Here is a 120,902-nt window from a genome sequence, read left to right as displayed (position 1 = left end):
AATGGAAAGAATGGTGACAGATAGATTTTTATACAAACTGGAGAAGGAGGGGTGGTTCACGCTAATGCAAAGTCGGTTTAGCAGAGGAAGAAATACCATGGATTCTGTGATCTCCCTGGATTCGGATATAAATGTCATGACTCACGGCTTGGCAGTCTCTCCTCCTTCTCTATATGTGTTTTTCTCTTGTCTGTCTCTGTTGGCATGTGGGCGTGGCAGCACTCCTGGGCTGACTGCCCAAGGTGTGGATCCAAGGACGGATTAACATGACCACGGGCCCTGGACACAAACCAGTCATGGACCCCTACCAACACGCAAATACACGCACTAGCACACCGTGCAATCCACAATCACACACATTATAATGCAGTGCACGGCCTAGAGAGAGAAAGAGAGAGATAGAGCGAAATACAATTCTATAAAGTCTCTCTGGTGCTGCGCAAGAGAAAGAGATTCTTTGCGCCGAAGCCTACTAAACAGTTAGATTGGGGCAGAGACACCGACGATGCGAGCGCGCGCTAAGCGCGCGAGCAGATTTTTTTTGCCTTTGTAAGATCTCTGCGCCTGTTTTTGGCCAACCCTTGCCCCCCTCGGAGCCTACACTCAATGTCTGAGCGAAGCAGCGCGTCACCCGGTGAAACGCTGTGTTGGTGTCGTTCACAGTGAGACAGACACACTCTGTGGTTTAAAACTAAATGATCACAGGGGATTCCTGCACGTTAACAGGTGTCGAGGGGACAGGCTCCGCGATCTGATTGCATGTCCCGAGCCTGGATACCCCAATCTCACTGCCGACTAACTGTAAAGTGAAACAACCGCCTCGCTCGTTACACTGGTACTGGTGCGTAAAGGGAACGCACAGACCGGGGTGAGATTGGTTTCATATTCGACATTCGTCTATTTTCCGGGGTTGTAACTGTAATAGCGTCACGAAAACAACACAAATTTCCTCCAAATAGACGAATGTCGAATATGAAACCAATTTCACCACGCCAACGCACAGTTGGCAAACTCTCCTCACTACAACTGCCACAGCAGAAAAGCCACTGTAGGTCGATCGCTGTACCGATTCGTGCCTCTGACACGTTGACTCGCAACACAATGAGTCGAGGCTTTGATTTCAGTGGGGATGTGGAGCTCTTTGGCCATTTCCCGTGCCTTTTTTTCTCTAGACACATCGTTCTCTATCCAAGCGCACACACGCTTGTCCCGGCCGAATATAAGACCCCGATTATAAAACAACCCGACTTTTTACGACCCATTCCCAGGGGGGAAACCCCCGTCAAAAAATTTTAATTAAAAAAAAAAAATCAAGGGCCCCCCTATTGGCCAGGGCCCTGGACATGTGCCCACTTTGCCCATGCGGTAATCCGTCATTGTGTGGATCGTTTGGCTAATGAAGGTCTCTCTACTTAAGCCTGTGGACTCCAGTCATTCAGCGCCAGAGTATACTACGTTCCAGAGCGGTATGATCCAAGATCCGGATAGCTTTGTTTATTGTTTTCTTTCTCGCTCCAGTTTGAGTTTTGTCCTAACTCTGTTCCTGTTTTCTTCCGTGCCAGTTACCTCCACTGTTCACCTTACCTGCTCGCCTGCCTGCGGGTTTCCGGCTATCCACTTGCCTCTGCTCGCCACGCCATTCAGCCGTCCAGTGTCCTGCCTGCCGGCCTACCAGCCTAAATAAACATTGTTCTTAACTGACTACCTGGTGTCCGTACTGCTTTTGGGTCTAACCTCGAGCTGTCACAACAGAATACTCTGGCCAACATGGACCCAGCGGATACGGACAGGCTACACCAAGCGTTGGGAGCACAAGGCACTCTTGTGGGACAACATGAAGTGGCTCTCCGAGACGTTATCTCCTCGCTGAAGGTACTCACCGCGAACGTGGCAGCGTTGGGAGGACAGCTCCACGGAGTCGTCACGCATCTAGATCCTGGTCAACCCGACCCAGGTGCAGCACCTGTCACTCTGCCTGCCCGAGAGCCTCGTGTCTCCGCACCGGAGCGCTATGCCGGGAGTTTTGGGGTATGCAAGTCGTTTCTCCTCCAGTGCTCTTTAGTTTTTGAACTACAACCCAGCTCGTATGCCTCGGACCGAGCCAAGATTAGTTACGTCATAGGCTTACTCTCTGGACATGCTTTGACTTGGGCGTCTGCAGTGTGGGAGAGGCAGTCCGCCGTATGTTTTTCGTTTCCTAGCTTCGTAGCTGAAATGAAGAAGGTTTTTGACCACCCGGTCCGGGGTAGGGACGCTACTAAGCGCCTACTTCAACTACGACAGGGGTCTCGCAGTGTTGCAGAATATTCGGTGGAGTTTAGGGCATTAGCAGTGGAGACGGGGTGGAACGACGAGGCGTTACAGGGGGTTTTTCTCAACGGATTAGTTGATTCCGTTAAAGACGAGTTAGCTGTGCGAGATGAGTCAGCTGATTTAGATGAACGCATAGCTCTAGCTATTAGACTGGACAATCTCCTCCGAGAGCGTCGTAGGGAAAGGACCGGTCGCTCTCTTGGACCTTTTCATTCCTCTTCCACTGACACTGGACATGCCCCCAGCCATCGCACCAGTGAGTCGCCTGTGTTTCCTGCTCTTCCTCCGTCGTCTACAGAGGAGCCCATGCAGTTGGGTCGGAACCGGCTCGCGCCCTCCGAACGGAATAGGAGATTCGAGGGTAGATTGTGCCTCTACTGTGGAGAACCTGGACATCAATGGGCTAGGTGCCCCCGCCGGTTAAACCCAAGCCCTCACCAGTCGCAGACGGGGTTCTGGTGAGTAGCACAGTATTGCCCTGTTTGCCCCGAAGACGCATTAACATTGAAGCTAGTATTTTCCTTAACGGGAATACTTATCAACTTACGGCCCTAGTTGATTCAGGTTCTGACTCTAATATACTTGACGCTAGTTTTGTGAAGCACTGTCAGATAGTCACTAATCCCATTGTTCCACCGCTCAAAGTTAATGCACTCAATGGTGAGGTTTTGGCCCTTATTTCCGAGCAAACGCAGCAGTTGCCTCTCCTGTTGGCTGGCAACCACAGGGAGAGTATAACGTTCCATGTTATGCCCTCCACACATGCTCCCTTAGTGCTCGGGCTTCCGTGGCTACAGGTACATAACCCTGTGATTGACTGGGCCACTGGGAAGATAGCTAGTTGGAGCTCTTTCTGCCATGCTACATGTCTCAGATCAGCGCAGCCCCCAGGTTCCGTTAAGGAGTGTGTCGCCTCACCAGAACCTCCTGACTTGTCCTCTGTTCCTCGGGAGTATCACGACCTGGCCGAGGTGTTCAGCAAGCACCGGGCCTTATCCTTACCTCCTCACAGACCTTACGACTGCGCCATCGACCTGCTGCCTGGCGCCACCTATCCCACCAGCCGGCTCTACAATATCTCAGCTCCGGAACGCGAGTCCATGGAGAAATACATCACGGATTCGTTGGACTCAGGTATTATCCGCTCTTCCTCCTCTCCATTAGGAGCTGTTTTTTTCTTTGTGGCTAAGAAGGATAAGACTCTGAGACCATGTATTGACTTTCGGGGTTTGAACAATATTACGGTAAAGAACAAATATCCCCTGCCACTGATTAACTCTGCTTTTGATCCACTCCATGGGGCTACTGTTTTTTCTAAGTTTGATTTACGCAACGCCTATCATTTGGTCCGCATCAGGGAGGGGGACGAGTGGAAGACTGCGTTTAACACCCCTTTAGGTCACTTCGAGTACCTGGTCATGCCTTTTGGTCTTACCAATGCCCCAGCAGTTTTCCAAGCCCTGATAAATGACGTGCTTAGGGACTACTTGAACCACTCTGTGTTTGTCTACCTTGATGATATCCTGATTTTTTTCCCGCAACATTGAGGAGCACGTTGTACACGTGCGCCAGGTCCTCCAGAGGTTGTTGGAGAATAAACTATTTGTTAAACAAGAGAAGTGTGAGTTCCATGTCTCCTCAGTGTCGTTCCTGGGGTACATCCTGGAGTGCGGACAGGTGCGGGCCGACCCAGCCAAGGTCCAGGCAGTTACGGAATGGCCGCAGCCTGGCTCACGGAAGCAGCTCCAGAGATTCTTGGGCTTCGCCAACTTCTACAGACGGTTCGTGAGGAACTACAGCCAGGTAGTAGCACCACTCACTAAGCTAACCTCTCCGTCTGTTCCATTTGTCTGGTCGCCTGCAGCCGAGGATGCGTTCTGCGAGCTGAAGAGACGCTTCTCCTCAGCTCCCATCCTGGTGCAGCCCGACCCAGCTCGTCAGTTCATCGTCGAGGTGGACGCTTCGGATCTTGGAGTGGGAGCTGTGTTGTCGCAGAGAGCCGAAGGAGACAACAAGCTTCATCCCTGTGCCTTCTTCTCCAAGAAGCTGTCTCCTGCGGAGAGGAACTACGACGTCGGCAACAGAGAGTTGCTAGCCGTTAAGCTGGCTCTGGAGGAGTGGCGGCACTGGCTGGAGGGTGCGGCGTCTCCGTTTACGGTATGGACAGATCACAAGAACCTGGCTTACATTCAGACTGCTAAACGGTTAAACTCACGCCAAGCACGTTGGGCTCTGTTTTTTGGTCGGTTTAACTTTAACCTCACGTTTAGACCTGGTAGCAAGAATGTTAAACCTGATGCCCTTTCCAGACAGTTTAACCCTGATAACGGCAGTCCCTCAGTTCCGGATACAATTCTTCCCCAGTCCTGCCAGGTGGGCTCTCTGACGTGGGAGATTGAGTCCGTGGTTAAGGGGGCTCTCCAAGGGGACCCCGGTCCTGGGGGTGGGCCTCCGGGTTGTCTGTTTGTACCTGTTCCTGTTCGTCCTCAGGTGCTGAAGTGGGGTCACACTTCACGTTTCGCCTGTCATCCTGGAGTTTCCCGTACCCTGGCCCTGATCCAACGCCACTTCTGGTGGCCGTCCGTCGCTGCCGACACGCGCGAATATGTGAAGGCGTGTACCATCTGCGCTCGTGGCAAGTCGACTCATCGCCCCCCAGCCGTGCTCCTGCATCCGCTCCCTGTGCCTGGTCGCCCGTGGTCGCACATAGCTCTGGACTTCGTAACTGGATTACCACCGTCCGACGGTAATGACACCATTCTTACCATTGTAGATCGTTTTTCCAAGGCGGTGCATTTCGTGGCCCTTCCCAAACTACCCTCGGCTGCGGAGACTGCTGAGCTGGTGGTTAACCATGTTTTTCGGATCCACGGGATCCCCCTGGACATTGTCTCGGATCGAGGGCCTCAGTTCACCTCTCAGGTTTGGAAAGCGTTTTGCCAGGCGTTGGGGGGCCTCCGTCAGTCTTTCCTCCGGCCATCATCCCCAGTCCAATGGCCAGACTGAGAGGGCTAATCAGGACCTGGAGACGGTTCTGAGATGCATCTGTGCTCACAACCCAGCTTCGTGGAGCTCCCATCTCACCTGGGTGGAATACTCTCACAACTCCCTGACGTCGGCAGCTACAGGTATGACACCTTTCGAAGCTTCTCTGGGCTACTTACCACCTCTCTTCCCCACTCAGGAGATCGAGATCGCCGTGCCTTCGGTTCAGCACAACCTGCGTAGGATCCGCAGGATCTGGAGGGATTCCAGAGCGGCCCTCCTACGAACTAGGGAGCAGAATCAGAGGTTGGCCGATCGGCGGCGAATCCCAGCTCCAGTGTACGTACCTGGCCAAAAGGTTTGGCTTAACTCCAGGGACATCCCTCTTAGTGGTGAATCCAAGAAACTATCTCCCCGATTTATTGGCCCATTCGAGGTCGATAGTGTCATTAATCCTGCTGCCATTCGCCTTAAGCTTCCCCGGTCTCTCAGGATACACCCAACGTTTCACGTCTCCCAACTGAAGCCAGTCTCATCCAGTGAGTTGTGCCCGCCTACCGTCGCCCCACCACCCCCCCGTCTCATTGATGGTCACCCGGCCTTCACGGTCAGCCGGGTGATGGACGTTCGGCGCAGAGGGAGGGGCTACCAGTACTTGGTGGACTGGGAGGGTTATGGGCCAGAGGAGAGGAGCTGGATCGCCAGGGGCCTCATCTTGGACCCCACACTCCTCCGGGAGTTCTATGCCAAACACCCAGATAAGCCTGGTAGACCTCCTGGAGGCGGTCATTGAGGGGGGGGTACTGTCATGACTCACGGCTTGGCAGTCTCTCCTCCTTCTCTATATGTGTTTTTCTCTTGTCTGTCTCTGTTGGCATGTGGGCGTGGCAGCACTCCTGAGCTGACTGCCCAAGGTGTGGATCGTTTGGCTAATCAAGGTCTCTCTACTTAAGCCTGTGGACTCCAGTCATTCAGCGCCAGAGTATACTACGTTCCAGAGCGGTATGATCCAAGATCCGGATATCTTTGTTTATTGTTTTCTTTCTCGCTCCAGTTTGAGTTTTGTCCTAACTCTGTTCCTGTTTTCTTCCGTGCCAGTTACCTCCGCTGTTCACCTTACCTGCTCGCCTGCCTGCGGGTTTCCGGATATCCACTTGCCTCTGCTCGCCACGCCATTCAGCCGTCCAGTGTCCTGCCTGCCAGCCTAAATAAACATTGTTCTTAACTGACTACCTGGTGTCCGTACTGCTTTTGGGTCCAACCTCGAGCTGTCACAACAGTAAAGATAAGCCATGGTTAATAAAGAGGGAGTAGTTGCAGTGTTTTGGATATTGAAAAGGCTTATGACATGATGTGGAGGGAGGGGCCCATCATTAAGCCATATGATAGGGATTCAAGGGCGTATGCTGAACTGGGTACAGGACTTTTTAAAGAACAGGGTAATTCAGGTAAGGGAGGCAATGTCGAATGGCACATGCATTGAGAATGGAACACCACAGGGAAGTGTAATAAGTCCGGTTCTATTTAATGTAATGGTGAATTACATTTTTAAAGACATTGGATCAGGGTTTGGTTTCTCATTGTTTGCAGACGACGGAACAGTGTGGAAAAGAGGCAGGAACATCAAACACATAACAGAGAAAATACAGGAGGCATTAAATAAAATGGAGTGGGGAAGCAGGTGGGGATTTAAGATATCAACGGAAAAACTAAATATGTTGTATTTGGCAATAAGAAAACTGAGTGTCAAGGTTTATTAATGTGGACAAGCAGTAGAGAGGGTAAAATAGTTTAAATTATTGGGAGTGGTTTGTGATGAAAGATTGACTTATAAAAAGCACGTCTATAGCAGCGTTGTGAGAAAGTGTGGAAAAGTTTTTAGATGTCAAGCGGTCCCTATCAGGAAGGTTGTGGGATGCTGGCCAGGTATACACAGATAATGATTTACAGGGCAATGGTCAGATCGAGGATAGATTATGGGTGTTTGTGTTACGGGACGGCAGCAAAATCATTTCTCAAGTTACTCGATGTAGTGCAGGCAAAGGATCTGAGAGTCGTATGTGGGGCCTTCCGTTCCACCCCAATCGCAGCCTTACTTGTAGAAATGGGGGAGACCCCAATGGGTATCAGAAGGTCTAAGCTGGCAATGCAGTATATCTGTAAATTAAAGGGACATCAAGGGGAGAATGTGGGGCAGCATGGCTTTGGAAGGTATGGTAAATGGACTTGTATAGCACTATATCTCCGTTTATCACAGACTCAAAGTGCTTTACATTGTTTTTGTACACATTCACCCAGTCACACACACATTCATACACCGATAGCAGCAGCTACCACGCAGGGTAGGCTTAGCACTAGCTAACTAAGCTAACTATCGGGAGCAATTCGGGGTTAAGTGTCTTGCCCAGGGACACTTCGACATGTGGCGGGGAGACGGGGGATCGAACCTCCTACCCTGCACAACAGAGGCGAACTCCCTACCCACTTCGCCACTGCCGAAGGTGCATGGGATTGGGGAGGAGCAAGAGTGAAAAGGGAGGGTTTCATTTTTAAATTCAATGAGGAGATGGGGAGGAGGGGGTGGCCCCTAGTTCACTGGCCAGCTATACCACCATGGATTCTACCAGTGCGGTGCCAGAGATAGATATAAGTGTGTTAGCTTATGAGATAACTGCAACATTTGGGGGCATCGTAAAGGAAAGGCTAAATAACACTTGGGGACAGTACATTACACTGATGGGGCTCAAGACCCAAGAACTGGGAAGTCTGGGTTTGCTTTTTTTATTTATTTATTTATTTAAAAGGAACAGCACACATTAATAGACATGAGCACCAAAGTTCAACATGTAAATGTGCCAGATTTAGCCATGCAGGCTAATGTTCACCTTTAGTCCCTGGCAGGTAGAAATAAAAAAATAAACATTAAAAGAAGAAAAATACAAAACATGAGCACAAAAACAAAATGACACAAGCACAGACAAACAAATAGCATCCCAGATTTGGATGTTATCAAGTATAAGTGAGTGTCTGATGGGGTTTCAGTTTATACCACAGGCTGGACCTCATGGTGGAGCTTCTTACCCTGATGTACAGGATTGAGCAGGCAGGAGAGTCAGTGGGGTTCATGTGGGTCCCAGCTCGTGGGGATAGAGGGGAATGAGACAGCTGATGGGGCAGCGAAAAGGGCTTTAAGAAGGGAAGAGGTGGACGTAAAAGTGAGGCTGGGGTTAACTGAGTGAAGGTCAATCATCAAAAAGAACATCATGGCTGTGTGGCAGGAGGAGTGGGATCAGGAAAAGAAGGGGAGGCATTATTACAGCTTGCAGAAAACAGTCACAAATAGCCAGTGTTTTTGGGGAAAGAAAGGAGGCATACTGTCATGATGACCAGACTGAGGTTGGTGCATTGTGGACTTGCATGGGACTTACACAAAATTGGGAAACATGAAGATGGACTGTGTGGGGTGTGTGGCAAAAAGCAAACAGTGGAACATGTCCTGATGGAGTGTGCTGGACTCGCTCTGCAGAGGTAACGGCTGTATGCAGCAGTGGGCACAACACCTGTTCTTTATAGGTCCATGGGGCTAACTCATGTGCAGGATTACAGGAAGTTACATTTGTTTTTGTTTTTTATACTGGAAAAATTCAGGTTGGGTGTCAAATTCACCTTGCCAATACCGATCAAATAATTCAAGTCATCCATTAAAGTATCATTACTAAGGGTTGGGTGCATATTCCTGAGTAGGTAATTATTTAATGTATAATCTTCACACTGTCGGGCCAAAAAGACACAAAAAAATAAACTGCGATTTGATAACATATCCAGAATTCTTTTTCGGCAGAGCTGTATTCGATTGAGTTCAGTCAGATAATAGCACCAGACAATCTCAGGGGGAGCCATTTAATCAACCAATTAATCCGAGTTACTTGGCCAGGCTGTATTAATTCACACCTAAACCTTGATCATGGTCGCAACATGACTAAATAAAGGAATAATGCTGTCATAACAACAGACATACCAAAACATAAATATGGGATCACTAAAATGGTAACAGTGCCATGATGCATTTGCATTCACTAACGCATCTAGGCCTACTAAACTAGAGCAGCCGCTTCCTCCGGTTGCTACAGTATATCATCGTCTGGAATAAATTCGAGACAGCGTCACACCAAACAGAGGCTATTGAAGAAAAAACACATGGTTTTCCATTAAAAGATATTAGTATAAAAAAGAATAAGCACTTTATTCAAATATAAAGAGTTGCGTCTGTGTCATGCAAAGTAATATTGTATGTGGCTGATTTTGAGTCACTGGGTCACATAACGTGGAAGACATTTTTTTTTAAATTAAAATAGGCCTATTTCTTTTTTTTTAAATCACATCATCAATCAAATGAGTGTGCTAAATAAAATGTGCCCAATTTAGTATCATTTTCAGAATAAAAATTGCAATAATTTGGCCAAGTCAGGTCATCAAAAAACATAGACACAGTATTTGATTGACGGCAAAGAAGTTGCCGCTGACCTGAAGGAGTGAGTCGGTGCAAAGAGAACAAGGCAAACAACTTAAATTGTATGGCCAAAATATGGTAAGGGTAACAGAGTTCAAATAGGCCTACTTGGGATTATGGTTTGATGAGAAATGTATATGGAATAAACAGGTTGAAACAAAATGTAAGGAAGTGCTGAATCTCTTGAGATCAGTATCTGGCTATTAATGGGGAGCAGATAAAAAAATCACTTTTGAACATATAGGGCCTTGATGAGATCATGTATTGATGGGTGTATAGGCTAGGTGCAGCAGCCAAGAGTGTCCTGGAAAAATTGGATATAATTCATTTCGGAGCTCTTAGACTTTGTATAGGTGCTCTTAAAACAACTCCTATGCACTAGAAGCTGGTGAGTTACCATTGTTCTTAAGATGCTCAAAGTTGTCACTGGCATATTGGGTCAAGCTAAAGGGGTCTGGAGAAGAACAGCCTGTAACAAAGGTGCTGCTGGCTGGGAATAAGCGGAAACGTAAAGGATTTCGGTTGGGATATTAAGAATATGGTTTAAATGTGTTGGACAGTGGTCCTAATACTGTGTGGGGTAATGTTCCTCCATGGATTCTGACAGTACCCAGTGTGGATTTACAACTTTTGGAAAAGAAGAGAGGATGGATTGAAAGGAATGAGGAAAACATTGGAGGTTTGGTTCAAGTGCATTTGAAGAGGAATTTTTATAATTAGGCTATGCAAGTGTTTACTGATGGATCTAAGGATCCAGCGAGTGGTCGTGAAGGAGCAGGACTGAGTGTTTATACCAGAGTTTAATGTGATCATTTATGCAAAAGATTGACCAACAGGTTGTCTGTATTTACAGCAGAAGTATTTGCTATTATTTCATGTTTACAGACAGAAGAGGTAAGGCCTGAAATAGTTGTTATTTGTTCAGACTCGGCTGCAGTTCTTAGCTTGAAATCAAAAGAAACAATAAGGGATGCTTTGTTGTTTGAAATATGTATGATACTATTGGTTATTAAAATAACTGGAATTCATGTACAATTCTGTTGGATTCCTGGGGCCGTATTACAGAAACTTCCTAACTCACAATTCCTATCTTAACTGTATGGTTACCATGGTAATTAGAGTTAGGACCTGATTTAGGAAAATAGCCATTACAGATTAACAGTTCCTAAGTCAATGTTCCTATCTTAAGTCAAGATAGGAAAAGTGTATTACAGAAGCATCCTAACTGACACAATCTTAAATAAAGCCTCCTAACTTTAAGATAACTGTTGGGCCATCCTAACTTTTCCGTTTTCTAACTGTAAAATAGCCTAAGCCTACATAGCTACAAGTGATCAGTGATGGCTGCAATTTTTATATACGTTAATTTAGAGAGAGGAAACAACCGCACTAGTATAGTGATCACTATGGAATGGAGGGTATAGGCCCATATGACAAAGCGGATGAGATTGCCAAGAGAGTAATTGATAATGACATAATGAAAGTTCCATTTGGAAAAGGTGAGCTCAGATTCCAGTTCAGCATTAAAGAGTCTACAGTACAACCGTTCCGAAAGCAGACCAGATATTTTGATTGAGGTTCAACAAATATTATACCGAATACAAATGATGGGGCTTATAGTGTTTTTTATGGGTTCCAGCACACATTGGGATAAGAGGAAATTAAATGGCAGATAAGCTGGCAAAAGATGTTACCAAAAAAAGCACAATTGATAAATAAAAACTGAAATTAAAGGCATTATTAAGCAAAGACTGAATAGGAGATGGCAAAAGCAGTGAGAGGAAGAGCGGAAAGGAAGATGGTTCTACAGAGTGCAAAGGCAAGTGGGAGAAATTAGATGTGGAGGTAAGAACAGAAGAGAGGAGTCGGTGCTATCAAGACTAAGATTTGGGCACACAGGTCTGAACAGTACACTGTTTTTAATAGGTAAACACGAAACTGGTAGATGTGAACAGAGGTGGGCAGAGTAGCCAAAAAATTTACTCAAGTAAAAGTAAGTTACTTTAAGATTATAATTACTCAAGTAGAAGTAAAAGTACTCATAAAAATTATTACTCGAGTAAGAGTAAAAAAGTATGCAGTGAAAAGACTACTCAAGTACTCAAGAGTACAAGTAGGCCTACTGAATGACTCCAGATTTATTTTTGAAATATACAGAGCAACACAAACGGTACAGAATAGACACGAACATAATATAAAACAGCAATGTTCAAATAAAGATATGTTAAATAACATAATTTTAAATAAAACAATAAATAAGGTATTTAAAAATCAAATGAATAACCCTTGAACTCAAACAATAATACATTAATTATCTGCCAAATTAAATACATCACCCTTCAAATAAAATGATAATAAATTAGGCTTGTCCAAAATTATATTAATTAAAACCAATACACTTATAACACTGTTGCAATTGTTTTGCACATACACATGTTAAAACAAATTCCTACAATATGTCACTGGCCCTGAGAAAATTATCTAGGTTGTGTTTAGCCCCAAAAATATAAAACACAAAATTAAACTTCGTTACACATCAAAACCTGCTGGCACACTCACTTAACGTATAGTGGCTGAACAAAGAGACCACTCTCAGACTCTCACACAGCCAGACTGGGGCATGCGAAGTGGGTAGGCTACAGGGAGAACAGGACATGTGTCAAAAAAGAACAGTTTCTCTGTAATTGCGAGTGTGTGGGAGTCTGTGTTATATGCGTTTAACCTACATGGCACGGCCACGGACACAACATCGGTGCAGAACCGCAGCCTTTAAAAAAGTCCGCGGACATTGTTGAGCCCATGGTTGAGCCCTATGACAACATGACAACACTTGTCATGTGACTGAAGTGGCTGCATTTGATTGGCAAGCTTTTGTAATGTGGTTTTTATTGGTTGAAATAGTCACGTGATAGAGATGTTGGCTGAAGACGTCCCCGGGGAGAGAAATCATGAGAGAAATAGCTCTCGCATGTAATAAATAAAATATATAAAAAAATAAGGTAACGACCGTCACGTAGCCAAATGGAACGGCGTAAAAGTACCGTTCTTTCTTCAAATGTTTACTCAAGTAAAAGTAAAAGTATGTTGCAATAAAACTACTCCTAAAATTACAATTTATTCAAAAAGTTACTCAAGTATTTGTAACGGAGTAAATGTAGCGCGTTACGACCCACCTCTGGATGTGAATGTGGGCAAGAAGAGACCGTATAGCATGTTACAATGCAGTGTGAGAGGTATGAGGAAGACAGAAGGCAGATGAGGGAAAAATTCAGAAAATAAAAAGTAAGTTTTGAGTTAATAGATATTTTACAAAAGAATTCCAATAAGGTCCATCAAATTCTATTTCATTTTCTTAGGGTAACTAATTTGTTTTTGAAAATATAGTTTCTTATTTGAATTAGTATTATTATTATTTTTTTGTTTGTTTTTTAAGCGAGGTTGTTATTTATGCCACACTCCATACCAGTATATGGCGGTAATGCATCTTTAACTTGTTTGCCAACCGCCAAAAAACATTACACAAGAAGAAGAGGAAGAGGTGGACTCGAATAAATGCGGTAAAATCTTCTGAAAAGACCAAAATACCCTCTGACAGCGGAGTGGGAGAACCGTTCAAAGGTTAGTCGTTCTCGTCCTTGAGTATGATCTGGACTGTGAGCTTTTGGTAAGTAATAAAATAAAAACGCCTTAGACACTGCTCTGTCAGCTAGATAAGCCAACAGCCTTGCACACGGACCCTGCATGTTAATGCTTCGTGCTAGATAGGCTACAGACAGAATATGAGAAATGGAGAAACGAAACTTAAGTCTACTGAATAGTTAGGCGGGGGCCTACACAAGTCAGTGGAATGTTTTTCTATGTTAACCCAATATAAAAAAGGGGTGACATGTTTTGTTTTCTCCCTTTGATGTTACTCGATATATGTTGGTTATGGAAATATATAGAATAGAAAAAAAAGACGTTGCACTTTTGCGACGGTCCCTAAGCAGTCTGCTGCCGTATGGCACTAACAAGTATATTCGGCGCGGTTTCTTTGATCTTTCGCGAGACTCACTGATTTTGGTGAGTTGATCAAGCCTGTGAAATATCAGTCTTAGTCTTCTGTACATAATAATACCATTCTGGAGGAAATTGGTGCGGTTTTCGTGACGTTATTACAGTTGCAACCCCTGAAAATAGACGAATGTCGAATATAAAACCAATTTCTGAATCAAAACTAAGATGACATCACCTGAAGATTTTTCCAGAATTATTTTGTTAAACTGACACTTTATCCAAATTAATGTCGAAAAGCTTTCACTGATACAGTATTGCCTTCTTGTTTTATCTGTTAAGATTGCTTCCTTGGAATGAGTTTCTCTAAATATAGAATTATAAACAAGGCACCACCTCACCCTTGTATGAAAAGGGTGGTGTCCACCCTACATTTTACGTTTTAATCTAAGAGAATAACTATAATAATGTCATATTGATGTAAATAAACTAACTGATCATTAAATGGGTACTGTAATATTTATTTTCCTTTTCCAGTAGGTAGGATTCTAAATCACCTTCGTTCAGCATTGTTGAAACCTCACATAAAAATGGGACCAAAGTTAAAACCCAAAAATGGTGGACCAATGGACAAATTTGTAAAGGTAAAAATTTTCCACGATGGGATTAAATTTACAAACAAGTCATGTCATTTTCACTCATGGTTTTTCAAATGTATTTTATAAATCTTTACCAAAACATTTTGATTTGTGAGTGTATTATTATTTATGCTTTTGACAATATCATGTAGTTCTGTATCTATTGTCTACTCTAGGATAAAGATGGGGAGAATGTGAAAAGTCTTTAACATGCACCATGCAACTTTTGCTATTAATAACATTTGTTATATCAAGAAAAAAACAGACGATCAGAATGGGGAAAGCAGTCAAACTCCTAAGCAGTCCAAGTGTCAGCCCTGTGATAAACTGGGGACCTCTCCAGGGTTTTCCACCCCGCTCAATCAACGTCAGGTGGGATCGGCTACCTGCCCTCCTCTGGATAAGCAGGTATAACTTAGTGGATTTGTTTCAAGGAAATAGAAAAATGTTTTGCTGTAATTAAATTAGGTAAGCCTTAATTGTATTTCATTTGTAGGAAGAGGCGCCACATGCAACCCATTCTTTCTGTTGGCGCTGGACGGACAACAAGCTCAGACGTATAACCTGCAATACAGCAGGAACTGTTGAGGAGTCACTGAAGACCAGCTCAAAGTTTAAAAGGGTGGCAAATAAGAACAAAAACCAGGAGCTTGTTATTCTAAGATATGGGAAAGCTATTACTCCACACTTTCCCTGCAGCTTAATTAAGAATGAAAAAAGAGAGGATGTTAAGTTCATACGTGTCATGTATGTCAAAGCTTGTGTCAAGCCAAGGGGCTCTGTTGATCCCAAAAGAAAGGGTCCATCTGGCAAGCCTCTGATGTTTCATTTACAGACAAAGGGAGGTAAAAATGTAAGAAGAATCATGAGAAACCCAGCATTACAAAAGAAATGTTCGGAGGTTACTGTTTATGCATTTAAAGGGGAAACAGTTAAGCGAGCTCTAAGAAGAGATGGGCGTTTTTTGGATGTCATATTCAAAAAGAACTGTGTGCTCTCCAACCAAAGCGATGAAGATGAAAGTGCATTGTCCAACCTTGTTGATGATCTTAATGGTAAAACATTCCAGGTCATGTCCACTTCTGATCCCCCAGAGATTCAGTCTAGTCTGGAAGATGCTGACGTGATGCAAAATGAATCTCAGGAAACTGACACTGATAGAAACCAAGATCCTCCACAGCAGTTTACTGCAACTCAGTCAGTAAATGGAAACACACCAACAGAGACACCAACTCTAACCTTCAATATTGTGTGTGAAATACCAGATTCAAAAAAGGTACGAGTTAACCTGTCTTCACAGTTTAAAGAGTACCTGAAAGGGATGAAAACTGAGCGAGGTGCTCAGCTTTCTCCTGTCCAGAATATCTTCCGTGTGGAGTACGGGAAAAATGCGCAGACATGCAGGGAAGTAAAAACATTGGAGAAACTGATGGGTTTCAGTAAATCTGTTTGCCAGGTGAGGATAGACGGGAGAGCGTTGGGAAGTGGCTTTCTCCTATTTGACAAGTTTGTCCTCACAAATGCCCACGTCATTAAAAACGTTTATAATGAGAGTATAGGGCAGCTTCTTCAGAAGGTCACGGTCCACTTCTCCTTTAAAGATCTGAAACAGATGGAACAAGGGCAAGATTCAGGAGCAGAAGTGGAAGGGGTCGTTGGCTTTGAGTACGGTCCTGATGTAGAGAGCCAAATGTATGACTGGGCTTTGTTAAGACTTGCTGATGTTCAGGATTTGCCTGACGGTCTGTTAACACGCTTTGGAGTCCTTCCCCAAAATGGAGGAATTTGCATTATTGGACATCCTGATGGTGGTGTGAAAAGGATAGATCCATGCTTGATTGTTCCGACTGAAAACCGCATTCAGGTTGTGGGAAGGCATTACAAGGAAAATCCAGGGAAAGTTCGGTTTGAAGGAAGTGATTACGGTCTAGAGCCAGGGCCAATTCAGATGGTAAGTCCCCGTTTCTTTGAAGGTGTGGCAAAATGTATTGAACAGAAAAGACGGTCTCTAAATTATGAGACTTGTTTTGGTGGTGGCTCGTCTGGCTCCCCTGTCTTTGATGACCACTGCAATGTTGTTGCAATGCATTCAGGGGGATATGAATACGGCAATGCAAGGGGTCAAAGACTGAGTGTCATCGAGTTTGGCTATCCTTTGTCGGCCATCATCGAACACATCATTGTCCAGATGGTGGTAAGGCGCAGGTATGATGTGTTGAAGAAATATCTGGCTTGCAGTTATGAACAACATCAAAACATGATGACAGATCTGAAGAGACTGGTTGAGAGCAGAAATATCACAGCGTTTGAAGTTGCTGCCAACAATTCAGAGGTCACAGGGGACGAGTCTTTGAAACAATTCTTCACATTTATCTGTCACAAAGAAAATCTTACTCCAATGGACATTGATTGAGCGCCCACAGATAGCTACAAAGTGAACTGCCGATTAAAGACTGACTCAAAGAGGTCTGTCATGTCCATTTTCATTTAACAGGATATTTTTGTTGTTTAATAGCGCAGTGATTGGTGAAGAGATCCGATACAAAACCTGGTGTCTTCATTGTTTAAATGAAAGTAACCTTATTCATTTAAAGACAAAGGGAACTAAGTTTTTTTTATATTTTTATGTCGCCTGTTTTAATTTCTAAACACTTGTTTTTATTTGAGCTATTCGGAAATAATATTGGTGTTTTCAGGTGGTGTGTTAGCTCATCACATGATATGTCATTATCGTAGATATCTCCAAGAAATTGCAGTGCCAAAATACCAAAGATATAGTGTGTTTGGGCAATTTAGAAGAAGTACCTTAGTTTGTCCACCAGCACAGCCACTGACGGTAAAGTGTTTGGTTCAGTAAATCTTTTGGTCAGTATTCTTTGATGACTACACAAGAACAGAAGTCGGCATGATCTGGAATCTCTATCACAAATGTCTGTTGTGTGTGTGTAAATAAAGAGGTTATCAGATTTAAAAGATTAAAAAAAACTCATGTATCAGCTTCATAATTTCAATTTTTTTTACTTAAATGTTTTACATTTAGAATACAGTATTGGATATTGTAATGTACTTGATATTGTATAGTATTGTGTCATACTATCATTATATTCAGTCTTAATGGATGTTTGTCTTAACAATGAGAAGTGGAATTGTAAAAACCTCTTACCTGGTCGAATAAGGCCAAAGTAAAAAAAACATTTTTAAATCTAATTTATAACAAATAATCATTTGTATGATGTAATCATCCATATTCAATAAAGTGTTTTATTTAGTTTGGATCTTGATCGTTTGTATTTTTTATGTATGCCTTGCTCTCATAAAAAGATTACAATTAATTTGCAAATTAGTGTACATCTAACCGGTTTATAAGAGTACATTGAGGTAGAAAGTTTGACATTCAGTATTTACGGTTGAAGATCAGTTTTCAGTTGATTTTTGATCTGATAACTGATGAAGCATATACATTAATTGGACTTTAAAGATCAATGATGGTGCACTAAGTGTATTGTTTTTATTGTCTTAATATTTTAATTCAACATTTAGAGCACAGGATTTGGTTTTTCAATAGTTTATTTTATATTAGGAGCACAGGATACAAATTGATACATTGTGTTTTAATTTCACATCAGCTGTGTTTCTGAGATGACAAAGTGTTATCACCTGAAAATATTTTTCAGCTCAGCGTGGTTCACATTGTCTACCTTACAGATTAAAACAGTTTTTTAAAGCACGAAGTCGCCTGGACATAGAATAAAATAAGTGGATTTGTCAACACCCGGGCGGAACGTTTGAAACAGTCTACATTTCCCACACGGACACTTTAGCGACGCGTCCACGCTGAGTTCCTGGCGAGATGGAAGTGTAAGAATTTCCTAATTGATTTTTAATTCAGACGTTGTTATTCTGTGAGTTTGCTATGAGGCAGACGTGTCTTGTTTATTTGAAGTGTAGTGGATTTTTGCGGATAAAGGTACAACGGCAACGTACTGATTGGCACGTGTGAGATTTTGATCACACTTTTTCAGCTCTGAATCCTGTTCATTGATCTCTTCATTTCATTAGAGCAATAGGCCTACAACATGGAGCTATTTTGTTTTGATTAAATACATTGATAAGCCTAGTGTTTTAATAATACAATCTATGTAGTTAGAGGAGCGCTCTTGTTGAGAGGCTGACACAACTCTTTAAAATCAAAATGTTACATTTCGACTTGGTTAATGCAGAGTTCCTTTGGATCCCTAAAAAGTCATAAAAGTTATTGAATTCATTAATGTAAAAATTAAGCCTAAGATTAAAAATCAATCTTGCTAACTCATAAAATGCAAAGACATTGGGGATAGGGTTTTATGAATATTTTTTCTAACGTTGCTATTTAAAATTTCAAAGTAATTGGTAGCATCCATCAGTTTTCAACAATGTACAAATGTCACACAGATCTGCAAATAAACTTATTTATCAACATATAGCTTATTCTAAAATTGTATGAACCCTGCAATGGGTGAATTTTTTGAACCGATTGTCTGACATTGTATAGCCTGAACGGCTATTTGATTAATGGAAGAATATGATCACAAGATACATTGCTAATTATTAGTTGCAGTTTTGCATAGACTACACATGTACTACTGTGCAATTTTTGTAAGTCAAAACAAAACAATTCATGTATGTATTCTCATTATTTATTTATTTATTTTACACCCATTCAGTTACATTTAGCCCGTTGTAGCAAAACTAATTTGACCTTTGGGCTTAGATCATTTGGTCACATATAGGTTTCCTAAGGTCAAGAAGAATGAACTGATTTGCCTAAAAGAAACGTGTTCTTTTTCTTTCCAGCAAAAATGCTAACGCTGCTATGCTCAGTAACTATGAGGTAAGGTAACATGTTATGTCCTGCTATTTTAAATTACATTTTTATTGTACTCAAGAGCTGAGAAATCATTTTGTGTCACTTCAGATCTGTCTGTCTGTGACTGTGTTTCCCAGGTGTTCAAACTCTTGACGGACCTAAAGGAAAAGAGGAAGGACAGCGGCAAGAACAAAAACAGCAGCGGGCAGCAGAACCTCAACACCATCATGTATGAGGTGGGCACACGTCCTCTCCCTGTCTTCGCTGACCGAGACCTGCTCTGTATGTGAGTGAGTCGACCGTGTCACTCTTTGCACTATGACAACGGCGCACCCACACTTTCCCTTTGTGTTTTTTCAAACAGACGCTGAAGCACCTGTCCAAGACGCCTTGCAGCAGGCAGAGTCCAGAGATCGTCAAAGAGTTCCTCACCATCATGATGCCTCACAAACTCACAAAGTTAGTGAGATCTTATTATTCAAGCATATTTAAATTTTTTAAAGAATGACATTGAATATGTATGTGCTGCTCTGTACACCATATGCACATTAATATTCTTTCCTTCCTTTCAGGGCAGAAAAATTGCAGCTGTTGAACCAGCGGCCACAGACAGCAGTGGAAATTCAGCTAGTGAGTGTTTTTCATCAATTGCTTTATTAGCTTTGCGCTCTATATTCACCACCTGTGCATATTTCCATGAATGCCCTGTGAATTCTTAGACAAAAAAATGTTACTTGTAGTGTAATAATGTTTTTGTTAATTATATTTATATGGGTTTGACATCCTTGTCCTGGAAGGCCAGGTTTTTTTATTTTAAAACCAACTCAATGAGTCACCCTATTCTGAAACAAATGTTGCTATTCTGCAGTGTACAAGGTTCCTCGGATCCTATTATAGATGAGCACTAATTATTGGGGTATTGAAATCTGATGTGATCTGACATGACATCGACAGCTTGTAAGTGTCCAGGCCATAATGCATTTGGGGGGTTTTCAGACATCCAGTCCATAACCAGCAGGAACATCAATAAACTGCAGCGGTGCAAAATAGAAACATAAAACAGCCCTGCAGCTATCTGGACTCACTCGGATGCAAAGCATATTTCGACAGCCAGAAAGTGATCAAACTGGCTAGGTCGGTCCGGACAAACATGCTCTGTCTAGTATCACGTTGCTTGATTTCCGATCATTTAAGTTCCTGTCTTTACTTACCCCCGGCTGTTATATGAATCTACCGACATCCACAGTTACAAAACCATCTGAGGTCTAGGGGTATTTTCTCCGATTTTACATACTTCTATAAATACCTATTTCAAATGTGCAAGAAGATAAATTATACCAAAGTGTTTTATATGGAAATGTTCAGAACACATTAGGCCTTTGTTTTCTGAGGTCTACTTATGTCCTAGACCATTGTGTATATAAATAATTGGCTTAAATGCTGAAAAATGAATTGCGATTTTTGAAAAACCTGGAAATTTGTGTGAAAGAAGAACCTTTAGTCATCCTGTTGAGTTGTTTTGGCTCTTGAAATTGCTTCTCCTAAGCCTTAGCTTAAAAAATGCAGTGGAAATTTTCCAAAACACAGTAGGGGAGTGCACAAAACATGACTAATATAAAATTTGGTCCAGAGGCTTTTTGGTAGAAATTTGGTCTCTACTTTCAAAAAACATTAGGAAATAGACTGAATGAAGACTTTGAACCACATATAATGATTCATGGGATGTATACTAATAAAAGAGGAAGCATCACAAAACATTTTTCAAACAAACCATTAAGTAAATATAAAAATAATAATAACAAACTACTGGTATTGATAAAAATGAATTAATAATGGTTAAAATAAATAAAATTCCAAAAGGCTCAAGGGGTTCACAAACTTTCACACTACACTGTATATAGCTTAGTCTGTGTCAAAATCATGTGCTTATGGCCTTGATTTTCCCTTTGTGTTCAGATGGTGGAAGAGAGTGAAGAGCGGTTATCAGAGGAGCAGATTGAGGACCTCATTCAGACGGTGGCAGGCGCCCTACCTGGTGACCCAGAGCAGGAAAACGCAGCTCCAGCGGACACAGAGATGGAAGAAGCCGGGGAACACTCATGATGCAGGGACAGGCCAGAAATCAGCTGTATGGAGGAGGACTGGAGACAAGGCTGATTGTTAATTCAGAACTGGACTGGTTGCGTTTACAGCTGTGCCATTTTGCCCCACTGTTAGAACCACTAGAACTGAACAACATGCTATGAGCTGGAATGCACAATGGCTGCCTGGCCATTCCAGGACATTGTTACCGTTTTCAAATGCCTCATTTAATGATTCACACTAAAGTAAATCTTTTAATGAATGAAAGAAGATTAGCAGATCGCGTCTGAGTTGCATTTACATGTATACCTTCAACTCTGGATTCAAGTCAATTGTGCACATGCTTTCGTAATTTCAAGTTTTTGGACAGTGAGTCACAGGTGTCTCATTTTGCATTGGACTGCTTTATGCAGAGACAGTCGGCCATTATTATTGGGTTCTGACTTAATCTTCGTTGTCACTTTCTAAGATTTCATTGGGCAGAGAAATAAGAGGTTTTGCTTCTGTCCCAAGCTGTAATATAAGTCAGTCATGCAGATAGACTTGCTTTGGTACAGCTCTAACATAGGATCAGACAGTATTATAAGAATGGATGTATAATAACAAAGATACTTGACAATATTGACCGTAAAGTGATTGTTGCCTCTTATACATGCCATCTTTTTTTATTTTTTATATTTTGGCCTATATATAAAAATGCTGATCTTTTCTTTGTGTGACTAAAAGACACATCTAAACAGCTGAAACTTGTCTGCAGTGTTTTTTATCACTTTGAATGACTTGGTCAGTGAGCAGGGAAGTCGCCACCACAGCATTTGCATTTACTGAACACGCAGCATGACACAGACTGTGAAGAACTAATGCTAAATAAGGAATATAATCTGATCCCAATATTCAGTCCGACGACAGTGGTTTAAGATACAGAAAATGCTTTAAATTTATCCTTTCTTTGAATCATCCTGTTTAATCTGTCAATGCAAAAACAATGCAAATGCAAAACACCCTTGGGATACCATGAACACAACACATCTGTCATTCTACTTGTTAATGTACTCATTTAGGAGATTAATAGTCTACAGTGGTTATCACAAGTGGTAGTAAATAGTTATTCATAATGAAATAGTATTGTTATCATTCAGTTCCACACACTTGTTTAACAAGGATGGTTTTCTGTAACACTTAGAGATGACACAGGGAAAAAAAAAATATGAAGACTGATACATGAACCCTACACGCTCAGTATCCGCATATATTCTTTGGTGCTGAATTATTGTGTGGTGGCAGAGGAGGGATGTGCTAGAAATACCCATGAACCTTTTGAGCTTCCTGATCAGTTTCCTGTGTGTGCTACCTTGCTAAGGCAAGAGAATGAGCCAAAGTGAAAGCCAAAAACACTGGTTTTGTATGAGCACATCCAGGAGCCCAAAGTGACCCCATGCCATCAATCTGAATTTTGCAGAGATTATAAATTGCGATGTCCTAAATAGCTTTTACATATCTTCCTACCCGTTCACATATTCCTCTATCTCTCCACAGAGAAGACGAGTGGAAGTTAATTTGTACCTCTCAGAGCAGTGTGGCCCATTGCAGTCTTCATAGCTGCTCTGCATGGCATTGTTTGTTCTTTAATGATAGAATACATTCTTATGAAAATAAGAATGAATTGCAGATCTTTAAATGTTGCCTCAATCAACTTGTCAAAGCAAGCAACTGCCCGAGTTCCCACAAACTCCAGTTAGTTTTATGCTATGCAAACTTGGAGCCAATAAATAGAAGTAGGATTGTAGCAGAGAAAAAAAACCTGCAGGATTACATGTTGCACAGAGTATGTACAGGGGTCAATAGTATCAGCTCATTCATACGGCAATAGGCAGCAGTGTCCATCCACTCTTGACATAAATCAAGAGGTTTTTATCATAATTTTGCATAGACGTATAAAATAGGCTATATAATCAACACAAGTAATCATAAACTAATTGTGAATCTTTTATCGGGTGAATAAGTAGGCCTCCTAATTTAGGCTAATAGATAACTGAGGTACCTCATGAATAGGCTTACTTATTTATACATTTCAGTGGTTATTTTATTTTTTTCAGTGATTTTATTTAATAAAATGTGACTGGTTCACGAAAGTAATTGGTCACATTTGTTCCTCCACAGAGGCTGCAATCTCTAAGCCTACTGTTATGCTTAAGAGATTTAGTTACCAAATTCAGTTGAACAAATGAAAAGGTGGGTAAATTAAATGAGGCGGGTTTAACCTCAACCAAAGCCCACACTGTAATTGCATTTCCCCTGTGGCCTTTTACTGAGAGCCTACGAATCGATGAAGTAAAGTAATTTTAGCCTTGTGTGCAAAAATAAATAAAAGAAAAAGAACACCAACAACCTTGGTTCGTCACTGCAGTGGAATTGCCCTTTAACACCTCCACCAATAGGAATCCCCCAAGCAGATGTGTTTGCGTATTCAGAACGTCCATCGACCTATCAGGGCTCAGCTTTCTCAGCCTTGCTGCGCTCGATCTCACTGGATTTTTTTCTCTCTCTCGCTCTCTCTGCTTCAGCGGTGGATTCAGGCTCGACTTCTTTACGGTGCAAAGTTACATCGGAAGGCAAACAGTGAAACGTTGTGTAATTATGTGTTTTTGAACATACTCAATGTGAGATAAACTGTCCACATGAGAGAAAAAGCCGACGTGTCCCCGATGAGAGAGGAGCTGCTGGTTTCAGATTTTTGGACCAAGGTTCATGTGTGTTTTTTTCCTTCGGATTTCGGCTGGTGAGTGAACACCATTTTTAACGTTTTTACGACGCGTAATAGCTCCCGAGATATATATTTATACAAGGGGATGATGGGTAAATAGCGTAGGCTACTGCGTGCTTTTCTGGCGCCTACCGTGAGCTGTTGGTGGCCGCTGGTCTGTTACGTTGTGTTTTGACTGATAGCAGGTCAATCACCTGGTGGCATGCCTTCCTTCCTGCCTGCCTCGGGTGCATATTTTCAGGCAATAGCTTACAATACAAGGAGCATTACCAAGCTGGGGCCAGATGTTCGTGGCCGCTGGGCCTTCGCTTTGCAACCGTGGAATAATCCTGTTACTAACACACACACACACACACACACACACACACACACACACACACACACACACACACACACACACACACACACACACACACACACACACACACACTGACTTCGGTGATGTTTTTGAGGTGTTTCAACCAATGTGCACCTGGGTTACCAGTTACCACGTCTATTTTATGCAAGGCAGCGAGAACAGAAAAGGCAGGAAGCAGCTGTAATTGTGAAATTGAAAATGAACCCTAATTCTCATTTTATTTTGTTTAGTTTAGTTTGTTGTTTGTTTTTGACACTGGGAGAAAGAATAACTCTTAGGCAGTTAGACTACAAAAATACACGAAAAAAAGAAATGCTTCTGATAATAATGCATCAAGAGCAAAGGGAAAATTAAGAAGTTGCTCTCCCTCTCTCACACTTTCCATTCTGCAGGAAGTCAGTGTGGTCGCCCCCCTCTGTGAGGAACAAGGAGACTTAAGACTTCTTGAACACAGCCTGCTGTTTTAAAGAATGTGATCCTGGGTTACCATAACATGTGTCCTTAGCAGCCAAAACATGATGATGATGGTAATGGTAAACCTGCACCTTTTAGGTTAATGGATTCATTTCACATAAAGGATGTTATTGCAGCGTAGCACAGGAAGAACAGCACAATACACAACTCCGCTGTCATACATTTCAAGGAAACAGCTCCAAGAATTGACTGGCCCTTGAGTGCTTTATAATAATTATCATATTTTGTGCTTTAATCTGAGTTCATGGAATTTGTTGGAGGTGTTCCCCCCTCCAGACTTGGCTGACTGTGATCACAGCCGGTCACCATATTTCGGGCCATTAAGGAGTTTGTTTGCTTGTCCCTCATAAAGGAACACAGTGGCCTTGACAAGGTCAATCCCCACATTAATCACAGTGGGTACACACTTCTAGTGGCGTGTGGCCAAGCAGATAGTTTTGGTTTTATTTGCCCAGTATTGTAAAAATATGAAATCCCAACCTCTCACTAGAAATGGTTTCTTACTATTGTACGTCTATCCTTCCGAAGAGATAGTTCCAATGATAACATTTGACATCTTGTTCTGTGGATTATCCAGGATTAATGAGTACGATTGTGCTATTGAAAAGTTATAAGTGTAATTTTTTTGTTGTTGCTTTGAGCAGTACAAATAAGACCAATACATGTTTTTCTTTCATTGTATTGGGGTGGAGGCCATCACATCTACCATAAATAAAATTGTCTGCTCATGGTCAGATAATAATTAGGTAAGAGAGATATAGCTGTAGAAAGTATGAATTGGCAAGTCAAATGCAGCACAGAAATCAGCAACCATCATCATCATTTAATTTCTTCTCCGCAGAAAAGCCGAATATCCATTGTTTCCGGCTTCTCGGTTGTCCTATATGAAGTTAACTGAATACTTTGGGGGGTTTTAAACTGCCGAATAAACATTTTGAAGACATTGACGCCAGACGGATTGATTAATCGAGATTTTTTTTTATAAAGTAGTAGATAACGAAAATGATGTTTAGTTGCAGTTTGGAAAATACGCTTTCTCTTGGTTTGGGTCATCGGGCCCTTTAAATCTGTAGAGAGGGGAAAATCAGCAGGAATCGTCTTAAACCACTGGCCTATTTCTCTGCATACTCCAAGTGGCTTAATCTCTGCATGGAAATGCATCAGAATTACGCGTAAAGCTTGTGGATACCACTGGATTTAGCGTGGCTTAAGGCAGCACCTAAGCATCCCATGCTGCGTCCTCATTTCCAGCTGTTTTTCCGTTTTGCTTTAGTCGTCAGGCTGAGTTTTACAGGGCGAGCTACTCAAGCCCAGGGAGAGGAGTGTTCCACCCACGTGGCATCCAGATGTCAGGCTCCCCCCCGCACATTCAGACAGAGAAAAATAGAAACCAAAAATATCTGTGGGAAAGGGAGACATACAGTATCCCATGTGTTCTTAGAGCTGCTGTAAGAAGTGGAACCGCTGTTTGTATGAGTAGGGAGATGGTGGAATCTGTATTGGGGAAACAACAGTGAAATCATTAGAGTTCTTGAAGTCAATGTTCAACTGATTACAGTTCTTGCAAACTCATGTTCTTTTAGGTTATTGTGTGCTAAGAAGAGGAATTAGAGGCCGGCCTACGTTGGTGAAACCTCCTGTGTGCACATAGCAGAAGAGAAATGGGGAAGTTGCAGAATGGTTCGCTGGGTCAATAGTAATCTGATATTAAACAAACTGCTTTGCGTGGTAAAAGCTGTCAGTAAGAATGAAAACAAGGGAGAGAGGTAATTAGTGGCTTCAGATACACTGCCTCAGAGCTGAACTTTGATGTCATGGCTGCTCTTTGCAAACCGTTACACCCTGCTTGTTTAAGCTCAATCCCGCATGGGAAATGGCTATTTGGAGTAACTTATTTACTGGACATTTTAAATACAAGTTGTGATATCAAGCTTGGAAAAACTAAAACGACTGCCTGGAAGTTGCATGCCCCCGCGAGGCATATGACTTCCGAACTGTGAAAGTACACTGGTGGCAATGCTTTAAAGAAGGTAAAGCTGGGGGCGCCCTTAGCTCAGTTGGTAGGGCGTCCCCCCCCCCCCCCCCGGGCCGGGCCCAGCAGCAGACCCGGGTTCGATTCCCGCCCACGGTCGTTCTCTGCATGTCACTCCCCTCTCTGTCTCTCTGCACTATCAATATAGCCTAAAAATGCCCAAAAAATGTCTTAAAAAAAAGAAGGTAAAGCTCCTAAAAATCCACAATACGGTACAAGGTCAATGTGACCTGACAATATATAGGTTGCAGTAACCTTTGACCTCTAAAAAAAATCTAGAAAAATTGTTCATCTTTGAGTCAAAGGCTACATATGTGCAAAGTATGAAGAAAGTCCCTCAAAGCGATCTTGAGATATTGTGCTTACAGTACACGAGGTCACTGTGACCTCAACCTTTGACCATCAGATCATCCTTGAGTAAGAGTGGACATTTATGCAATGCCTCCTGCCTTTGGCTATCGCCGGCACAGAGGCATGAACATTTAATTTCCTGCTGCCGTATGAACAGAAGTATTGTTTATTCAGTTGTAAGTAATATAGATCCATCCTGGTGCAGTACTTGTGTTGACCGGTTCTTCTCATGTTGTAGGTAGGTGCCATGGATAAGAGACGTGGCTGGCTTAGGAGCGCAGTAGGCCTGGATCCTGCTCTCTGACAGCAGGGCTGAAGAGCTGCAGACAGAGGGGTCCTGAATATTACACAGACTCTCCACCCGCCTGGCCTCCATCCTCAGCTGTCTTTCTCCCATTCATCCTCACCTGCCAGGTTGTCTCCAACTTGACTTTTTAAAAAGCGTGTACATTCACAACTGATTCCAGCAGCCTCCTCCTCTGGTTCTCCCTGAATCTCATTTGATGAATCTTACTCCCATCCACACCCATAAACCATGAGGAACACCAGATCCAGCTTTCTGCTGGGCTGTCTGCTGCTCTGCTCCGCCTCCCTGCTGTACCTGGGCATGAGTGGGACGGAGTGCCCTCCTAAAAGCCATCGGTACCGCTGGATGGAGCTTAACCTGGGCTCAGCCAATCAGAGCCTATCCCTGACCGAACACTTCCCTGAAGACACGCCCCTCATCTTCATCGGAGGCTTCCCCAGGAGTGGCACCACACTGATGCGCGTTATGCTGGACGCCCACAGTCACGTGCGCTGTGGGGAGGAGACCCGGGTGATTCCCCGCCTCCTGGCCATGAGGGCCACCTGGAGCCGCTCGGTGAAGGAGAGGATACGATTGGATGAGGCCGGAGTCACTGACTCGGTGTTGGACTCGGCCGTGCGTGCGTTTCTCTTAGAGGTGAGCTGGTCAAGGCATTGTGTTATCTGCTGTGTTGGATTAGACCCACAACAACAACTATCTGCATCATGCTTCATTCTACAGACATGCACCGGTTTCAAAGGCATGTTGCAGTTGTTTAAACACACTTGGGTTTTCAAAGCTGTGCAAAATATGCAAAGTAAGATATTAAGCATGTGTCTTTTGGGCCGCAGTTAACAATTATTTTCATTATAGATTTTCTTGATTAATAGTTGAATCTTTTGGTCTATACATTTTTTTTTTAATCAACATGTTGGACTGTTTTGTTTTTTTTGCTTCAATATTTGTTTAGATTTATGGAAATATCTACTCTATCTTGGGTAAAATATTCTTGTTTCTCTGATAGGATAAGTGCCCATCCCTGTTTTTGTAATTGACACATATTTTTTATATCATTTTTTATTATCAATATGAACATTTTGGTATTCTGAATTTTAGATGGTTTTGCATATACACACTTTTGTGTTGTAATATTCCCTGTTTTTACACATTGTAGGTGATAGTTGGCCACGGGGAGCCGGCTCCTCGCCTTTGTAACAAGGACCCATTCGCCTTGAAGTCTCTCTCATATCTGTCACGCATCTTCCCTAAAGCCAAATTTGTGCTCATGCTACGAGACGGACGGGCAACCGTTCACTCAATGATATCGCGTAAGGTAAGCAGGAAGAGAAACTTTCTCACAGGCTTGTGTTTCAACACAGCCACTTGACACGTTTGTACTGAAGCCACATTGTGACACAGCACACATTCTGTCTTCTGTGGTAATAGGCCTTCTGTTTTAATGGCATCTCTCTGCCTGTGTTTACAGGTGACCATCTCTGGCTTTGACCTGTCCAGCTACAGGGACTGTCTGACCAAGTGGAGCAGTGCGTTGGAGACCATGTTCAGCCAGTGCCAGGCGGCCGGAGAGACCAGATGTCTGCCTGTCCGCTATGAGCAGCTGGTCCTCCACGCAGAGGAGGAAATGAGGAAGTTGCTTCACTTCCTAGAGCTGCAGTGGGACCCATCAGTGCTGCACCACGAAGAAAAGATTGGAAAGGCTGGTGGCGTGTCTCTGTCCAAGTAAGTATTTTAAATGTGTTTGTGTGTGGGCACACCAAGCTTAACTCTTGGCTATAGTTTAAAGAAGTATTAAGCCATGAAGATAGTTTCAGTTTTATGTGCTGTGGTTTTCAGTTATCCACTTTTTTTTTTATACTTTCTAGAAAGGCTTTAATAATTTATTACATTTTTTTGAGGTGGTGGAGGCAGACGTTTCAGGCACAGACATGGCTAAACCTGAGCACAAGTGTGTGAGTTTTAAAAATATATATATTATGAGTCCTGGCACATCAGTCGGGTCTACAGTGGCCTTGAAGACATTTCTGTCTTAATAAGTTGCTCTAAAGGCCTTACATATTTGTGGTCACTTGATGCATTTAGCCTATTCTTCTGATTTTAAATAACCCTAGCACATTCATAATGTCCATGCACTACTCCTTTTGATTACACACAGCAGCCAAATGAAGATTAATAATTTTAATTGGCAAACATTCCACTAACTGCTGCACCTTTTCTGTTTGTGTCTGTGTCTCTGTTTAGACATGTTTATTGGGATGCGCAGTCCATATATGAAATAATAAAAAATGACACAGAATGACCAGGCTTTGTGTACACCTGTGCCACTTGTTAATGTCTTGGATTTAGAAAGATTGTATATAAGTGCTCTGCTTTTTAATGATTTACTTCTTTAAAAGAAAAAACTCTTAATATATATATATATTTTTTGGGCTGATATTTTCTTTAGGTTTTTATCATTTTCACATCATTCGCCTTCAGTTGTGCGACAGGATGTGCTATGAAAGACAGGCGATACTTGAAATGTAAAGCTCTATTGATCGTTCTGAAAGAAAATTCTATTTTTATTTGCCCCGTCCACAGAGGGGTCAGGGTGCAGCAGCGTCAGAAATGGTAGTGTGTGCTCACATTTCCCAGAATAACATTGGACAAAGAGAAGCACACGCACTCTGCAAATTCAGAACAAGAGCTTGGGATGTGTTTTTTAATTGGGATGAACCCTCGGACCAAACAGGCCTTAACGTTTAATCTGTGGCATAAAAAGTCTCTACTAATTACTCCAAACTTGTGTACATTTTATTTGCCAACATTCAAAGCCTTTTTCACAGTTCCACAATATTTAATAAAAACATATTGAGATATTTCATGTCTAAAAACCAGACATTAGATTAAATGCGGCACAGGTTGTGAAGTCATGAATCTGTGCCCACTGAGCCACTGCTCTTAATCCCAAACCTTTCAAGGTCAACTAAAGATTACTGACTTCGGTTTTGGAATTTGTTTTGATTCAAGTAGATCATCTCTCAGCAGGGCAGAAGGATGTGTGGATATGATAGGGATCTAGCTGCTAATTACCAAAAGAATCCCAAACCTGGTATGTTTTTGAAGGAATTAGTCCACATCCTGACAAAATTAGCACCTTTATCGTGTTTAGTTATAGTTATGTAACAGTTGGCAACTTGGCGTAATATTAGTCACACATTTTGTATAACCCCCTCAAGAAAAACAAGAAATGTTGTGATAACAAATGTGGTATCATGAATCGTGTTTACATGCTTACACACTTATTTGAGTGGTCTATGTGTATGGAAGATTTAAAATAATGCCTACCTTAAAAACTAACATTGAATAACATTTTTAAATAAATAGTTTATGTATCTTATCTACTGAGTCATAACTGCATTTGTTAAAGGGACAATTATCTATCTCATTTTGAAAATGTTCTCCATCTAAACTCTAAACACACACCCACACACTGACTTTGTGTTTGACTGTGTTTGTGTGTGCAGGGTTGAGCGCTCCACAGACCAGGTGATGAAGCCAGTGAACACTGACGCCCTCTCCAAGTGGGTGGGTCACATCCCCTCTGACGTGATAAGCGACATGGCTGAAATCGCCCCCATGCTGGCTCGCCTGGGCTACGACCCCCACGCAAACCCTCCTGACTACACAAGACCAGAGCCCATGGGCGCTCCCTTCAACTACTCACAGGTGAGCTTACAAAAGAAACATATCTGAGGTGGAACAGGGTCTTGACTCTGCTTTTATTTTTTTAATTTATTGGTTGGTTGTTTATTCTTGACTTGACTTAAAATGAGCATCAGAGCTCAAGGTCACATCTGCAAATATGGTTTGTTTTTGTGCAAGTAACCCCATTTATGCAATTTACTGATATGAAACAGAGAAGAGCAGCACTTTTTGACTTAAAAGATACATTGATTATCTAAACTTCTTTGCAACGCCGACATCTTATATAATTCTAATAATAAAAACAAACAAGATTTCTGAGAGAAACACTGAGACAACTGAGACTTTTAGGATTCGTACTTCACCTATTTTCAGCTTCATCACTGTTGTCTTTGCCTCTCAACAATCTCAAACTGTAAACCTATTGGAGAAAACACAAGCAGCCCAAGCTGACCTGTCACAGTCCTTGATTTACAATCATGAATCCTCCAGTATTCCACTTTCGGCCTTGATAATATTTACAGTCATATGTGAACTTTATGTCTTTTCTTTCCTCAGAGTTCCAAACCAATAGAGACTCCACACCCCAGTTAAGCAATAGAGCAAAATGCCGTAAGCTCTACTTCACCGTTCCACAACGTGGATGCACCTTAAACACGGACTTCCAGTTCAGCAGTGATTACACTTAACAGGAAAAAGATTCATGTGTATTTTTTAACTGTTTGTAAGACTTGTCTGCGGTGTTAATATCTGTGGGGTCTTCAAGATACGGACACACCAAGTGGTTTGGGGTTTAAATTTCAGCTGTGGACTTCAACTGCTGAAGGAAGTTCGCTGCCTCTCACATCTCCTCCACGAGGAACACACAGTATTGCACTGCATTTTGACTCGTCCCGCCACCTCGTATTTCAACATGTCTGTAAGTTGTTAGGAATTCACCACAAATGTGAATGTGTCATTAGACAAATATTTCACTTTCTGAGAGTTCAGTCAGTGTTCATGAAGCATCATGACTGTATATTTTTGAAGACGGATGTTTATTTTCTTAATAAATTATTTTGGTGTTGACCGTTCATTCAGGAATCTAAGATTGTTCATTCTGAATTGAGGCTTTTTAATTGTTGTATATTGTTGAATATGAATAAAATGAGCCTAAATGTGACTTTATGATGTAGTTTAGCTATTTTGTTCACTTGTAATTGACATTCTGTTTTCAATCAAACTGCTATATGGACTTGCCTTATTTGACAGCCATCTTGGCCACAGCCCCCTCTAGTGGTGTACGGACACAATAGATTACCTGGTTACAAGATGTTTTTTTAAGACAAAAATGGTGACATGACACTCCAGTCTTTCAGCGATTCCCCTGAAATATAGAGTGGGCAGCTGGCTGAAAATTTTGTAATTAAATTATATACAGTCTAGGGATTGAGCCAGCACCACGGCAGGTTGCTGCACCTGCTGGTCTCTGGATGTGAACATGGCGTGTGCTGTGTTCTGGTCCTCTGTTGGCAGGTGGGCAGTAGGAGGCCACACACCCCCTCTGCTGGGCAGGGTGTGGTGCATTGTGGGGGGCGGAGTTTCTGAGCTGCACCTGATCATGAACAGGAAGCACCTGGAAAACTGAGACACGCAAACAGAGGAGGTGGAGGCAGAATAATGAATATGATACAAGATAGGCGCATACATTCAGATGCATTTTGTCATTTAAAATGATTTAAATTTTGACACATTTAAAATTGTAACGTTAGTCGATAGGAAGCATTTCCCACAAAACAATATTTATTGATGCTCATGGACATGTTCACATTATTAGCATTCCTCCTGTTCCTACTGGTTGTGAAGATTCCTTCTTATTGCATTGCTGTGCATAAAAATGCATTGTAAAGCCATCTTTTTCGATGTGCACATTCGCAAAAAAAAAGTGGGTCTCAAACCAGCTTTGTGGCAACAATACATCTGAGGTTAGAATACTTTGTCTGCAAATCAAGTGTGCACCTGTCCTTTTTCTTTTGGTGAAGTTGAGAAGAAGAAATATGACCTACGGTAATAAGCCTCTGATGACCTTTGTAAGACTACTCAAGGTATTTACAGGGAGTTTCTGGTACCTGGTTGTTGAACAGCACATAGATAACAGGGTTGAGGACGGTACTGGTCTTTGCCAGCAAAGAGGGGATTAAAGTGGCCGCAGGTGGCACCATGCCGGGCCGTCCAAAGGAGGAGAGCATCGCCACAACACCGTACGGCATCCAGCACAATAGATAGCCCGTCACCATGGAGACCACCATCAGGAGGACACGGCCTTCACTCCGCTCATCCGAGGACTGGTGGATCCTGGTGACCTGGAGACACACACACACACACACAGACAGACAGAAAGACACACACAAACACACACCAATAGAAATTCTGAATGACAGATCCTGACGTCAAACGTTACACAGAGGTCAAAGGTCACTCACCTGTCTGGCCACGAGCAGGATCCTCCCGTAGCAGAAGATCATGAGCAGCAGTGGCAGGAGCAGGCAGAAGACGAACAAACAGCCGATATAGGAGCGGGCTGAGGGAGAGCGCTGCTGCCACTGGACTGAGCAGGTGGTGCCGGGACCCTCCGGCCCGTAGCTGCTCCATAACACACACCACTTTGACATCATGAAGCTCTAGTTCTGGGTCATCATGATATGCTTAATGTGTCTCTTGACGCTCTTTAAAAATAGCAGTTACTTTCTTTTGAAGTGCTCACTTCTTAATTTTGCTTTTTTAAATTGAAAAAAAAACAAACAGTGCACACCTTTTTAGCATTATTACTCTGATCTAACTATATAGCCTATACAGACCTGCTCCATCCCAGCAACGGTGGCAGAGTCCAGAACAGTGAGTAGAGCCAGGAGGCCGTGATGGCGAGCCAGGCCCTGTGGTACTGAGAGGAGTCTGGTCTGGTGCTGCGGAGCAGTGAACAGTACCGCTCAAAGGACAGCAGAGAGAGAGACACCAGAGATACCACACCTGACAGAGAGAGACACCATTAGTTTATTATCAAATTGAGCCTGTTTTTAAAGTCACAGAAAGTGTAGGCCACTTCTACCAGAACTCACCAAAAAGTGCATTGGAGAAACCGTACCACCGGCACCCGTAGGACCCGGTCAGCCACCTGCCGCGTACGCTGGCCGCGAAGCTGAGGGGCGTCCCGAATATGCAGACGAGCATGTCGCTGGCGCTGATGTTGACGAGCAGCAGGTTCACTGGAGTCTGCAGCCGGGGGAAGCGCGAAAACACTACGAGCACCAGGAAGTTACCGAGGAAGCCCAGGACCAATACGAACCCGAGGAACACGGCCGCCGCGGTGTGACCCGCCCGGCTCAGTGCGCCGGCGGCAGGGTCCGACACGGAGCTGTGCCAGGTGGTGCTGAGGTTGTTGCTATGCTGCAGGAGGCTCACCATGGCAACCTGTTATCCACTAACCATTGGGTAGAATACACATTTATTCAGCATATCCTACTGGGTAGAAATAGACCTACACGAACACAAGATTTTTAAGCGCTCTGAGGGAAAACATAGCAAAACCTACCACCACTGAGTCGAGGCTATGCTATTTTATTTATTTAACTAAAATAATAGGCTATAGCTTTTAATTTTACAAATAAAATAAAATAAATAACAGAAAGAAACAGGAAGAAATCTAAATTAATTGTAATCAATCTATTATGCTTAACAATATAAAAAGGCCCATAGTAAAATAGCTTGTTATTATTATTATTTTCTATATGCGTACTGGTATCGCAGTAGCCTACTTTGTAACAAATGGACAAAAACATTAGACATAGGCCTAACAAATTCCTATAGATAACACAGTTTCAATATAATCATTCAGTAGATAAGAAAAAAACAACATTTCCAAACCTTTAATGAGACACGAACAAAGGCAAAAATCCACCAAAGATGCAGATGCTGTAGTTTTTGTGAAGAGCTTCTCTCTATCGGAGTCATGTCTTTATTCTGATCTGCTATTCTACTTTACCTTAGACCAGATTGGAGACCTCATTTACTGAGCCAGAGTATCAATAATACAAGCTGTGTGACCACGAGGACGAGCCAAGAACACAATCAGCCTGGGGGTCATTAACTGATGAGATGCTGAAGACTTGAGCCTGATGAACAATCTCAAGAAGTGTTTTATTTTGAATCTTATCTCTGAAAAACACTGGACTAGTGTTTCCCTTAGCGGTTGATGGTGTAGAAAAGCCTCTGAAACGATATTGTAGGTGAGTTCAGCTGCTCTATGACAGAACTCTACATGTTGCTTTCTGTAGGAAAACTAGGGACAAAATGCAAACAAATACAAATGCATTTGTAAAGAAAAACAACACGAACAAACCCTCATTTACTTAATACATCCGGCAATTCAATGTCCTGAGTGGATTATTCCTGTATTGTGGCCACTAAAATCTTTTACAGTAGCCTAGTCCAGAAAGAAATACTGCCTCTGTCGCCCCGTGAACCCATTCGGTGAGTCAAAAATATAAAATATTCATCAAATTATATTATAATGCAATCTAGTACAACAAACTTTCATCACACAAGTGAATCAAAATGTATTCTTACATTCCCAACTGAAAACCAGTAGTAAATGAAGAGCTATTGATTGCTCACTCTTGCATATGGTGCGTGCATTGTGTTCATCACTCATATGTTGAAATATTTCACCTAAAACCACAAATGTCAGAACCAGTTTGATGCTAAAGAAAGAAACCAGGTGATCACCAGAGTCAGCAGGATTTGTTGCCTGACCTAACCTCGCACCCACAAAAAAGAACCACACCTGAAACATTATTTCCACGGTCAGACCTTTGCAATGAAGCTCTTTTCTGGACCCATACGTGTAGAATTTTTTGCCTTTGAATCTATGGCAACAACAACTGAGGCTTTTTAAGTGTTCAAAAACAAATGTTCAAAACACACCTGTCTAGCTTCTCTGTCAGCTACAATCGGTTATTGCTATGCTATCCCACTGACAATTTAGCTTTTTTCACCGTGATAACTGCAACCTTGTAGCTCTGGAGATGCCTACCTGTTGGTCCACCACTTCGATCCAGACTAAAATATGTCTGCAACAGTTGGGAGGACAGATTGCCGTACACAATTTGTCAAGATGATGAATCCTACTGGCCTTAGTGATCCCCTAACTTTCCTAACTTTTAAACCCGAGAACTTTACTTGATGTCTAAATCAGATACAAATCCCTTCAAGCCATTCCTGTCACTGATAAGTCCAACTTTACTCTGTTCTAACGCTTCTTATGCAGTACTAAACCTTTTTCACTGGAGGGCAGTATTTCTCTGCTGTATGAAAGGCATCAGCTGCAGTGAAAACCCACTGACTGACAATGAAATGTCATCTTCGAATTACAGAGACCAAAAAGATGAGGTGAGTGAATGTTTTTAGTATGACGCTTTGCTGTAATAAGGACTGGTACAGAAGATAATTCCTGACAACTACAACAACCATACAATAACTCCAATCTGTGCCAGGAGAGGAGACTCCTGCAATCAGAAACAGACTTAAGTTAAAAAAAAAAATCTCTAAATAAATTTTTTATTTATTTTATTATTTTGCTGCTGAGAACTTGTCATTTTCCAAACGTCCTGTGTTCCTTGTTTTTTATGTTCCTGTTGCTTGGGATTGCTACATTTATCATAACTGCCTTCTGCAGTTTGGTTGGTTCGCCATCATTATTTTATCAGTCTTGATCTGGAAGTCCCACAGGATCTTAGCTTTGTCACTCAGCCACCTTTAGCGGTGCCACCCATTTTGACATTGGGACTTCTGGCCCATACTCGGTTGGTCTTGTAGACTACACTATACTATACAGTATATGCCAGCCACTCTGCTATGGCATTCCATATAGCCAATGCCACACCTGCCTGCATCTTATTCGCATCGCGCCCGGTGTGCAAAGGCCTTTACAGCTGTTATGTGCTGGACTGCCTCAGGGGCATTTTTACACAGCCTGCACCATACCAGTCTTGTCTGGTATGGTAGCCTCTATTGATCTTGTTGATCTTGTGATCAACACCTGTTCTTGTGCTGCCAGTATTAATGCGTCTGTGCTATCTTTCAGACCAACCTTTTGGTATTTCTTGGCCACTTGTAGGCCTAAGTTGTCAGTGTCTGTTACATGCATGTGGTTACATGCCATGTCTCACAATGGTTCCTGTAGTAGGCCTATAAAGGCCTAGCCTTTATATAATAATCAGATTCATTCTGAAGCCAGTTTAAGACTTAATAAATAAATAGCCTACCAATCTTAACCATAGTTCATGAGGCATTTTAAGGGGCCCATATCTTGGGGTCCAAGGCAATAGAAATTCCGTCGGTGCAAGGAAGGCAGACGAGTTAAAATGTAGGCTATTGGGGACATTGGCCAAAAACTGTTAAAATTGTAGGCCTAAAACATTGGCTAACAGAAAGTTGTAGGCTATACCAAGTCTCTTTTAGACTAGGCTATCTGAGGTGAAGATGCTGCTTTGACCCATGACCTTGGTAGAACTAACATGATATTTGTCCTTGAGCAAGGCACGACAACCGTGCTTTAGAAATCAACAAAGATTTAACTGTCTCTTGCGGAGACCACTGTAGTATATTCATCGTTAATTTGTTCCTGCGTCATTTTGACTTGGAACTCATGATTCAGTCCGCGAGCTAGGGCACATCTCGACGTTTCAGTGACGTAGACAGAGAACGACGTTTCCGTAGCAACTGGGGGACCGTTACCCGCAGCGGCCGCTCATCGAGGAGGAATACGGGGGGATTGTCGTCGGTAACCGCACACCACCGCTGTGCTTGTGTCGCGTAGAGACACGGGGGCGACGCAGTATCGAGGGGGCGAGCCCGCAGTGCCGTGCGGTGATGCTAAATATGTGGAAAGTCAGAGAACTCGTGGACAAAGCGTGAGTACCGAGGCGCAGGTGGAGCTGTTTGCTCCAGCTAAGCCGCCAAGTGGCTTCCGAGCTAACCGGCTAGCTAGGCATCAGCTACAGCATCAGCAGCTTTTATCGCTGACAGGGGGGGGGGGACCATAGCCCCTCAGCTGGTAGCTCCGACTAGCTGGCTAGCTGCCAATCTTCAACCTTGTGGCAGAAAATGAAATGCGTTTTTCTACCGTGGTATATTTTACCACACATTGTTTAATATCAGCAAAAAAAAACATTATAAATTGCCAATGTATTTGTTTTCCATCCAGAACGAATGTTGTCCAGTCAGCTAGCTCCGCTAGCATTGCTAAGCCCAGGTCGGCTGTGTGTGTAGTGTTTGTGTTGTTGGTGCTGATGCAGAATCACGCCCTGTCTCACCCCGGTGATGCCCGCCACCTCCTTTGTGCATTCACCCAACATTATATCCTGAATAGAAAGCTGATCAATAATGACGCTTAACTATGTGGCCAGATCATTCTTTGTAGATAGTAAATGTCCTGCCAATTAGCTACTCATCATGTCTACAGTGTAGCTACCTTGGTCCAACGAGGCCCATGCCCCCCTCCGACGGACACAACACAAGCTTGTGAGCCAACCCCATCCTACTGTAATAGCTCTTGCTGATGTTGCAGCCTACTACATCGTCACTATCGGTACTATGCATGCGTCTATTTTTGCAAGTGTAAAAGGGAAATTGTCATTTTAGTGTGACCCAAGAGGAGGGAGAACAACAGCTTCCTGTCATGTCTGTTTCAAAAGACAGACTCAGTTTTATTTGACTAACTTCTCAGAGTAAAACACAATGTCAAAAATCGTGGAGGACGCACTGATGCAAAATGACTTATGTGTGTTGCTGAGTTACCCAAGATAAATAAGTAAATCTGCTTATGTAACAGGACCTCTTGAATAAACACAATAGTAAACAGCTTTTGCTTATGATCATGTCAGGTAAAGGAAACTGTCATCATGTTTTACAGAGCAACAAAATCACAGTTACATATTGGAACATAATCAGATCTATTGGCAAGTAGGTTTCACATACATTATAATTTTTTTTGCTTTGGTATGTCAGACTTGGGTTAAGTCTTGTTTTATTATTTTCCATATATATTTTTAACCTTTACAATTTCATAAAAATGAAATTGCATTGCGAGAGCAGAACTCTTAATGAGAATGCCAACATTGAAAGGTCATATTTTAGTTTGACTCTCAGTTTGGTTAGCTCCTCCGTTTAAGGTAAAAAAAAAGTGTGAAGAGAGGAGATACATGGAGGAAATATATCAAAGTAGCACACATGGAGAGCTCAACAGAGCTTTTAATGGAGTAATAGACACCAGTTCCCATCAGCTGTTGGTTTTGCCCGGCTGGGCATGATGAATACACTCGATTATTGATCCACCTTAACAGAGTTGGCAGCCACGACCTTGCTTTTCCTTCAGATTTAAGAGTCATGCTATTATGAAGCTCTCACTGTCTGTGTCTGCATTATCTGCTGACAATAACACATTCTAAGCACAGGCCTGATGATAGTATTGAAGATTGGAGATGAGGTAGAAAAGAGATGTGTGACGAGAGGAGGAGCAGGAGAGGTTTGGCTTAAGTTGCAGTGCTCTGGCTGTGTTTTTTGTCATGGGCCTGTGGAACAAGCATCAAGAGATGCAACACATATACAGGAAAAAACAAACAAAAAAAAAACACTGTAGCAGATGGAACCACAAAATCAAAGAGGGCAGGAAGCAGATATTGCTCATAGGGAGGTTTTGCTTTCTTCACGTAACCCTTTTACACAAACACAGATATATATGCACCTCCTGCTAACCTCACTTTGCTTGTGTGTGCACACATGCATTTCTGTCTTTTGGAGTTCAGTTGTCAGGCCACGGCTAGAAAGCTGTCATCTATTGAGCGAGCTGAGAGCGAGGAGTTCACAAGTGTGGCAGACGTGTAGGGCGTTTGTAGAATCCTGTAGTTGTTTGCGTTTTCTGCGTTTCACTGCATGAATACATCAATATGTGTGTGTGTTTATCTGTGTTTTGGTCTGCCCAACCTGTTGAAATGTGACAACATGAGTGTGAAGGGAATAGGCACAGAACATTAGCAGCAAAGCCGACTGACTGAGAGGCTGACAATAATAAATACTTTGTTCACATAGTTTGGTCAATACATGAGTAGAAAGACAAGAAGGGAAAACCTATGGGTTTCACAATTTATGAATAAAATCTAATATCTTTGTGTCAACAGCACCAATGTGGTGATGAACTACTCAGAGATCGAGTCCAAGGTGAGAGAGGCCACCAATGACGATCCATGGGGACCCTCCGGACAACTGATGGGAGAAATAGCCAAGTATGTGTAACACACACATGCATGCACATGGTTACTGTATGTGCGAATAAATGCATGCATAATGTTATCGCTAGAAGCAGATACTGTACAGTGTAATTACACACACATTCACACCTACCTTGTTATTTTATTAAGGAGAATTAAGAGTTCTGTTAGAAAGACAAGTCCACCGGCTAATCTCACTACACCTAAAACTCTGCTTTGTATGTGTGTGTGTAGATCTACCTTTATGTATGAGCAGTTCCCAGAGGTGATGAACATGCTTTGGACCAGGATGCTGAAAGACAACAAGAAGAACTGGAGACGAGTATACAAGGTAACTATGGCTACACTCTGGTGGGCAGGTTAGTTGGTAAGTTGTTTTGTGCCTGTGTTGTATCTGTGCTGTGCTTTACTGTGTAGCTGTGGTCTGTATTGTTTCTTGGTCCAACTCTATACCACTGAATCAGTTTACTGTAATGAAGCAGTTTCTTGGTTCAAGTTCAAGTTAGTCAAGTTCTTTCACAATCCTCCCTGAATAATGTATAATGCAAAGATCAGAGCAGTACATCTCAAAGTTCTCTTCTTTTGTCACATGCTGAACTCACTGGCAATTCATTTCTGGCTTCTAATGCTAATCTCCAACCATGCTTTATAAAATGTGTCTCCATCTCCCTCTGCAAGGCCTTACTGCTGCTGGCCTATCTGATCAGGAACGGGTCTGAAAGAGTCGTCACCAGCGCTAGAGAACACATCTATGATCTGCGATCCTTAGAAAACTACCACCTTATTGGTGAGTCGCTAAATGAAAAGAATGAAAATTCTGTGCAGAGCATCAATGCATTTAGGTAGAAGTTTTCCCTGATTGTAGTTCTAGAGGAAAGGTCAGCGGTAACAAAAAACATTTTGTGTCTTTGTGTTTGTGTCCAGATGAGAATGGTAAGGATCAAGGCATCAATGTGCGTCAGAAGGTGAAGGAGATGGTGGAGTTTGTCCAGGATGATGACAGACTGAGAGAAGAGAGGAAGAAAGCCAAAAAGAACAAAGATAAATACATTGGAGTCTCCTCAGACAGTATGGAGGGAGGAGGAGAAGGAGGTGGAGGAGGTGGAGGAGGAGGAGGGGGAAGCATTAAGAACTGTAAGTAATTCACAACATTTCCTTCGACAGCTCAAGTAAAATGTGGATTAGAATGATGAGATAACTCCCTCCATCCAAACCCATAAGAATAAAAAAGCATTGGAGACAGGACATCATGTAAAGCAAACTTTTTTTTTTATCAGAAGTTAAACTTCAAATGACTGTACCAAGCCAGATTTTTTAAATATTAGTTTATTGGTTGGTTGATGAATCTCCAACTCTAAAACTATCTGTAACCAAGATATGTCAAGTGTTTTTCATTGACGAATGATGTAGGATAAAATAATGATCTAAACATTTATTTATCATATTTATGCCAAATGATTCATTGTTTCAGCACTAGAGTAAAGCTTCTGTTGATGATTAAAAGTAACATTTCAAGTAACTACTCAAACGATGTTCCTTGACCCATCACTTGTCAATTTCTTGTATTTTTCTTTTCCATAAACAATTTTTATTGAATTTCAATATTTTTTTCAAACATAAAACATTTCTAACCCCCACCCACCCCACACTCCAAACAATCCTTGGACATTCTGAAATGAAAAAAAAAAAAAACACAAAACTTATTTAAAAAAGTACAAGACAATGCAATACAGTGTTATTTGTTAAAAATTGGGAGTGAACTTAATTTATTGAAATATGAAATAAAGGTGAGCCATCTACAATCAAATTGGTGCAAACAACCTTTCAAAGAATATTTAGTTTTCTCAAGTTTAAGAAAAAACATAACATCGCTCAACCAAGAAGAAAACAGGGGAGGCTTTAGAGACTTCCATTCAAAAAGTATACTTGTCATCTTCTCAGCTTTTATAGACCAAACTATTAGAAATATTAGAAATATATCGTCAAACAGCTCAACTTAAGAGGGTTATACGGCTAGAATGCAAGACTATATGTTCTTCAGTTGATGCTTGAACACTGTTAACCAATTCTCCCTCTTTCTGCCCTTTCCTGTCTTCTTCCCTCCCAGGTACTGAGTTGGATGGGAGCAAGTGGGATGAGGACTGGGATAAGAGCCGAGGAGCTTTCCCCTTTAGCGAGAAGCTCGGAGAGATCAGTGACAAGATAGGCAGCACCATCGACGACACAATCAACAAGTTCAGAAAGAAAGAACGAGACGACTCTCCTGACAGGATCAGGTAAACATGCAAACTGGGATATGATATATACATATGAAGAAAATACATGTTTTAGGCAGGGTATATTAAAGTTACCATATGCTTCCTTGGTTTGTGGAGTGGTGGTGTTGTAATAGCGAAAGTCTGCCTTCATAAAGCCCCCCCCCCACACACACACACACGCACACACATCATTTGGTTTTCGGCTGCCCTATAACGTGTCTAAAATCTTTAAACCCTTATGTCTTGATTAACCACAACATAAAGAAATACACACAGACAACAGCTTTTGTCTGGTTGCCATAGTGACAACGAGGAGGACAGAGCATCGAGGAACGGTAGGCAGGAAACCCTGGAGTTCAAAGACGAGGAGGAAACCGTCACAACCAAGAGCATCCAGATCACTCAAGCAACAGAAACCACGACAACCACCACACGGAAACGCAGCGGCGCAACAGGCAGCAAGACTCTGGACCTGGGAGCTGCAGCCCACTACACTGGAGACAGGAGCCCAGAGGAGAAGGTACACACACACAAATACCTGTGCTTTTCCACATGGGAGGTTCATTTTCAATACTACCTGTTTAATCAACTAGTCTCTCTACTCCTGTTCTTTAGCCATCCGGCAGGCAGTCTTCCAGTAGCGGCCTAGCTGACCTGCTAGTGATCGACCCTTCATCCAATCAGAGTACTACAACAGGTAACTACAAACATTAACGCATTCAAAGAAAAAGACAAAATGAAGGCTGTGAAGGTGGTTAATTTATGTTCAAGTAGTGTCATTCTTTGTTGGAGAGAGGAGAGTTCTTTTTGTATGAATATATGTCTGTGTCCCTCGTTTCAGGTGGAAGTTCAGACCTCATTGGGGGCTTTGCCGACTTCTCCTCGCCTGCAGCCTCTGCCAGCCTTCCCACCTCCACCGGTACACTTGTCCTTGCCTCTCTAAACTCCTCCTGTAGTAATACTAGGTTGCTTTCACACCTTTAGCTTGGTCCATTCGGTCCGGTCCCAGGGACAATATTATACATTTCAGCTAACTCATTGATTGGAAAATGTTGCCGATTCCTGCATGACTAGTAGCACATCACACACTTTAATACTGATTGTAAGCATTATTGATATCGATTAGTATCAAGCCGCTCTGCTCGGTGGAAACGAAGCATTAGAGGCAGGCCATGACATACCATGGTTCAGATGACTGCAGTAACTGGGAAAATCCAGCAACGTTCGTTTTAACAGAAGCACACAGGTTGTTTCTGAAAGTACACTTAAGTGCTGACATATACTAATGTCTTAGAACAAGTTCAGATGAGGTCCACCATGACAGAAAAGCCATGTTGTATAGAACTTTGAAGTGAAGGTCTGGGGAGTTCCTGTCAAACTCTGGAATGGATCTTCCAATCACAACTAAACATATCGCTGCTTTCTTGTTGCCAGCTGCCACATCCAATGGAAATGGAGAATTTGGAGACTGGAATGCGTTCCCGGCCAATCCCCCAGCTTCGTCTAGCTCTGACCTGTTTGGCAGCGTCCAGTCACCCACAGCCCCAGCCCCTAATGCCAATGTCCCACCTTCGGCAGAGCTCTTTGACCTGATGGGTGGAGTCAACCACCAACTAACCAATCCACATGCCACTCTGAGTGCCTCTCAGAGCATGACTTTCTCTCTGGGAGGGGTGACGCCCGGAGCATCTGTTGCTATGCCCACCATGCCTCTTTCTCGTTCTCAACAGGTAAACTTACACAGTACATGGTCTCCTCACTCTAACTTATACTGTATAAGTCCTAAATTGTCCTTGCATATGGTGTACGTACAACTATATTCTTTGTATATTTCAGTGTAACATATTTGTCATCTATTTCAGAGCTTGGGAGGCATGACATCTCAGCAGCCGATTGGACAACAGCAGAAGGTTGGCGTCGGATGCTCGTTAGGGTCGACCTGGTCGGACCCCTCCGTCAATATCAGCCTGGACTTCCTATCAGCAGGCCTCAACCCCACTAAGACTCCGCCCACACTCAACAATATCATCCAGCAACAAGGTATGATCCAAACTGTGTGGATGTAAAAAAAGAAAAAAAAGGCATTATACACAGGGTATCTGCAGTTATTTATATGTCCTCTAAAGGGCCTTCAAAGTTATGAATACAAAAAACTGCCTGGAAAATCCCCAGTACTGGTGATCCACACTTCTGTCCTCATCTAACATGTGTTAAATTCAACTTCAAATGACCTAACTATTTTGTTATTATTTATCCTTCAATATATTTTTTCCTGCTATTTTTCCAGGTTCACGTTAAATGATTAGATCCTACAATTTGATTTTATAGTAATTATTGTTATATCGAGCTGGTAAGTACTGAAAAAAAGAAGTGGTATAAATGTCAGTAAATTTATTGACTCGTTTTTATTTATACTTTTCATACTTTGGCAGGTGTGACTGTGAAACGGGTAATAAATTCTATGACGTTTAAAACATTTCTTAAATTTGACCTGGTGGACTTCAGAGACCCAATTGTTGACTAATGCTCTGTCACAACATTTCATCCAGGGATTTAATGGGAAAGCAATATGACCTGTTACTACCCATTTATATATAAGTGTTAAGACAGTGTGGATTAACTTCTCCCTGTCCATATGTGTTGCTGCAGGAGTGCCTCCTGTCAACCTGTTGGCCCAGAACTTCGGAGGATTGAACCTCAGCTCCCCGCCCCACACGACACCCATCAGACCACCAGCCAATCACATGATAGCAGGCAGTGCCATGACAATGGGCATGCCTGCATCCATGGCAACTGGCATGTCTGCTTCCTTGCCCCCTTCAATGACCACGGGTACCATGGGGATGGGGGGAATCCCTGTAAACCAAGGCATGATGGGAATGAACTTGAGCATGAATATGGGCATGGCCGCTCCAGTGATGATGGGTGGTATGGCTGGCATGGGAGTGCCAGCAGTAGGGATGGGCCTATCACACTCCATGACCCCAGCCGTGGTTCCACCCAAACAAGATGCCTTCTCTAACTTTGGCAGTTTTGGGAAATGAAGGAGTGAAAGTGTGTGTGTGTGTTTGTGTGTGTGTGTGTGTTTGTGTGTATATGTCTGACATAATGAGTGTGCGCCACAGAAGGACTGCTGTACTTGAAAGACAACCTTGCATGTTTCTCTCTCTGCTCTCGTTGGCAAGCTGGCACTAGTAATCATTCACTATCCCAGTCTGTTGATGTGATCTTGCAGGTGGGGGTGATTTCCTGCTGGTGCCCCTTGCCCATTTAATGTGAAATGACGTCACATAGAGGACACCCCAAGAGCAGGGACCCGCAGCCTAAAGTCATTACTTTCATGGGGGGGGGGTCCTCATCTATACCCGTTTTAGATATGAACTACAGTAAATCCCCCATTCATTACAAAGAAATCACTTCAAAATTAGTTTCTCTGTACTGCACAGATAATTCAATCAGTATGGTTGACTCAAGAGAAAATGGCATTGCTGCCTTAAATCTACATTATAGATATCATGTTTTATATTGTTAAATAAACTCACCGCAAAATTTAAGACATTTTGACATTATTGTCAGGGGGTGACTCTTGACTCTCTCCCACTCTGTGCAAACAGTATACCGCTTACAGTATTTGGAGTGTACTGAATCCATCTGGTCCTCCAGCAGAGGGCAGGAGGTGGAGATAACGCTGTACTTATTCTTGAGCCATAATAGAGTGGATGAATTGCATTGTACTTCCTTTCACTCTTTCAATCCCCTCTTCTCTTTTTAACCAGCCAGTTCAATACACCTGATCATACTGTCTGTGGATGTTAAAAAAAACATCCCAAAAATACAGTTTGGGTCTTTTATATCACAATAATCAGTTACTGTTTTTTTTTTTTAAGATATTTTTTTGGGCATTTTTATGCTTTATTGATAGTGTAGAGACAGAGTTGAAATGGGGCAGAAAGGGGAGTGACATGCAGAGAACGACCGCGGGCTGGAATCGAACCCGGGTCCACTGCTGGCCGAGGCCCATGGGGGGGACGCCCTACCAACTGAGCTAAGGGCGCCCCCATAAACAGTTACTGTTTCAAGCCATGCTTGTCCTCTACTTTTCATTCTTCCATTCCGATGTATACCTGATGAAAGCATCGATCAGTATTTTATTCAGATTAGTTTAGTTTAGTTTATTTATTTAGCACACATTAACAATTAATGGTGCAAGGAGGGAACGAAGCCCAATGGGCTTGTACAGAGTTCCACCCCCATCAATAATCACAATTAAATCATATTCAGGTTAACAAATAAACTCTAGAAATTAAGGAGACAAGGTACATAAATACTCAAAATAATCAAAAAATAGATGGAAAAAAATGTGATAAATACATGTCAAAGATAATGAAAAAATTAGAAAGAAAAAGAAAAAAAGCAATGGAGAGGACAGGAGTTGATTAGAAGATTCACAAAAAGATACTGGTTAGGTTACTATGATATTCTCTTTATGACCGGCATTGTGTCACTTCAGATATGCTGTTATCAATGCACCGATGCTGTTTATGGATAGAAGAACATGAATAATGTAGTATTTTCAAGCTGGCTGCGGGTCAAGGTGGTAAACGTTCCATCTACAACACTCAACATTAAACCTTCTCTATATCTCTTCCATGTTTAATGCAATGACACATTGCAGAATAATAACAGAACAACAACAGAGTATCTTTAATTCTAGTAATTTGCCAGTAAACATTGCTCACCCGGCAGCTCACTTGGTCTCTTGGTGCAAGGGTGACATTGGAAGACTTTTTTTTTTTTTTCATTAGCTGTTTTAACAAATAATTTGTATGGCTAGCTGAGTGCAATCTAAAGGGTTTGGGTGAAATGTATGGGTGAGAAAATAATGAGTGAGTGTGTGTGTGTGTGTGTGGGACTTTGTGTATGGGTATAGTTTTCTCTGTTTGATGTGCAAAAACAGCTAAGCAGAGCCTCTTGTCATTTTCTGAGGCTCTGCACTCCAAATGACCAAATCTTTATTTTGTTACTCTCAGAAGGATGATTCCATAGCCATTATTAGTTTTAATATTTTATTAGTTTTGTTGTAAGTGTATGTTCATATGGCGGAGACCTACTAAAAAACATAATTTAGTTGACAGGAATCATGTTTTTGTTTCTTTTTTTGGTACTGCTTGTTTCATTTGGTGTACTCTATATTTTCTGTACTTCATTCAACATTAAATTAAATTATAACATTAACAATTTCCTACTTTTTACTAAGTGTATTGGCCAGTTTGTGTTCATTTAATCGATATCTCCATTACATTTGATCCTGAGCAGGGCCATAGTATAGCTATCTATCAGAATACTGATGTCATGTCTGAGAATAGCCATATTCTGAGAATTTGAACCCAAGACAAGGTGATCTTTTGTTATTAAAAAATTTACTTGGATGATTTATGGTCTGTTTTCAGTATCCTTTTAAACTCAATACAATTAATAGACATTAGGAGCCCTTCATTATATGTTATAAAGATTAGGAGGAAATAGAGATGACCCCCATCAACATTGACTTCTTTGGTGTTCAATCTTGCAAGTAAAAATGACAGCAAAAGTGAATCAAATACATGTTAGGCTATTCCCTACCTCATCTTCTTGACCTTACTGGAAAGTTAAGTGTTTTTAACGGTCACTGTTGCCTGGGAAACAGTTTCAACCAATCACAATTCCGATAAAAGAATAGGCCTATAACCGAGTCGTGACAATGGACAGCCACCTAAAAAATACTCGTAAACAAGAAATGGGTCCACCAACCTCAGACAAGGGCCGGGACCGAGCGACCCATACCTTGCAGTGCTGTCAAACCGGGGATGCGGATCTGATTCAACCATTGGACCGGACCGGAAATGGGTCCAATACTTGGGAAAACTACGTGGCCTCAATTGCAGCAACTTTTGGAAACGGGAAACTACCCCCTATATCGACCCTGTTTAAAAAACGACCACTGAATCAGGGTGTGTCATCGGAGGTTAGAAACAGCGGCGATGGCGACGTCCAGTCGGAAACTCTAATTAGGGCAAAGAAGAGGCCTCCTTCTGGTGCACAAAGTGTTCCGATCCAGGTTACCGAGAGGCTGGATGCGTCTCATGCTGCTGGAATTGGAGAACCAATGAACCAAGGACCAGTCCAGCTCAGTCTCACCTCACCCTGGCACAGAGGTGATAGTCCGGTCACCTGCTTTACCATCCCGCCAACGGAGGAAGGTATGCAGGTTATAGCCATGGAGTCAACGGGGTCATATGTTCCCAGGGTTCTATGTTCCACAGCTCTTTAATAGCCTAGGCCTACAGGGTTTTCACTTGGTGTCAAGTCTATCCATATTTATTTTTGATGCAAAACTTGTTTTTGAGCTGACATATTTCAAATGGCATCTTTATTTAAAATGATACATAATGTAGGACTACTAATGCATACCTTCTGTCTCATTCTAAATGTGTTAGAATTTAGAATGTTCAGTCCCCAAATGTCTTCCTCAGATTTGATACAGATGCAGTCAAGCCAAGACAAGTATGGACACATTAAGAGACCGATGAATGCCTTTATGGTGTGGTCTCACATCCACCGAAATGCCATGCGTACAACCCGCCATGGAGCCAGCATGATCGACGTCAGTGTAAAGCTGGGCTCTGAGTGGTCCAAGCTCAGTGAGGAACAGAAGAGGCCGTACTTTGAAGTGGCCGACAAACTGAAACACATGCACAAGCAGCGGTTTCCTGGTAGGGACACTTAAAGGTGGAATCAGCTATTCTGGAGAATGCTTGTCAGTGTCTCCTCACGATCCACTACCTGTCCGCACTGTTAGTTTTATTTATTCGTCACACACACAATTGCACAGTGCAATCAGTAGTGAAATTCTCATGTACCGGTCCGGCTGTAATTCAACTATATAAAGTGCAAGATTATAATAATGATTTGGTGTTGGGCTAAGTGACATCGACAGTCTGGTTTAACAGTCTGATGGCCTTAGGAAAGAAACTCCTCATCCTCTCTGTGTTGGCCCTCAGCAGACGGTAGCGTCTCCCTGAAGGCAGCAGGGTAAACAGACTGTTGTTGGGGTGGCTGACATCACTAGTGATATTTTACTTTACTGTGTGTGCGCTGAAAATAATCTGGTATTAAACATAGCCTAGGCTCTGTAAACGTGTATGTAAACAAAGGGGGGCCACCATATCTATCTCCATATTAATATGCCTGTTTTCAGAGCCTACAGGAAGCGGATCGAAAGGAGATATTCACTGATTTCGACATAAGTGTTCTCCACCTTTAAGCGGATACATGGCAACAGCTGATAAGATTAATGAACATCTAATGTTGGTCTTGTGTGCAAATATGTTTGAACCTGTTCTGTTCTGGTATGGATGGTGATTGGTGAACCTCTGACTTTTCCCTGGCTCTCTCTTCTTTGTTCCATAATTTAATTAAAGATTATGAGTTTCGCCCCCGGAGGAAGAAAAGCAAAGAGTGTTTGCCCTCAGATTATTGGGGAGCGGGAGATGAACCGAGCACCTCCTGCTCTGCCTCAGAGGCGACAACACATCCAGCTCAGCCTCAGTTGCCGGACCCCAGCATGCAACCACATCCCGCCATGATGCAATACACAGTGGGCTACTATCCCAACTCGTGTTTCTGCCAGTATCAACCAATGGGCTATTACTCCAGAGTCCAGATCCACCGTTCAAGGTCAGTGAAATATTTCAGCTAGCCGACTTGTAAGAGCCGGTCCATTTGCTTTGATGCTCTTTCCATATACAATGGATTGGTTCTGAGGATTGATACTATATATAAGTTTGTTTTATTTCCATTTTTACTATTGTCATTATGCTTAAATGCATTCAGTTCTAATTTAATTTTTGTGTGGTTGTATCAGGATTTGCTACAGAAGCCCAGATGTCAGCTGTTCCATGGAGGGAGGGAGGAATTACTACTACACTCACCTGCAGGGGTACGAGACCCTCACCAGTGAAATCACGCAGCAGGAGCATCATCAAACTGACGTTATTGACTCTACCACAACATCAAGGAGTCTTGAACTGCCTGATATTCTCACCAGTCTGCGGCTTTCGGCTGACAACAAAGAAGAGAGCAAATGTGAAGATGATGTAGATGTCGTTGGATTACTCTAGGAAACGTTCAGCGCACACACAAGGCAACACTGGCGACAAATTCAGCAGGATCTACATTAGATTCTATGGTCAAATAAATAATCTGTTCTGTGACAGATCAAGAAACATTTCATTATAGCCTACAGTGGCAGCCTTTATCCATGTAAGGGTCTGTGAAGAAACGCATTTGAACAAGATTCACCTTCAAAAAGAGATGGAAGTAATGAAGTGTCCGGATTTAGTCTACCTGCAGCAGAAGTTGGGCAGTGACTCTGTCTTGACTTCAGTGGGGTGTTTACCCGTCACACTGTGGAGCCAGAACAGAGAAGAGCCTTAGTCTGAGATGTACATTTTTAGCTAAATGGTGCTTTTGCATTAAGCTTTAATGTTGTATTCTTGACAGTTGAAAAAAGTATCTTCACACAGAAAAAGAGCTAGAAAGTGAACCAAGTCTTAACTTTTTTTTTTTAATTGGTAGATGAACTTATTCAATGTCATTTTAAGACTTTTTAAGGATCTATTGCTTATAAAAACGTGGTGGTGATTAGAGTCCAACTTGTCAACAGCACCCTGCACACTGACTGAACAAAGAAATCACAAGAAAACGGGACTCAGTCGGACCAATGAATGATTGGTCTAACGGTCAAACCTCTGTAAGAACATCCTCATCCAATCAGAGCTAGGGCTGCGATATGATTGACGTCAACGTTCAGCCAATGTGCAATGCTGAGAACATTTAGGGGCGTTTCCAGGAAGCGAATTGTTACATTTTCCTGTAATGGCGGACCAGGCGGAGAGCGAGGCTATCGGGTTCAGCGACAACAGGTCAGATAACAGCAAATAAGGCTTTACAATGAATAGCGAAAGAGTGCACTGTAATACACGAGCCGAGATTTTTCACGGAGTTGGTCAGCGATGTGTTTGGGCAAGGGGCCGCGCCGGTAAACAGTCGTTTTACTTGAGGATGTAGCCAAGCCAGCTAACTAGCTTGTGGCTAACTAGCCAGTGTCGCCGAGCGTCTCGTCCCTGCCCTCCGCGCGTGGCACGCGGTAAACACAGACAGATGTTTTCCTCTTTCACCGGGACGCACGCATCATCAGGCCCCGAGTGTGTGTGTCCAGACACAACTCATACCTTCACCATACTGTCTGTGTACTAATGTTGATGTTGGATACCCGGACAGTTTAGCTATGCTACACCCACAGCGTTCCTGCAGAGCCTGATTATGGCAATGATTTCATTCATCTATAAATAAATCCTTTATTGATATAAAAAATTCTTAAATCTATATTTCAGAGACTTGAAAATGCTGTGACAGGGGATTTAGGATTGTATCAATCTTTTTTTCCGCGTTGCAAATTAAAAACTCAAAATAGATGGTAGCATCTATTTTTTAGATAGCTAACATTACACAGATCAGCAGCATGATTTGATTCCCGTCTGTACCATAGAAGTAATGCTTTTATTTGTTACTAACCCAAAGTAATTGATGAAGTTTTTCTCTACAGTTTTGGTTAATGCAAAATTGTCCTTATAATGTTATTCCCAGTTGCATTCAAATAGTCTTAAAAAGTCTTAAATCTAACTTTCCTTAAGCTGTAGGAACCCTGACCCTACTGGTTTTATGTAAGCCTTGATAGTTATATAGATTCTTACCTGACGAATGCAACATTTAAACATGTGGAATAACGAAGACCTCAGAGCTACATAATGCACTGCACCGAAAGGCACTCAGTGGAAACGTCTCACCCATTTCTAAATTGAGTCGAAAGAGACGCCTCCAGTGTAGCCTCATATTACAATGAACTCTGATTTTATGACTAACCACTTTTTTTCTTTTTATAACTACTTAGTGATCTGCCATCAGACACTGATTGTAACTTGATATTATTTTGCTGTGCTAGAATGGCGCAGCAGGCAGTGCGGTTTCGCGGTCCTGTACCTGCCACTGCCCAGACACCAGTGTTAAGAGGTCCTCCACCACTCCTACGCCCACCGCCACCTCCCTTTGCCATGATGAGGGGACCCCCGCCGCGACCACCATTTGCACGGCCGCCCTTTGACCCCAACATGCCTCCAATCCCACCAGGAGGCATGCCACCACCCATTGGACCCCCCCATATGCAGGTGACTGTTCATTATTATTACATGGAAATATCTTAGCTCTGCCTGCAGGGATGTTCTACACTGAATGTTTTTGAACATATTGGCTTTCCTACTGGCTGTCTTTTATAAAGAGGTCAAATGTGGGTCCGACACACATTGAGTATACCAGCGTAGTACGAGCGAGAAGTGTGACAAAATGGTTTGTGCCTTCTAGCAAGACATGATTGTTAATGCACAAGTTGTAGTACTGCTTATGTGCCAGCAAATAGGTGACAACAACGATGGTATGAAAACATTGGTATGGAGCAGATGTACGCAAATGCCACATGACAACTACGGTGGCCGTTCATAAGTTATTCGGCAACTTACGTTTCCAGGAGCGTTTATCGTATTAACATTTTACCCATTAACAGAAAATGCAATCATACGAACATACACACTTTGATACGGTTTACATGAGAAAAAATCTAATGTTACTTCCATCTCTCTGTGTGTGTGTGTGTGTGTGTGTGTGTGTGTGTGTGTGTGTGTGTGTGTGTGTGTGTGTGTGTGTGTGTGTGTGTGTGTGTGTGTGTGTGTGTGTGTGTGTGTGTGTGTGTGTGTGTGTGTGTGTGTGTGTGTGTGTGTGTGTGTGTGTGTGTGTGTGTGTGTGTGTGTGTGTGAGAGAGAGAGAGAGAGGTGTTTATAAGGGGTAAAACCTTCAGCAGAGATATGACCCACAGTTTGTGTTTGAATTCATGTAGATCAGTGCTTCTGCCCTCTTGCAGGCAGAGTCTGCAAAGAAATTGACCACAGAGAAAGCTGTAGTCATTTCCGGCATGAATGATAGCAGTGTTGTCTCTCAGCACAAGACGTAAAACAGAATCAAGGAAGACTATGGTGAACACTGCTTTATAATATCTCTGGCTACCACTTTCTTCTTAACTGATTATAGGATGCAGTGTGATGCTCTCTTGAATAAAACAATATTGACGCATAGACCTCCTAATTGGAATTCAGAGGCTTGAGGGGGCACTGGCTGCTGACTAAATAGTCGATTGCTTATCTGACTGGCCACTTTTTCTGTGCCCAATGAAATCACATTTATTTGGAGGATGGGTAATTTATATTCCTAGCCCTACTCCTTACAGTCTGAAAATTGAATGCTGGGTCTTTATCTTTTGCTGCAGAGACCTCCTTTCCTCCCCCCTCCCATGGGGAATCTGCCGCCTCCTCCGGGGATGCTGTTTCCTCCTGGGATGCCCCCCATTCCTGCATCTGGAACCCCTGCACTCAACCCTACAGAGGAGATCTGGGTAGAGAACAAAACGCCAGAGGGAAAGGTAAGCTAGATATGATATGAAAGCACACAACAGGGTCCCTATACTTAGTATATTTAAAAATAGGAAAATGTAGCCCTTAAAACAGCCTTGTAGGATGAAGTCTTTCCAATTATCCCTGTTCCCAGGCATATTACTACAACGCCAGAACCAGAGAGTCATCGTGGAGCAAGCCGGATGGTGTGAAGATCATCCAGCAGTCTGAACTCAACCCTCTACTTGTAGCAGGGGCCGGGGCTGGGGGGACGAATGTGAATATTGGAGTGACTTCATCTGCCAGCTCAAGTAGTGTCAACACTACAGCCAGCACGGCCCCATCAGCCTCCCCTAGTCAGGCCCTCTCCACAACCCAGTCCCACACACTCACCTCAAGTCCGGACTCCACCCTCTCCCCCCCTGTTTCCATTGCAGGTAAGTACACACTCTTAAATCAAGCATACACACTGTATGTAAACGCACACCGAACTAAAAATACTCTTATCTCTGTCTCCCCTTCCAAAAGCAACAGTTGTAGCCGACCTAAACCCTGTATCCACGGTGACCACAACTGTTGGTCTGTCTCCAGTCACTGTAGTAACTGTATCCACGATGCCATCACCTGTAACGACGATGCAGACCATGCCTCTGCTGCCTGCAGCGCTGTCTCACAGTGTGGCACAGTCCACCGCAACCATGTCTGCCTTCCCCCCTGTCATGGTGCCGCCTTTCAGGGTGCCTTTGCCAGGCATGCACATCCCTCTACCAGGTAAGCACTTCAAACCAAATCAAGAACATAACAAGCCACAATATCCAGCTGCTATCACTATGTTACAAACCCTTGTGTGTGTCTATATAGCACAAGAGAGCAGTGCTGTATGATGGTGGATTTGCTGCCCATGTTGCTGGTTGAGTTGACAAACCTTTAAGCCCAGTTTTTTAGTTGCTATTATGGGTTTTCCACTGGACAGAAAAGATTCAAGAGATGTAATTGTCATATGCACAACAATAACAGAAGAAGTCAATGGCAAGGCAGTTCTTAAAGGAATAGTTCAACATTTTTCATTTTTAGCTTTTAGCCTCACTCTCCGGCCCAAGAAAATCCAGCAGAAGCTGCAGGTTAACCAGTTTTAAGGATGGCTGTGTAGATTTTTTGCTAGTTAGGTTTACAGTGTCTGTGGAAACTATGCATTGTGGGTGCAAATTTTAGACGGGATGGATTATTTTGTGGCAAAGGGACACTCACTCCTAGGTAATACATATACAAGTGTCTCGACCAGACTTCCTACTAGACATATCCTGGTCCGAGATAATTTCACAGATCTGTCAGGCAACTTTATGTTTAAAGAGGACCTATGATGCTTTTTCAACTTTTATGACCTATAATGTTGTTATAATGATTTATAGTCATGTTTAACCATACTAAAGTGTCAAGTAATGACTTGCATGCATTCAGACGTATTCCCTGCTGACCGTCTGGGGTGGCTGTGCAGAGCGCTAAACACTAGGACAGCCGGTCGCGATTCACTTGTTCAAATTTCCGGGATTCGTTACGTAGAGAATCCGGAGTTTTCCATGTATGGTAATGCTGCAACGTGCTCAGGCACGCTCTGGCCATGCCCCCACCTGCCTAAAGTGTTCTGGAGGTAACCAATCACAACGGAGTGGGGTTTGCAGGAGGGGGGCGGAGAAGGACGAAGCCTAGTGTTGACAGGGAATGCTGAATGCACCCAGATGAGAGGAAGAGCTTCCCGAAAATCTACATGGTTTTTTGTGCTGTGATTCGTGTCAGGTTGCTCTATAGGAGTCATTAATGAGAAATTAAGACCAGAAAAGTAGTATAATAGGAGATCTTTAAGGATCGCACAAGAACAAGTCTTGAGTAGCTTGAATTTCAATGTAGCCTGATGCAAATGCTCCTGTTGGTTCTCTTCAAAGTCTTTTCTGTTTTCTTCTGTTATTTGTCTTCTTTGATTCCTTCTTCCCTCTGTCCTTCAGTTTGACATCATTTGATTGAGGTAGTGTAGTTCATTTTCTCAGTTTCTTCCTTTCTTTGTGGACAAAGTGTTAGACGGGGCTCAGGATTAGATTAGGGATGATGGTTATTCAATCGATAAATATCAGAGTGAGAGCTTCCTGACTGACCTTGAGATTTGTGGTGTTCCAACATTATGCATTCACTCTTTCAGATGTGCCCTTTTCTTTCTTTTTAAATTGATCATTTAGTAATGATCTCCATATAAATGTACACTTTGCTCATTCTTAACATCTATAAATTCATTAAAGGTATAAAAATGTCAGCATAAAAGAGATGCACAATCCAAATGTGGGTGTGTTTTTCCGAGTGGGGCCACACACACAAGCACACACAAAAGCGTTTACACACTGTAGTAGTTGTCTAGTGTCCTGCTGTGTTCAACCAGATGCATGCTTGTCTGTTGTTCTTGCAGGTGTAGCAATGATGCAGATAGTAGGTGCACCATGTGTAAAGGCAGGCCACAGCGCCAACGGTAAACACCCACCCGCCCTTCTGCCTTTCAGATCCACAGTTGATGGCATGCTAGTGAATGATGGTTTACATTAGTCACATGAAATGTATGGAAACCTCAAACATGGTGCTGAATGCTGTGATCCATCACGTGTACAGGAGTGAAATACGTTCATACATTTTCGATTGCTATTCACCCTACGTTATTCTTAACAGTTTACAATTTAGTTCCGTCGCTTCCAGTTAATTTTTACTGTACTTAGTCAACAAGATATACAACATTTTATCAGCAGCATATAGCTACTTCATAGTCAAGTTTACAATAGTTTAAAATAGATAGGAAACAAATATATTCTCTGGGGGAAAAGTTTTTAGTTTTCACTAAGGCTTTTGTTTGCGTTTTGTCCTCATGAACTTGTTCATTGTAAGACTTAATCGTTTAGCTTTGGTAAAGTTGACACTCGATAGTCTGTTTTTTTAAGTCGTTGATTGTTAGGTTTAGACATTTTTGAGGAGTGCGTATACAGTTCCCATAATGACTGGTAGGAATTCAGTAGTATACCAGTCAGGGCTATATGTTGTTGTCATGTCGTTGTATTTTTTGTGGCATGTGTATATGTGTGCTTTGGTTTTTCTTTGTGTTCTGTTAGTCATGTTTCTTGAAAGTACCTTTTAAGACTTGAGCAGCTTCTTCCACAAAATTGCAATATTCTTTTTTTAATCCACTCATCCAATTAATAATCTGCTCCTCTAAATGACCAGGCAAATGCATACTGCCCTTTTTAAGTTCTTCTTATGAAGTTCTCTTTCTCATTTTGGTTTTGCTAATACATGTTTTTGATCACAAGTGGGCAACCTGGGAAATTGATGTATTAACTAATGCATAGTTCACTGCAACGACTAAGTGGCTCAAATGAAAAAAGAGGACTCTGGGCTAATCGCGGTTTGTCTCTTTCCTCTCTAAATCTTGACAGGCATGCTTCCTGGCATGGGCCCGCCTTTAGTTTCCATGATGCACCCCCAGCTGGCTCTCTCAGCTCCTGCCTCCATGGTCGGCTCATTGCACCTCCCCGAGTGGTCAGAGTACAAAACAGCTGATGGGAAAACATACTACTACAACAACCGAACACTGGAGTCCACCTGGGAGAAACCCCTGGCTGTGTTGGAGAAAGGTGGGCAAACACTCTTTATCAGGTCCGCCACGGGGAGATGATCCTCCTCTAGACTTAAGCACCAGTCTCAAAAACTTTGAGACTCACATTTTCCATTGCGAACAACACTGTGGTTTGTCTGACAAGATGTGAAAACAAACACACAAGGATCCCACATTAGGTGTCCTGAAATAAATCTGTCTCACTCTGCAGGTCTGACTGATAATTAGCAGATTGAAGCCCAACCTTTTTATAGAAGGGCTATATCAAAGCCTGGCAGAATTAATGACAAACTGCTGCATTTGTTGAACTTCAACTCCTTTAGTAACCTCCCAGTCTGTGTGTATGTGTGACCTTTTCTCCTCCCTGTCTTCAGAAAAAGAAGCGGAAAAAGTAAAGGAGCGTCTGGCCCAGGAGGAAGCTGAGGCGATGGAGATGGAGGATGAGGAGAACAAAATGGAAAACACTAATAATGAGAAGGAGGTACGAGAAGAATAAATGTGTCTATATGACCATCAAGTACAGTATTGTACAAGCATTTTTTGTAATAGATTTTACATTATTTTAATATGATTTAAATATCAGAATGCATGAAATACTACTACTACCCTGCAGAATATATATTATACTTACTATGTCGTTTATAGATATGTAATGCAAGACAAATATTTGCAAATCACAAAACAAATAGACCATTTAACAGTGTGAATTTCATTGTAATTGAAATTTTCTATTATCTATTTCTTTACAAAGGAGCCCAAAGAAGAAGAGATGACGGAGGAGGAAAAAGCAGCTCAGAAAGCCAGGCCTGTATCCACCAACCCTATCCCTGGCACGCCATGGTAAACACACAAACACCACATCATAGCTCTCATAGCCACATCATAGCTCTCCACTCAATACGCAATAAACCGAGTGCATTTCTGTTTTTCCCTTTTAATATGTGCGTGTCTTATCAATTTCTATCAGGTGTGTGGTATGGACAGGTGATGAACGTGTCTTCTTCTACAACCCGACGACACGGCTCTCCATGTGGGACCGGCCCGAGGAGCTGGTCGGTCGGTCTGATGTTGACAAACACATCCAGGAGCCGCCACACAAGAGAGGCCTGGAGGACAGCAAGAAGACAGGTGTGGACCAACGCTTGTTCACGTGCATCCAGTCATTATGTCATTGAAAACATAATTGTGAATTGAGCTAATTTCTTGTTAAGTAGTATTGATAGCTTTTTCAAACAACTTCATGTTCGAATGGTCACAACGTGTAGCCAGAGAAATGCAGCTGCTCGAGTGCTGCTGCCACTCATAGACACTGTGAAACTCCAGTGTATGTTGTCTTTATGTTGTCTCCGTGTGTTCACACACAGGTGTCAATAAGGAGGAGCCAGAATTGGCGATAGCTACTGAAGAGAATCAGGATGAGGAGCCAACCAAGGCCAAGAAGAGGAAGTGAGTAAAACATGTCTCCTGTCTTTATTTCAGTGCTGCAGTGTTTTAAGGTGTCAATCTTCCTTAACTCGGCTTGTGCCTTTCTCTCTCTCGTGACCTTTGTGGCTTCCCCTCACAGGAAGGAGGATGTGAAGGAGGCAGACACAGAGAAGGAAGCAGCGATGGAGGCCGAGCTGAGAGCTGCCAGAGAACGAGCTGTAGTGCCCCTAGACGCCCGCATGACACAGTTCAGGGAGATGCTGCTGGAGAGAGGGGTAACACATATTTACATGCTCAAGTTAGAACACATTTTGAACAGATAATCATAATAATGTGCGTTTTGTGTAAAGTTAAATGTAGCTGTCTGTCTAATGCCAGTGTTGCTTGTCTTGTATGTAGGTGTCTGCATTCTCAACCTGGGACAAAGAACTTCATAAGATTGTGTTCGACCCCCGTTACCTTCTGCTCAACCCAAAAGAGAGGAAACAGGTTCGGTGTCTCTCTCTTTTCCCTCACTGCCTCTAATTCTTCGCAGTATTGGGCAACATTCTGGCCATTTCTTAAAAACCTTCAGTTACAGTTCTGGGATTGTGTCCACTTTAGGTGTTCGATCAGTATGTGAAGACTCGAGCAGAGGAGGAGAGGAAGGAGAAGAAGGGCAAGCTGATGCAGGCCAAAGACGAGTTCAAGAGGATGATGGAGGACGCAAAGCTTTCACCAAGGTAAACGTTCAGGGATGGTTTGAGTGTTAAAGACAGACTGATGGGAATAAATAGCCAGCCTACAAAAAAACTATAGTTTCTGAAATGTATCGGTTATTTTTTCTATTCTCTCAAAATTATTATCTCACCAGTAGTCATTTTACTTTGTTTACAATTATGATATATATTATTAGTATTCAACATAAGATTGTGTTCATTCTTGTTGTGGTGAAGAGATAATTTCACAAGTTTTTTGTAACTGTCCACTTTTCTTTGTAAAAAAAAAAAACTGAAATGGCAGTGTTGTCTTTTCGTTCTTTTTAACAGAACAACGTTTAGCGAATTTGCTGTAAAGAACGGCCGAGACCCGCGATTCAAGACAATAGAGAAGATGAAGGACAGGGAGGCAATCTTCATGGAATTCATTGTCGCTATGAGAAAGAGAGAGAAAGAGGATTCCAAGTCCAGAGGAGAGAAGGTATCACTCACAATTTATTCCATCTTTGTCTCTCTTTTGAGGTTAAAGAGGTCGATTGACCATTAACCGAGGCCTCTGCAGAAGTGAGGTCCCACCATCTGCACGGTCCTGCTCCCCTGCTCAACATGTTTTTCTGGTGTCCATGTGTTTTGCTTTCAGGTGAAGACAGATTTCTTTGATCTCCTGACTGAGCAGCACCTAGAGGGAAGCCAGCGGTGGAGCAAATTGAAAGAGAGGCTAGAAACTGACCCACGATACAAAGCTGTGGATAGCTCCGCACTCAGGGAAGAGCTTTTCAAACACTACATGGAAAAACAATCTAAGGTAGGAGATGTCTGTATGGAAGATGATGACTGCAGTATGGGCTAGTGATATCAGATGTGGACAGATATTGTACAGATGAAGTGAACTTTGCTTTTTACTTACTGTACCTGTAGGTATGAATTGTGGACAGAACACAACGCGTAATAGATAGGTTGCATAGATAATTGGACACGCACGTAATTTATATTTTTTTACCCCTTATATTTACTTTTTAAGTATCTCTGAAATGTAAGCAGACAAATAAGCTGCACTTTATTATATTTAAGGACTAGATAACATATTGTTTATTTTTACAGTAGTTTCAACTGCAAATGTATATGTTTTCTGTTTCTCGCCATTTTTGCACCCTAGTTTCATAACAAGCCTTGATTCATGTCTCAAACTATGTTGGTTGGTCCCTTAAATTTGATATTAAAAACAATGTGGGAAGCCTGATATTACATGACTACACATTACAAATCCACATCCCCAGTATACATAAACCAAGAGTGTGTGATGTGTGTGTTAATGTGTTTGGTTCTTTAGATTGATTCATTTACACTGGATAAGGCATTATAGATTCATTCCAGGCCAGTTGTTGCTAACACTGATTTACAGCCCTTGCTAGGCAGCAAAGCAAAGTCGGCATCGTCGCTGTGTGAAACCGAAAGTGACCATTTGTGTCATCTTCCATAGAGTGTGGACATCGATAAGGAGCGAGAGCTGGAGCGGCAGGCTCGCATCGATGCCAGTCTCCGAGAGAGGGAGCGGGAGGTGCAGAAGGCCCGATCAGAACAGACCAAAGAGATCGACAGAGAGAGGGAGCAGCACAAAAGGGAGGAGGCCATCCAGCATTTCAAAGCCCTCATGTCTGACATGGTGAGAGGCTCTGCAGCTTTCCTATTTCCTCAGGAACTTTGCAGTACTGTGATCAAACTAACAGGTCATATTATCGTCTGTCACTTTTTCACAACATCTAATCAGAAAAAATGGGAAAGTAACATCTTAATTTAGCCATAGTTTTATCTCCATTCTGAGCTTCTACAGAAACTTTAAAAGCCACTACATGAGATAAGCATTCAGTGAACACACATGGATTGTATACCTTCTGCTGTACGTCCAGGTTTTAGCTTAGCAGTAGAATCAACAACTGAAACATTTCTTGGGCGCTTCTTGGGATTTTTGTGGAGCTGATAGCTTAATCAACTTTGTGTCAACTTGTTTGGCAATGGCTTGAATCGAACTGACATTCATTCGTATTCAAAAGTTACACACTATAGCTTTAAATCACATTTACATTTCCTCTGCATTTCATTTTTTTCTAATATCTTTTTTTGATTCATTCATTCCTCAGGTACGGTCTTCAGATGCAGCTTGGTCAGACACACGCCGTAACCTGCGGAAGGACCATCGCTGGGAGTCGGCGTCACTGCTGGAGAGAGAGGAGAAGGAGAAGCTGTTCAATGACCACGTCGAAGCCCTCGCCAAGAAGAAGAAAGAACATTTCAGGCAGCTACTGGATGAGACCAGCATGGTGAGAAGTGAAAAAAGGCATCTGTAATAAAGTAAATATTTGGTCTTTATTTCCTTTTTTATTATTTGTAATAACCAGCGTGGCTAGAAGGAAAAATAAAACCAGAAATAATACATTTTAATGTGTTTTTTTATTAATTATTCTGATCGACCTGCATCAACTTGGTCCCTGATTGCAGATCACTCTTACGACTACATGGAAGGAGGTGAAGAAGATTATCAAGGAGGACCCTCGCTGTATCAAGTTCTCCTCCAGTGACAGAGTAAGGCTTGTTGTTGGTTTACTAGCTGCCTATGTCCTTGTGCTTGTATAATATTGAGGCTATAAAAGATTACAGACACTTTCTGACAATAATTTATTTGAGTTTTGTAAATCTAGTTATGTCGTACTGTAGTTTTGTTGCAAGAATCTCAAGCATGATTGATAATAAAAAATTCTGTTAGGTTGAACTTGGCCATGTTATATAACCTTACTGTAATTTAATCAAAGTCCTGCTCAATACAGTCACTCTCCTTTATCAACATCTCATTTGAAGCATAAACGGGTCTGAACCTTAAAACAGCTGCACGTTATTGTGTGGTTGATATTTTTAGCTCTGTCTTAATGGTGTTTATCTCTGTCTTACCGGTGTTATTGTTGAGGGTTGAATTAGGGCGGTAACACTTTGATGTCAAATGCATGTCCCTCTTCCCTGATTTGCTGTGTCTGATGTGTTTGTAGAAAAGACAGCGGGAGTTCGAAGACTACATCAAAGACAAGTACATCACAGCCAAAGCTGACTTCAGAACCCTGCTAAAGGAGACAAAGTTCATCACATACAGGTCTGAACACTCAATCTTACATACTAGAGAAGCATATTTTTTAAAAAAAGCTAATAGCAATTAAAAACACCACATATATGTTTTTATCCGGCAACCTGATACAATCGCAGCCCAGAAATATTACAGATTATTCTCCTATGATGTCATAAGGGGGAAGAAATCTGACTGGGGCTTTTAAATACAGGTTCTCAGAAAGCTGGATGTGGAGAAAAAGAGAGGGTTGTTTTTTTCCCTCATACTTTGGGATTCTCTGGTCACACCTGGCCTGGGGGACCCATATTAATTTTGGAAAACCATGTAAAAGTGCATTTTTCACAATAAGTGCACCTTTCTCTAAACAGTCAAAATATATGAAATGTCTCAAAGGATTCACACTGCTACCATCCTGCGTCTGAGTGCCTATTCACATCATCCCTTCCCCCAGGTCAAGAAAGTTGATCCAGGAGTCAGAGCAGCATCTGAAGGATGTGGAGAAGATACTGCAGAATGACAAGCGGTACCTGGTTCTGGAGTGTGTCCCTGAGGAGCGCAGGAAGCTCATTATGTTCTACATAGAAGACCTAGACCGCCGTGGCCCCCCGCCTCCCCCCACCGCCTCAGAGCCCACCAGACGCTCTACCAAGTGACCAATCTCATCATCATCCTAGCCCTCCCTCTGGCCAGAGCATGACCTCCCAACCCAACAAAAACCCTGATCCCCGCCCTCCAGGCCCAATGCACGCCTCACAGTGTTATGACTGGGCAGTCCTGTTGCTTAGAGATATACCATAGAGACGAACGGTTAAAGTCTCTGTGTTATGTCGCCTCTTAGCCCTGAAACATCCCTGTGTTCAAGGCAACAGCAGGGAACAGAGTTTACCCCATCTCAAGGTGTCCCTCTGACTGACCACTTAAGAGGGAGAGGGATAGTGATAAGGCTGCTACCAGAGCAGCCACAGAGGTGTAAGATAGCTGATGTAAATGAACTTGAGTGTGTGTGTGTGTGTGTGTGTGTGTGTGTGTGTGTGTGTGTGTGTGTGTGTGTGTGGATGAGTGTGCACTGTGCACGTGTCTGAGGCGTCCTTAAGCCTTACTGCTCCACTGTGCCAGTCATTGTTTCAGCGGCTCAGTGTGAATGTTAGTTTATGCTCAGTGGTTTACTCCAATGTCGCAGCAGTTTCTCTGTTGAAAGAAATAAAAGCAACTTCCATTGTTTTTTAATATGTCGTCCTGTCGATTTTTTCCCCCCTGCCTATATTTTCATATCCTATTCCTTTTATGCTCTTATTTAAATATCAATGGACAGGGTTCCGACAGGGCCTTAAAAGGCATTGAATAAGTTAAACTAAGAATAAGGCCTTAATTGCCATTAAAATGTCTTAAATCACTCTTTCAAACGACATTGTTTTTTCAAGCAAGTTTTCTGAATTTCGATTTAAAAGAAACAAATTAATTGGTAATTTATTCATGTTTTAATATAATTTACAAATATTAAAAAATCAAGCAATTTAGCATGGCATGATCTGATATGGTCACATTGCAACAGTTACTGTGACACTATTGTATTGGGCTTTTTAGTTGTGTATTTTGAATGATCTGAAATAAAATGTACCAAATAAAAAAATATTTTCAACATTTGATGTAGATGTTCTTACATTTTCTCTGGATCAAGAACTTGTGTTTTGTTAAAATTTTCTTTATCTGAAGGTACAATGGTATTTCGCTACAGTTTTGATTATTTTAAATTGGTAATTTAATTTGAGTAGCATTAAAATGTCTAAAATCTAGTTTGCCTTAAGCTGTAGGAACCCTGAGTGGAGAAAGCTCTGATCTATTGGGAAGTTATACAGAGAAAATAAACCCTTACTTTTTTTCCCCATTTGGTTTTGTTGAAACGATACTATTGTGCTGTATCATGTCTTGAATTAGCTCATCTGAAATTTTACGTAAAGTACGTAGAGCCAGTCATGGGCCGCCGAACTGCTAGGCGGCTGTGATTGGTCAAAACGGGCCAGTCTTTGAGACCACGTGATGTTGCCGGACGTAGACCGTTGATTGGTGAATTGATCCGCATCACGATGACCGTTAACGAGCCATCTTTACTGCAGCAGCATCCCAAACCTCTTTGTTAAAACGCCTCAATACTTATCAATTTACAGCGACATAGTTAACCGATATGTAAACCGCCTCGTCACGTACAACCAGTCCGTGTTAATGAGAGAGAAAGCGGGAAGGTAACGTGGACCTGATGTGTTAACTGTCGCCTCCTCCCCTACCGGTGGCCTCTGCTCTGTTGCCGCCATGGGTGCCTCTCTTCTCCCGCTGCTCGCCGTCCTGCTGTCAGCCTGGTCGGCTTTAGGAGACCCAGCATCCCCTCATGTCGACGGAGCCCCGCCTGCTAAAATAGGCAAGGGAAGCGTTTAAAAGTCGCTGAATTAAGCCAATTTTTTACCGGGTTCGGAGGGATAGAAGCTAGTAGTCTGTGTGTTAATTTGCTAAATCCTGGATATTGTGCCTCAATGAGCTGACATTTAACCCTTTCATGCACAGTGGGGCAAATTGCTATTTGTGATATGGGGCTGATTAAAAGCGTCTTACTTGTATATGCATAGGTTTTGATTTGCACATCAGCCAACACGGTGAATTTTATATTATTATTATCAAAATTACTCTATTTAAAATGTGTGATTTCATGGTACAAAGTGTTTTGTAATTCATGCATGAAGGAGTCAATTAAATATAAGACTATGCATTTATTCGTGTTGGTTATTTAGCTGTACCTGCAGGGATCTAATGTTCTGTAAGCTAAGTTGGATGTGGTGTTCTAAATTTAAATTTTTTTGTTGACTTGACAAGGTTTAACAGTGTTTCCTCATTTATCCATTGATAGTATTCAGTATTTGCTTGAAAGAGGAGACTTAATATTATTCGGTATTGGCCGATACTGTCTGATATCATAATTATTATATCATGTAACTGTTAAGTTGTAATCATAGATAGTAAATAATAGGGGTTGTAATCAGTGTATTTCTTTTTCGTTTTAAGACACACACATGTTACGATTTGTATTGAGACCTTGTCTATGAAAACCCAGATCTCATACAATAATATTAATAATATGATTTGTGGTTATTAGTTGTATAACACATTTAACTCAATCTGATTTTACACTTTGTGTCGTGTATGTGCTCCGGGCTGTAGCTGTGGTCGGGGCAGGGATAGGAGGCAGTGCTACGGCTCATTTCCTGCGGCAGCACTTTGGCCCTGAGGTCCAGGTGGACGTGTTTGAGAAAGGGGAGGTCGGGGGTCGCCTTGCCACCGTTACCGTCAATCACCATGACTACGAGTCTGGAGGCTCCATCATTCACTCCCTCAACCTCCACATGCAGGAGTTTGTCAAACAGCTCGGTTAGTCCTGTCCTAGTTATTCTTAACAGAACATTTTGTATGGATGCATATTAGGTAGTCAAAATATTAAAGAAAGGTTCTCAGTAAAGGAACCTGCAAACATCTTTCCAGAATCACAAGCTAAGATAACTGGTTTTAGACCGGAGAGGATATAAAAAATAAGCATGAAGCTTCAGCTTGAGTAGAATAATGTTTTGCCTTCAGAAGAAGTAAGCTGAGAAGGACCAGCGGTCATCAGTCAAGAAATTACGATAGTTTGAGTTAAGACCACATGACTGTTTCCATTTCGTGATGGTGTATTTTTAGTACAAATGTTTTCTATTTTTTCTTGAAAGGGATCTCTTCATTGTTACTTTGATTCCTACCGTAAAAATTGACAGGTGACCACTGTTAGAGACAAATTCATTTAACATCCTTAATACTAAATTTGTTTCTGTGTGTTTTTTGTCCTTTGTTTTGGCCTGTTTCCTCCCCTCAAGGTTTAAAGTATCGTCGCAGCATGGCGGGTAAAATGGCGGTATTTAACGGAGAGGACGTGATTCTGGAGGAGACGGACTGGTACCTTCTGGACCTGTTCCGGCTGTGGTGGCGTTACGGCATAAGCTTCATACGCCTGCAGATGTGGGTGGAGGAAATTATGGAGAAATTCATGAGGTAAGCCAGAAAAATAGAATGCCGTCCCTGTTTGCTGTTTAGTGTCACGGCAGATGCTTGGCATGCTGGGTACTCGACAGGGTGTAGCTGTAGTTCAGCTGACTTTATGCCCCTGTGTCAAAGACTTTCCAAGCATGAGATCTGTTTAAACCACCTGACAACCATCTGCCTGAACATTAAACTGTCTCTTTATCCTCCAATAGTAAAAGAATAAAACAGCATAAAACAACAGAACTAACGTCTTCAATCCACCAGTCCTGTTTCAGATACCACGTGGTGCACGACCACACATGTGGCTGTTACACACCACAAAACACATCAAATCTTTTGCAGCCGTTCGGTCTCAGATTTGCATTTTACCCCTCCACTGTCACCGTTCACTGACCTTGCTTTGTCTTTGTTGCCTTCTCTCTAACAATGACGCATCCGTTTGTCCGTCTGTCTTTTCTGTTATGCATTGATAATCATGAATGTCTATGTGTGTTATAAATTTGTGAAATGATTTAGTTTTTGATTCTATAATTAATTATGACCAATTTGTGTGTGTGTGTGTGTGTGTGTGTCTGTGTTTTCGTGTGTGCGTGCGTGTGCACATGTTTAATATAGGATCTACAAGTACCAGGCGCATGGCTACGCCTTCAGCTCGGTGGAGGAACTGCTGGACTCTCTTGGGGGGAGTGGCTTCATCAACATGACCCGGAGGCCGCTCTCTGATTCGCTGCTGGAGCTGGGTGTGTCGCAGCGCTTTATTGACGAGGTCATCGCGCCCGTCATGAGGGTCAACTATGGACAGAACGTCAGCATACCTGCCTTTGTAGGTCAGATGAGTGTGAAGGAATGAGACGTAGAGGAAGAGGGAGCGCGGGGGCCAAGAGTAGGGAGGAGAGAGGGAAGAGGGAGGCTGTGACCTTGAATTTAGGGCTGTTTATGAGCCGAACATCTACGTTTCTGCTGATGAAAGTTGGGAGAGAGGAAAGGAGAAGAAATGAGAACCAGGAGAGGATGAAGGGGGGAGTGGGGAGTGGGGAGTCGAGAGGAGAAGAGAAGAAAGCAAGGTGAGAGGAGGGGGTGGCCTGCGGGAGCGAGGGAATAGAAAAGTGTGTGGGTAGCTGATAATTGGTTTATAGCACTTGGCACTGTCTGTTGTGATTAAGTGTGTGTGTGTGTGTGTGTGTGTGTGTGTGTGTGTGTGTGTGTGTGTGTGTGTGTGTGTGTGTGTGTGTGTGTGTGTGTGTGTGTGTGTGTGTGTGTGTGTGTGTGTGTGTGTGTGTGTGTGTGTGTGTGTGTGTGTGTGTGTGTGTGTGTGTGTGTGTGTGTGTGTGTGTGTGTGTGTGTGTGTGTGTGTGTGTGTGTGTGTGTGTGTGTGTGTGTGTGTGTGTGTGTGTGTGTGTGCGTGTGCGCGCGTGTGTGTCAAAGGCGCTGTGTCTCTAGCTGGTGCCCAAAACAACCTGTGGGCGGTGGAAGGAGGCAACAAGCTTGTGTGTTCTGGCCTGCTGAAGATGGCCAACGCTAACCTGCTGCAAGCACAAGTCAACTCCATCTCCCCGGTCTACTCAGGTACGTTAACCCTGATGTTAGCTTAATTGCAACATGAACCGCTAACAATGAATTTCAATAAGGATTTTTTAAGTTGTGTACCTCATGAACTGTTAACAATAATACACTCTACTCTGATTGGCCCTGAATCTTACTCCCTGTTTGAATCTAACTGACAGGTAGAGTTAGGGGTAACTGGGGTTGTGCCTATCACAGGTGGAGGTAGTGCTAAAAATCAAAAAGCAGCACCACTGAGTTCGGCATAATTAAGCCATAATATTAGACGTTTATAGTACCTGAATACCTGATTGTGACTATTCAACCGTGAGATTGGCAGTCGAATCGGGCTCCTTTGATCAAATAATCTAAAAGTTGACTATTCAGGGTCACCCCTAGTGGATTCTCTCCTTGAATCCAGCATCTGTGTGAGTTACAACAGTCAAATTATGGTTTATGTATGTTAAACCATTATGTTTCAAATTCTTCAATGATTGATATGTATCTTCTTGAAAGAACTTCTAATGCTCACATCATCGTTTACAAACTGTCATGTGTACTTGAGTATGAAACAGATTTTGTCTTTAGCTTTCTGTCCTGTCATATAAATGCATATTTGTCATTCCAGTGTGTCAACACGTACATCTTTGAACATGAGAAATGTGCCGGATGTTTCTGGATTATGTCTGCCAGTAGATGCTAGTGGACTGATGTAGATGGGCTTGTATCTGAATCATGTAGTTGGGTGGTGACATTGATTAAGTGTATTTTCCCCACAGGTGAGGCGCCTCAGTACCATCTGAGCTTCACCTCGGCAGCAGGCACGGCATCAGAGCTGTATGACATTGTAGTGTTGGCCACTCCGCTCCAGGCCAGTGTCATGTCCGGAGTCCAGTTCCAAGGTTTCACCCCTCCTTTTGACCAGCTCCAAGGCAGCTACCACAGCACCGTAGCAACCATTGTTCATGGTTACCTCAACACCTCCTTCTTTGGTTTCCCGGACCCCCGCCTATTCCCCTTCGCCAGCATCTTGACAACGCAGACGCCTGATGTGTTTTTCAACAGTGTGGCCAGCATTTGTCCCGTCAACATCTCCTCGGGCTTCCGGCGTAAGCAGCCACAAGAGGCTGGAGTCTATAAAGTCTTCTCACCACAACCTCTGGACAAGGCTCAGCTCAAAACACTCTTCAGGTCAGCCCCGTCCTTCCTGGAAAAGTAATCATGCTAACTGACTAGGATTTCAACTATCTATTTTTTTTATTAGTGCATCATTTGACTATTATCCTTTCAATTAATAATTTGGTCCAGAAAATTATGAAAAGTGCCCAATCATATTTCCCTAAAAGCTGTTGTTGTTTTGTCTGATGATAACAACTTTCTCCTTTTAATCTTAGGTCGTACTACTCAGTGCAGGTGACCGAGTGGCAGGCCTGCCCTTGTTACGGCAGCAGCCAGGGACTGCCACCTGTGGAGCTCCATCCCAATCTCTACTACCTCAACGGCATCGAGTTGGCCGGCACTGCCATGGAGATGAGCTCAGTGGCGGCCAAGAACATCGCCCTGCTGGCGTACCACCGCTGGAACAATCAGACAGACATGGTGGACCAGAGAGATCTGATGCACAGGATCAAGACTGAGCTATGACCTGCTCAGCTGGAAATCACAACACACTTCGGAGGAAGTTACTCCTAAACGTGTTATGTAGCAAAGTAGAGAACAGCACTCTGGGTAATTGTAACTTTAATTGAATCACAAACCTGATGTGAACACAACACATCCAAAGTCTTATATGCACATTGAATATATCTCATGCTGAATTTGGGGCCAGATATAATAATTTATTGAGGAAACAACATTTTTTACAGTTTTGACTTTTGAGAGTAATATACAGTATTACTGCATACTGCTAATACTCTGAAACAATGATAAATATGTTATAATCTGACTCTATAATCTGATTTATCCTAAATAAACGTAAACATAAGAAAAACAAGTAAGTATCAATGTCAAATCAAGCCTAAACTAATTGTGACTGCACCACTAAAGGCAACCATCCTTATGTCTGTGGTCCTGCGCTTCTTTCAGAAAGCGATTTTTTGAATTTGTTGATTACTTTGCTCTTTGTGCCAGTGACACTGCAGGTATTTGAAACATATTGCAGTATTGTTTGGGGACCGAATGCTTATTCAAATGATTGGTTTCATCCAAATTTCTAGCTGCAGGCGGCGCTTTTCTTAGCCAAGAAATGGGGAAACCAAGCAACCATGAAAAGCACCAGCTAGTATTTGTATCAATAGACTGTTTGGTTGGGCTGCTGGTAGTGTGAATGAAAATCAGTTAATATGAGTACAAGTCTAAGGTTCCCAGTACTGATCTCTCTGTAAAAAAAAAATCTGAATCAGGGTTGAGAGCATGAATGAGACACTTTTAAATGGTCTGCTTTAACAGCTGTGAGATTTGAGAGGGATCAGTGCTGCCACTGATTTCACTTAAACCAGCGCTGTGTCATATGATCAAAATACAACTGCAGTACCGCTGCTTCTGTCTATTAATGTAATGACCATTAGAAAACTTGTTGTTGTGCTGAACTGCATTAAGGAGATCTCATTTGCTAATTATTAAACTCGTAATCAGTGACTCATGTTAGCGTCCACTGGTACCATGCTCTATTGGCCTTTTCATCAGACTGTTGCAGTATCTCCCCTTCCTGCTGCTTTTGTTGCTTAATCCAGCGGAAATAATTTTTTCGGTGAATGGAGCCAACAAGCAAATGAAAGCACAGGACAGATTCATGGAGCTGCTGGTTCTGGTGATGATGAAACACCCACCCACCCTTTTCTCTCAAGCCTTAAAGCCATGTTGAAAGCATGCATTTTTTTAATTAGCACTGTAATCTTTGAAATATAAATATGACTATTTTGAGTTGGACATTCAAATGGCAAGTGCTTAAAACAAAGATTTGTGAGGATATGGATCATTCATTTCTAATTTGTATTCCAATGGACTAATACTCTAATTCAGAAATGTTTTACTTAAGTGTTACCAACTGAAAACATGGTGACTTCAAATGGCTTCAATTGAAGTAATATGTGAATGTGTCATGTGATGAGAAAATAACATCCTTCAATATGATGGAACGCCAAATGGCATCGGAAATGATGTGGTCAAGCTGAAATTAAGGATCTGAACAATCTTTTTTTTTATTATTATTCACGGTTTTCACAAAAAACAAAAATAAGTGTTATGGAAAAAATGTGTGGATTGACAAAGCTGGCAAGGCCCAGTCTCTGCTCTCTCGCACCGTTTGGACTTTTTGTCAGTTGGTTTAAAAGTTAAACATGATGCACGGTGTGAAGTTAAATAAAACTATTAAGTGGACAATGAGTTTGAAGTTTTATGTCAAATTGCTTTTTCCAAGGACAGTTTTAACTGCTATGCCCGCTGATGTGAATAATTAACACAGTGAGTGTTGGATGGAGTAAAGTGTTGAAAGAAATTAGAAGTCGTTTAGCTGAAATCATACAAAACAAAGGGACAGCTTGTATATTTGCAGTGGTGGAAGAAGAACATAGATCCTTTACTGACCTAAAGGTTCTAACACAACATTGTAAAAACAATCCATTACATAAGTAAAAGTTCGTCATTTTATATCCTACTCAAGTAAAATAATCTGCTAAATGTACCGAAAGTATCAAAGTAAAACTTCTCACTCACAGTTAAATGATCCCTGTGACTGATTGTTGGACTTGTCTCAAATCTTCGATAATTTGTTTGGACTTGAAACAGTTAAATAAATGAAACCATCTGAGAGAGTTGAGAGTGAAAATGTAAATTACAAGTCCCAACTGATAACAAGATACTTTTTACGAGAGGTTACAGGACAGGTCAATCATGTTGAGAACCTCTTGGTCAGTCTTCAACATGGGTTGAACTGCTCAAGATCATCACATGTTGTTTTTTTATATAAAATCTTTACCCACCAAAGGATTAACTACAACTGTCAGATGAATGTGGTGGAGCAGATACAATCCCTAAACAATCCATCCAGAGACAAAGTGCTATATGTGCTATAGAGTACTTTTTCAATTGTCCTGAATGTGCTTATTACTTTTACACCAAAGACGATGCTGACGATTAGGCTACATTGAAGCCCATTCAGGAGCTTCAGTTGTTCACTGCTGCTTGTATTAAAGCTGCAGTGTTAATATTTTTGTTAAACTACAGATTCCCAGTGTTCACGATCATTGTTGACCTCGAGAAATAATATTTGAACAAATCGTAACGTAACTTATTAGCTTAAACTTAAAGGGGCATCTCATGGACTTGAGAACTGAGATCAGACATGATAAACAAAATGAAGCAGCTGTTGATGATGAACGATGTGCAGAATTCTGACTGCTCAGAATAAAAAGACTGGACCGTTTCCATGAATCTTTGTAGATTAACTCTGCACAGAGGAAAATGCAGCTGTTGAGAAACTATCTCTGAGCGCAGAACAAAATTGATTTCCCTTGATTTCTTTCTGCTGGTGTTAAGCCATTTGAAGTTCAATTTTATTTTACCGTTTGACTGCCCATGAAGTTCTGTCTGTTCCAATGGATGAGTTAAAAAAAAAATCATGCCAATAAAACTGACAACATACTGTCGCTTTGTCACAAATCATGGAAGATATAACTTGCGCAAATTGCAAGATCCTAAGTCTGCAGCAAAAGTACTTATTTACACACACAAACAATTATTTATTTGTGAGAGAGATATTTCCCTGTCCTCTAGATTACAAACTGTACATTTTGGCATTGTACAGTATTTATTCTGCATTTAGTAGTTTTGTTCACTACAATGGAGTGTAAAATGGGCCCTGTGTCCCCTCCGTCTTGGTCTCCTAGCAGCAACAATCACAATGCTGATGATAGAAAAGGGGGTTAGGGTTAAAAAAACACAGCAAAGAATCCCAAGACTTAGACATGAGTCACTTTAGTGAAACATTCTTCTACTTTCATTTATCTCTCCATTGTATGTAGTTAAGCTATTTCACAGACACCAAGTCTAACTGATGTCAGGCTCATTCAACAAACAGTAAAAACTAGTCTGCCTAGATGGATGGATAAATGGACGATAGACCATCATGGATGAAGGAAGATCCTGCCCCTCATTCTCGGTCAGTGGCAGGACAGAGGTTGTGGGTTATTCTGAAAGGCATCTTGTGATGCAATTTTGTTCACTGGTTCTGCTGTGGCTGTTTGACCTAAAGCAAGGCAGTGTTCAGATCCAGCGCATTTCTCCTGAGTAATAAGAGTAATGAGCATCTCTTTCTTTCCATTTAAGATTTTACTACATTTAGATCTCTATTTTTTCTAGTAATTAATCTATTGTATCGGGTTCATTTCTTTGTGATTGGCCTTTACTTTTAGTTTCACTTTCCAGTGAAAGGGGGGAGGGGGGGGGGGGGGGTGCCTCCCTCGAGAATTTCTATTAATTGGACTATATAGCCTATGCTCTGGGGACTGTTATTATTTCAAGATAGTTTATGGGAATCAGACTCCTAAATGAGGACTGGTCATCTATTTGACCAAAATAATTATGGGTAACCAGGTCTGGGTTATGTTTAGACATTTACTTCAGGTTTAAATTTAATTATGTTTTTGGTTAATTTCAGTGTAATGGAAACCGTTCAACAATTTAGTGTTATTGTTAAGAGATTGGTTAATAAGATTTACCGTCTTACTTTTTTTTTAAATAATGTGTGTATTTTACATTGGGCTGAACATGAAATTGACATTTGCTGTCATTATGCATGAAAACAGCCTGCCAGGTTAAGCATTTGTCTGACTCATGATTGAGTTTAAAAAAAAGGATCATAATGGATGCAGAGAGATGACCTTTTTCATTTAATTAATGATTTTGCCTTATAAAAAAACTGGCATCTGCATTGCCTATGATGCTGAGCATTGAAAATTATATATATATATATATATATATATATATATATATATATATATATATATATATATATATATATATATATATATATATATATATATATATATATATATATATATATAATTAATTTGTGTGTGAGATTTCCTATACTATATACAGTATATATGATTGTTACTTAGAGCCTGTCCATATTAATATAGAAATATAAAATAGTATAGTGTAATAAGACAATATAAGGTTATAGGCTAACAATATATAGGTTAGAACAGTATAATAATATGTGGGTTTTAACATTTTTTGCCAGACTTTTATGACAATCAGTGTAAAATATGAATACTGAATAATAACAAAAAAAATAAGTCTATGCTCTATACAAATTAATCAAACATTTCTTCAGACTTCGTATTTTGTTCTTTTGAAATAAAATATCGATTACATGTCTAATGTAATATTTCATGTTGCACTGATGTTTTCGCCATAGATAGTAAATAATAAAATAACTGGTTTTCGCCAGTCTCGGGCTCTGCTCCCATTGGCCAAGCGCTGCCCCACGTGGTTGGGTAGTCACGCGCTTTCCAAGAACCCGTCAGGAAGAAGAAAAACAAAACAAACCCGAGAACGAGCAGCAACAAGCGCGTGGACTCCATTGAAAAACGAGCCTTATTATCTGCAACTCCAGAACCCACGAGATGTCCAACACACGTCGAGACTTATACGTGGGCGTCTTAAAAGTGAGTAGGAACGTTTTTTGATCCGTTTTTTTGGCGAAGTTTGCTGGGCAGCGACTCAGTGTTTGGCGGAGGATTAGCTCCGCAGCTAACGGGAGGTCGGTTGTTGTTGTGCATAGGGCTACAGCTGGGATGAGGAAGGGGGCGGCGGACGGAGGCCATACTGACTGAGAGCTGGGGGGGGGGGGGGGGTGTAAGCAGGGCTTGTCGTTGTTGTTAATACAAATAATCACATTTTAGGGGAAACTGTGGTTTTAATGTGCAACGCAGTTTGTGGACCTCGTGCACGGATAGCCTACTTAGCCTACGTATGAGATAACGCTTCATGTTGGTCTGAGAAGATATTTCGGCAGCTCTCAAAATGTCACTCGAGCTACAACTGTCCAAAACATAATCCTGCTGATTTATTTGAGTTTATTTTTTCAATACTTTTGTCCTCGCGTATGCTCCTTAAAAAGGCCGGAGTGCAGTTAAAACCGCACTTGGGCCTATGCAAGGAGATTGGCTTGTACGCTACTTTTAAACTAATCAAATCATGCTGCACCTCTCTCTTAACAACACAATCACTTTATTCGCTTTAACATGTAGTTGAGCTGAATATTATTTAACTGTGCTTTGTGGGTTAGTGTGTGTCAGAGAAATGGCCAACACTTGACTTTTTGCAGGCAGCGTGAGCACTCTTCTGTAGGTACACGCACCACGCCCCCCAACACAACAAAAAACTCTGGACAGACAGAAATTTCCATGAAAATTACTCACCCGAATTTAATTTATGTTTACACAGAGGAGACATCTAGGTGTAGCGATTTCTTCATAATGGTGGATTAGTTTGGATTTCCACATAAACAACCCGCTGAAATATTTATAGGGCATATAGACGTTTAAATAACGTGTTTCTTCTTTCGTTACAATAGTAACAATCACGGATTGACATGCAACATTGTGTTGTACTAAGGTTTTCCGGTAGATGGTTAAACTTTAAATATGTTCTAAATGTAGTTATCTAGGCCACGGGCATGTAGGCCTCCAACTTGTTTATCTTCCGCCTCAACCTAGATTGAAACGGACTGCTTTAGTATGAAGCAGCTCCAGGGAGTGACAGTCGCAACGGCCATTCACACACGCTTGGAGGCGGGTCGTCGACTCTGCTCGACCAATAGGAAGGAGGGATTACGTGGGAGTTGCCGACATGGGTTAGATTGAGGTTTGTTTTGCTTTGCTGAGGATCTGTGATGAGTGCAGAGGATCTGTGATGAGTGCAGAACACTGAGGACGTTCAGGTCTCTTTTTGTGCTTTTAATCAATGCTTTTAAATATATACCAGCCTGATAAATGTGGTGGGTATGTTGATATGCAAGTGTCTGTGCTCTCCGACTGTGACTCTCAAACAAACTAGTGAATCCATCCCAAGGAGATGCAGGGTTTGTCTCTTTCTATGCTTATAAGAAGGTTCAGTTGAAAATTATACTTGTATATTTTCAATTTCTTTTACTGTTTAATGCTAATTTTTTCAGTGCAAGTGTGTTTTGCTACGGGCTTTGTGGTTGTTTGTTGGAGGTTTTGGGGAAATGGCTAATCTCATTGTTCTTTCATCAGCAGCTGCAGTGTCTGCATCAGAGCAGGTCATCCATTGATATTAGGCTCCTTCGAGCCCAGTTGCGGATCGCCTCGTAAGTAGACGAGAGTAGCCTAGGCTACAGATACTACAACCGATTAGAAACAGGAAACAACAAAACCAAGAGGAGTAGGCCTAAACAACAAGAAATTAGATATATCGCCCCAAATCTTTATCTTGCTTACATTTATTAAAAATAAATCTGCTTACAAGTACTTGCTGTTTAAATCTGTTTATAGTGCAATACTCTTCCACTTGTGGGGCATCTTTGTGACTGAAGGGACATATCTCCCTAACCATACAATCTATTGTCACCTCTTTAATTCAGTAACCTTGAATTCTTTTATCATATTATATTATATTATATTATATTATATATATATATATATATATATATATATATATATATATATATATATATAAATACATATATATATATATAAATACATATATATATATAAATACATATATATATATATATATATATATATATATATATATATATATATATATATATATATATATATATATATATATATACTTTATTGTAGGAGCAAAAAAAACAATTAAAAAAGAGGAGAGAAGAAAGATATCTAATATAGATACAGTACACATAAAAGAAAAATGAATAAGAAAAAATAAATCCATTTTTGATTGGGTGAAATAAGCAAGCAGGTGACAGTGGGGCTGTTAATTCAATATTGGTAACTATGTATTCATTATGTAACAATAATCATCGGAATCGCATCGACATATATGATCACAGCATCGACATCATCTTTGATCATTTTAAAAAGAATTCAAGGTTACTGCAATAAGAAAATGTGTTCACTTTTTTTTTAGGTTTTCAATCCAATGAAGTTTTCCTCTGTAACAGATTGAAAATGTATTTGATAATTTTGACTTTTGAACTTTCCGTATTTTTTTTCTTCAAATATATCGGAAAAACTTTCTTATTTATATCATGATACCAATTATAGGCACAAATAGGATGAATTAAAGAGGTGACAATAGATTGTATGGTTAGGGAGATATGTCCCTTCAGTCACAAAGATGCCCCACAAGTGGAAGAGTATTGCACTATAAACAGATTTAAACAGCAAGTACTTGTAAGCAGATTTATTTTTGTGTTGTCTTATTTGCAAGTGTTTCAGCTCAATGATTACCTGCATATTAATCAATTTATTATTTGTATAAATAGGACCACTATAACTTCCTATATCATATTTATAGTACCAAGGGAGAAATATGAAACCTCCTTTCTTTAGATTGTAAATTATTTTTCACTTAAAAATAGGCTGATCTAATAAATGTAAGAAAGATAAAGATTTGGGGCGATATATCTAATTTCTTGTTGTTTAGGCCTACTCCTCTTGGTTTTGTTGTTTCCTGTTTCTAATCGGTTGCAGTATCTGTAGCCTAGGCTACTCTCGTCTACTTACGAGGCGATCCGCAACTGGGCTCGAAGGAGCCTAATATCAATGGATGACCTGCTCTGATGCAGACACTGCAGCTGCTGATGAAAGAACAATGAGATTTGCCATTTCCCCAAAACCTCCAACAAACAACCACAAAGCCCGTAGCAAAACATACTTGCACTGAAAAAATTAGCATTAAACAGTAAAAGAAATTGAAAATATTCAAGTATAATTTTCATCTGAACCTTCTTATAAGCATAGAAAGAGACATACCCTGCATCTCCTTGGGATGGATTCACTAGTTTGTTTGAGAGTCACAGTCGGAGAGCACAGACACTTGCATATCAACATACCAAAATCATCAAAACTTCCGACCTTTACATCTGTTATTGAGCATCTATATCTGTCTGTTGTCACGCTGTACACACACACTTTTCAGACGAATAGATTATTGGCCTTTCATGTTATTTGCAGAGATTGTAAACAGGATGACATCTCCTGCTAGTTATCTTTGTAGCAATCAGGAATGGACTGCTATCAGTAGGTAACTCGTTCCAAATGAGACACTGCTCTTTGGCCTACTTGGATCACTTCCAATATTATGCGGCGGGGATTGAGAGCCGTGTGCAGCATGATAGTAGAGCGCAGCATAGTCACAACTGAACTTACAGAGAGGGAGGGAGGGAAAGATACAGTATATTTGGTCTTCATTAAGCTATATGTTTGTATTGATTACTGCTTGATAGAGCGTTAAGTTATTTCTCAAAATGCTCAGGTGAGCTACCAAAAAAAAAAAAATATATTACATGAAACTTGCTGATGCATGTTTGTAATGTTCAGAAGGCTGCATTGTTGACAGCTGTGCAAGTGTGAACCTGACATTGACACAGGAAACCGCACATTTGTTTAGAGAAAAAAAAGCATCATTCTGAGAGAGGACAATCGCATTTGCGCTTGTCCTCAAGAGTGATGCAGCCACACACAGTACATCATAACAACATAATCAAAAGTAAATCACATTAGTGAGAGTGAGGGCAGTGTTTTGTTACCTCGGCTAGGTGGGGTAGAAGTTGGCCTTTGATTCAGATTCAACCAAAATGGTCTATGTCTAATGTACTTCTGAGATGAAAACAATGACACTGCAAAAAATGCTGTCCTGTTGTTCCACTACTTCATCAGTTTTAATCTAACTTTTTTTTAGCGAACATTACTGTGTGCACTTGGTTTTGACATCGCATTTAGAAGGGAAGAAAGAAAACGTTAAAGTCTTGAAAAGTAGGCCCTGGAGAAAATCTGACATTTTGAAACTTGTACAAGAACACTGTCTTCGGGATTAGACTGAGACCCTAAACCAAGCAAAATCCCAGAGCATAACGACTAAAAGGAAATGATCTAATGCTTCATCGCTGAACTAAGTCTGACCATAGCCTGAGAGAGAAATGCAGCTCTAGTCTTTTAGTGCCTGTCAGGCTCGCTAATAAATATCCAGCTCTAAGCCTGTGATGGCTCCTGAGCAGTGGGTTGGATTGTATTAAATTCTGCTCCCGAAAAATATTTGATGCGGCGTTGCATGGAGAGAGTTTCTTCCTGTTCTCTGGCTCGGAACAAAAGCTTTCGGTTTTCTTCTGTTGAAGAAGAGAGAGAATGTCTGGATTAATGTTGGTGGCCATATGTTTCCTCATTCTGCTTCTGCTACAAGTCAAACCAGTCACAGCTGAGGGGTATACTACGAAACAAACTCAACAGAGCCCGGCTCTCTTTTTTTGATCTGGTTCAACATAACACATACCCTCGCTCAGAGCTAACCGGTATCACAAAGGAAGTTATCAACCTCTTATGTTGAACGAGGGTTTCGGCTTCAGGCTCTGTGCTTTACACAAACGGACTGATTGCGAGCAGCTGAGTAAAACAAAAGTGTGTCGCCAACTTCATTCAAGAGGAAGAGTTTGTCAGTCTGAATTATTACAGCAGAAAACAGAGAGCCGAAAAAAACTCTTACTGCAAATAAGGAGAGTGGAATGCTGCCAGCATGGAAATTATTTATTTATCTTGCCGATCGTTCTCGCAGTGCGTAACGTGACATTATAAAACAATGAAACGTTGAACTTGGATTTAAACACTATACCATTTAGCCTAATATATATAGGCTACTTTGCTATATTTATAGCACTACGCCTATAGTCCCACACTTAAGAATGTAATTTAAGTCTGACACTGTCCCCAAATGAATAGCCTATGGAAAATCACTTTAGTTTTGCGCCACATCATAATGAATACAATTTTGATTTAGACTATTAGCCTTTTATTTGAATCTTACAAATACCAATAGGCCTACATTAAAAAACCTGTAGTCTGTAGTCTGCAACGATGTCCGAACTGTGACAGCTGTCACCTGTCACGTCCCAACTGTAATCGCTACTGATGAAAAGAAAGAAGCCCACAGTGAAATAATGTTGCAACCTGTGATTTTATAGAACGCTTTATTAAGAGCCAGTGTGTGTGTAGATCGCCAGGTAAAATCATTTGAGGTGAGAGCATAGAGTGGCGCTGCATACAGTAGGTCTAGGCTATTTAACATTTTCTGCATCAATAACTGTATGCATGTGGCAAAAAGCCCCAGCGCGATGTGACAGTTCACTCTGCTGTAAGCCTTATGTCACGGCTTCGTTTCGTTCATTATATTACTGATCAATAAGTTTACTTATTCAGGGTTCGACATAACGTATAGCCCGATGGCCCGGGGCCAGTAAAATCATATGCAGGGCAAGTTGATTGGCCAGTCACTGTCCCGCCCGGGCCAGTGACTGGCCAATCACAGTTCAGTATCTTTTTGTAGATTACCTTTTTTGTAGACTATCATGGTTCATTGAAATGCGCGTTGAGAGTCGTAATGATAGCAGTGTTTATTTAAGACTCAATATAATAAACCTAATATAAAATATATTTTTTAATGAAAGGCCAGTGGACAACCGATACGTGGGCGTTTTGACAGGCGGAGCAAGAAGCGGGTGCACTCTCGCTCCGTTGGCAGAGCTGCCCACCGTCCGCCTGCGAGTCGACACATCAATCGACTTGCTTTGCCCCCTTTCTTTCTTCCCACAGCAGAGGTTGAGGTGCAGAAAGTGATAACTGCGCTTTTCCTTATCTGCCACCGTAATGTTACAGTATTTGCATACAAGCCCCAATGGTAATACAAATGAGAGGCGTTATTTAAACGCTGTGAATGCGTCTCCGGTGATTGTGTCGGTTGTAGACAGAAACGAACGAAGGGACTCCGCTCACTGTACAGTTCCTATAGTCGCGCAGTTTGGCACTGTGTTTTCAGGCTCGAGACATTCAATCAAATCGCGGAAGTCTTTCCCATTGAAATCACTAACGGGGAGAATATCCCCGGTTATTATTTTAGCCACAAACCACAGTTCATCTGCGCGGCGGCTCACTCGCTGGCGAGATCACACGGTGAAACGCTGCTGTGATCGGACGAAGGCATTGTGTGTTTCTAAGGTGATTTAACGTCTTAGTCTTAGACGAGCGTTTAACTTCTGCTGCATATTTTGCACTGCATTGTTTTTTATCAATAGTTTGAAAAAATGGTCCCACACCGGACTCTTAATGTGAAGCTGACACTTCATGGAGAAGTGACACTCCTGCAGCGCGCTCACGACCAGACGTGAACTCACATACACGGTGAAATATCCCATTAAAAAACGGCATAACCCCCTGATTTTCGTATTTCTATTCTATTTTTAAAGTCAACTTGAGCGCAAGTGGAAAACCGGTCATTCGGTCGACACATTCACATCCCTAATGCATATAGAGAAAGTAAAAAACAGCCTACCACACCACAAAGAATGATCAGACCTTCATCTCTTATTTTTTTTTTATGTTTGAACATGACTTCTGCAGGTGAACTATTCATTAAACTGCCCAAATTCAAGAATAAAAACAATCAAAAATCATAAAATCAAACTACTGGACTTTAAAATACTGGCCGACTCTTTCAACATACTTTCAGTTGTAGGCTTCTAATTCAATATGTTTGCCTGGTTTTATATTATGTGTATGAGCAATATCAACATTTCATATAATTAACTAAAATAAAAATAACCAAATCTAAAGGGAATATCTATACTGTTACAGTATAGATATTCCCTTTAGATCTGGTTATCTTTCTTTATTTTTCTAATACAGGTATTATAATTATTGACACTAAATTATGAAGAAAAAAAAAGTGTGTGCAGGGCCAGTGAAAATATACAAGGGGCCAGTAAAACTCAGATCCACTGGCCCGGCGGGCCAGTAGGAAAAAAAAGTTATGTTGAACCCTGTTATTTAACGAGTTTCCTCAGTGAGAATGTATCGCTCAGACAATATAGTCAGGTCCGCGGGATTTCAAAATGTGTAGATCAAAATTTAAGATCAAACTCTGAAACAAACTGGTCTGAGCAGGTTAGCCGTGCGGCCTCTGTTACCACGGTGATCTAGCCAGGTAGAAAGAGAGCCACCTTTCGTGATACTGAAGACTCTGGCTTTAGACTCAACAGACCTCGCTCAGCCCTTAATCTCGCTTCGTAGTATACCCCTCGGGTGTGAAAGGAAGTCGGCATATGATAATGATCACAAGTTGTATTTCAGTGGCTGAGCTTTCCAAATGTTCTGTTGTGCATGAAGAGAGTATGTGTGTACATGTATATTCATGTGCAGACACTAATGTGTGCTTGCATTGGAGGGTTGCTTGATGTGTTTTTTTTTGCCACTTCCTGTCTGTATGCAAAGTGTGTATACACAGGGACAGAACTCAGGGGTGTGAGGGTTAAGGTTGAGTTATTATGACCAGAACTTATTCATATGAACTTGTTTGTTTGTTTGTTATCAACCCTATTCATATCACACACAGTTCCTCCACTTGCACCTCGGTGTGTGGAGAAACAAACAGACTCCACAACTGTGGCTAAAATGTACATACATGTTACTGGTGGGTTAAGTCTTTGTTTCCAGCCCCATGACTCTTATGCGACTGCTCTGTGCTCTCTCTATCTCTGTTTTTACCACAGACCTGAAGCAAACAGAGAACCACAACAGACCAGACCAGGTTGAGCCTAGTTACTAACCCACCCCATCCCTTCTCCCCCCTCCCCCTCAGCCCTGAAGGCTGATTCCACCAGTGCCAGGTGATAGCCTCTTTTAGCAGTTATCTATTATCACACAACCTCGCACCACTGGGACCGGACCGGACAGGAGGCCCAGAGTTTCCGATCGTTGGAGCCCTAAGCTGTGTCTGGCTATGCCTCAGGTAAGAGGGAGGACACAGGGAGGCAGACTGTACACACAGGGCATCATTATTAGTTCCATGAGCCAAAAGGTATGAAACACAAACCGCATGTAAGAAACCATAATGTTGGTAATGTGTCTTAACTGACCGACTCAAATGAACAAAATAACAGACCAAAACATACAAATTCAGTGAAAAATTTAAACAAAGCAGCCCTTCAGTAAACAGACAGACAAAATCAGAGATTTGAAACATGGAGGGACTGACCCTGGTTCAGTATGACTTCCGTAGATGCATCCAAACAGCTGCTGGGAGCAGATGGGCGAACAGTGACCAAGTTAATTAAAGAATATGTGAATTCAGGATCCCTCTAAATATATGGATGAAATGACTAAGAGTGTTGAGAGTGAACATCATTTTAGATTTAAGCTTTTTTTCCCCTTCTCTTTGGTGCTGAATTAACAGCAATATTTGATACTTATATTATTGTTGGCCATTTTAAACCCACAAATATCTATTTTCGAGGATCAGTCGGGAATTATGAGACAAAATAGTAGTATGCTGCTAGCATTTATAGCAACAGTTATTGCATAGGCAATATTTAGAAGCTATTACTCCTCTGATATGTTGGGTCATCATTTCTTTTCCCTTTTTTATTATACTATTGTGTTGCAGCCTAGCGCTGGGGGAATGGAGCCTCCTTTTGCAGACGACTTTCAGAACTACTCTTTTGCTGACCAGGCCTTGACCAGCACCGACTTGCTCGCCACCAGCTCTGACCCAGATTTCATGTATGAATTGGTGAGTAGGCTAGAAGCGCGCGCACACACACACACACACACACACACACACACACACCCCTCGCTAACCATCCTTTGAGCCTGACTTATTTTCAGATCAGTCACAGCTGTTCACGCTGCGCTGTCGTTGAACTGCATCTGAATGAAGGATCCAAGTTAAAGATCATTGAACAAATAAAGAAACAGTCTGTCAACTTTAAAGTGCTATAATTACTGTCTGGGTTTCCCTCTGCCTTTTGATGCAATTAAAAAAAAAAAAAAATCCTTCTCAAATTTCACTATGGCTTACATCAAAACACTGATTGGCATCCAAGCATACTGATGATTGCTACCCACTCGGCATCTGGTCTGTTGTGGTACAAACGGATCCCCTCTAAGCAACTGACCGCGAGTGGCCGATACAGAGATGCGTCTTCTGATGCGAGACATCATGGAGGAGTAGTTACTAGTTTGGCAAACTAGCGCAAACGCATACAGAAGCAACAAGCAGAAATGGTCACAGTGAGATGTTAGATGATGAGCTGCAGTTGACATGCTCATGCTCACTGTGGTTTTGCGAGACAGAGTACGCCTCCAACGCATCTTGAAGGTAAACGGCTTCTTTTTTCACCATGCCACTCTGTGTGCAATGGAAAATCACCTGCACCATGCCAGCGCAGCTCGAGAGGTCACAGTTGCTCAAGGCTCAGCTCTGCATGAGTATCCCCACCTGTATGGAAAAACAATATTAGGTTACCTGGTACACAGCCCACAAGCTCCCAACAAACACCAGGGATAAAACTGTTATTTAAAGGATGGTAAGTTTCATGGGAATATTGCATATTTTGACTTTTTTAAATTAAGCTCTACAAAAACAAAATTGTGGTCAAAATTGCTGCACAAACTTTGGAACATTCAACAAGACCGGAGAGAAATGAAGTTTGTCATCACCTAAATAGCGTGAAGCCATTGTTGTGCCTTTTTCTACTATGACAAGTCAAAACGTCTGAGGTTTTGGCAAAAAGCCTTATTTACAGCAAACTGCTAGTCATAGGAAAATGTTTCAGTTTTTTATTAACAGTCATAGTATCAGTAAGATTTGTATGGATATAATTTCCATTGAAAAACTATGAATAAAAATGTGCCTGCCGTCAGCTCGGCTCGTGGTATTTGAAACGGAGAGGTCTGGTGCCTAATTGTTCTACAGCCCTGTGACATTTGCCAGGCTTACCGGCGATTGTTAGGCGGCAGCTTTAAAACAGACGGCTCACCTGTCACAACTCATGCTGTCAGCTGCAGGTGTCTACCTCAATTTACCGTCTGCTGTTGACCAAACAACTCATTTACTCTCACCATTGTAACATGTTAATGAGATGATGGAGCATTGGAGGATCTGTTATCTTCTTCAGCCCCACTGTTAGTTTTCACAGAGGACAGATACACTCAACAAAAATATAAACACAACACTTCCACAAACGCTCCCATTTTTCATGAGATGGACTTAAAGATCTAAAATTCATTTCAGATACACAATTGTACCATTTCTCTCAAACATTGTTCACAAATCTGTCTAAATGTGTGATAGTGAGCACTTCTGCTTTGCTGAGATAATCCATCCCACCTCACAGGTGTGCCACATCAAGATGCTGATCTGACATCATGATTAGTGCACAGGTGTGCCTTAGACTGTCCACAATAAAAGGCCACTTTGAAATGTGCATTTTTTTGCTTTATTGGGGGTCTGGGGACTCAGAACCAGTCAGTATCTGGTGTGACCACCATTTGCCTCATGCAGTGCAACACATCTTCTTCGCATAGAGTTTATCAGATTGTCAATTGTGGCCTGTGGAATGTTGGTCCACTCCTCTTCAATGGCTGTGCGAAGTTGCTGGAGACGGCTTATGGTGGAGAAATGAACATTCAATGCACGAGCAACAGATCTGGTTGACATTCCTGCTGTCAGCATGCCAATTGCACACTCCCTCAATGCTTGTGGCATCTGTGGCATTTTGCTGTGAGACAAAACTGCACATTTCAGGGTGGCCTTTTATTGTGGACAGTCTAAGGCACACCTGTGCACTAATCATGATGTCAGATCAGCATCTTGATGTGGCACACCTGTGAGGTGGGATGGATTATCTCAGCAAAGCAGAAGTGCTCACTATAACACATTTAGACAGATTTGTGAACAATGTTTGAGAGAAATGGTACAATTGTGTATCTGGAATGAATTTTAGATCTTTAAGTCCATCTCATGAAAAATGGGAGCAAAAAAAAAGTGTTGCGTTTATATTTTTGTTGAGTGTATGTGTAAACTCTTTTTACTTTATGTTAAATAATTAGGGCTGTCGAAATTAACGCGTTAACGCAGGGTGATTAATTTCTGGAATTAATGCATTAATTTTTTTAACGCATGCGTAGAATGTTGCGGCTGATCCAGGATCAGCAGCTGCACGCGGCCAAACATAGCAGCACGCTAGCCTATGTTTTGAACTGCTAACGCCCAAGTCTGTGTCCCGGGCGGCAGTTGATGTCGGAAGCAAAAGGAGGAGAAACATTGTCTGCGTTGTTCAGCCCTAAACATCATGTTTTCTTCATTATTTTCTTATGAACTCCATCTCTGCTGTAAAGACCCCAAAGATCTGGATATTGGACTGTCTTTCATCCTGGGCAAGTCTACATGTACCTGAATGAGAAACTACTTAAAATGTCTTAATCTTACTTAGATGTCGTCTCACTACAGCTCCACACACATTCACCTAAAGGACAGGTGCTGGTTTAAACGCATTGCAGTCATCTCTGCCAAAAAGTCCTTGTGACAATGCTGAGATTGTAAAGTGCAAACTACATTTTAAAGCGGTGGTGGTCCTAGGGATGTGTCTTTAGTTTTGATGCCTTTTGGCTGCTCCAGGCCCCTTTAATATATATATATATATATATATATATATATATATATATATTAGAGGTGGGCATAGATTAATTTTTTTAATCTAGATTAATCTAGATTAATTTTGGAATTAATCTAGATTAATCTAGATTAAAATGGCTCATTTGAATTCATTCATAATATGTGTGTGCTCCCTAAATAATGACTCAAAGTAAGTCTTTGAGAACGTGTTTCTCAAGCCAGGTGGCTTTCATTTCGTCATCAGAACGAGTGTCTAATTATTGCGAACAAATAATATTCTAACAATTTAATCAGATATAAGGCTAAAAATCACAACATTGCACTGTTTTTTGTGCTTAAAAAAACGAAAAAACTAATTTGTTGGGTATAGGCTATAACAGAAAATAAAGCCATTAATTTTGTGCTTCAAGTGAAACATTAAATATTATTTTTACATAAATGATAAAGTCCTTATAAACTTTTCAAGAAGCTGGACTAGAGTGAATATTGGACAGGCTTTATAGGTCCATGGCTTTTACCTGTGGGACAGCGCTTCACCTAACAGCTGGCTGCAACACCAACCTACAGTCTATTGTGCGACGGAGAGCTAGTTATCATTAGCATCAGCGTTAGCCGACATCACGGCAACAGCTGAATAATGTAACACATTACACAAGTTACACTACATGAAAACAACGGGCTGTAGACGCTAGAGTTATAATTGCGTGTAGGAAACATTGTTGAGACTGGAATTTCGTACCACAGCGGCCGTTCCATAATACAACACTCCCTTTAGCAATGGCTGAATATAAGACCTCCCTGTGCTGTGTATCTGCGGGAGCGAGTGGCATTAATAACTTAAAAACAGTAAACGTTTAACATGATTACGGGCTTTTAGATGCTTTAATCAGATGCCGAATTTATAAACAGACCATATTATTAACAATAAATTAAGTTATGTACATGTCAGTTACGTACATGGATACATTCATGAGTAAACATTGAATAGACCGATTTGTGAAGGGGGTTTGGCGCTGAGTGTTACATTAGCGATCCTGCAGCCAGGTGGTGTGTGTCGTGGGCAAGTGATGGAGAGAGAGAGCGGCGGGTGTGTGAGAGAAGCTTCGCTCCTGCAATAAAGGCTCCTCAAGTGTCAACAACGGCCCCCGGCTATTATTACCCGACCAGAGAACACACGGAAGGGGGTTCACCCTGACGGCGAACAGCCATCGGCCCTGGAGGGAACCATCTCCCCTGAGCCGAACAGGAGGTGGAATAAGAGATTAACGGCGATATTTTTTTTTATCGCCGATAAGAGTTTTGCGTTAACGCAGCACGTTAACGCCGATAACGGCCCACCACTAATATATATATATACACACACATACATATATACAGTATCTCACAAAAGTGAGTACACCCCTAACATTTCTTCAAATATTTCATTATATCTTTCCATGCGACAACACTGAATAAATGACACTTTGATACAATGTCAAGTAGTCAGTGTACAGCTTGTATAACAGTGTAAATTTACTGTCCCCTCAAAATAACTCGACACACAGCCATTAATGTCTAAACTGTTGGCAACAAAAGTGAGTACACCCCTAAGAAAATTTTTCCAAATTGGGCCCAAAGTGTCAATATTTTGTGTTGCCATCATTATTTTCTATCACTGCCTTAACCCTCTTGGGCATGTAGTTCACTAGAGCTTCACAGGTTGCAACTGGAACCCTCTTCTACCCATTCATGACGACATCAAGGAGCTGGTGGATATTAGAGTCCTTGCGCTCCTCCATCTCCCGTTTGAGGATGCCCCAAAGATGCTCAATAGGGTTTAAGACTGGAGACATGCTTGGCCAGTCCATAACCTTTACCCTCAGCTTCTTTAGCAAGCCAGTGGTCGTTCGGAGATGTGTTTGGGGTCGTTATCATGTTGCAGTACTGCCCTGCGGCCCAGTTTATGAAGGGAGGGGATCATGCTCTGCTTCAGTATGTCACAGTACATGTTAGAATTCAATGAACTGTAGATCCCCAGTGCTGGCAGCACTCATGCAGCCCCAGACCATGACACTCCAACCACCATGCTTGACTCTAGGCAAGACACACTTGTCTTTGTACTCCTCACCTGGTTGCCGCTCCACACTCTTAACACCATCTGAACCAAATAAATGTATTTTGGTCTCATCAGACCACAGGACATGGTTGCAGTAATCCATGTCCGTAGTCTGTTTGTCTTCAGCAAACTTTTTGTGGGGTTTCTTGTGCATCATCTTTAGAATAGGCTTCCTTCTGGGATGACAGCCATGCAGACCAGTATGATGCAGAGTGCGGCGTATGGTCTGAGCACTGACAGGTTGACCCCCCCCCCCTTCAAGCCCTTCAGCAATGCTGGCAGCACTCATACGTCTATTTTCCAAAGCCAACCTCTGTGTACGACGCTGACCACGTGCACTCAACCTTCGTAAACTGGGCCGCAGGGTGGTATTGCAACATGATAACGACCCCAAACACACCTCCAAGACGACCAGTGGCTTGCTAAAAAAGCTGAGGGTAAAGGTTATGGCCTGGCCAAGCATGTCTCCAGACCTAAACCCTATTGAGCATCTTTGGGGCATCCTCAAACAGAAGGTGGAGGAGCGCAAGGTCTTTAATATCCACCAGCTCTGTGATGCTGTCATAAATGGGTGGAAGAGGGTTCCAGTTGCAACCTGTGAAGCTCTAGTGAACTACATGCCCAAGAGGGTTAAGGCAGTGCTGGAAAATAATGGTGGCCACACAAAATATTTACACTTTGGGCCCGATTTGTAAATTTTTTCTAAGGGGTGTACTCACTTTTGTTGCCAGCAGTTTAGACATTAATGGCTGTGTGTCGAGTTATTTTGAGGGGACAGTAAATTTACACTGTTATACAAGCTGTACACTGACTACTTTACATTGTATCAAAGTGTCATTTCTTCAGTGTTGTCCCATGGAAAGATATAAAGAAAAATGTGAAGAAATGTGAGGGGTGTACTCACTTTTGTGAGATACTGTATATATATATATATATATACTCTTTAACTCAAGCAACAAAGAGTACACTAAATAAAAAGGAAAAGGAGTTTCTTCCAACGTGCTTAACTCACCTCCATGTTTTTATGCTCTCTTTAGGACAGAGAAATGACCCACCGGCAGAGCCCCTTTGGGGAGAGCATGGTGGGGCTCGCAGATGGAGGGAAGGAGGTGGAGGGCTGTGTGGACCTGGGTGAGTGCGAGATGGTCTGCAGCAGCTCAGCGTTTGAACAGTGGGACTCCTACTGGGAAGACCTCACCAGGTACTGGATTATTTATTTGTTGTCATATTAATCAGTGAGAGATCAGCTAGTACAGAAGACATACAAAAGTAGTGATGCATTTATTGAAACTTTGACATTTTCTGAAGTTGAAGGTGGCCTAGAACTGTTCAATAAAAATAGAATTCAGTATATTTTCATTGTCAACAAATCCCATGAAAGACCAAAAAATTAACAATTAATTGATCGCCATTTCAAGTATAAGTGTGTATTCAAAGCATGATTATTAAGCCACACTGTTGCACTAGGCAACATGTTCCTTAATAATGATGGACATGTGCAGTGTAGTCTATTTTGAGCCAATACCATATAAACTCCTGCTCCCGTAAATACTCATCACAGAGCCCTTTTAAAAGTTTAAACAATGTGTTTATGTCCCCTTTAACTGCATGTGTCTGTGCTTGGCAGATACACACGGCTGGCCAGCTGTGACATCTGGGGCACCAAAGAGGTTGATTTCCTTGGACTGGATGACTTCTCTAGTCCCTACCAGGACAAGGAAGTGATTGGCCAGACCCCGACGCTGGCTCAGCTCAACAGCGAGGATTCTCAGCCGGTGTGTGAGGCGCTCTACCCCCCTGCTGACTTGCCCCTGACGGCCCCACCGGCCCTGAAGAGACCTCTGGTCCTGGGACATGGATCACGCCCCGGCTGTGCCCGGCCCTCGGCCAGCTCCACTCTCTCCTCCTGGCGTTCCCGCAGTCCTCTTCCAGACTTCCCAGACGGCTCCCAAAAAGCCACCAGACCTGTCCCCTCCAGCACTGAGACTATGTCCAAGACCCAGAGCCTCCTCGGTCTCACCAAGGACCACGGCCTAGCTCAAGCCAAGTTCCAGGGGCGAGGAACCAAGATGGCTGCCCCAACTTTTCACTGTTCTGACTTTGTGCGGAAGGCCAAAGTCCGTGTGAGTGCCGTGCACAAAGCTCAGCCCGACGCTCCATCCCAGATGGAGTTTGAGAGGTCAGATCCCCCTCTAGCTCTCTCACAGGCCCGAGACCAGAAGGACTCCACCTCCGCGAGTGCCGCCTCGGTGGGGCTTCCGGCTGCTGCTGCAGCCAGTGTCTCTGAGAGGATGGCAGAGGGTCCGGGGAGAAGAGAGATGCCTGTGGAATGGTCCGTCACTGTGCCTCAGCTGGTGGAGGCCAGCCAGGCCCAGGAGGGGAGCAGCACTTCTGGGCTGGTTGATGGTGTGGCGGGGGCCAGCGGCGGCTTGCCAGTCGTCGAGGGCTCTGAGAAAAGTAAGGAAGATGAACACAACTACTCTCTGTTCCTGACCCGCAGCAGGCTGGCCGGCAGAGCCCCGTCACTGCTGGAGGAGGAGGAGGAAGAGGAGGAGGAGGATGAGGAGGAGGAGGAGGCAGAGGATGAGGAGGGTGAGGGGCTGGAGCTGGATGATGAAGACCATGATGAAGGCTTTGGCAGCGAGCACGAGCTGTCTGACAACGAGGACGACGAGGACGAGGACGACGACTACGAAGCAGACAAGGATGATGACATGAGTGACGCCTTCTCTGAGCCAGGTAGGGACATGTTAACAAACTAACCAATCACTGGCAATATGGTACTTATTTATTAGTTCAATTATTAGCATATTTTCTCCCTCTATTTTCCCTTAATAAAGTTTTCCTGTTCTCCTGTTCTCCCGCCTCTTCCAGGCTGCGACGTGGAGTTGATGGAGGATATCAAAGGCCTGACAGCCGGAGTCTCCAGCCGGAAGAGAGGCAAGCGCCGCTACTTCTGGGAGTACAGCGAGCAGCTCACCCCCTCCAAACAGGAACGTCTGCTTAAGCCGTCTGAGTGGGACAGACACACGCTGCCTAGCAACCTTTACCAGAAGAACGGGCCTCTCCATGGTATACACACACATACATCCACACACGTCCATATATAAACTGTACACTGGAGCAAAATTTGATCACACTTTCAAAGAGAAACAAAGGAAAGACTTCATTTGATATTAAATGAAAAAATATTTTGGATGATTGTATTTTTTGCATGGAATTTCACTGCCTCAATCAGGGCATGAATCGTGCCATATATGCCTTTTTAGTTGAGGTTGTAGCGCAACTACCAAGATTTTTTGTAACGGCAGCAATGCAGCAGCTGCATATTTCAGAGATACAACAGTTTAACTAAGCATATGGGGTCCAGCTGCGACAGTAATTTGACATGGTGGTCATCCCTTACACCTTCTTTTTCATTGGTTGTCATGAAGGAAAGTACATGCTGAAGAAGTCTCGCCGTACGGATGTGGAAGACCTGACACCGAATCCACGCAAGCTTCTGCAGATCGGCACAGAGCTGCGCAAACTGAACAAGGTGATCAGTGACTTGACCCCCGTCAGCGAGCTGCCACTGACCGCGCGACCGCGGTCTCGCAAGGAAAAGAACAAGCTGGCATCCAGGTAAAACATGTGCACATAATACAGTACGCGTTGCACCAAAGTGGCACAGACTTTAAGGTATAATCATTCTGTATGAGAATTTTTTTTTTTTTTAATTGTTTGAATATGAGTGTGAGTATTATGTAATGTATCTACTGTTTTTGATATAAACTGTTAAGCATTAGTAGACCCAACTCATCCCCTGTGTGTTTTAGGGCCTGTCGCCTCAAGAAGAAGGCTCAGTATGAAGCAAATAAGGTTAAGCTCTGGGGACTCAGCACAGAGTACGGTATGTTCATAAATCCATCCATCCATCCATTTTTTAATGTCTAGTTTGTTAGTACTCGATCAAATGTATAACTCTAAATACAGTATATTAATACTAATGTTGTTGACTAGACAAGTGCTTGGAAGTCCAAACAGTTTTTGTTCAAATCCCTGAAGCTCAAGAATCCATACTCTGTCTATGCCTCTGAGTGTGTATTCATTGTGTGCCCTATGCTTGTTTCACATCCTCTGCTTCCACGCTTCTTCCTGTAGATCGGCTGCTGTTTGTGATCAACACCATCAAGGAGGAGATTGTGGCTCGAGTGGAGGACTCTACTCCACGTCCAACCAACATGACGGACACACTGGAGCATCTAATCCAGAAGACACTTGGTGAGAATCAGTTACAGTTCATAACAGTGACTCAACTAGTTTTTTAACTCATTACTACTCCAACTAGTTATTACAGGCCAATGTTTTGTTCAATTTGTTTTGAGCTTACTATCTTGGCAATTGAAATGATGATGAATGATTTAGTTATGATAAAATAGGATTATAAAACTTGAGAAAGATTTTTCATTAAAGTGGTTAAAAAATAAAGCTGGTACATTTAAAAAAAAAAAATCTTACACAAGACATACTTAACAAAGCTTGTGTTTGAACATAAAATCACCTATTTACCAATCACCTTGAGGAGAGATAAACCCTTTGCCTCACATTATGAAGCTCAATCTGAATAAGCAATTGATGACAATGATAAAGGACGTCCGAGGTTTACATATCATTTTTTGAGATGAATAAATTGCATGAACAATATGTTTTTTTTTGTCTGCCATTTCTGAATGCCTTTATGTGTCTGTGTGCGCAGTGGCATCACCTGTTGCTGGTCAGACTTCAGACTTTGTCAACAAGATCTTGGAGACCACAGGACGTGGCGATCCGACTGGCGGACTGGTCGGTTTGAGAGTCCCCACCTCAAAAATCTAGACAAACCGCGGTCCACCGAGAGAGGTGGACTATATATTACCACAGTGCTGTTCCATTGTAACTATGCTCCCCTCTGCATGCCCTTCCAACCCAAAGTACATACACATTGTTAGGCACACAAACACAGATACCAATCCTTGTGTGTATGTATGTGTGCTTGTTTCAGCCTGTATGGCACACACCCTAGCTTTCTGACTCTGCACAATGTGTGCAGTGTCAGTGCGTCACTGTCTCCCAACCCATCGTGAGCGTCTGTTGGGGAAAAGCGCCTTCAAAAGCAAAGGGATGGTTAGGTGTATAGCCACTAGCACGTCCTAAATCCAATGATGATTATTAGATGTGTTTAACATAGTGTTGAGTAGGGTCGGTTCTGTTGAAGGTCTCCTTCCAGGACTGAGACAAGAGACAGTCACATGAGTGTAACCACTGGAAAACTTTCACACAATTTGTTTGAGGTTGTAATGACAAAGGAAGGATTGTTACACGTCAGACACCGTCAGAGGGGGGAAAGGTTCCAGTTATCCTTTCCTTAAAGAGGTTCCCCTCACATGGCAAAAAAAATTAACTCCAGGATGTCAATTTGACTCACTCAGAAAAATATTTTGATCTGATTTAGAAACAAAAAAAATGCTTTGGTTGCCACGACAGCTGCAGAGCAAAGAAAAAAAGAAGCAGCATGCTCTGAGGCGATACGGGGTCGCAGGAAATATTTTGTATTGAAGGCCTTAATATGTTCATGCCATCCCCCATTTCCCAATCAGGTCTGATATAGTTAAAACATAGAGGCTTACTTTCAGCAAAATTAAAGCTCGGAAAGAAAATATATCCGGGGCTGAAAGTTAAAATTCGACTTTTTACGATGAAGCGAAAGACATTCTGCTGAGATGTAGTTTTTCGATGTTAGCTTAAAGAAACAAGAGGTGGTTGACCACGTGGAGAGGAAGCGCATGTAGTTTGGTGCTTTTTTCTTGGCCTTGTGCTGGTTATAACTGGACTCCCTGAAAGGGACATTTTGCCCAGTATGGGAGCAGAATGTGAGGAAGATGATGATGGTGGTGGTGAAGATTACATAAACAGTGATCCATCTCCTCCAGGAAAATGTACATAAAGTGTGTCCCAGTGAAGAAAAAAATGGCACCTGCTCCCCTTTTTGTACAGTAGAGATGACCAGGCTAACAGATTGGTGTGTTCATACTAGTGTTTGATCGGAGTTCTATTCATTGTGCCTTGTGTATGTATTTGTATGTTTCTGTAAGTCTGAGTGAGTGTGTGGGAGAGAAAATTAGAAGAGGTTATTGGTCAGAACTCCCTGAGGTCCAGCCAAGGAACCACTACTTTACGCTGAGGGAGATTGTTATTGAATGTGAGGAGTTAGACACCTGTCTGGTTTGGTGTGAATTTCAGTCGTCTAAAGATATTCTGAATGTATATAAAAGAAATGGAAGCTCTTGTTGCGTGATGCCACAGAGTCTGTGTATATAGGAGGGCTCTGCAATAGACTTACTTTTGGTTTTTGGTACTCTGTCTTTAGGGTTTGGGGGACGGTTAACAGATATTTTCGTTTAGAGTTACAAAAAAATATTTGCACACTATATTTTGATTGTTTTTTGTACCAAAGACACATGCAACGAAAATGGCGACCAGCCAGTTAAAGTAAGGTTTTGCACAGCTTACCTGACGCCGTATTGAATGTAAGTAATGTGGGAGGGTCAGGGAACTTCATTGAACTGTGAAAATAGCTTGGGTCCAATTCTGTACAGAAAAGGAACATTCATTAATTTTTTTTTATCTGAAAAATCAACCCCATCTATGGGCTTCTCCAGTAGATTTATTGCTTAGCAAGCACTTCATTCCTGAACTGATTCCTCTCTCCACCTGCTAATTGTGTTAATGGCGCTATTTAGGATAAAAAACAAAACAATAGTGCTAGTATATAAGCTATGTTACATTATTGCTTTTCTGTCAAAGTGTCACCAACAATAACCAAAATGTTTTGTTCCTGTGTCACTTGTTTGATTTCTGTATGTAGACGAGGTCTAGTTCATCAACAAAATATTAACTAAATTGTGTTTTAAAGTACTGTATATAGAGATATTAATGATATATCTATCAATGGTGAAATGCCACTTTTCATGACAATTGATTAATTTTAAGCATGACACATTTCTAAAGCCTATCTTTGCATTGAGAAAGTTACAGAGAAAAAAAACGAAAAAAAAACGAAAAAAAAAAACGTTCTTGTTATATTTTTGTACTTTAGCTGCCTGCTAGCTTTTCTGTTGATTGCAATGAATTGAGCAAAAGAGGTAAGCGGTCATAAAGAGCAGCCAGTAAGATTGTTTGATAAATAAACTGACGCTTGACCCATCTGGTCTTGTTTTGCCGTTCACCTTATGAAATGACAGAGTATCAGGATTTGGATGAGGACATGCTGTCTTTAGTGAGGACAGTGACGTGTCCAGGAAAGCAAGAAACTCACAGGACAACAGTGTGCAGATGAGGAACCAGTGTTGTCACAGATTCTGTGAGAAAGCCAAAGCCATCATATTTTTTGTCTCCCAGATTGATCTGGATTCAGCACTGTGCATTCTCGTTTAGATTTTCACACATGTGGCCTCATTAACCGTGAACTTGGTTCAATTTGCATCTCCTAAGATTGAGGTGGCTGCCTTGAGGTTGCAGTTTTGCTGAATCTGACATCCTCACAGCCGCAAAGAATACCTTTGTTCACCAAAAAACGTGGTTGTAATTTCTTGGCCACAAATTGGCAGCATGTCCAACTTAAAAACAAAAAACAAAAAAACAATTAATGATACTTTTGTGCTTGTTTCCTTGCCGTCTTTCTCTGGAATTTTAAAATTCAACAAGAGTTCACTCGTTTAACGGGCAATTCAAACAAACAATCAAGTGTTTTACAGGGCTGAATTCAGGTTAGTTTGATGTGAAGAAAGTACTCCTTCACAGAATGAACTCTGATGTCTGATGATGGTGCTGCAGAGCTGTGGTCTTTCTGTATCGTGTGATCATCGAATAGCAGCAAGTGCTACATATATAAATATATATTTTTACTGGTTTCTGTTCTGTCTATAAAGGGAGAAATGGTGCTTATTTCTGAAACTAGTTTGATGGGTCATCCATGATTCTTATTTGAATTCTTAGTCTAGTTGTAGCCTATTGACTTGCTCTCGCCCTACCGTCCATAGCTATTTTCTTAGAAGTGATTCATTTTTGTGAATAAACTATAAGTTAATATGTATCTTTTAAATGTTAGATATACAGTATGATACAGTATAAATACTATGTCTTATATGTTTGAAAACAAAAGCACTTTGTCCAAAAAAGAAAACAAAAAGAAAAGCATTTTTTTTCTTCCATTTGCTGCTAAAAGGCCTGGTGTGAATGCTGCAAGTGTACTTGATGACTACTTGCTAGGATAGGTCTATTACCTGACTTGGCTAGGTCTATGAACTAGCAAGGAAATGGTGTTTGACCTGGCGAGGGTTAGATCTACATGTTTCTGGAGCCATGCAATGATATGAGGTGTTTTATGAGAGGGTATCATTGCTTGGCTTTCGGAAAGCCCAGTGTCTTGACAGGATAGGTCTATTTCCTGGTTTTGGGAGATAGTGTGTTTGTGGTCTTAAAAAAATAGAGGGTTTTGATTCCAGGGCCCTTACGTTGATCCTGATGCTGACCCCCTTGGCGTCATGATTCATTTGCCTTCAGTAGAGGTTTCCTATGGAAAAACTGATTCTGCTTTGGCTTCCTCTTCAGGGTGATGTACAGTGTAGACACATTTCTCCAGAGAGCTATATTGTTATCATTTGTAAACTGATTTCTACTTGTGACTTAAAGATGAGGGGGTTTAGCCTGGGGCGGCCAGGAAAAACCTGTTTGAAAGATTTTATTCTGGGCCGCCTTGGGGGAAGTTACTATATCACTGTACTGTATGGCAAGCCAATTACAAATGGAGACTCAATCCGGACACTTATTGCCTTCTTAAATAACTATTCACTTACAAAAAACAATAACATGGCAGAAATGTCAGTTGCCAAGGGAGTGTGCCCGAGGTTTATGACATCGTTCTGCCAGTATACGGTCAAAAACAACAAAACCATTCAGCCTGATTGGCTCAAAACAACCTTGACTGAAGTAGCAGACGGGGTGAAATACTTCTGAAAAATTGCTTCAAAATTTTGAGCAACTAGTGCTCAGTTGTAACTTTTGGGAAACAATTTTGAGGCAGTTTTTTAGCTACAATTTTGTCCCGTTCTGATAGGGGGTCAACAGTGGTTGACCAACAGTAGAACGGCTCAACAGTGCGGCCGAAATGAGAAGCGTGTGTTTTGTTGTCGATCACGAGGCTGGTTCATGAAAGAGTCCTCACAGGTTTTTACATTTAACATGATAGGTGCAAGCTGTGCAACTTTACATTCAAAAACCAGGAGACTCTGTGGCATTTTAACAGTGAAGGAGTGAGTGAAAATGCACGCCAGTAAAACTATTCCTTATTCTTTTTATTTCTGATGACATAAATCCTAGACAGTCAACTATTAAGCTAATAGAGTGTGTAACTTTGTGCTACTCTTGTCCAATAAAAGCTAAGTGGATCCATTAAGCTCTTCTTCAGCAAATCAGGGTAATATTGTTATACTATATGACATATAAAAACAAAGGAAAATATATTTATGTATTCCAATTATTGTCGCCATTCTTTACTCTGTACAAAATATTTTGTGTGGGTGTGTGTGTGCGTGGATGTTATGAATTATCAATGTCAATCAGTATAGTGCAATGCTAGCGACACACACACACAAAAAGGCCAAGAGACTTGTCACAAGAATTCAGTTTCTCCGCTTTCTCTCCGAAATCGGTATTCAAACACATACGACCTTCAACAATTTCCCTCTCATGAAAGGATATGATTCTCTTTTCCTGCTCTGATCCAACTGGGTTTTGTCACATGGTGCTGATTACTTTTCATTATCCCAGAAATAGTCCAACAATTAAAATGCATCTTGTATTCAGATTTTCTTACAATTAACCTGTTGGACACATCAGAGGAAGATTCACACTGATTCTTGCTAAACAGAATGTGATTTCTGTATTGTTGGCCTGTATAATCATTATTTTTTAAGTATAACATTATTTCTATTGTAAAAAGCCAGACTCCTGGATTTGATACCACTGCCCAAAGTCAAAGAGGATCTTTATTCCATCTGTGAGGTGCAATTATTCACCAGAACTGCAAAATAAATATACATTATTAGGACAACTTTTTGTGTTTAATTTCCACAGGAAATATTCAGAAATGCTTTATTTCATTATTGCTTCGAATTATTTCCAAGAAGTTTCCTAGAAAGAACCACATAATAGGGAAAATGTCAGTGCAAAGCAGGTCAACGATGTAAGCACTGAATATGCCAGAAATATGAAGTTTGTCCGCAAGCAAACATATAATTCAACACGAGAAAAAAGTTTTACTTTGTTTATAAATCATCATGTGTGTTTACACATTTGATAAAATGACTACCTGTAAAGTGAAAAGTGTTAAAGTGACTTCACAGAGAATGAAAGACTCTGCAGTTTCACCGCTCTCGTCGGCCAAGGCAGGCGGTTTTCAGTTTAAAAATATGTAGATATATAAAAAGCCACCATACTCAAAAACAACGGGCAAACAAAATGTAGCTACTAGCTAAATATGGATATTTGATGGTGGAGACCAAAACAGAGCTAAAGTATGGTGAATATTGGACAGTTGCCAGTTGTCCAGAAACATGACTCCAAATGAATGCTTATGTTTATGAACATGCTCACAACAACAACTTTACAAGTTAGTGACTATATGTCTACGTTGCTTTCACAGCTTGTTGCGTCTTTAACAGAACAGCTCTGTCGATTATATTCCTTATAATTAGTAGTACAAACATATGTTGTTTCCAAGAAACTTCTAAAAATATTGTTTATTTACAAATAAGCGTTGCCAAATATTCTTGTCTCAATAAAATGGGTTTGAAAAATGAAAAACCTTAAAATTATTATTTTTTTTTAGAAATGAACTCACCTGCTACCGGTTGTGATCTCAGATCTCAGAGTTTGGCTTTCAGTTTCTTTAATGTTGTTTCTTTCTTGTTTGAACCTATTTGGGCCGCTCCCGTTTGTATAAAAAAAAAGAAAAAAAAAATCTTATCTTCAGAGGCTGCATTGCTTACCACCTTCAACATTGTTCCATGTGTAACGTCAATTCATACAGACATGTACCCAGACAAAAAGATGCAGTGGGAATGATATTCACCTGCATGCCTATTCCCTGCGTAGCTCTGAGAGGTTTGATTGACGTCTGGATTTTATTTTAGCAGATTTGGGCAATAGTTTGGCCAATCCTCAGAAAGCGTGTCCATCACTAAGTAATTCACTCACTGCACTCAGTTGAATGATTTCATACTTGCTGCTAATGAATGAGCACAAAGAGACTTTAGTTATTGGTTTAGAGTGTATGTGACACAAAAACATATTGTAACCACAAACCCCGTTTTTATTTTCACACCAATTTTTTTCCTGCGACAGTCAGAAGACCAACAGTGTTACTCACCTTGCACGTGGTTTTTTACATATACAAGGAAAACAAAATATACTTTGAATATGATGCCTGCTGAACCAGGTGCCTTAATCAAATATACAAGAACACAAATCTGCACCTTCTGTCAGTCTGGAGGGGGATTCCCAAAACAAGGGCCTGGGTTTCCCAAAACCTAAACTTGAAGTGCGAAAAATAAAGCAAAGACCTCACTTTAACTCCAAATCAATGCTTTTTATATAGAAATCAGCCTTTCACAGCAGATGAGAGCTGTTTGTTGTGTGTGGATAGAACAATTCCCTCTTCAAAGCAAAGCTGAAGAAGAGCATAAGTGACAACATGTACACTTAATTCATAATGTTTTGGGAAACCTGGTTTAGTTTTTTACTCTTTCTCTGCCCACTACGCCACATTATTGTGTCTTTCTGTATCGGCTGCTGCTGCTATCACCGCTGGTGTGTCCGTGTAGAGAAGAGCAAACTTCCACTGTGTCTGAGGCATAGGGAGACTTGGGCCTGCTTTTTATCTTGAGACACCGATGGTGCTGGCTCTTGAGACCTTTTTTTTGAGAAAGAAAAACAAACACACAAAAAAAACTTAAAAAATAAGTTTCTGTTTCTTAACTTTGCTATTATGAAGTGCCAGACCCTCCTTGAAGTCAGTGTTGGCACTGAGTCGCAGGTCGCGAATGAAGCGACAAACCAAGCATGGAGGTAAACTGGTGCTATTTTGTCTCTGGCTGGGTGCTAACATGACTGTGTTAAATTGCTGTTTTAGCCATATTATCCCATCTGTCGATGACTCTGGTCCGTCTCGTGTTTCTGACTGCTGCACTGCTGTACTCTGACATGGCGAGGTATAACTCTGCTCCTGCTTTGCTGATGAATGTAGACTAGTCTTCCTCAGCAGGATCATACAGACAGACTTGAGTGTCTGTGGAGCTTTTCCTGTTGTCCCACTTCCTGTTAGACTTTGGAACACAGAGGGGGAGACGAATGTTGTATCTTTTTATATGGCTATTGTCCTGCTTATATGTTTAAACCTTTTTTCATTATGGTTCGATATTTATACTCTGAATCTGTCACACATTTTGAATTTATTAGAATAATAATGAATTGTCTTTCCCCCCCTTATCCCAGTGTTCATATAATTTATTTGTTATTTATTTGTTTTGTCCTGTAAATGAACATGTTGGGGGACATTTTGTAGAAATAGCTTTTATAGCTTTTCCACTGACTTTGCAGTGTTACATGAGCTTCACAGGCAACAGTTGAAGTCACAATCAAACCAGAAATTCCTTCTTTTTTTAAAGTACATATTACCAATAACCATGTCAAAATAATAATTACAACTTTTTTCTTGAATTTTAACACAAGTGATTTATTATTATAATAATTACTCTCCTTTTTTGTAAAGTGAACATGAAGCTGGTTAGCTTAGCTTAGCACAATGACTGGAAACGGGGGAAAGAGCTAGCCTGGCTCTCTCCATAGGTAGAAAAATCAATGACGAAACAAAAACGTGTGTGGATACAAGTAATTTTTTCAATAAAACTGAATTTCGATTATTTAGATTAAGTCTGAAGATAACAAGTAGGCCTACACTGCAAAGGTTCTTGTCGTATTTCTCTTTAAACATAAACATATTCCATAAACAAAACTTTCAATAGGCCTACGTCATGTATAATCACAAAGTAGCCTACACATGCCGCTGGCTTTAGTAAGTTTAGTATGTTCTGGCCGCCCTGTCCCTCAAACCTAAGACTTCATGCCTTTTTTTATTTGCATTTTTTCTCTGCTCAGTTCAAACAAAACAAGGCGCTCTCAGAATTTTGCAGTTTGATTGTGACTTTGAACACTCGTTGTCTGTACGCTCGTGTGACGAGTTCTGTCATTGGAGGTTTGACGCGGTCAGAAAACATGCAGGCTCACGGAGTCAGCAAAGTGAACCTCACCTTGACACAACTCTTGTTTAGTCACCACTCTGGACTGAGGATCAGACGCTCCTCTAGCCGAGTGAAGGTCAGGAGAAGTCTCCCTATCTTTGGTTGGGGAAACGTCACCTATCTGGTTCAGGGAGCTCCTGAGATTAGACAGGGGTCAGTAAAGGCTGGTGGGCAGAGACCCCTCATCCTCCCCCGCAATTAATGCTGAGGGGATGGGATGGGGGGATTCATTTCCTCTTTTGCAGGCTGATCTTATTAAAGAAAACAACCCACCCTGGATAAAAAAATAAATAATAATCTACACATGTCCAACACATCAATGATTTACCTCCCTCCAGACTTGCCAAAAACGCATGGAGCGAGAGACATTTAACTTCAAGAAAATCTTAATCTTTAAACTTATATTTTTCTTCTTTTTTTTTCCAATTTTGATAATGACTGACAGTAAGGTGACATATACAAGTCCAAACATGTAGAGGATGTGGGAGGAGTGGGTAATCCACAGCTACATGCCATTGTTATGATGCTTCTGGTCTTGTACGGTACCTTATTTGATTAGATCAACTGCATGGGATCTTTCTGTAGTTAGTCCTGTGTGTGTTCCTCTCCCCAGTCTCAGTAGGAAGGCTGTACTTCATTAAGTGCTCTACAATAGATCTCTTGGGGATTTACAATTTCATAAAGAAGCGAAAACCTGCAGAAAGTGTATCCTGCTGAAACTAACTTGATCCTCTCTTTAGCAATGACGTCTATATTTGTAGTTCACATATATGCCTGTTCGAAATACAATATCTTGACAGTTATATTTATGTTGTGTAATAAATGTTGTGCTGGGTTTATAATTTTGTTTTATCTAACTATCTATTTTGGTTTACTTTTTTTTCCGTTTCTTGGAGGCACAGTTGGTGGCTTTATGCACAGGCATGGAAATCTAAAAGATGTGTTTTTTTTGTTGGTTTGTACTGTAACAGTTCATTCATTCAGAGCATCTGAAAGTTTTTATCTCTGGCTGCTCGACATCCTGCCGACCCCTGCCCTGAATCTTTGTTGTGTAATTGTGCCTCTCTCATCTTCTTTTCTTTCTTATTATTTTTGTTTAGTTTCTAACGTTCTTTTCCCCCCTGTTGTATCAGCCGGGAGTTGGTTCCACACCTCTGCTTGTAGCCACAATAGTCTGTTCATGTTTATTGATTTTAATATCAAAATAATAAAACCATTAGCACCCCATTCTGACTCCTGTACCTTTATTGCTTAATGTAACGTTGTGCACTTTGGCTTTTGGGTGACTGAAATTAAGTGTAAATACTGATTTATACAAAGGTGTTTAATGGATGTTTATATAGGCTAATAAAAACAATGATCATTCTACATTCTCTAATAAATGGTTGAGAGGGGTCATGTGTGTTCATTAACTTCTCTTAGTGTGAGATGGTGGAATCAGCCATCAAGTAAGGAGTAATATTATTATTACTATAATTAGTAGTATTATTAGCATATACTATATTGTCCAGATACTAATCAAATATACTAAAGCTGTAGCTGTAGGCTATGTAACTACAAGAGTTGAGCATATTAGAATCTCACCACTTACAAAGTAGACTAGGTTTTGAAGACGCATAAGTCGGAAAACTATTGTTTTTCTATATTTCTATTTATTTTTTATTATTTCATATACTATTTGACAATGTTATTTATCGCGAAGGCTTTTTTAAAAATGTTTCTAATGTAGAATTAGACTGCAAAACCCTGTCTCTACTCTTGCTTCGCCTTCTGCAAAACGCGTTGTCTTTTCTAGGAGCCTCCAGCTTGCCGTACATAAACAAATATGGCGTCTTCTGCGGACGTACACGTCCGTATTTGTGGACAAGAAATTATAAAATATGACCTAGAAATTAAGGCTCTCATTCAGGTAAGGACCAAAAAATACGCATTTAGTATTTTGGTTTATTGTTTCGTGGTCAGGCTGGTGTCGGTTTTGTATCTGGCGAAGGGTAGCCTACGTAAAGGCATCACACGATAGAAAAAGGAGAAGAGAAAATGTCTATTTATTTTAATAGTACAAACTAAAAAATGTCTGTCAGGTATTTACAAAACTAAACCTTAATCAGAACCCTTCCCGCCCCCCGACACGAACAGGCAGGAAATACTTTTTTTAATGGCCAACGACAGTTTTGACTAAAGTGGATTACATTATCAAATTATTTATTAATGCATTATTATTCATATTGAAGTTATTATTTGATGTTTAATCCTTATCTTTCAGTTAGATAAAACATCTTAATAGAAAATTCAAAGTGATTTTATACCACCGTGTGTGTGTGTGTGTGTGTGTGTGTGTGTGTGTGTGTGTGTGTGTGTGTGTGTGTGTGTGTGTGACATGCAGGACATCAGGGATTGCCCTGGGCCTCAGTCGACTCTCGCTGAGCTCAACTCTCAGGTCAAAGAGAAGTTCGGACAGCTCAGACTGAGAATACAGGTCAGGCCTCGCATCATCACACTGCGCTGCATCTGACGCATTCTCTTCACTAAACTCCAAACTGCTTATCTGATGTTGTGTGTTGTTGTTAGGACCTGGAGCAGATGGCCAGAGAGCAGGACAGAGAGACGGATAGGATTGCCATCCAGGCCGAGACAGAGAGCCAGCGTAAGCAAATGATGAGGTGTGTGGACACAGATTAGCTTGTGTGACTCACCCGTTGAGTCAGTCAGTCAGTGACTCTATTGATATTAACATTGTTTATCTCACTGAAATGCCAGTGACGAAATATGCCATCCTCCTTGATGGTAACCCCCTCTTTGCATGTTGCATCAGGTTTGGCTGTTCCACGGCCTCCTGCAGTGGGTTAATAAGCTTTTAACAGTTCTGTTTAAATATTGTTTATAGTAGCCTGTAAATGACTTTGCTTCTGATATTGTCAGTTACACCAGAAAAATGCAAATAGTTTGCTGATAAGTGCTGATTGATGAGCATCATACTTTTCAACCTAAACGATCCAAAATACAGCAGAGTTAATCTCAACGTAAAATAAATCCTCATGAATCACATGTGATCCGGACACAATGGACCAGATGAGGTGAAGAAAACAAAAACAAACACTACGGTTCTCAAAGTTTGTTTCTGTGTTGCTGTTTCTGCCGATTCCAGTAACCAGACAGCGTGGAGGAAATCTAACCTGGCCTGTAAACTTTCCATAGACCATGTGGAGAAGGATGAGCTGCTGCGTGGAGGAGAATACCTGAGCACGAGACAGAGGTTAGTACAATGCTGCTCTGCTGAGGCTCTATGTGCTTCTGAAATGATGACTCCAGAATTTAATTGAGTTGAAATTTTCAGAATCAGAATGAGAAATACTTAATTGATCAGAAATCTGAAATAATCCCCCCATTCAAAAAAAAAAAGTGTAGGGGAGAGTGGCCGAAGTTGTGCAACTTTTCACTCAAAGAGACTTTAAAGTAAGGCCTTGACAATAAAGTCTCCAACTCAAATATGTACATATATTTCAGGGTGTTGTGCATCCCTGGCAATAAAAACTTTGGATCTGGAATAAACTGTTGAAGAAATATAGCTTTCGGAAAAAAAGTTGTCTTGATGCACAACTTGCCCCCGGTGTGGTGTAAGTTGTGCGGTTGGAGAGAATACCATGGGGTGAATTGTGCCATTGATATATATCTCATAAACTGTAATGCAAGACAAATCCATTAGACAATCACTTATTTAAGGTGTATTTAAAGTAAATAAAGTAAATAGTTGACAAAGATTGAAGGACAATTTTCTTAAACAAGGCCTAGCAGATCTAATGGTTTTACCTGCAAAGCTCACAATGAGAAAGTCACCATCATCATCTTTCTGGCCATCTGAACTCTCATCAGTGGTGTCGTTAAGTGGAATTGAGATGTCACTCTCTTCTGAGCTACTGTAGACAATCACTTTCTTTTGGTGACCAGCGTATACAGCCATGCCACTGGCACAACTCTCAGAAATGTACTTTGCACTAATTGCTCTGTGCTTGTGGAACCAACTGCCACCTGACAAATGTGATTCCCCTACATTTCTGCCTTTAAATCAAGGCTCAAAACCCATATGTACACCCTGGTGTTTCCTCCCCATTAACTACATTACCTCTGCACTACTATCTGTGTTTATGTGGATGTATGGGCTTTACGTCTTTTATTTTGGTTATTGTTATTTTACCTTCATTGTTTACCTACTGAATGCACTATGTACAGCACTTTGGACAGTGCAAACTGTCATAAATGTGCTTTTATAAATACATTTTACTTACTTATTTACTTACTTACTTACTTACTTACTTACTTACTTACTTACTTACTTACTTATAACTCACCCAGGCCCTTTGGCACAAATCACCCCAATCCCAGAAATTTGGATAATAAGCATGATGCAGCAATTTAGGGCTGACATCGTGCTAACTGTATAGACTCAAAATGTAGCATACCAAAGCACTAAAACATGTGTCAAATGTTTTCAAACTTGTCTATAATTGTTCAGACATAATAATCAAAAAACCTTGATCATGGAAATTTTACTTTGAAAGGCAAAACACAGTTTTTTTTATCTTAAATGTGCTTATATCTTATTCCTTGTGTCTCCCTTCTTTACAGGATGAGTCAAATGGATGGCTCTTCTTAAATATGTGGTCACATTTCCAATTTCTTCCACGGTTTTCTAGAAACAAGGGGTGGCACAACTTCCAAAATGCACAATTTAGGCCACTCTCCCCTATTTATATTTTGAAATATATAAATCATAAAATAATTATAGACATACAATGTAAGCACTAAAAATGACAAGGAATATATAAATCAAGTCATTTATAAAAATATTTGCATCAATGACTACAATATCAATAATACATCAACATTGATGTTATATTTGATGTGATAGTAGTGACTGAGTTTCTTTCAGTTGTCATTTTTCCGGTGTTAATTACCCACCTCCCCTTGTCATATTAATCCAGGCCTAATGAAGCATTCATTAGTGATTTAAAGATATCCCTTTGGTGTCTGGTCATTTCTGATGGGTCATAACTTTTTTATGTTGAACAGATCAACTGATTAAATGATGAGAATTAAATGGTTAAAACAGAAATGAAATCCGTTTACACGCATGTGCGACCTGTTTGTTATTTGTTCATGTGTTTGTTTTTGTCTCAGGAAAGCAACCAAGGAAAGCTTAGTGGAAACCAGTAGCAGCATCACAGAGAGTCTCATGTCTATCAGCAGGATTATGTCTGAGAATGTGAAGCAGAGCGAGGACACCATCGGCACACTGGGTAAAAAAAAACTTCAACTTTGTGCATTTGTTTGTGTACTTTTGTCAGGGTTATAGTTTGTTTTCAATGGGTACATCCTATTTACAATAAGGATATTCCTTTTAATATTTTTTTCTCCCATGACATTTAAACCTTTCCCTCCTCCTCACCACAGCCACCTCCTCTAGGACGGTGCTGGAAACCAACGAGGAGTTCAAGAGCATGACAGGAACCATCCACCTGGGGAGGAAACTCATCCTCAAGTACAACCGGCGCGAGCTGACGGACAAGCTGCTCATCTTCCTGGCTCTGGCCCTCTTCCTCGCCACCGTCCTCTACATCCTTAAGAAGCGTTTGTTCCCCTTTATTTAGCCGGTCCTTTAAATGGGCATGCACCCAGGCTTTAGGAATAAGGTTTACCAGGTATTTAACTCGGCAGGTATGTAGTGGAAGCATGGACTACACGGAGTTAGAAGAAGCACTGGTCTGCCGTGCTGTTGTCGCCTCCTCTCTGCTTTTACACTTTGATCTCGAAGAACTCCACTTTTGTTTGCTACAGTACGTGAAAATTGAAAGCAGAAGGAAGGAGCTTCTTTAAAGTTAAAAATCCTGCCTACCTCGACACACCTGACCAGATGCTGCATGAACTAGGCGTGACTGTTACTGAGGCATCAATACTTTATCTTGCATTCAGACCTTAACGGGTTCAAGGGCTGCAGTATGCAAATACTCTGTTTACATATGTTTAAATTACACTGTGTGATTTCTGATGCTGTTGTTACACCTACAGTAAGTTTACCTGGTTCCTTCCTTCCTTCCAATTGGAATCCCAGACTGCCAATCGAGAAATCTCATCAATCAAAAGCTGAATAAAGAGGAATATTTGCAACATGTTTGGAGGGATACGTTATGTTGTGTAGCATTACCACAGGTTTGCCAATAGATGGCGCCTCAACACCTCACATTCATCACCATCAGAGACGCTGCACTGTAAATGCTTGTGAAGAATGATTTGAAAGGACACAACTGACTTCACGAAAACACTTCCTCTCAGTCCAGTGACATTGTTGTAGTTTATTTAATATCAATCAAAAATTATTACAAATGTATTTTAGACTCATTTAAATAAAAACAAACTAAATATAGTTTGAAACCTGGGTTCTGTATGAAATGTGATCGTTCAAGTAGTAGAACAACAGAAACATATGTACACTCAACAAAAATATAAACGCAACACTTTTGTTTTTGCTCCCATTTTTCATGAGATGGACTTAAAGATCTAAAATTCATTCCAGATACACAATATTACCATTTCTCTCAAACATTGTTCACAAATCTGTCTAAATGTGTGATAGTGAGCACTTCTGCTTTGCTGAGATAATCCATCCCACCTCACAGGTGTGCCACATCAAGATGCTGATCTGACATCATGATTAGTGCACAGGTGTGCCTTAGACTGTCCACAATAAAAGGCCACTCTGAAATGTGCATTTTTTTGCTTTATTGGGGGTCTGGGGACTCAGAACCAGTCAGTATCTGGTGTGACCACCATTTGCCTCATGCAGTGCAACACATCTTCTTCGCATAGAGTTTATCAGATTGTCAATTGTGGCCTGTGGAAAGTTGGTCCACTCCTCTTCAATGGCTGTGCGAAGTTGCTGGATATTAGTGGGAAGTGGTGCACGCTGTCGTATACGCCGGTCAAGCACATCCCAAACGTGCTCAATGGGTGACATGTCCGGTGAGTATGCTGGCCATGCAAGAACCGGGACATTTTCAGCTTCCAAGAATTGTGTACAGATCCTTGCAACATGGGGCCGTGCATTATCTTGCTGAAACGTGAGGTGATGTTCATGGATGTATGGCACAACAATGGGCCTCAGGATCTCATCACGGTATCTTTGTGCATTCAAAATGCCATCAATAAAATGCACCTGTGTTCTTTGTCCATAACAGATGCCTGCCCATACCATAACCCCACCACCACCATGGGCCACTCGATCCACAACATTGACATCAGCAAAGCGCTCACCCACACGACACCACACACGCTGTCTGCCATCTGACCTGAACAATGTAAACCGAGATTCATCCGTGAAGAGAACACCTCTCCAACGTGCCAGACGCCATCGAATGTGAGCATTTGCCCACTCAAGTCTGTTACGGCGACGAGCTGGAGTCAGGTCAAGACCCCGATGAGGACGACGAGCATGCAGTTGAGCTTCCCTGAGACGGTTTCTGACAGTTTGTGCAGAAATTGTTTGGTTATGCAAACCAATTGTTTCAGCAGCTGTCTCAGTGGCTGGTCTCAGACGATCTTGGAGGTGAACCTGCTGGATGTGGAGGTCCTGGGCTGGTGTGGTTACACGTGGTCTGCGGTTGTGAGGCCGGTTGTTGGATGTACTGCCATATTCTCTGAAACGCCTTTGGAGACGGCTTATGGTGGAGAAATGAACATTCAATGCACGAGCAACAGATCTGGTTGACATTCCTGCTGTCAGCATGCCAATTGCACGCTCCCTCAATGCTTGTGGCATCTGTGGCATTTTGCTGTGAGACAAAACTGCACATTTCAGGGTGGCCTTTTATTGTGGACAGTCTAAGGCACACCTGTGCACTAATCATGATGTCAGATCAGCATCTTGATGTGGCACACCTGTGAGATGGGATGGATTATCTCAGCAAAGCAGAAGTGCTCACTATCACACATTTAGACAGATTTGTGAACAATGTTTGAGAGAAATGGTAATATTGTGTATCTGGAATGAATTTTAGATTTTTAAGTCCATCTCATGAAAAATGGGAGCAAAAACAAAAGTGTTGCGTTTATATTTTTGTTGAGTGTATATAACACTTTGTAAGCAAAGAGTGCTTTCCTTATTGTAGACTGGGCCCCCTGACTGTCCACAAAATAAGCGTGGCAACTAAACGGTGCATAATATAACAATCCTCATAAATACACAAACAGACTTAAATAGGTAGAATACAAACGTTGAGCCTTCAGCTGCACTTGAGACAAATTACTTGTAGTGTCTAGTTGTGTGTACATTCCCTTTGCTGAGGGATACAGTCACTGTGGTTTAGTGTGTTAAAGTGAGGTAGATCATTGGTTTTCATCCTTGTACAAAGTCAAATGTCAAATACAAAACTAAATACTCTTTTTAGACTACTACTACTACTACTACTACTACTACTACTACTACTACTACTACTACTACTACTACTACTACTACTACTACTACTACTTCTACTACTACTTCTATCATTCCACTCCGAATAGTAATACGTGCATGATCTTTGTGTCTTTTGTATACCCTGTCTACACCTCTGCGCGACCCTGCCAGGTCTGTTTATAAAGCTGTAACGTTGGATAAAGGTAGACCAGAATCTGTAGCGTTGTCGTTCTGACTGAGCATACCCTGGTGCTCTGTATCGGCCGCTCTGGTTGGCTGCTGCCGGGGTATTTGAGCAGTGAAAGGCCAGGGTCTGGTGGGAGTGGCTGGTGGTGGTGGTGGGGGCGGGACAGTGGAGTGCTGCGGAGAATCCGATTGGCTGAGAGAGCAGGTGCCGCCAAAGCTGCTGCACAGCTCCCCCCAGTGATGCTGGCACTGGCCGCGCAGCCGCCTGCCCACCCACAACTGAGCCTCCTCGCCGCACGTCAACAGGAAGTTCATCAGCTCCACGTATGGTCTGGTGGGATGGAGGGAAATGGGGTTGTCCAATGATTATATGTTTTCTCCCTTAAACATAACTTAAAGGTGCACTATGTAACATTGGGTGTCTCAGAGAAGTAACTTTTTCTAAAAGTATATTCTCATAACTTAATGATGACACTCCTCAGAGGACAATTGGATCCCTTGGAACACTGTTTGAAGTTAGAAAGCTACCTGAAAAGTTACTGTTTCACTGTTGTTGTTGTTGACAGCAGCAGCAGGGCCCACAATTTGGTATACTAACATATACTAGTCTTACGTTTGGTTCCAGGTGCCTCAAAATAATTTAGTTTTGATTTATGATAATATAATTGTTACTCAATACTTAGAATGACTTACTTAGAACAAATCCCTCTTCCCGGAAACTGCATAGTGCACCTTTAAAGTTGGACTCAGCGATTCTTGAGAACGTGCTGGAGACTGTAATAAGCTACGGTCGGCCCCCTTTGTTTACAGAGCCTAGGCTGATTTTTTTTTTCAGCGAACACACAGTACGGACAAGTAGCGGATGGTGTAAACAGTTGTTAAAAACTGATAAATGCATAGCAGATAATTACGAGCAGTTAAACAAGGGGTGGGAATACATAAGCTTCGGCTTCCTCTCACTCCTTTTTGGACATAGACACAACATTTATTTAATAAATATTGTTATTGACACGTTATAATTATTGTTGTTTTGTGTTATGTGTATTTGTATGATGTGTCATACTTGCTTTTCTTATTTATTATTTTTTTGTTCGAAATAAAGACGAAATGAAATGAAAAGTGAGGAGCTATGCAATGATTTGTACAAAAAAAGATTTGGACAACAAGCGTTCTCAAGAATCGCTGACTCCACCTTTTTAACATAAGCCTGTTGAACACAGTGTTGCTCTAAAACTTAAATTCCATTCCATCAGATGTGGGAAAATATGTTAGACTTTTTTAGCTGGTCAGAAAAAAAGAAGCTTTTAAAGTTTATTTCATAGGCTCAATAATTATCCTATCGTAATAGCGATAATTTTTGGCCATATTTCTGTTAACAATTTTTTTATTGATTTTGAGTGGACTTAAATTGTATCAGTGAATAGCCTACAGCGTAAGAAATGTGTGAAACACAAAAAAACAGGAAGCTGATGCGTTTTTGAGCATGGAACCATAACACCCCAACTGCCCCTTTTTTTTCTCATTACAGCCGAATTAAATATATTTACTGTAGTAAAGGACCTTGAATTTTATCTTAAGGCAGTCAGTTATTTTCTTTTGGTCCGTTTTAAAAGTTTGCTGATTCTGTGTTAATGAGTGGGTGTCTCTCTCTCTCACCCAGGGGGAAACATCAGGTGGAACTGGACCAGGCTGCCTGTTGTGTCCATGTGGTCCCTTAGCGCCAGGCACAGCTGGTGTTTGGAGTAGCATTCTCTCTGGAGCGAAAACACCATCTCCTTCACCGCAGAGCACCTGCGGCTCACGCAGCTGAAGCGCTGCCGCAGCCCCAGCGCCATGCACCTCAACGCATCCTTCACATAGGACTTGCCCTGATAGGAGGAGACAACAGGAAGAATCAGCGGGACATTTCTTCTTCATGTACTGAGCGATCGCAGCATCAAATCCGGCCCTGGTGTGTCTTTCTTAAAGACCCCACACAAGCACGTGTGTGGTCTAAAAACATTGGTTTAGTATGGATTCTTTAGATGTTCGGTAGCCTATGTAAAAGGAGAAGTAAATTATATATTTTTGTAAATATACGTGTTAAATCACTCTTTATTCATACAGCAATCACTTAAACAGCATGCGAAGTTCATAACACAGGTCTCCCAGTCATTCAGCTTTGCAGTAATTTGCCAGATACAATTTTGAGTGCTATAAAAAGGTGGGTCTCAGTGCCCGTGAACATGCTGCTCTCCATCACTGCACTATCTGACAAAGACGGCTGTGCGTTCATGTGGCAGCGACGTAGGGACAAGGGAGGGGACTGCTAACTGCAGTCAGTGGCAGGAAGTTAGCTGGATCCCACTACTGATATCCAATCAGAAGAGAGAACGCTACAAACTGGTACCCGTCTCACTGCTGGTGCACGGGCAAAGCGTTGAATGTTTATTCGCCTAAAATGGCCGAGTAGGTGAAAATCCTTCCCGATGTCGGTTTTGATGGTTTTTAACAGGTTTTATCACACTTATGGATCTGAGATGATGCTAGATAACTCGCTGCTTGAAGACCGCAGTGCATTAATGTGACATGGGGACGAGGGAGGGGACTGCTAACTGCAGTCACTGACAGGAAGCTAGCTAAACTACCATCCCGCTTACTTTAATATAAGGTTGAAAGGATGATTGTTTGCTGTAACAAACACTCTAAGAAGTGATCCTGACCACAACCAGAGGAGAGGAGGGATGATTAATGCTGCCTGTAACTCTCTCAGCGCAGACATGTGGTTAATGTATTGAAACTGACTTGAAACTTGAATAGGATTAAAGTAGGTACGTATATGTCTAAGTGCTACCAGCAGTGATAATTGAGCATTAAGGCCCAGTTTAACAGCATAGCAGACGTCAGTCACACTGACCCAGACAGCTCCCGGCTACATAACACAAAAGCTACTCTGAATAATGCCTACAATGTAACACAGCTGCTGTCAATCAAACACAGATAAGCCCTTCCAGCGAGTTGAAACAAGAAAAGTATTATTTCTGACATTTCCCCAAATATATATTTCTCAGTGAGCGGACCCCTTTCACACTGTCACATTGTTTCATACTATCCTTCAATTTGTTGTTATTGTACAAACATTGCGTATAGCTGCATGAAGCTGTAAGCATCATGTAAGTTGCAATGGTGCAGAGTATAAGTACATCCCATGGCCTTTCAATTTGGATTCAAACATCCTATTACAGCTCTGGAAAAAATTCAGAGACCAGTCTGGATTTTTCTTAAATCTTTATCTCTACATTACTTGATGGAAATGCTCTAAATTACAGTATTTTTTGGGGGGAATTTGTTAGAAATATTGTAAGTAGATTGTAGAATAAATACAAAATGTTCATTTTACTCAAACATATGCCTATAATAGTCAAACGAGAGACACTGAACATTTGGAGTGGTCTCGTAATTTTTTCCAGAGCTATATATTGCAATCACATTGTTACTGCATTATATAGTGTATCCAGTAAACAGTCACTAACAGGTCCGAACCATAGATAGTAGGTCCGTACTGATTACTGAACATCATCCACTATGCCTGGTCATACTGGCGACACATTAGACTTGCCTCACTCTCTCATGCGCTTCTATTCTAGTTAAGTAGACAAGCTGTTCCCTCTCTCATTTCAGTTTACCCTCTCAGTTTGTTCTGCTACCATGCAGAACTATATACTGCTCCATATGCACCAAACATTCCTCATAAATTGCTGTAATGAATGATGGGATTAAATGAAATAAAAACATGCATCCATATATGTCTTATCTTAGCCTGCCCTACGTTGCTATTGGACATGGTTTTAGACAGTGTCCATTAGCGAGTTGTCATCACCTGTGAGTCGTAGCGGCCAGCATTGTGCAGCAGAGTGAGACAGATGTGGTGCAGCCCTTGGATTTCACAGGAGTTGTTGTTGAAGCACTGAAACGTCCCACAGCCCACGTCCCCTGAACTCACCAGGCAACTCTGAATCTCCGCTGAGGGAGACAGAAACAGAGAGGGACAGATCAGTATTAACTTCCCTACAGTGACTGACACTACAGGAGCGAGCATGTCTGCCAAGTCGTGCTAATCTTGCTGAATTCTGTTGTAATAATAATAATAAACTTTATTTGTATGGCACTTTTCATACAATCAATGCAGCTCAAAGTGCTTTAGAGTACACAAATGACATGCAATGATGCATTACAAGAGTCAGTGCTTCACATTGAAATAGAAATGGAATGACCATAAAACAAAAGGAACAAGATGAAAAATAGAACCATAGACCATGCACATGAAAAATCAGTTTTCCAGATAGAAAAGTAAATTGCCTTGCCATGTCATTTTGGCAGTTTTGAGTTCAATTTTCTTGTGTGGACAGAGAAGTTTATTTACACCGGCTATGCTGTGGAGGGCAGGTGTATAGAAGAATAACAGGATGATCCAGCATCATACAGAGGAAATGCTGTCCAACATTACTGATTTTAATGTTAGAACTCTTCATGATAATAGCCTACAATGAAGAAAGCAATGACCGACTTCCCTGGTGTAGCCTATAAATGTCAATTTCAAATCTTAAATAAAAATAGCCTTATTGGTCTGCAAAGATATTTTGTATTTCTCTGTTTGGCTGATGAGATCATGGTCACTGTCTGAGTAGGCTGCATGAAACAGATCACTTCGTGTTAGGTGTATTTAGTTCACTACTGCTGCCGCTGGCGCTGCTGTTGATGTTGTGCAGCCTGCAGCAGGTCAGCTATGGGGCTGACTCTGAGGTGCCATCATTTGCACCACCTCGCTGGTACGGAGGGAATGTGCTTGGACGGGGTCGAGCCGCCGTAGCTGCGCATTGAATTACAGCCACCAACAGAGCAGGAGAGCACGAGGAGAGACCATGGGAGAGACGCGCTTTAATGCCCGGTGCGGCCCGAGGGGGACAGACTGACACGTCTGGCCTATGATATAGTCTAAAAACTGATTTACGGCACAGAATTTCAAGCATTTTTTAACGATGCAATGAAAGGTTTGAAGAATAAACAAGGTCAAAATAATACCATGACGTGCCATGAGGTCCGCTTGTGACGCTGTAGGAGCAGAAGTAGGCCTATTGCTCCGTGGGCTAATAAGATATATATCCATATCAATATTATGACAAATTCTATAGCACATGGCAGCCAACGTGTCCTCTCTTAGGCTCCTAAACAGTTTTGATTATGGGGTTCTTCAGATGAAGGATGCAACACAGACCACATATAAAACCTAGGCTATCCCCTCTAAAATCGAGAAGTTCTCCAAACTTAATTTGGATTTTAACAAGGACTTTGAGTCACACCATGGAGAGTAGACAGTTCCACACTTGCTGTAACAGCTCACCTGTGCTCTGCAGAGAGAGCCGTCTTTTGGTCTGGGCCACTTGTTTCTCCTGGACATCATTCGGATCCGTGGTCAGCACCTGTTGACAGGCCAGGAGTAGAGAAAACACAAAAAACGCAGCGGACAAGTTCGCCGGCATGATTTAATACTTAATCGAAGCTTTATATTTGGAGGTTTTTTTCAGTTGCACAAGTTGGAGGCGCCGTAGGAGCGTTGTCTTGCAGAGGAGTTTACAAGCCTGAAATATATAAAGCTGCGCGTTCACGACGGCGTGAGCTTGTGTGTCCACCAATCGCAGCGCAGCCCTGTGAACGCGCACCACATTGGAGCGAAAAGTTTATCATTGATGAGAGGAATAAAGAAAAACAAAAGAAACACTAGATAAATATATGTTTTTCTAACAAAAAAAAATATCGATTTTGCGATTGGGCTTCGATCTGGTTCCGTTTTTCTCACTCTACGCTTTAACACGTGAATGATTAATGGGTCAGAAAAATGGGGACAGGGTCACGTTGAGAGAGAAGTCCCAAATTCATGCAGTTAGAATGCTCTTATAAGGCTTTCCTGTTCCTCTTGAGGCTGCCGGGTGTAGACTACGCGAAGGTCAACCACTCAAGACATCCACACTCAATTAACCCACGAGCCAGCCGCGTCTGTGTGTGTGTTTGTGTGTGCGCGTGCGTGTGTGTGTGCGTGCGTGTGTGTGTGTGTGTGTGTCTGTGTCTGAGCGTTAGCAGCTGCTTTCTTGGCAGGGAGACGTGCAGCGAGGAACGTACAGCAGCATACACAGTGAAAGAGAGAGCAGTCTATGTGAGGAGGGTCAGGTTTTACAATTTGTTAGAGTGCTACATTCCCGTATACTGACATTATTCACCTCATGTCTCATATTTGAAACTTATAGCATTTCACAACATACCCTGCTCCACTCAAACATAACGAACAGTAAAGGTTCATAATGGCTCTATTGTTGTTAACAGTTGTTAATCATGTAGTCATGCTTTATTGATGATCAGTTTAACCCATCAATGAGAAGAAACGTGTTGCCAGGTTGTGATAAATTCCCTTCAACCTCTTATTTCTACTGCTATAAGGCTAGGCCTACTCATTGAGAGCGGTGCATATGTGCTTAAAGTTAAAATGTTCACGATGACCAGGCTAAAATGCTGAGGTAAGTAATTAGCATGCTTAACAAAAGCACTATAAACAAGTCCAGCTGAGGTTGATGGAAATGTCATTGTAGTTTTGCAGGTATTTACCGAAAGTATTGTAGGCTACTAATTTACCTGATGCAGACCCTAGGTGTAACGGTAAAGGGATCAGAGAAGTGAATAAATTGCATCCTCTCTTGGCTCCAATCATTTTTTTAAGTATGGTATAGGCTACAATTCCTGGTTATATGTCCAGTAACATTTAAGTTCAAAATAACAAATAAACATAATGCTGGCACTAGTGGAAAGTTCATGGGATCACCATACTTATAGTAGGATTCATCCTCTTAGGAGAAAGAATATGTCTTTGACAGCTTTTTGTCGTGAGTCCAAGGTGAGTTCAGCTTTGATTTTCTTTGTTTTTTCCCCTCTTTACGTACAAATGTTGCTGTCTAGTTGTTTTGGTAACACAGTTTGTCTCATAAAAGCCATGACCTCTGATCCTTAACAACTACAAAGGGACAGTTGACAGTCATGTTAATGATATCAGCATCTACCCGTGAGTCAAACAAATATACATAACTCTGGCACTGCCTCTTCTGGGTTTATCTGCCCTGCAGCCAAGAGGCCTTTAGTGAATGTGGTCAAGACAAAAATGTAAGTGTTTTTTTGTGTTTTGTACTGGGAGGTCAACGTAGGAAGATGTGTTTTTGCGTGTTTCTATGCAGGGGCCCAGTTGGGGAAGACATACTCCTACAGGGGGCACATGTTTGGACTGTTGTTGGAGAAGTTTTTCCACCTCGTGACCTTTTTCCCGCTTGACCTTTTTTCCGGTCTCATCCAGCTTCAAAACAACATCCCAAAGCTTCCCTAACACAACCTCTAATGACCACCCACACAATGACCCTTCACCCCAACACCAAACACACACATGCGCCTAAAATGGCACACTAATACACACATAGACACTGTGTAAACAGTATGCATTGAGGACCATCTTGTACTCTCCCTCACATGATCATGTTGTGAACAACATTTTGCTGTCTGAATGTGTCTGAGGCCAAATCCTTTGGGTTTAATAGTACCTGATTCGTCCTTATTCCTTCATCCACTTCAAGGACTATATTGCAGGTGTTAGCTATGTGTCAGCTCACACAAACCACATGCAGACAGTTTACGGTGCAGGTATGTGTAATTTCATTTTTGTGAACAAACAATAACTAGAATTGAAAAGGCCAAATTGATTTAACTCTTGTATTTGGCAAAACATTTATTATATTATTATTTTTTCAGAACAACACAGCTTTTTACCAATGGAGACCTTCCATAAAGCTGTCCCCAATACACTGGTTTTAACTATAATGTACAGTGCATACAGAACACCGTGCACCAAAGCTCCCCATCCAACCTGAGTTTGAGATGTTCTGTAAAGAGAAATGGGCGAAACTGGCCAAAGATAGGTGTGCCAAGCTTGTGGCTTTATATTCCCAAAGACTTGTGGCTGTAATTGCTGCCAAATGTGCAACAGCAAAGTATTTAGCAAAGGCTGTGAATACTTATGTACATATATTTTTGTTTTTTATTTTTAATACATTTGCAAAAAATCTCAAACAAACTTTTTTAAAGTTGTCATTATATTTTGAGAGAAAAAAAATTAATCCAGCGTTATTGCAGGCTGTAACATAAAGAAATGTGGAAAAGTACTTTCCATATGCACTGTATGTCCCGAAAGTCAATTAAGTCAGAAACACACACACACACACACACACACACAGTGTACATAAATCTTTTAACAACAAGTGGGTAAATCAATAGTTACGCAATCTGTGATGTCAAACACAGACAAACAGTCAAAACTGATAGAATGAGGTTTAAACATGGAGTTAATTGAAGCTTCGAGAGCATCATGACTTCTCTGGAAACAGCTGTAACCAAAGTTGGCCCTTCCAGAGACATGCAATGAATAATTGGATATTTACTTTTTTTTTACACCATTATGCATTTCTCTGCAGTAGGTTGATGATGTGTGTAATAATACAGGATGAACACACGTAGCTGAAGCAGACTTACCCCCTCCTCACATGACAGTCCCTCTACACCAGGTACAGTAAAAGCCAACACTCATTTCAACTCATTTTGTAATTGTAAACCCCATATTGTCATACAGACATGTTCCTGTTTCTAATATGCAGATAGGTACAGTATATAAGCGAATAGGAATGTTTTTTTGGGAGGACTACCTTTAAAACATTGAGAACAACTACCCCACCTGGTGGTATTGTTTTATGACTTTGGGCCCTGCTCTGAATTTGCATTACGGGAAACAAAAGAAAGTAATTGTCATTACTTGAGGGAAATAACTGATTGAGTGGCTTATATCTTTGCACAGACTTACCCAAGAGCTTCACTTTAATCAGAGTTTTTTTACTAATAAAAGCACAGAAACTAACTATAGAAAAAGAAGACAGGGAGGAACATGATGACAACAGTTTAGTAAAGCATAAATGATGCACAACCAATACGACACACTAAATGCATTCACCAAAAATAAATCTGACATGGTTTGAAGAAAAACAAGTTGATATTTACAGAATGATCTTTTTACCATCCAATTTAAAACATTCCCAAGTACGTGCAGACGCCTAATAAATGCGTCTGGCGAGTTAGAGGGAAACGGCATGATCTTCTTCCTCTAACC

At 41.6% G+C, this 120,902-nt stretch overlaps 11 protein-coding genes across 15 annotated transcripts in view; 8 read left to right on the top strand and 3 right to left on the bottom strand.

Annotated features, from left to right (window-relative positions):
- Positions 1–13,403: 13,403 nt before the first annotated feature.
- On the top strand, positions 13,404–17,418 carry LOC307260421 (serine protease FAM111A-like). The gene is made up of 4 exons (XM_080040657.1): positions 13,404–13,472; positions 14,339–14,445; positions 14,695–14,847; positions 14,936–17,418. The coding sequence occupies exons 2-4, from the start codon at positions 14,392–14,394 to the stop codon at positions 16,850–16,852; spliced, it is 2,124 nt and encodes a 707-aa protein (XP_079896783.1). The 5' UTR covers positions 13,404–13,472; positions 14,339–14,391; the 3' UTR covers positions 16,853–17,418.
- An 847-nt stretch (positions 17,419–18,265) lies between these two features.
- On the top strand, positions 18,266–22,099 carry crcp (calcitonin gene-related peptide-receptor component protein). Its single transcript, XM_080041746.1, has 6 exons — positions 18,266–18,297; positions 19,273–19,309; positions 19,423–19,521; positions 19,650–19,744; positions 19,858–19,915; positions 21,242–22,099. Exons 1-6 carry the CDS (start codon positions 18,290–18,292, stop codon positions 21,386–21,388), a joined length of 444 nt encoding a protein of 147 aa, XP_079897872.1. The 5' UTR covers positions 18,266–18,289; the 3' UTR covers positions 21,389–22,099.
- A 1,829-nt stretch (positions 22,100–23,928) lies between these two features.
- Positions 23,929–32,496, top strand: LOC307260736 (protein-tyrosine sulfotransferase 1-like). The gene is made up of 6 exons (XM_080041034.1): positions 23,929–24,146; positions 27,585–28,289; positions 28,807–28,965; positions 29,119–29,372; positions 31,157–31,358; positions 31,893–32,496. Exons 2-6 carry the CDS (start codon positions 27,882–27,884, stop codon positions 31,926–31,928), a joined length of 1,059 nt encoding a protein of 352 aa, XP_079897160.1. The 5' UTR covers positions 23,929–24,146; positions 27,585–27,881; the 3' UTR covers positions 31,929–32,496.
- Positions 32,497–32,744: 248 nt separating this feature from the next.
- On the bottom strand, positions 32,745–34,775 carry tmtops3b (teleost multiple tissue opsin 3b; the record flags this gene model as incomplete). Its single annotated transcript, XM_080040918.1, has 5 exons — positions 32,745–32,957; positions 33,443–33,676; positions 33,797–33,956; positions 34,172–34,340; positions 34,430–34,775. 5 exons carry the CDS (start codon positions 34,773–34,775, stop codon positions 32,745–32,747), a joined length of 1,122 nt encoding a protein of 373 aa, XP_079897044.1.
- A 3,365-nt stretch (positions 34,776–38,140) lies between these two features.
- On the top strand, positions 38,141–46,311 carry LOC307260452 (clathrin interactor 1-like). The gene is made up of 12 exons (XM_080040700.1): positions 38,141–38,281; positions 40,547–40,651; positions 40,871–40,967; positions 41,315–41,423; positions 41,561–41,770; positions 42,744–42,912; positions 43,198–43,414; positions 43,510–43,591; positions 43,736–43,813; positions 44,329–44,624; positions 44,757–44,934; positions 45,544–46,311. Exons 1-12 carry the CDS (start codon positions 38,241–38,243, stop codon positions 45,936–45,938), a joined length of 1,977 nt encoding a protein of 658 aa, XP_079896826.1. The 5' UTR covers positions 38,141–38,240; the 3' UTR covers positions 45,939–46,311.
- Positions 46,312–51,791: 5,480 nt separating this feature from the next.
- tcerg1b (transcription elongation regulator 1b (CA150)) lies at positions 51,792–64,950 on the top strand (the record flags this gene model as incomplete). Of its 4 annotated transcripts, none has more annotated exons than XM_080040464.1 (21): positions 51,792–51,857; positions 52,937–53,159; positions 54,308–54,460; positions 54,586–54,868; positions 54,960–55,202; positions 56,884–56,943; positions 57,896–58,093; positions 58,449–58,555; positions 58,826–58,914; positions 59,042–59,202; positions 59,439–59,520; positions 59,639–59,774; positions 59,899–59,988; positions 60,103–60,221; positions 60,528–60,678; positions 60,838–61,002; positions 61,678–61,860; positions 62,336–62,515; positions 62,694–62,777; positions 63,236–63,336; positions 63,761–64,950. In XM_080040464.1, the coding sequence occupies 21 exons, from the start codon at positions 51,811–51,813 to the stop codon at positions 63,960–63,962; spliced, it is 3,057 nt and encodes a 1,018-aa protein (XP_079896590.1). In that variant the 3' UTR covers positions 63,963–64,950. The 4 variants fall into 4 exon arrangements, 3 of the variants coding, with proteins under 3 accessions (XP_079896590.1, XP_079896588.1, XP_079896589.1); XM_080040462.1 differs by having other exon boundaries at positions 51,811–51,857; positions 54,966–55,202; XR_013845183.1 differs by lacking the exon at positions 63,761–64,950 and having other exon boundaries at positions 51,811–51,857; positions 62,336–62,546; positions 63,236–63,284.
- Positions 64,951–65,467: 517 nt separating this feature from the next.
- On the top strand, positions 65,468–72,224 carry pcyox1l (prenylcysteine oxidase 1 like). Its single transcript, XM_080040492.1, has 7 exons — positions 65,468–65,722; positions 66,517–66,723; positions 67,203–67,377; positions 67,984–68,195; positions 68,794–68,934; positions 69,690–70,101; positions 70,305–72,224. The coding sequence occupies exons 1-7, from the start codon at positions 65,617–65,619 to the stop codon at positions 70,552–70,554; spliced, it is 1,503 nt and encodes a 500-aa protein (XP_079896618.1). The 5' UTR covers positions 65,468–65,616; the 3' UTR covers positions 70,555–72,224.
- A 3,238-nt stretch (positions 72,225–75,462) lies between these two features.
- crebrf (creb3 regulatory factor) lies at positions 75,463–104,245 on the top strand. Its single transcript, XM_080041171.1, has 10 exons — positions 75,463–75,581; positions 83,666–83,904; positions 84,559–84,684; positions 90,703–90,866; positions 91,293–92,404; positions 92,540–92,737; positions 93,100–93,289; positions 93,484–93,557; positions 93,809–93,928; positions 94,404–104,245. Exons 2-10 carry the CDS (start codon positions 83,896–83,898, stop codon positions 94,520–94,522), a joined length of 2,112 nt encoding a protein of 703 aa, XP_079897297.1. The 5' UTR covers positions 75,463–75,581; positions 83,666–83,895; the 3' UTR covers positions 94,523–104,245.
- A 624-nt stretch (positions 104,246–104,869) lies between these two features.
- On the top strand, positions 104,870–109,634 carry bnip1b (BCL2 interacting protein 1b; the record flags this gene model as incomplete). Its single annotated transcript, XM_080041665.1, has 6 exons — positions 104,870–104,953; positions 105,428–105,520; positions 105,613–105,704; positions 106,190–106,297; positions 108,220–108,338; positions 108,493–109,634. 6 exons carry the CDS (start codon positions 104,870–104,872, stop codon positions 108,687–108,689), a joined length of 693 nt encoding a protein of 230 aa, XP_079897791.1. The 3' UTR covers positions 108,690–109,634.
- A 2,033-nt stretch (positions 109,635–111,667) lies between these two features.
- stc2b (stanniocalcin 2b) overlaps positions 111,668–120,902 on the bottom strand; it is a gene marked incomplete at both ends in the record, with an annotated part of 9,556 nt that continues 321 nt past the window's right edge. The window contains 4 exons of the mRNA XM_080040917.1: positions 111,668–112,007; positions 113,333–113,544; positions 115,536–115,678; positions 117,057–117,135. Coding sequence (XP_079897043.1) covers positions 111,668–112,007; positions 113,333–113,544; positions 115,536–115,678; positions 117,057–117,135 — 774 coding nt within the window. The remainder of the gene's footprint in view (positions 112,008–113,332; positions 113,545–115,535; positions 115,679–117,056; positions 117,136–120,902) is intronic.
- bod1 (biorientation of chromosomes in cell division 1) overlaps positions 119,873–120,902 on the bottom strand; it is a 3,400-nt gene continuing 2,370 nt past the window's right edge. For both annotated transcript variants that reach the window (XM_080041256.1, XM_080041257.1), the window contains exon 4: positions 119,873–120,902. This exon is cut by the window's right edge and continues 505 nt beyond it. The gene's annotated coding sequence lies outside the window, so the exon portion shown is untranslated.

The sequence above is a fragment of the Ammodytes marinus genome, assembly GCF_949987685.1.
Source record: "Ammodytes marinus genome assembly, chromosome: 14".
NCBI lineage: Eukaryota > Metazoa > Chordata > Actinopteri > Uranoscopiformes > Ammodytidae > Ammodytes > Ammodytes marinus.
The sequence above is the reverse complement of the archived record's forward strand: the minus strand, read 5'-3'. Positions and strand labels throughout refer to the sequence as shown.

Coding starts and splice junctions, on each gene's coding strand:
- LOC307260421 (XM_080040657.1), top strand. CDS start 14,392: ATGGGACCAAAGTTAAAACCCAAAAATGGTGGACCAATGGACAAATTT. Junction 14,446..14,694: donor CAATGGACAAATTTGTAAAG/GTAAAAATTTTC, acceptor TGTTATATCAAG/AAAAAAACAGACGATCAGAA. Junction 14,848..14,935: donor GCCCTCCTCTGGATAAGCAG/GTATAACTTAGT, acceptor TTTCATTTGTAG/GAAGAGGCGCCACATGCAAC.
- pcyox1l (XM_080040492.1), top strand. CDS start 65,617: ATGGGTGCCTCTCTTCTCCCGCTGCTCGCCGTCCTGCTGTCAGCCTGG. Junction 65,723..66,516: donor AGCCCCGCCTGCTAAAATAG/GCAAGGGAAGCG, acceptor TCCGGGCTGTAG/CTGTGGTCGGGGCAGGGATA. Junction 70,102..70,304: donor CAGCTCAAAACACTCTTCAG/GTCAGCCCCGTC, acceptor TTTTAATCTTAG/GTCGTACTACTCAGTGCAGG.
- LOC307260736 (XM_080041034.1), top strand. CDS start 27,882: ATGAGGAACACCAGATCCAGCTTTCTGCTGGGCTGTCTGCTGCTCTGC. Junction 28,290..28,806: donor TGCGTGCGTTTCTCTTAGAG/GTGAGCTGGTCA, acceptor TACACATTGTAG/GTGATAGTTGGCCACGGGGA. Junction 28,966..29,118: donor ACTCAATGATATCGCGTAAG/GTAAGCAGGAAG, acceptor CTGTGTTTACAG/GTGACCATCTCTGGCTTTGA.
- LOC307260452 (XM_080040700.1), top strand. CDS start 38,241: ATGCTAAATATGTGGAAAGTCAGAGAACTCGTGGACAAAGC. Junction 38,282..40,546: donor AGAGAACTCGTGGACAAAGC/GTGAGTACCGAG, acceptor TTGTGTCAACAG/CACCAATGTGGTGATGAACT. Junction 43,592..43,735: donor CAATCAGAGTACTACAACAG/GTAACTACAAAC, acceptor CCCTCGTTTCAG/GTGGAAGTTCAGACCTCATT.
- crebrf (XM_080041171.1), top strand. Junction 92,405..92,539: donor TGACGCCTTCTCTGAGCCAG/GTAGGGACATGT, acceptor CGCCTCTTCCAG/GCTGCGACGTGGAGTTGATG. Junction 93,290..93,483: donor AAGAACAAGCTGGCATCCAG/GTAAAACATGTG, acceptor TGTGTGTTTTAG/GGCCTGTCGCCTCAAGAAGA.
- crcp (XM_080041746.1), top strand. Junction 19,522..19,649: donor TCAACACCATCATGTATGAG/GTGGGCACACGT, acceptor TTTTTCAAACAG/ACGCTGAAGCACCTGTCCAA. Junction 19,745..19,857: donor ATGCCTCACAAACTCACAAA/GTTAGTGAGATC, acceptor CCTTCCTTTCAG/GGCAGAAAAATTGCAGCTGT.